Raw genomic sequence first — 143,241 nt, forward strand, 5'->3', positions numbered from 1 at the left:
TGCTGCATTTCTCTGGGCTTTTGAAATCAACAAATTAAACATAGAAAATTCTAACACCAATTCACTTGGGAACATCATCGATCTATATAAAAATGCTATTAAGAAGGTAACGTCTAAGTAAAATGAAAGGAATAAATATTCTTTTCAATGTACCTCGTATAAATCAACAGCACTTTTCAAGTTTGTGAGGCTTTTTAAACATGGATGTAGTGGAAAAAAGCATAGGTTTCTAGTCAGGTAACTCAAATCCCAGATTGGCTACTTATCACTTGTGTTTCCTTGAAAAGTTCCGTAAGCTATTTGAGGCTTGGTTTTCTCATCTGCCAAAGGCCAATAGTAGCACCTATTGGTGGACAGCGAAAGGAATTGCCTAGGCATTATTTGGGCACACAGATGATGAACGGCAGCCGTATATGCAAGCCTGGGAAACTTAGAGAACTCAGCTCGAATGACAGAAATTGTGGCAGAGGGCTGAGCTTCATTAAGTAGTGAGTACATTATAAATGCAAGTAGAGGCTAACTTGTCAGAGCCCCACACAATCATACCTACAGCCAACAGGTCCCCACCCCCCTGTTCCCTCACCTTTCACCCTCCCTGCCCCCACCCCCACTGCTACAGACTCCTCCACTGTTGGTGCATTGAGAGCTGCTGGGAAGGACATGGGCATACTAGAGACTGTCCGAGGGAAGTCAGATAACCCATCAAAAGGGTGCCTGGGTGGCTCAGTTGGTTAAGAGTATGGCTTCAGCTCAGGTCATGATCTCATGGTTTATGAGTTCAAGCCCCACGTCGGGCTCTGTGCTGACAGCTTGGAGCCTGGAGCCTGCTTCAGATTCTGTGTCTCCCTCTCTCTCTCTCTGCTCCTCCCCTGCTTGTGCTCTGTCTCTGTCCTTCTCTCTAAATAAATAAACATTAAAAATTTTTTAAAAATTACTCATCAAATGCAACTCCAGTCAACAAGATACCATCTTCTCAGTCAAATTAGCAAAGACATTTCGTATGATAACACTCAGTGTTGAAAGGGTACAGTAGGCTTTCTCATGCACCACTGGAAGAGGCATGAACCTTTCTGGAAAACCATTTGACGAGCAAATTGGGAAGAAACCCTCAAGAGAAGTTTTGGTAACATAACTGTCACAGTAATTCACCTTCCAGGAACCTATTACAGGGAAACAGTGATATCAGTCCCACACCTGCACAGAGATTTATGTCCAAGGGAGTTCCAGACTCACTTACCATGGCTTAAGTCTGAGATAACCTGCCGCCTTCTGTAACCACGCCCAGGAGAAAAATGAGGCACAAACAAGTCGCCTGTAAGAGTAAGGAAGCTCAGGTCGTGATCTCACGGCTCATGGGTTCAAGTCCCACGTCGGGCTCTGTGCTGACAGCTTGGAGTCTGGAGCCTGCTTCAGATTCTGTGTCTCCCTATCTCTCTCTGCCCCTCCCCTCTCGCATTCTGTGTGTTTCTCTCAAAAATAAACATTAAATAAATAAATAAACATTAAAAAAAGAAAAAGAAAAAGATATTATGCTATATATTTATATATATGTAAGTAAACCAAATGCAAAAGGACAAATACTATATGATTCCATTTATATGAGGTACTTAGAGGGGTGACTGGGTGGCTTAGTCGGTTAAGCGTCCGACTTTCGCTTAGGTCATGATCTCGCAGTTCGTGGGTTCAAGCCCCACATCAGGCCCTGTGCTGACTGCCAGCTCAGAGCCTGGAGCCTGTTTCAGAGTCTGTGACTCGCTCTCTCTCTGACCCTCCCCTGCTCACGCTGTCTGTCTCTCTCTCTCCTAGAAATAAATAAAACATTAAAAAAAATTATGTGAGGTACTTAGAATGTGTAAATGCAGAGAGATAGAAAGCAGAAAGAAATTATCAGGGACTGTGGAGAGGAATCAAAGGGGAGTTAGTATTTAAGGGGATAGAGTTTCAGTTTGGGATAAGAAAAAAGTTCTGGAAATGGATAGTGGTGATGATTGTACAAATTGTGAAAATACTGAATGCCACTGAATCGTGTACTTAAAAATGTTAAAATGATAAATTTTATGTTATGTGTATTTTGCCACAATAAAAACACACAGAAAAAAATTATATGCACAAGTTTATTCAAAAATGTGTACTTTGAAATATTGGATAATGTTTAATTAGCTATAAAGATGTAAACTCTGTATACTTATTGATTCATTTGAAAAATATGGGTTGATTCCTACCGAAAATGTGTGGTATTGAACACCTCCTATGTTCCCCCGACTCCTCCAGGGTGTAGGGGATAGAGCCTGGTAAACCAGACCAATTGACCCCTTACTCTTAGTGCAAAGGATACCAGATACTGAGATTATAAGAAATGTTCTTTATTGACCCTTTCTGTATGTTCTGAATCCTTGTCAATGAGTGTGCGATTTTTATACTTGGAGGAAAAGCATAAGTGGAAGAAGGGAAGTGATTATGAAAAGCGCTACTAGCTTGAGATGGGCTTGGCTTTCTCCCTTGGTGTAAACTCATTTGCTCTCATCATAGAGAGGAAAGGTCTGGTGATGATCGGAGGGGGGGCGGGGGGAGGTAGGGGGTACAAAATTTAAGGAACGAGACCTGTAGTTCCTGCTCACTAACCCATCCTGCTCTTCTCCTTGTTACGTGTCGGGCTTCCAGGCTTCTAGAAGCACCTGGAATGCACTTTCTCTGTTAATCCTGCTCACTCTGTCCCATCACAAAAATAGTTTATGTCAATTTTCACAAGATTAAGAGCTCTTTCCTGGTATCAGGATTTTCTTCCCTTAGAAACAGTCCTGGAGCACCGGGGTTGCCCAGTTGGTTAAATGTCTGACTCTTGATTTTAGCTCAGGTCATGATCTCGTGGTTCATGGGTCTGTGCCCCATGAGGGGTTCTGTGCCAACAACATGGAGCCTGCTTGGGGTTTTCTCTCTGCCTCTCTCTCTCTGTCTCTCTCTCAAAAATAAATAATTTAAAAACTGCAATAACTTTTAAATAATTATTGTCACCTTCTGTCTACTTCTGATAGACCATCATACATCTAGTAGAGACTCACGAAGCTGATCTGAAAATATCGGGCAGAGGTTAGTAGATTTATTGGCTCCTCACCTTTCTACCAAGAAATGGTTGCTAATATTTGGCGCGTCTTACAACAGAGCAAAACCAAGAATAATTTCAGGGCTTTGCAATGTAGAAAGTCCCCCGTGGCCTCATTTCCACATGCCCTCTCCACCCTCAAATAACTGACCCTAAGTTTTTGTTCATCCTTGTCTGATCTTGGCCGGAATTAGGGAAGGGAGACTGACCTGGATGAGTGGATTCTGAATATCCTGATAATGATGCGGAGACACCCCCCACCTCTGCTCTGAGGAGACACAGGAAAATCCTGTGCTTCCCTCTGTGAGAGATGGGAGACCCTCTGAGGCGACCCCCCACCCCACATCTTTGCGGAAGTCCTGTAATTCTTCTGTGGTCTTTGGCCTAAGGATCTATTTTAGGCAGTGATTTCCACACTATGTTAGAACCTATATTGTCATCAGACTATACTTTAGAGGTGTGCGAACGTCTGGTTTTAGACTGAGAGTCCCCTGAAGGCTGATACCATGTTTAATTCCAGCTATTCAATGAAGGTTCAATTTTTTTAGTATATGACACATGAATATAACCAGCTTCGATGGCTTCATTTTGATCCTATTCCCAAGAAAAATTTTACACTCTCTATTTCCCCCATAAAAACTTTACATTTACTTCTCCATTCAATTCTTTTCATCTCTCTCTTCCCCCAAATCTCCAGCTATCAGTTGCTCCCATGTAAAATTCCTTCTTTACTCTTTATTGCCACCTCTTTGTGATCTAGTAGCTTAATCTAGGAAAGAAAGACTGTGTGTGTGTTTGGGTGGTTAAAAAGCCTAGGCTGCCTGAGTTCAGATTCTGATTCCACCACTTTTGGGAGCCTCTGTGTGCATCTCAGTGACTTCATCTGTGAACAGGGGCTAATAATGGAAACTACGTGACAGGGTTGTTAGGGGTGGTAATAAATGTAAAGTATCTCACACGGAACCCGGCAATTGAAGGATTTAATACAAGCCCATTGTTAGTGAAGTTACCCCAGTGGGTCTAGGCTGTAACATTATTTAGGTAGGCAGTTCTTTCTTCATGGCATTTGTCCAACTCTAGACATGGCCACATGAGGAGAAAATGGATAATTGACCTGTGAGGTGATCTTTCAGAGAATGGTGAGATAGCATGAGTGGGGGAAGGGTAGAGAGAGAAGGAGACAGAGAATCCCAAGCAGGCTCTGCACTGCCAGCACAGAGCCCGACATGGGACTGGATCCCACAAACCATGAGATCAACCTGAGTTGAAACCAAGAGTCGAATACTTAACTGACTGAGCCACCCAGGCACCCCCTCGAAAAGCTGGGTTTTTTAAATTTTATTTTAATGTTTATTTATTTTTGAGAGATAGAGGCAGAGCATGAGCGGAGGAGCATGAGTGGAGGAGGGACAGAAAGAGAGGGAGACAGAATCCAAGGCAGGCTCTGGGCTCTGAGCTGTCAGCACAGAGCCTGACACAGAGCTCAAACTCACTAAACCATGAGATCATGACCTGAGCCGAAACCAGAGTCGGACACTTAATGGACTGAGTCACCCAGGCACCCCAATGGATTTTTGCCCCAGAGAAAAGGTGACTGGGAAGGGTAGCAGCTGTATCCATGCAGCACCTGCCAGCTCAGAGAGAACTTCCCCGTGCATCAGCCCCTTTGCACTCCAGCAACCCACCACCTGCACAGAACTTTGGCCAATCAACAACTCACTGAGACTAAGTGTCTCTACTTTTCAGTGATATTACTTTGACCTTTGAAAAGAAGAAGTTGCAACCTAGAGGGTACAAAACATTTGCTCAGGGTCAGGCAACCAATAAGTGACAATGCTGAGTTGCGATTCTAGGTCTTTAGAAGACCTATCTTGGACCTTGGGTGGACACAGAAGTGCTGAGTCTATTCTTCATTTCTACCTAATCTACCTGCTTCTGGGGCCCTGCTTCCCAGTCCACTCCCAGCTACTTCATCTCATAGGCCCAGCTCCAGAGCCAGTCCTGAATGCCACAGTGTAGAACATGAGGGGTTCCACCTTCCTCACGTGCCTAGTGAGGCTTAAGAATAAGCCAGTGGCCCAGCCCCCGTTCCATGGTGTGGTCACAGTATCTGGGCTCACATGACTCCTGAGGGACCTTGCTGTGCATCAGACCTGGCAACTTCCAGAAGTGCTTCCAATAGTCCCCAGCACTCTCTCTCTAGCTGGGCACTTCAGCTGGTCTGTTTCCCCATCTAGTCTCTAGCTCATGGGGAGGCCAGCTTTATTCTGAATTCCAGTTCAGTTTTTGATGGCCTTGGCACCCAGCCTGATCTCGTCTCTGGGGCTTGAACTGACCCATGTTGTCATTTCCTGCCATAAACAGACAGATTACAGGGAGCAATGCTTAGTCCTCTTGGCTCTTGAGCGCTTGAAGGCTGTTTGCACCCCCACCTTCAGGCCTTGCACACCTGGTTGTGGACTCTTCCTTCACCCACTGCTTCAGAAACTAGGGCCCTCATCCTTTCTTACTCCCCACCACCCATTTTTTCAAAGGACCTGTGATATTCTGCATCCAAGTAGCCTCAATTTCAACACAACCATGGGATTGTTACTGTCTTTATGGAGTAGAATTAGATGGTCCACTCCATCTGTGACATTGGGCAAATTGTTTTCCTGCTGAGACTTTATTTCCTTCTAGTTAATGTGGGCATTAAATTAGATGACATCTTCCTGCTAGAAAACTCTGAATTCATAGCTGAGACATTTTTTTCTGTTATCTGAGGACTCTGAGGAAGAAAGCATTGTTCTTGGACTGTTTAAGTAGATCTATCGGTCTTCCAGGAGGAGAGCCTGAAATTTTTCTCCATCATAGACAAAGAGCTCTAGTCTATTTCTGACTCTTATCCCTCCTGCTTTTGCTTCAGAATGACCTTTTCTATCTACATCAGCTATATCGTACTTGTCAGGTGTTTTTACCTTGAAATCTACCCTTGACACGTTCGTAAAATACCCTCAGCTTTGTACATTGAGTCACTTGCGTGAAAACCGTAACAACTTCCTTCAACCTGAAAGTGTTTTGGAGACCTAAAAAAGCAGTTAAACTCTGAAATAAAATGTCACCCTATAATATTATGGAACATTAAAGTCACTGAATTTCAGGGCCCCTAGGTGGCTGAGTTGGTTAAGGGTCTGACTTCAGTTCAGGTCATGATCTCACAGTTCGTGAGTTCGAGCCCCGCATCAGAGTCACTGCTGTCAACACAGAGCCCACTTTAGATCCTCTGTCCCCTTTGCTCTCTGCCCCTCCCCCACTCATTCTCTCTCTCTCCCTCTCTCTCTCAAAAAAATAAACATTAAAAAATAGTCACTGGATTTCAACTATTTCAATGCTCTATACTTTTTATCTCTTGATAGATGCTCTAATTGTTGGCTGACTGATTAATTTTTCATAGTTCCTTTACCATTTCTGCTTCTTAGAGTTTTAAAATTTCCTTGATTCTTGGTGGGGTAAAGTTAGCTTTCACCTTATCACTCTCAATGATTCATTGATGTAATAACACATTCATTCAACAAGCTCTTGCAATAATTATTTACACAAATGTTTTTACCAAAAAGCACTTAAGACCCATATACTTTTTGGGTTTTCACAACCCAAAGCATCTGTTTGAAATGGAAAGTTAAATCATTCCATGTTTATAGGTATGTTGATGGGTAGAAAAATATGAATCATTACCTGGATTTTTTTTTTTTTTACCCAGCACAATATTGTATTTTTCTCTAAAGACATTGACTCACCAAGCCAATCTCATCCTCTTAGTAACATAGTGAAATTAATTTCCCAATCGTCACTGCACGTGCTTGAGGCCCTACAGCCAGTGCTCATCAATGGAATGTAGTGAAAGTGATACTGGCCTCGAGGGACTAAGGAAGTTTTATCCCTTTTCCCCCATCTTCTGACTGGCTGACACCAGGATGATCTTGAAATCCTGTGTTGAAGGCAGTGAAACTACATGAAAGAAGCCATGTCCCTGAATTATTATGGGTAAGGCCCCCATGTTTATGACTCTGACTGGATGTGAGGTGAATCACAGGACTTCTAGAACTCTTTGATACAGACATGGCTGACACATTCCGCTTCTCCTTTACGTTGAAGAACTTAGACTGTGGGGTCTTCGGAGTTGTTTACTCCTTGCTACATGGCACAGTCAAAGATGATGCGTCGCAAGTGACTTATGACACTCCTACTTACTCTGCCTCCACTGTAAGTAATGTAAGTTGCATCTTCTCAGCAGAACTAGAAGGGGGTTCAAAGCTATGAACACATCCTCTCCTTTCAACTCATCTTTGCTTCTCGTCCATGGTGGCCAGCTTCACATGTCAAGCTTCATGAGCTTGTCAAGCTCTCTCCCTATTTTGGCAGTTGAGTGAATACAGTAAAATGGCTCTGGTGTAACTCAGTCTCAGAAGCCAACACAAAACATTCATATCTAGCCCCTTCACTTCTTTCAGATCACTCAATAAATGTGATCTGTTTTCTTTCAAAATAATAAGGTTATCTAATTTCCTTTGTTAGTAGCTAGTTAAACAAGGCTTCCAGCTTCCCAAAACTCAATTTAATGGCTCCCTGAGTTCGTTTAAGGCTTTTCCCCTTACTTTTGAGGTCAGTCACAACCTTACTTCTTTAATGTAACTTCTGGGTTTTCTGTTGAAATATACTTTCTGGTTTTTTCTGTTATTTAAAAAAAAATGAATGTCTTGGATTAGCCCCTTCACTATATTCAGCCCACTGAATCTTCACACTTATCTGTGTCTGTTGCACTACTGTTCCCCAAAAATGTATCTCAAATCATTTCTTCAAAGTAAGCCCTAAGATAATATCAAGGTTTACTGCTTCTCTTTCCCTAGAATACAGTTATCAACTGTTTTTCTGAATCTCTTCCACTAGTCCAGGCCTCTTAGAGGGTAATCTAAACACAAACCATTGATTGCTAAACCAAATCAAACAAGATAATACCCAATTTGCTCTTTTTTCTCTCATGCCTCTTCTATATCAAGCAATTAATAAATCATTCTGGTACCCTTTGCCAGGAATTTTTAGATGAGAACAGAAAGATAAGAACAGTGCGCCTGAGTGGCTCAGTCGGTTAAGTGTCTGACTTGGGCTCAGGTCATGGTCTCACGGTTCATGGGTTCAAGCTCCGCGTTGGGCTCTGTGCTGACAGCTCAGAGCCTGGAGGCTGCTTCAAATCCTGTGTCTCCCTCTCTCTCTGCCCCTTCCCCACCTGTGCTCTGTGTCTCTCTCTCTCTCAAAAATAAACATTAAAAAAAAGAAGATGAGAATAGAAGAAATACAAGCAAGCTCACAAGTAATGTGTGAGACTCATTTACATGAAACCATTGGAGAATAAGACAGTATATAACATTAGTCATCTCATGTATATAAAAAAGCGTATCTACAATTGCAGAGGGGAGAGATCAGTGTTTGCTAGAGTAAAGGGGAGTTTAATAAAGGTGGGATTTGGCCTGTAAGGACTGTTAGGCTGGAGTCTTTTGGGTTTTCCACGTAGAGTATTATGTTGCCTGTGAAGAGTGAAAGCTTGACTTCTTCCTTGCCGATTTGTATGCCTTTATTTCTTTTTGTTGTCTTATTGCTCCACCAAAAAAACGGCTAGGACTGATACATGAATTCAGCAAAATCACAGGACATAAAAATCAGTGAACAGAAATTGGTCGCATTTCTATACACCCATAATGAAGCAGCGGAAAGAGAAATCAAGAATCAAGGAATCGATCCCACTTACAACTGCACCAAAACCCATAAGATACCTAGAAATAAACCTAACCAAAGAAGTATGCTGAAAACTACAGAAAATACACCTATGAAAGAAATTGGAGAAGGCACAAAGAAATGGAAAAGCATTCCATGTTCATGGATTGGAAGACCAAATATTGTTAAAATGTCAATATTACCCAAAGCAATCTACACATTCAGTGCAATCCCTATCAAAATAACATCAGCATTCTTCACAGAGCTAGAAAAAAAAAATGATTCTCAAATTTGTATGGAACCAGAAAAGACTCCAAATAGACAAAAGTGATGTTGAAAAAGAAAACCAAAGCTGGAGGCATCACAATTCCAGTCTTCAAGCTAGATTACAAAGGTGTAATCATCAAGACAGTATGTTACTGGCACAAAAACAGACACATAGATCAATGGAATGGACTAGAGAACCCAGAAATGGACCCACAAATGTATGGCCAATTAATCATTAACAAAGCAGGAAATGTCCAATGGAAAGAAGACAGTCCCTCCAGCAAATGATGTTGGGAAAACTGGATAGCAGCATGCAGAAGAATGAAACTGGACCACTTTCTTACACCTTACACAAAAATAAATTCAAAGTGGATGAGAGACCTAAATGTAAGACAGAAAATGATCAAAATCCTAGAAGAGAAAACAGGCAGCAACCTCTTTGACCTCAGCCCAGCAACTTCTTACTAAACCTGTCTCCAGAGGCAAGGGAAACAAAAGCAAAAATGAACTGTTGGGACCTCAACAAGATAAAAATCTTCTGCACTGCAAAGGAAACAATCAACAAAACTAAACGGCAACCAACAAAATGAGAGAAGATATTTGCAAATGAAATATTGGATAATGGGCGAGTATGCAAAATCTATAAAGAACTTATGAGACTCCACACCAAAAAAATAAATAAATAATCCAGTGAAAAAATGGGCAAAAGACGTGAATAGATACATTTCCAAAGAAGACATCCAGGTAGCTAACAGACACATGAAAAGTTGCTCAATATCACTCATTATCAGGGAAATACAAATGAAAACCACAATGAGATACCACCTCACTCCTGTCAAAATGGCTAAAATGAACAACTCAGCAAACAACAGATGTTGGTGAGGATGCAGAAAAAGGGGAAGCCTTTTGCAGTGTTGGTGGAAATGCAAACTGGTGCAGCCACTCTGGAAAAAAGTATGGAGGTTCCTCAAAAAATTAAAACTAAAACTACCCTCCGATCCAGCAATTGTACTACTAGGTATTTATCCAAAGGATACAAAAATGCTGATTTGAAGGGGCACATGCACCCCAATGTTTATAGCAGTCCTATCAACAATAGCCAAATTATGGAAAGAGCCCAAATGTCCATCAACTCATGAGTCGTTAAGATGTGGTATATATATATATATATATACATACATATATATATATGATGGAATACAACTCGGTGATCAACAAGAATGAAATTGTGCCATTTGGAACAATGTGGATGGAACTGGAATGTATTATACTAAGCAAAATAAGTCAGTCAGAGAAGATAAATATCATATGATTTCACTCACATGTGGAATTTAAGAAACAAAACACATGAACATAGGGGAAGGGAAGGAAAAATAAGATAAAAACAGGGAGGGAGGCAAATCTCTTAAACACAGATTATAGACTGAGGTTGCTGGAGTGGAGATTGGTGGGGGAATGGGCTAAATGGGTGATGGGCATCAAGGAGGGCACTTGTCAGGATGAGCACTGGGTGTTATATGTAAGTGATGAAACACTGGATTCTACTCTTGAAATCAATAATACACTATATGTTAACTAACTAGACTTTAAACCAACAAACAAAACAAGAACTGTTAGGCAAGACTAATAGGAAAGACAAGCATTTTGTATGTGGGGGATGTCACGAACAAAGTATAGCAGAAATAATAGTAACTGTCACAGTGGGTCCAATTTATTATGCACCTAGTATGTGCCTTGCACCTTGCCAGGCCCCGTACATTCATTATATCTAATCCTCACCACAATCTAGGATTCGGGGTTGGGTATTTTACAAATGAGAGAACTCAAATTTAGAGAAGTATCATATGTCAGAATCATGATTCAACGTCTGTGCTCCACCCACCACACAGGAAGGTGGGGGCAGTTAGGAAGCAGGGTCCCCTCTGGAGAGCAGAAAGCCGTTAAACTAGACAGGTTGGTCCAGCTCGATTCTGGAGACACTGGATGTTGAACGAGGGTGTTGGGCTTGACCTCGTAAGTAACAGCAGACTACTGTAGATATTTTAGCACATATGTAGCATGGCAAACTTTGGAATTGTACAAGATATGAGTTCAAGGCCACACTCCGTGTCAGCTCAATGACTCTGGGAAACAGCTGACCTTACCCAGGTTGTCTTTTCATTTGTAAACTGTGTTTGACAGTACCACCCATTCACAGGGGCAAAAGGCTTAAGTGAGGTAATGCATTTAAAGCTTCTGCTAAAGTACCTCACGTACAGTAAGCGGTTAACACATGATATTCCTGCTACTACCCCGGCTGCCAAAGCAGCATTTCCAGATGATAGTTTAGAGAAAGACAACTAAGAGACTATACCCTGGAGACAAGAGATGGGGGGCCTGGAGTTCTTGGGATAAGGAGAGACAGGTGGGAATGAATTTATAAAAATGGCAAAGATGAGTCCATTAGACTTTGGTGAATGATTTGGGGGACAAAGGAAAAGATAGGCCCCAAGACTCAAATTTAGGAGAATCGGAGAAGTCTGGTAACATGACCAGAAATCAGGAAGCAAGGGACAGAGTTAGTTTTAGGAATTAGATGATGCGTTATGTGTTGAATATTTTGAGTTTGAAATGATGGCAATAGATCAAGGACTATGTACTAGAAACATTAACAAAAAGGTTGACTCTGGAGGTGTAGATTTGGGGATTACTCTAAGAATTGTATGTATTTGAAAAGCAAAAAGGAACTAGAGCCTGATAGAAAGAGAGAAGCCTGGTCAGATTGATACCTGGGGGTGCCTGCATTTGGGGAACGTGAGATTAGAGAGGAGCCATTGAAAGACCAAAGGAAGGAGCAGAGGGAGAGAGGAGACAAGGCAAAAAAAAAAAAAAAATATATATATATATATATATATATATATATAGTAATGCAAATCATGGAAGCCACAAAATAAAGAAGGGATTTTCCAAAGGAGACATAGGTCTGCTGTGCCCAGGGCTGCTGAGGGGAGAAAAGACTGAGGGGAACCAGGAAAAGACTCTGCAGTTGGTGTGGTGACAGCTGGAACCCAGACTGGCAGGAATCAGGTTGGCAATAAAAGTCAGCAGGAGCTGCCCATTCATCCATTCATTAGAGGGATACGTGTACAGAGGACCAGGCTGTGTCTAGAAATAGTAGCAAAAGAAACACAGGAGGTTATTTTTTGTTTTCAGGAAGGCCAGTACCACCCATAAACCTCAGAGTGGGCTTCAGTTCCTGTCCCCCCCTTGCCGTGGCTCATCTCTTCATGGACATGCCCCCCTTTCCCATCGCTAGGGCCATGGTCTTAGTCTGACTGCTGTAGACTCTTGTCTTCTTCAGTCTCACTGACCACTCATCAGCCTGACTGATTTGACCCCAACCCCCCGTTCCTGGTGACATCCTGGGTCCTAAGACCTTGAACAAACATGTCAAAGATCGTCTCTTTCAAAGGCATCATCAGGACTGAAGATTATTTTAGGGAATTTGTTTTTCTCTGGTTTGACACAAGTGTTAAAAAAATGATAGCAATTATTTTCATTGTGGGTTTTATTTTTTTTAATGTTTATTTTTGACAGAGAGGGAGAGAGAGTGCGAGTGGAGGAGGGGCAGAGAGAGAGGGAAACAGAGGATCTATAATGGGCTCTGCACTGACAGCAGAGATCCTGATGCAGGCCTCGAACCCACAAACCACAAGATCATGACCTGAGCCTGAGTCGGAATCAGATGCTTAACTGACTGAGCCACCCAGGTACCCCAGTCATTGTGGATTTTAGATCACTCCTCTCAAACACACTCGAAATTCCTTCACTTCTTACACGGTAATTCCATTAGGAGCTGAACCCCTCAAGTGTTCTTTGGAGTATCCCCCAGGAATAACTTCCCTTCCCCAGCCGGCTTTGTAAGTGATTCTTAGAATCAATTTCCTCCACAAAGCCTCTCCAGTTGGATTTCTCTAATTCCTGGCCTGGGTAAGCATGGGACTTTGGTGATTATTTTCCGTCTATCCCTTCCCAAACACGATATCTACATTCTATCTCAAGCAACAAGTATTATGTGCCAACAAATAGTGTAGACACAGTCGCTGCATTGTATAAGTAATGTTTGTTTTTCCTTCTGTTGAAGGTTTCACCCACTAAGCCAGCCTGAGTTAGCTTCATTGGACATGACCTTGCATCACAAGGTCAGAAACCATGTCTAATTCAATGTGTCACCCTCCACACTCCAGTATCCCCACCCAGCATCGTGTAAAGAACGGTAATTTATAAATGCTTTCCGGTGCTGGTTGATTATGATGGTGACCACACTCCCGTGCTCTGCAAGTTTCTCTTTATGGTGAGAACTAGGGAGCCTCATTTCTCTCCAGCTCCTGTAAACCCAATGCAGGCATCTCTTCTTACCTGTCAGCAGCCCTGAGATTCAGCCTTCCTCTCAGAGCTTTTCAGGACAGACCCTCTTTCTCAATACTGATGTCAGAGTGTTTTCCTTCTTCCCTTGAACTTTTTTCTGCCTTTGGGAAGGTACAGCAAGTCCATCCTGATGAAAAGCATCCTCCTTGGACAAGCTTCTGATTATGCGCATTTCAACTTTATTTCTTCTCCACTGTATATTTTCATTCTAATTCCAGACACTATAGAGCAAAGCCACATCACAGTATGACCTTTGGTCCTGGATTCAGAATCATGATGAGTCAGCAGGTAAACTCCTGGAGTATTCCTGGAAGTCATTCTGCTTTGGGATTCCCAGTAATACCTTAACTGTATACCTTGAAGTTACTGAAAAACACATCAGTGTGTCCTACTTGACCCAAAATAAATATATCCATAATTTAATTTCCCCTTAACTGGATCTCCAAAATGCCTGTGACATCTCCACAAGGAACATGTGATGGAGGGGAGGTTAAGGTGAACAAGTATGGTAGATTTAACCAACTGCGCTTAATATATCTTACCTCTGAATATTTACAAAAGATGAGACCATGTAAACACAATTCTGGGCCCCTCCTAGGGCTTTGGAAGAAGGTGTGAGTGCTAGTGAGGGGCCCTGACACTCAAGTTTCACTGAATTCATGGCACATCCACCTCTCTGAGTTTTCTTTTTTCATCTACAAAATAAGAATACTATTTGCTTTACCTATTTGGGATGTTGTTGTGATGCAGATAATGAAATCATCTATGTTTTTAAAAAGCACTTTTTATTACTATTTAATACATTATGAGAGTTTTTTCACATGTATTTTCTGACATTGGCTACAACAATATCTCTCTTCCTGTACTCTCTTCTTACAGACTTTGACACTCCTTCTGTTAAGAGTTGCAGTCTCTGGAGGTGGGCGCCTGAGTGGCTCAATCATTTGAGCGACCAACTCTTGATTTAGGCTCAGGTCATGATTTCGCTGTTTGTGACATGGAGCCCTGCATCAGGCTCTGTGCTGATGGCATGGAGCCAGCTTGCGATTTTTCTCTCCCTCTCTCTCTGCACCTCCCCTGTTCACCTGTCCTCTCTGTCTCTCAAAAATAAATAAATATGTATTTTTTTAAGTTGCAGTCTCTGTTCTCCCTCTTTGAATTTGGGTAGACTTGTGAGCACAGCAGAGGTGACACTATGACTCCCAAAGCCAGGTCGTACAAGGTGAGAGATCTTCCATCTGGCTCTCTCGGAATGTCTCCTTTGCAGCCCAGCAGCTGTGAGGAAGCCGAAGCTAGAGAGAAGCCCACCTAAGAACAGATGGCCACCTCCAACTTTTCAGCCATGTGAGAGAGCCATCTTGAAAGTGGATGCCCCAGCCCCCCCCTTGAGCTAACACGGATGAAACAAATTTCATGATTCATGAGCAAGCCAGGTGATTGTTGTAGTTTGGGAGTGGGTGGTCATGCAGCACTAGAGAACTGATACACCATCCGTGTTTCTAATTAAAACCCTCTCGGCTGTTCCAAACTGAGCCCGCACCGTTCTGTGATCACACCTTATAATTCCCTGCACCTATGCCTTTTCTCATACCCTTTTTTCCACTGAAATGTCCTCTTCCCATTGAAATCCTACCTACCCTTTTAAAGTCTCCCTCAACTGCCACTTCTTCTATGGAGCTCCCTCTTTTTGCCCCAGTTGATTGTGATGTCTCCCTCCTCTCAAATCTTGAAGAACTTTGTTTCTACATATTGCCAGGATTGATATCTCTGATCTTTATCAGCTGGCATGACCAAGCATTGACTAATCAGGAGTGGAGGAGTTGGGGGGGGGAGTGGGGGGAGTGGGGGGTTGGGGGAGGCTCTCCTGGGGTCCTGGGACTGCCCTCGGCCATGCAGTGAAGTTGCTTCCACACAATCTTAGTTCCTTTTCTAACCTGCATACACCTTTAAGGCAGACACCTTCTATATTTTTAAAAGTATCCCATCCCCCATGCAAAGCGTAGAGTCTGGTGTGTAATATACTACGTACATTATTTTAAAATAATTTGCTGAGACTTAAAAAATAGATCTCTGACTAATAAAACAGAAGGTGCAGAAAAAAAATACCCAAGAAAAAAGGAGCTTAAAACTGTAAATAACTGAAAACTAAGATACATTTTCTCAAACCAGGATCATGAAGACGCAGGAATTTTTTGATCTGAGAGCTGAGACATCATCTAATTGGTACTCGCATTTGTGTGTGCAAAAGAATCACCTGGGGGAAATTAGTGTCTGTGCCGTGGGGGAGAGAATACAGAGTGTGCATCCTGCATGCAGGCATTCTGAATAAGTAGGTCCGGGTGACTGAGCAAGCCTTCTTGATGAGCTCTCCAGGAGACTGTGATGCAGATTGTGGGTGGACCTCACTTTCAGAAACCCTGGCTTAGTCAAAGCCCCTCTCTCAGCATCTAGTTTATTCCCTCATCTCTCTAGTCACGTGCCCTTTGAACTGACCATGGAAGCATGGCTGCCGTAAAGGGGAAGACGTAGCACGGCCCGAAGGAAGGAGAAGTTGTGAGAGGTGTAAGTTTGGGGCTGCCTTTGAAGGAGAAATCGCTGCCTTTAATCTTTGGGTGGTGGCAGAGTGAAACAAAACACTTCACTGAGATCAGCAAGGGAGGCAAGTAGCCTGGTTGGGGAATCTTCTGTCTGGGGGTGTCCTTGGGTGGAGTGACCTGTTTTCTCACAGTCGAGTTAATTGTTACTGGGGTGAATCACTTGCTGTAGTTCAGCCTCCGCCCTCGGCTGCCCGGCTCCTACCAGTCCAACATCTCATTTCACTTACCCACAACCCCAGAGCTGACATTACAACCGAGAGTCTAACATCATGTTGTCTGCTTCAACCCTTCCCCTCCCCTCCCTTTTTTTCAGAATAAAATCTGTACGGTTCTGAAGCCTTCAACTGTTTAGAAATAAATCCATGGAATCTTTCCAGCTTTGCTTTCCAGCTTCACACATTCCATCCTCTAGAATCTCAGTCTCTGGATGAGATCTCAGAGTCACTGCTTAGGCGTGTGATCTTCCCCTACAGCCATCTAAGGGGTGGCTGTCCAGCCCTTCAAACCTCAGTATTTGCCTACAGTAGAAACTGAAGGACAGCCTGTAACTAAAACGGCTTTTTCTCATCAGCATCTATCTTTCTCTTCTTGGAAGGCAGAAAAGGGAAGCAGGAAGCAGGAAAGAGCTGCCACCGACTTAACCATCAATTATCATCAACTGTGAATTATTTGGGAGCAGCAGAATAGCCGTCTTTTATAAAATTTTAGGCCTTTCTGGAAATGCTCTATCTCCCCTAATCCCTATGCATTTAAAAAATATTTTTATAAATATCTGCCTAGAGGCGCCTGGGTGGCTCAGTCAGTTAAATGTCCAACTCTAGGTTTTAGCTCAGGTCATGATCTCACAGTTCATGAGTTCAAGCCCCACACGGGGCTCCACACTGACAACTTGGGACCTGCTTGAGAATCTCTCTCTCTCTCTCTCTCTCTTTTTCTCTGCCCCTCCCTTGCTCACACGTGCTTTCTCTCTCTCTCTCTCAAAAATAAAAAAACTTTAGGGGCACCTGTGTGGCTCAGTCAGTTAAGCATCCGACTTTGGCTCAGGTCATGATCTCATGGTTCGTGGGTTTGAGCACCATGGTGGGTTTGACGCTGCCATGGGCGTGTTTGCTTGGGCAGCCTGCTCGAAGGGGTCAGGAAGAAGTGGTTGCTCCTAAGTGATGATGCTCCCGAGGAGGCCGCCTTGTGTCCTGCTGACACAGTTATTAGGCCTTCTATATCCCTCTTAGGTTTCACAGACATGATCCTTATGACCTGGTTTTTTGTTGTTGTTGTTGTTGTTGTTGAAGCTTTTATTCAAATTCCAATTAGTTAACATACTGTGGATGTAGTCATATTAGTGTCAGGCGTTCAACACTTCCATCCATCACCCAGTGCTCATCACAGCAAGTGTACTAGTTAATCGCCTGCACCCATTTCCCGCATCCCCCCACCCCTCCCCTCTGGGAACCATCAGTGTGTTCTCTATGGTTAAGAGTCCATTTCTTGGCTTGTATCTCTCTTTGTCCCCCTTTGTCTGTTTTGTTTCTTAAATTCCACATAGGAATGAAAGGGTATTAGCTTCCAGTCTGTTTTTTTGACCTTTGAACTGCGTGTGATGGGGAAGAGACCTACACACTCGTTAAAGAAAGAACCATCCATGTTGATTCCTCCTGAAAGGCCACGGAAGGCATTAGTCTTCGGATCTGTTGTTCGAAGAAGGAACCAGTTCCAAAAACAGAATCGCATGCATTCTCTGCCTCTGGGTCACAGAGCAAGCATACAGGCCCATGTCCATTTACTACATAGGTCCTGTGCCCTTCCATGGCTGGGTGCCGGCATTCAGAGAGGAAGTACTGTCTAATAGTGTCATTACCACGTGTTAGGGAAACAAGACAAGAGGGGACTGTCTACGGAGACCCTGAGATTTAGACAGGTTGATTTACTGAAAATCAACTGTTTGGTTTTTTTTTTTAATTTTTTCAATGTGTTTTTATTTATTTCTGAGAGAGAGAAGCAGCATGAGCAGGGGAGGATCAGGGAGAGAGGGTGTGCAGGGGAGGATCAGAGAGAGAGGGAGACAAAGAATCCGAAGCAGCTCCAGGCTCTGGGCTAGCTGTCAGCACAGAGCCCGATGCAGGGCTCGAACCTACCGACCGTGAGATCATGACCTGAGCTGAAGTCGGACACTTAACCGACAGAGCCACTCAGGAGCCCCAAAATCAACTGTTTTTAAATAACTTTTTTAATGTTTATTATTTTTGAGAGAAAGAGAGAGACAGAGCATGAGCGGGGGAAGGGCAGAAAGAGAGAGGGAAACAGAATCTGAAGCAGGGTCCAGGCTCTGAGCTGTCAGCACAGAGCCAAACGCAAGGCTTGAACTCACGAACCATGAGATCATGACCTGAGCCAAAGTCAGACGCTCAACCAACTGAGCCACCCAGGTGCCCCAACGTTTTTTTAACCCTGTTAAAACACATATATACCATGGTGGTGATGCTCCCATTTTAAAAACACACAGCAATTATCCACCAGTGGTTCACTGATTAATCCGCGTGTGGCTGGGGACAGCTGGATACTGATACAGGTGTAGTGACGGCATCTGTATCATCCGGCTGCCCTCGCTGGCTCTTGAGGGAGCAGGAACTGATAGTTTGCTCTGGGGTTGTGATCCTCAGAGTTTCCACCTCACTTTTTTTCAGCTCCATCGTGGAGCTCCAGATGGTTCCCAGTGTTGTGAGTTGACCAGTGGGCAGAAGGGAGGGGTTTAGACATCAGGGTGCCAAGTTGCACAACACCCTTTCTTTCTATGCTGGATGTGGCCCTTAAGCACTTGAAGTGCGGGGTCAGTCTGAATTGGGATGTGCTGTATATATAAAATATACAATGGATTTTGAAAAACAAATTTTAATAAGGAACGTAAAATACCTTATTAATAATTTGTATATTGATTGAATGTCAAAATGACATTCTTTTGGACCTATTGAGTTAAATAGCATACAGTATTAAAAATAACTTCATCTATTTCCTTTTGCTTTTTTAATGTGGCTATTAGAAAATTTAAACTTAGGTGTGAAGCTCAGGCTATATTCACAGTGCTGCTCTAGATGTCAGATCACGAGGGCAGTGACTGTATCTGTATGTGCTCATTCAGTTGCCGTTATATTCATAGAATTAAATACAGTATCTAGCACTGAAAAGAACCGAATAAATACGTGAGGAATGAATGAAACTATGAATGAGCAAATGGATATCAGTATTATTCATTTCTCTGAAGCAAAAAGCCTTTCTGTCCCCTCTTTTCCTGAACCTAACATCTGAGAAAGAGGCAGGAGACTTGCAAAAATCCATCTCCCAAACTTCAATTCCAGCCCTGAACTCCCCTGACTGTACATCTGATTGCCCGCACAGAAACTCCATGGAGGTGACTAACAGACTTCTCAAACGTAACATCCCCAGAGCAGAATTCTTTATTTTCTTCACAAACTGATTCCTGCCCAAATCTTTCCCATCCAAGTAAGTTGTGATCTACCAGTCTTTCAAGGGCAAAAAAAACTAGTCATTCTGGAGTACTCTGTTTCCTCCATTAATACCACCACCCAACCCATCCCATCAAGAAATAAGACTTATTGATTCTACTGCAAAATATATTCCAGATACATCCAGATTTCTCCACCATTCCTAATTGCTCTGTGTGCTGTTGCCGTGGCCCACAGAAATTCTGGGAACGTTGTTATCCTTCTGACAAAGACAAAAGAATGGACGCCCAATAAACTTTATGGGAAGATGACTTTTATTTGTATTTAACAAATGTGTTTCAATAGAGCACACAAATTTCAGGATGGGACACAGGTGGGCAGTCATCTAAATATACACCGGCCTTCGGGCAGGGCTTAAGCTTGTCCAGACAAAAATCTGCTCCACTTATAAAGCTTTCCACAGATGTGGGATCCAGAGACAGGCAGGTGAAGGCTTTAACCCCATCATTTATTAGCTGTATGACCCGGGCGTTTCCTGAGTGGTGGGTGCAACCGCAGAGCAAACATCACCCTCCCCCTAGCGCAGCTTCCTGCTCCCTTTTGGGGACCTCCATCAACAGTGTCCCCCAGCTCAGACGCAAGTGAAGCTTGCTCCCATCTAAAGCATACAAAACATAAAAATAGCCTTTACCTGCTGGATCACAGAAAAGGTAAAGGAGATATCAGACAGTTAGTAAATAAATAAATATATAAATAAATAGGTGCTCTTTGCTGATTTGGCTCTGTAAAGAGTTTGTATTGCTACAGAATTGAAGGGAAATTAACTCAGCTTAAATGAGGAAGAGGGCACGCTGAGCTGGCACCCTAACACGGGGTTCTGCCTGCTCCCTTCTGCAGGAGAACGGGCACCTGCGCTGTACATCTCTGCAATTCGACCAGGGGCTCCACATGGCCATGCCCTCCCTCCCGCTGCCCCTAGATCTCCCCTTCTCCTAGGACCATCCTCCTAGAACACCGTCTTCCATATTTCTAGTCCCTGCGTCGTCATCTTTGACCCTCTCTGGGGTGATTTTTGGCTCTTCCATGGGATGCCACACCTCCCAGGAGGGAGCCCCTCTCTTCACTCTCTCCTACTCAGTTCTGCTCTGCCAGGCGAATCTTCCAGAAGCACCATATTCTTTAAGTCATTTTCCTAAATAAGAATCTGCAGTAGCTCCTCTGGCTCATTCATTCATTTTTAAAGATTCATTCATCCAACACACATTTATGCCAGGCCATATGCTGTGGATGCTGATTAGCGAAACAGGCCAGTACCAATTTCCTAAGTCTGAATGAGCTCCACACTCTTCCCTGTGATTTTTAACACTTTGCCATCTCTCAACTGGGCTTTTGTGGTCATCATTTCCCCAAACGGGAGCTCCACCTTCATTCATTATCTTCCTATGAATTTTGCTCATCGCAAAAAGACCAATTCAAAGCCTCCCTCCTCGATACTTAGATGAATGTATAGTATTGCTTTTTCATACACCACTAATTTGGCCGCTATGCTTCAATGTCTTACTTTTTTAATTCAGTTGCTTTTTCAAATGTGTGGGTCTCATCCCTACAGTTAAACATAAACATATGTAGTTTGAGTGGGGTTCTCCCCACGTCTAGCTGGTAGAGTGTTCTGCAGTATTTTTGATTGATTGAACTCTGTAGGAATTTACTATTTGAGAGATCTACTCCATTATCGGCAAAAGTCGTATATAGACAGACTACAGTTCACCCTTCAACAACATGGGCTTGAGCTGTGTGTGTCCACTTGTACACGAATTGTTTTCAATGATTATACTGGAAATTTTTATGGAGATTTCTGACAATTTGAAAAAACTCACAGACAAACCACATAGCCTAGAAATATCGAGGAAATTATGCAAAAGTTAAGTATGTCATGAATGAATAAGCTATGTGTACAGACTAGTGCACATATTTTATCATTTGCTGCCATAAAATATACACAAATCTATTATAAAAAGTTAAAATTTATCAAAACTCATGCACACAGATCATACACGATTCCATCTGCAATTAGGAGAAAAGTAAACAAAGATGCAGTATTAAATCATAACTACATAAAAGTACCTGCCATACATATTGCACTATGCTAGTAAGTTCATAGCTGCCTCCGGTGACTGTTGTGATGAGCTCAAGTGTTGTAAGTGTCTGCGTAGAGTGTGCCGTAATGCTAGTTATCTCCGTGCGGGCAGCTCCTCTCTCCAGTAAATTGCATATTGCAGTAAGAAGCAATCACTCACAGTTCTTGCATATTTTTCATCCTGTTCAATGCAATACTATAAGCTGTAAATAATGCCATGGAATCTATGTGAAGTACCACTACCGATGCTGGAAATGCTTCCAGGAAGCAGAGAAAAGTTCTGATATTACAAAAGAAAGTTGAATTGCTTAATACGTACTGTGATTGTGATCTGCAGCCGCCGTTGCCTGCAGTTTCAAGTGCATGAATCCAACATAAGGACCATTGTAAAAAAAAAAAGAAAGAAACTGCATGAAGCCATGACCACAGCTCTGCAGCAGCCATGAAAACCTTGAACTTCTTTTTCTTTAAGTTTATTTATTTATTTTGAGAGAGAGAGCAAGCAGGGGAGGGGCAGAGAGAAGGAGAAACAGAATCCCAAGCATACTCTGGGCCATCACCACATAGCCCTGTGTGGAGCTCAAGCTCGCCTACCATGAGATCATGACCTGAGCCAGGATCAAGAGTCAGACACTTAACCAACTGTGCCACCCAGGCACCCCAAAAAACTTTGCACTTCTTGCTAAAAACCCTTTTAGATCTATTGAAAATGCAGCTTTTATGTGGATGCAGGATTGCTATGAGAAAGACATACCTGTAGCCTTGACTGCGATTCAAGAAAAAGGGAAGTCATTAGGGGACAACTTGAAGCAAAAGGAAGGCCTCTCTCTCTCATAATTGGAGAAAAGGCATATCAGCCAATCACATGTGAGTGGTTTTAAAAAACGTAACAATGTTTTCAATACTGTTATGAATCTGACTATGATGCTGTGTGCCACGAAATTTTTATAGCAGTTCATTCATTAATGTATAGGCTAGGCTACTGTGAAGCAGCCATGTGGGATATACTAGCTACCGAAAGCAATCACACTGCTGCTTCTTCATTATCAGTGTGTGAATCATCATGCCTATAAACATGAATTTCTTTCTACATTATATTTTCATTTTTTGATATCTAGTGTTATTAATAGGTATTAACATCTACATTGTTTTGTATCATGTAATATTGAGGTAAGTACCGACAGATGATTCACCTTGAAAACAAATTATGTAAACGTACAGGGTTGAGAAATACAGTGCAGTTCTACACATGTATTTTCTCTTCCTTATGATTTTCTTAGTAACATTTTCTTTTCTCTAGTTTACTTTAGTTTTTTTAAGTTTACTTATTTATTTAGTTAGAGTGATAGAGAATGAGCAGGTGAGGGGTAGAGACCAGGGAGAGAGAGAATGTGAAGCAGCCTCCACACTGCAGAGCCTGACATGGGGTTGGATTTCACGAACCATGATATCATGACCTGAACCAAATAAAGAGTCGGACACTTAACTGACTGAGCCACTCAGGCAACCCCTATACCTTACTTTATTGTAAGAATACAGTATATGATACATAGAGCATACAAAATAGGTATCAATCAACTGTTTATGTCATAGGTAAGTCTTCTGGTCAACAGTAAGCTATTAGTAGTTCAGTTTCTTGGGAGTCAAAAGTTATAGATAGATTTTCAGCTGTGTGGGGAGGTAAGCACCCCTAGCCCCCCTGCATTGTTCAAAAGTCAACTGTATTTATTTTTGTCATCATACTAAATCATCCAAATGTATTTCTATTACTTGAAGTCTTTAATAAGCAGATATTTAATATCTGTTCTCTACACTGAAAAATTGTTTACAAAACCTATTTATGAAACAGGAGATACCCTTAAAGTCAGGATTTGATATTTCCCTTTTTATTAGTACTCATTGTGTTTAATATAGCATTGAGCAAAGAGCAAGTGCCTGATTAAAAAAATGTCCAATTGTAACATTTCCTGTATTTCAGTGATTGGTTTTCTTGTTGAACTTTGCCATTATATTCTGACATCTTCGAAAGCAGGATGGCCTTTTGTTTACTGCTGCATCAACAATGTTCAGAACTGGTCTGCCACCTGTTAAAAAGAAAAAGAATCAAAGAATACGATGGATGGATGCATGGATGGATACATGGATGGATGCATGGATGGAAGGATGGACAGATGGATAGATGGACACATAGATGAATGCATGACACAGAGCAGCAGAGATTTCTTCCATTCCAGGATATCAGAAATTTTCTGAAGGAACTGGTATTTGAGCTGACCTTAAAGACTAAGGAAGCTTTAGATGTGTGAAATGATAAGGGCAAAAACCCCCGGCAAAGCAAACACGTTTAACAACAGCCCAGTGGATCAGAAGAGTTTAATGAAAGGTGGCAAGATATGAAGTGCTAGACAATAAGGTTGATGACTAAAAATGTGTTTGACATACTTGTGAATCCATTAGAAGCACTTTAAGCTCCTTGAAGGCATAACCAGTTCGTGGGGCTTAGCCCAGTGCCTGCCACACACTAAAATAATGGAATAAAAAACAAGTCATGGAGGAAGGTTGGCCCTTGGCCCCTTCTCTGAAGTCATCCACTGAAACCTTTTTCCTGGCTCGTTCCATTACACCATATTGATTGCCCTGGCCTTTCTTAACATAACTTAGAGCCTTTGCATTTGCTCTCCCCTTTACCTGAAGCTTTTCTTACTCTTCTCTGATCCACTGGCCTTCCTGATCTCCTTTGAACATACCACCCTGACACTGTTGCAGTTGCCATTTATTTGATTACTCTGCTGGGAAAATTCTTCCCACCCATCTTAACGGGACTTGATTCCTCTTTCATTTAAATCTCTCCTAAAAATCTCTCTCTCTTCCTTGAGAAGCACTCCCTGCCAGCCCATGTAAGGAGTGCCTGTCTACCGTCACTCTCGGTCCCTCCAACTTTAATTTTTTATTGTTTTCTTTCCCTTGCTAGCACATATCACCACTTTCTATGACTAGAAAGTTGTGTCTAACCTCCCGCTGGTTAGAATGTAAGCTCTTTTTTTTTAAAGTTTATTTTTATTTGAGAGAGAGATAGGGAGCACGTGGGGGAGGAGCAGAGAGAGAGGGAGATGGAACCCCAAGCAGGCTCCACGCTGTCAGTGCAGAGCCCGATGCGGGGCTCAAACTCAGGAACTGTGAGATCATGACCGGAGCCAAAATCAAGAGTTGAACACTTCAGCGACGGAGCCACCCAGGCTCCCCTAGAGTGTAAGTTCTTATCCCCAAAAAGTTCACATAGTGATGGAGAATTTTTTTATTCTCTGCTATTTCCTTGAAGCCTAGAATAGTGCTTGACCTAGGGAACACTCCATAAGTATTTGTTGAATAAATAAAGAAGTAGTTCAAATACCTTACCCTAGAATTGAAAGCCTTTTTATACTTGTACTCCCATCTTCCTTTCGGGCGACTAAGTCCTAGAACTTCAAAGGTAAAATGGATCGCATTAAGATGATCTTATCCATCCAAAGCATCTTAAAGATGAGAATAATGAGGCCTAAACATGGAAAGCATAAACATGGCCAAATCACACAGTAAATGGGTGAAAGAGCCAAAATTAGAAACTTGATCCCTCATGGCCTACCAGGCTAACTCTGACCCACGCCAATTCTTGCCATCCGCCCTCCATCAGGGATCAGAGTGAGCTTTCTAAGATGCAAGTGTGATCCACCTGTGCTTGACCCTGTTCATTGCCTCTCCATCTCCCAGTCCAACAGCTGTGCTCGCTGAGAGCAGCTCCATGTTGGCCCAACGTCCTTGCCGTGCTACCACCGAATCTCCCTCAGTGCTGTTTCACACATCTGTACCTCCATACGCGCTCAGTCGTGTCTGGACCTGTTATTGTCTGCTGGATTATTCTCACCCATTTATCCTTCAAAACTTTATTTAAGGGGCTATTCCACCATGAAGCCTACCATTATTCCATCCTCCCAAGTCCCTGAGAAATAATTTATTTTATTATTATTAACAATAATTCCCCTCCTCTACATTAATTCTAATCCTAGCCCTTGCTTCTATCATTGCAAATGTTATTACCGAATTGTTCCCTCCCAGGGGGTTACAGAAGGTTGCGGACATTTGTCATTTTTTGCTGTGCAATGTTCATCCCTCCTCTGATTTGTGGGGGGAGGGTGTGTAGGTCACACGACCTGGTCTGAGACTCCAGATGACAAAGCAGAGAGATCCTCTTTCTCTCTCTACCGCTGGCAGCCAGGACCCAGGCACAGGGCCAGAGGTTGGCAACCAGAATCCCTACAATTTGGACTCTTGAGTGAGTGTAACAGACACAAAGGGAGGGCTGGGATCCACTTGTGGCAGTTACCGTGGCTATGGTGGTGGCATTCTGACAAGCCTGATCTTGCTAGAAGATGGCTATACTTCTTCCAGCTTCCTGGCCTAGGTACCAGGTCAGTGTTCTATGAGTTCTTCTCAGTGTCCCGGATCTGTGCACATCAGTCATGATTGGTTTTTGTTGCTTACAGCCAAGAAGCCACCTGTTTGGCACAGGGCAGGTGTGCAAATCCCCCAGGCTCTCCCAGAAGTAGTAGCGTGAAGATTATACACTTCCGCAGCAGATTGCCAGGGTTTAAATCCTGACGTCCACACTCAGCAGCCGCGTGGCTTCAGGTCAGTAGCTTGACGTCTCTAACCCACAACTTCTATAAAATGGGGAGGAAATCTCATGGCAGACTTAAATAAGAGTATATTTATAGAAACTCTTAGTACAAAGTTCAAGAAATACTAGCAATTACTATCATGTATCCATTCATAGTGACACAGGTAGTTCAGTCTTTCTCCAACCTGCCTCCTCCAGCCCTGTTCTTTCTGGATTGTCTATTTCTTGTCACCTGAATATGTCTTGGACACTTTGCTACCTCATCTAAAGGACGTAGCACCTACTTCATCTAAATCCTAACCACCCTTCAAGTCCCCTTCAGTGGCTCCATCTGAGGACCACTCCCCCGCCCGTGGATACTCTTTGCAGTGAGCTTCCCACCTCTTTGTTCCCATAGCACTCTTTCCCTACACTATTTATGATAGATTGGATTCTTGATCCCTATGATTCGCAGCCCTTGATTAGACATCTCCCTTGTAACTTGACAGGGCCACTAAAATGTGAGAAGGGACATGTGCCCCCTTCAAGCAAAGCTTCGAGAGTGATCTTGTAGCTGTCCCATTGCATTTATTCTCTGCCATAAGAGTGGCGTCTCCTCAGAGAGAGGCTGTCCTTCGAACCTGGGACCTGGAAAGACGAAGGTTTATGGAGTCCACGGTTGATCTTTAGTTCAGCCATCATGAGAATGAAAAATAAACTTCTGTTATTGGCCACTAAAATATTAGAGTTGATGTTACAGTAGCAAAACCTAGCATGAGGCGCCACTCATTTATGGATTTCATGTGCTATTTGGTATTATTATTTATCTTCAAATAAAGTATCCTACGTTCCCAAGATGTTTTCCAGCACCAACAGCCAATTTTCTACTGACATCCAACTGGGTGTCCAACAATTCAGTCCAATCCATAACCTAGAGTTAGCGCAGACCCCACAGGGTAAGGGTGCAGTCCCAAAAAGACTGCCTTCCTTCTTCAGATGTCACTTGCAAGTAGTAAGGCCCCACACCTATGTCCAGTTTGCCTACAAATTGGGGTTCTGGTGACCCACTTCTCAGGTTCCATAATCTTCTAGAACAACTCATAGAACTCAGGGAAACACATTTATTGGTTTACTCAAAAGGATATTATAATGGATAAAAATAATCAGGCAGATGAAGAGCAGGGTCCAGGAGGGTCCTGAGTGCAGGGGCGCCTGTCTGTGTGGAGCTGGAGTATGCCACCCTCTGGGCACGTGAATACACCTACTCACCCAGAAGCTCATCACATTTTGTCTTTTCAGAGGTTTTATAGAATGTAATCTCCAGACCGCCCCTTCCTGGAACTCAGTGAGTGAGTCTGGAAGATCAACCCTATTCTGAGGACACCATAAATACCCTCATTAGCGAAAACTCTAAAACTAAAGGGACTCACTTTGAGTAACAAAAGACACTTACCACCCAGAAAACTCCAAGGATTTTAGGGATTCAGTGCCAGAAATTAAGGACAAAGATGAAATATATTCCTCATCATATCACTTTTGGAAACAGGCACCTGGGTGGCTCAGTCACTTAAGCATCCGACTTTGGCTCAGGTCATGATCTCATGGTTCATAGGCTCGAGTCCTGCATCGGTCTCTGTACTGACAGCTCAGAGCCTGGAGCCTGTTTCAGATTCTGTATCTCCCTCTCTCTCTGCCCCTCCCCCCACTCATGTTCTGTCTCTCTCTGTCTCAAAAATAAAAAAAAAATTTTTTAAACTTTTTAAAGAAAAGGAGACAAATTAGAGCAGACCTGTTAACCCCAAGTTTAGACTAGACCACCATGCTATTGTTGTTTGTTTGTTTGACATGAAAAGTGTGGAACCTTAATAGCATGGGGGTATATCTCAGAGAAAGAACACCCAGGAGACAGAGATTTCAGAAATTTCAGTTATTTGTCTTCAGTAACCTCTCCAGATTATTAGCAGAAAGCCATGGGCTTGCAGAATGGGAGCTTGGTAAATTCTGGCAAATCAATTGACCTGAAGAAGACTGCATGAGAGCAGAGTCATCTAAATGTCTTCAATACTGAGTCCAAATGACCAGAAGCCCATATGTATGTGAGCTGCCTGCATTTTAAACTGAAGAACAGCCTGTCAGCTATATATGTATGTACACACACACACACACACACACACTCACACAGCTTTTTAACAATGATACAAAACTAGCCCTCTGCAAAACACATTTTAATAGCCTTGAGCTGTGCAGAATGAATATTATAATCAATTTTATATAGTCAGTGAGAACATTGATATTTCCCACATTGAATTAATTTCAAAAGCCACGTATTCCATGTATTTAGGCCAAAGACATCTCCTTCAATTCGGACTATGTAAGAATGTTCCTGATGGAGACTCTTGGCATTGAATTTAACAAAGTCAAGGAAGAGAATGTATTGTCACAGAGAGAGGTGGGCACCAAACAAGGGCCAGGTCCTTGGTCCAATCACATGGCCAACCTACTGGGGGAACCAATACCGTGTCTCTGTAGTAAGTTCATGAGGTGAAATATTCTGTGCTAACATTTTTAAGAGAGAGTATATTCTCGGAATAGATGGGCACGAGGTCTTCATACTGTGAGCTGAGGTCCCACACTATATTCAGCTCTACAGTCCTTCAGGAAGAGGTGCACATACACCCGGACACACCCTACCTACACACTCCAATGCCTGCCTCCTAGATGGCATATACTAAATGCCCAGCAAAGGTTTTTAAATGGATGCATGAAGAGATAGACTTAAAATAAAATATCAACCCTTTGCTGCCTACATGTGCCAACCTAATGGCACCACTCACTTAAAAATGAAAACATATCTGGAAGCTTGGGATGGGGAAGTGAGGACCAAGGACCTATTATGTGGTGGGCCCATTACAACCTGTTGTTCATATGTGGAAACTGAGGCTCAGAGAGACAAGTCACGAAACTAGCGTTAAGATAAATTTCTAGGCCAACATGGACCTGCTCCTGCCCAGGATCAACAAACCAAAATTCAGATAACTTTCATGTCCCTACAGATGATCCGTTTGATCAGAAATACGGTATAGTGAGTTGGCTAGTCCCCCAAAGCCAAGCCAACTTGGGCTCTTATTTCCTTCTTCCTTCTCACTCCAATCCAGGTTGCCTAAGTAGCCCTAGCCAATCAGATATTTTCTGTTTTTCTCTTCCCTATTCTTTATGATTTATTTTATTTTATTTTATTTTTAATATTTTTATTTATTTCTAGGAGAGAAAGAGACAGCGTGAGCAGGGGAGGGTCAGAGAGAGAGGGAGACACAGACTCTGAAACAGGCTGCAGGCTCTGAGCTGGCAGTCAGCACAGAGCCCGACGCGGGGCTCAAACCCACGAACCGCGAGATCATGACCTAAGCGAAAGTCGGACGCTTAACCGACTAAGCCACCCAGGCGCCCCATTTATGATTTATTTTATAAATGCTTCCTGCCTTTCTCTCTGTTCTACAGTTCTTGAATGGGGACTGTGGGCTCCATAAAGTGTTAGTTTGTTCATATCACTTAAATTCTCTTTCTCTCTCTCTCTAATTTTAGACAGAGAATCATGCTCAGTGTGGGGCCCCATGTGGGGCTTGATCCTACAACCATGAGATCAGGACCTGAGCCAAAATCAAGAGTCAGATGCTTAACTGATGGAGGTACCTAGGCGCCCCTTAAATGATCTTCTTTAACTGTTTTTTAAAAACTAGGAAGAGGCAGATTCAGCCTTGAACTTAGATCTTTGTATTTCTATTCCATCATAGACTCCTAACCTAGGGAGCCTCAGACCCCCACAGACAGCACATGGGAAGCGTTTATGAGGTGAGAATCCCTATCATTCATCAGATTCTCAAGGCAGGCCGTGGCCTCCAGAAGGCTAAGGTGTGGGCTTGGGGACACGTGCAGGGGCTGGGCTGGTGCAATGGGCATGAAGGAACAGCCAGAGCAGAAGTGACAGAGGATGCATTTTGTTCACCTACCCAGTTTCAACCACTCTGAGCTGATGTACCAAACCCACAGGGGTTACCACTGTCCTGTCCCCAGAGACATCGGGTGAAATGATCTGGTCCAAGTCCCATACCCTCCCTGTGGTATTTTTAAACACGTTCTGGTAAATGAGAGAAACTTAAAATACTGCTGGGTGTGGGGGGCCTGCCACCCTGATAGTTCCTTGGTAGAGAGGAAGGGTGAGAGAGACCCCAGGGATGGGGGCTGGGCCTCCCCAGTCACTCAAGCACATGATGAGGGAGCAGCATTGTGACCTCAGAGGAGAGGGAAGCCAGTGAGCTCGGGTTCTAAGAATGGACTGGAAACAACCATTGATGAATCACATACACAATCTAATTTTCCTCTAGACTTCTAACCATGGGCCTCCCTGAGAATAAGTAGAATGGAGATTTGAAACACTTTTTATTCATTTCACATGGTTGTGTAGGCTCTCACTGCTACCACCAGGCACGGTGCAGGAGAGTCTCTGTAACATAAAGGAGGAGAAGGCACACCCTATCTGTGTGCGTGTTACGCAAACAAGTAATCACAACTGAATGTGACCAGTCCTGTGAGAAACATCATGAAGAGTCTGGGGCGGGGGGGGGGGGCACCTCCAGAGGAAACAATGATTACACATTGGGGAACGAGACGCAGTTCTGTTGGAGGTTCAATGGAATAAACACATACCAAGGGCCAGGCCTTGTACTGGTGTGAGGATAGATGTCTAGACACAGAGTATCTGCTGTCAGGGAGCTCAAAGCCAGGCCCATGGGCCTAGAAGCATGGAAATGACAACCTATCACAACAGGCAATGCATCTAGAATGCAGGCTAGCACAGCTCTGGGGATAACCGTGTGTGTGTGTGTGTGTGTGTGTGTATGTGTGTGTGTGTCTAGGTCCTGGAGAAAGGGATGCCTGAGTTAGGTTTTGCATGATAACAAGAATGTATACGGTTGCAGGTAGAAAGAAACGTATCTACAAAGGCTTTCCAAAGAGAAGCAAAAGTAATAGCATTTGTAGAACACCCACTGGGAGCAAATACTGCACTAAGTGCTTTGCAGACATTAACTCACAGAGCAACTCACCACCCCCACTCTCTGCTTTTTTTTTTTTTTTTTAACATATTCATCCTTTCTTGGATAAAAGGTACAATCCCCAAAAGGCCTACCATACTCCAGGCATAGCTATCTGTCTATCTCTATCTAATTTGTCTATCTATCCATCTTTTCTTTTTTTTTTTCTTTTCTTTATTCTTTTCCTTTCCTTTCTTCTTTTCTTTTCTTTTCCTTTCCTTTCCTTTCCTTTCCTTTCCTTTCCTTTCCTTTCCTTTTCTTTTCTTTTCTTTTCTTTTCTTTTGAGAGAGAGAAAGAGAGAGCATACAGCAAAAGGGCAGAGAGAGAGGAAGAGAATCCCTAGCAGTGCCATTCTCAAAGTGGAGCCCCATGACCATAAGAACATGACCTGAGCTGAAATCAAGAGCTGGCCACTCAACCAACTGAGCCACCCAGGCACCCTTCATCTATCTATCTTTCTATCTATCTGTCATCTATCTATCATCATCTACCTACCTTTCCATATCTATCCCAGTGTTTATTCCAGAAACAGATATGGGATTGTATTTTCTTAAGAAATTATAGTTTTCTTCTAAAAAGCAGAAAACACACTTTCAAAAGTTTTTGTTTACGTCTTCCTTTATTAGATCAGCCGAGGGATGACTGAACAAAAAGAGAACATAATGTTTAGAAGGCAGAGGCGTGATTAATATTTAAATACCTTAAAAGGAGCCTTCTCAGTGGTATATTTCATCTTGTCACCCTGAACTGTTTAAAGTGACACTCCAGGGGCGCCTGGGTGGCTTAGTCGGTTAAGCGTCCGACTTTCGCTTAGGTCATGATCTCGCGGTTCGTGGGTTCGAGCCCAGCGTCGGGCTCTGTGCTGACTGCCAGCTCAGAGCCTGGAGCCTGTTTCAGAGTCTGTGACTCCCTCTCTCTCTCTGACCCTCCCCTGCTCACGCTGTCTCTCTCTCTCTCCTAGAAATAAATAAAAATATTCAAAAAAAAATAAATAAATAAAGTGACACTCCAGATTTTAAAGCAGAAATTCATGGCTTGTCAGAGCATTAGTGGTTATGAACTGGGAACTTAAGTTCTAGAAACCTTTCTGACTCACTAAAGTTTATGGAAGGCTGGAGGGCTCACATGGTGGACCTTCCAGGGATGCTCAAAGGTAGAAACTCTTAAGGCAAATGGTGTACATACCACTGTTGTCCATTGAACTGGACAGTCATGCATGTTTTCAGATTGACCAATGAGCGATTTCCTTGACTAACTAACACTCACAGAAGCATGATTTTTCCTGTGGAAACATGATTTCTTCTGTGACACCAGAGGGAGCATAGGACGAGAGGAATGGGGAGGGGAAAGGCATCACGACGATGTGTTCTTTGGATGTAGAATATTGGATTTATTTTGGTCACAAGAGTAGAGGGCAGTCTTCCTTCCTCTTTCAGCTCTAATATTTCCAAACTTCATCTGTATCCATTTGTACCATTTTTCTCTCCAGTCCCAGAAGAAGGTGTTTTCCTCTGCTGGAAGCTAATGACTTTGCCTGATTTCCAAGACATTTTCCTTTCATCTCTTTAAACACGGGGTGTCCCTCTACCAACAGAGTTACAAACTAAATATTCTTAGACTCTATTTTCACTTTAGCTAATATGTTTCTTTCTTACTTTCTTAAACTGAGATATGGTTGACTTGATTGATATATACAATATATATTAGTTTCAGATGTCCAGCATAATGATTCCATATCTGTATGTTGTGAAATGATCACCATAATAAATCATTAACATCCACCACTCTTACTATATTTGGTGTATTCTCACATGTGGGTTTCTTCCAGATTTTAATATCTCTGGCATCAGGATGTATGGTAGACTTTTTGCAATATGGCCACTGTAGTTCTCCTCCTTGAATCCATGCCCTCGGGTAATCCTTTCCCACGTGGATACTTGAGTTAGCCTTGTGGCTTGCTTTGGCCAATCGAATAGCAGCAAAGACAAAGCTAGCAGAAGTTTGAAAAGCAAGTGTACACTGGGGCTTGTCCCCTTTGCGGAGCTTGGAGCCCTGAGACCACCATTTTAGGACGGATGAACTAGCTTGCTGGAGTGGACACGAAGAAGAGAACCAAGAGACCCCAGCAAATATCCTGACATCCGAGTGAGTGAGGCCATTCCTGAACCATCCAGCCCATTTATCCACCAGCCGATTGGCTAGGAGAGAGAGCTCAGGAGAGACCAGCAGGGGAACTACTTGGTTGAACCAGCCCAAGTGCCAAGCCACAGAATCATGAGCTAATAAATGATTGTTGTTTTAAGCCGCTAAATTTTACAGTGATTTGCTATGCAGTGAAGGCTAAGCAATATACGGTGAATCTTCCAGCTGATGAGGTTGTAATTATAGTGGGCAGCATTTTTTTTTCCTTTCTCAGGGATACATAAAATAATGGTGCAACTTACAATTGATTGTGACTTAGATCAGACGCAATACAGTATTATATGCACTGGCAGATAAGAAAGCTGGAGAGTAGAGGGTTTCTTGCCCAAGGTCTGGAACCAGTAAGTTGTGGAATTTGAATCCACGCAGTCTGACTCCAAGCCTTTGCTCTTACCCTGCATGCACTTCCAGCCACCTGGATGGGGGAGTGTCTGGAGAGCTGGCTGGTAGGAAAGCAGAGGTAGGTTATGAAGGGCATCTTAGAAGTTCTTGTAAAGAGTTTGATTTTGACAATGAGAAGCTAGTTGAATTGGAAGATTGGAGTACTTGTAATTTATTTGACATTGACTAAATACAATATTCATACCACCTCAAGAAATAGGAAGTCGCATTGTGGGGGTGCAGGATAGAGTCTCGAAGTCCTGGATTCATCCAACAACTCTGTCCAAGCAGCACTGCAATGCCGCGGGGGGGGGGGTGTCTAGGAGACCTGGTGGACTCACCCAGTAGGAAGAGGGGTGCACCCATGGAAGTTACTGCCTACACAGCTGTAGGCTAACTCTTCCTCATAAAGTTAATGAAGTTGGTGGATCAGGTGCATTTGAACACTAAAAGGGGTGTGGGAGAAGGGAGGAGTATGGCTTAATTAGGGCCACTGGAGACCATGTGATAATCAGTAGTTACAGACCGACATCACTTTGGTGGAAATACATTGGCATACACTGCCTGCTCTCTAGGCACTTACAGTTTCATGGGGGAGATGGATATGTGCCTAATGTAGACGTAACCTCAAAACAGACTGAATGACAAGTACCCAGCCACTGATGCTAACCCTTTCTTTAACCATCCACTTACCAAAGTCTGGAATTAAAAGCACATTGGCCACTATTAATTCATGTGGCTACACTTCAGATGGCCATGCTCAAAAGCAGTAGATATAGAAGATCATTCATTGTCACAACTCTGCAGTTGGCAGTCACAAGTGGGAGCTTTCGAGACAAGGTCATTGTCAACCTGTCCCTCAGCTTGTCCCAAAAAGGACTCTTTTTAGCTTCTCTAGAAGGTTGATTTTAGACAGCTATAGATTTGGATCTAACCAGAGTTAGCCACAAAATTTTAATCAAGTCAAAATGGGGCCAAGAACAACTGAGAAGAGAGATTCAAACTTCATTAGGAATTGTGCAACATCCAATTGGCTATTGTTCAGTTGGCTACAGAAATGTTTGGGAAAAAAGAAGGTGGAAAAGAGGCTTAAGATTGGGTTCCTGCTTCTCCCCGAGTCACAAAATGGAACTCCCAACCATGGAGTCCAGAACCTTCATTTAATGACAAAACTGAGACCACGGGCTGTCAGTCCCTGTGACACCCTTCTAAAGTAGGTACCATCCTTCCTGTCTTATAGAGGGTGAGATGGGGCTTACTGCCCAACTCTGAAGCTAATGTTCTTAACCACCATGCAATATGCTAACCTTCAAAATCTTTATCTGGTGGTCACAGGACAACCCCATAAAGTGTGAAACTTTTTGAAATGACAGGGGAGATAAGTTTTTTTTTTTGAAGTGTTAGCACTGAAAGGGACCTGAGAAGTTATTTAATTTAGTCCAGAAACCTGAACTTGCCTTCCCTACGTCATGCAGCAGCTTTACCAGAGAGAATAGGAATTGAGACCTAATCCCTGGTTGTGTGTCTTTCCTACGCTAGCACTGTAAATTATCTGCACTAGGGCTAGAAACCCGGGAAGAGCATGCCAATTAGGAGAAATGTGCCTTGGAGGGGGAAGGGACAGTGGAGACAGCCAGTGGCTGCTGTCAAGTGTTATGGGTTGGGTTGTGTTCCCTTCTCCCTCAGAAGGAACCAACCGTACCCACACCTTGATTTTGAGCCTCTCAGCTGTAGAACTGTGAGACAATACATTTCTGTTGTCTAAACTACCTGTTTTGTGATACTGCATAATGGCAGGTTACAAACCAATACAGCACAGAACTTGGATGGGCCTGTGGAAAAGCTGAAGGACTGGTTAGAGAAACAAGAGCAAAGGAAGACGTTCAGATGAAATCATGGGTGAGGAGAGAGAGATCCAAGCAGAGAAACCAAGGATTAGCCCAGTGGAAAGCAATAAAAACCAAAGTGGAGGGCATTTCTAATTTTAGATGGAAAGTCCGTGTGTAGAAGGGGATCTTGGAGAACTGAACTGTTAACAGAGACCACTGGAGTGTCGGCGCCCCTCACCATTGCTGTCCTGGGGATGCCTGGCTCACTTTGGGAGGAAAGTTCTTAAGATATTGCTTGCTCCAGGGAACTCAATAAGCTTGAGGCCTCCAGTGAGCACAGGCTCACAAAAACCTAAGTACCAGTCCAGTCCCGTGGTTATGATATGCATATGCTCTGGAAGCAGATTGCACGATTCCGAGAGTACTTTCGCCCTCACTAGCATTCAGCCTCTGTGCCTCAGTTCATTCCAAACGGGCAAGGCACGGAGGCAGAACCCTTCAAAACCACAGCCACCCCTAAGCAGGATATCCAGGCCCCAAGAACTTGGCAGATGAATACTGCCCTTGAGCAATATCAAGCCTGCATTCTGCTCTCACTATACCCGTTTGATTTGTTTAGGGTTGCTTCACGATCAGGGCATTGCAGAACTCCAGACAAGAGTCTACCCAGCCAGAGACTATGGCGAAACTCCATGTGAAAACCGTGGTGAAATCGGGTTAAAAGGGATTGTGCATGTGGATGCCAAAAATAAAGGCAAGGGAAGCCCTCTGGCCACCAGGATCCAACACCCCCCCTCCCCCGCCCGTCCCCTCATTAATCCCTGCCTGCCTAGAAAGAAGTCAGCAAGACATGCAACTGGGCAAGGAAAATGCCAAAGGGCGTCTGCCGGTCCTCATGGCAACGGGACCCCAGGGCTGGCCGGGCTTCAAGGTTGAGGCTCTACAATTTACCCTTTGCCCTCCACAGATTCACTATGAAATCGAGGTGAGGCGAAGCGACTCTTGCTGAGTTTGCTCGCCGCCTCCCTGCACCCGCCAGCAGGCAGCCCGGCACGCGCGTACCCAGACGAGAGGCGGGCGCGCGTCGGGGGCGGGGCTTGGGGCGGAGGCGGGGCCTGCGGCCGGGGCGGGGCCAGCGGGGCGGGAGCGGCCGGCGCACCCGCCGCAGCTTGGCTCCGGGGCGGCAGAGGCTGGGGCGCAGCCAGGGCGCAGCGGACGGCGGCGGCGCCCTTAAATAGCATCCGGAGCGGGCTCTGGGCAGGCAGTGGGCTGCGGTGAGAGCCGGCGGCGTTGCAGCCCGGCCAGCCGAGGAGGTGAGTGCCCTTGCCGCCGGGAGGCGCGTTTTGGCTGCGGCGCCGGTGGTCTCGGCGGAGGCTCTGGGCTCAGGCTGCCCCGCCGGCCCGAGTCCGGGAGGCGGCGGCGACGCGTGAGCCGCCCCTCGGCTCTCGGGGACGTTCCGCTTTTCCGGCCTCTGCCTTCGGCTCCCCTTCTCGCGGCAGCCGAGGCCTTCGGGCCGCCCGAGCCGCCGCCGCTTCCTGTGCCGGAGCCGGGGATGCCCGGCCGCCGTTTCCCGCGGGTTGCGTGGGCGCGGGGGCTGGTGCACGGCGGGGTCCGGGTGACGCGCGCCGCGGGACCGGCCTCTTGTTTGTGTGACGGCAGGGACCCGCCCGGCCCGGAAGCCGGACCCCGAGCTTCAGATGCCAGGGATGGTCCCGCTGGGCCGGGGCGGATGGTACCCCGCCTGTCCCGGTGACAGGGATTTTGAGGCGCTCTCGGACCGCGCCTGAAATCACCGGAGCCGGACCGTTCAGCTCGCTCTGCGTGATGGTGGCCCCTGCGCGGAGCGCTTGTAGGAGGGTCGGTTGCAGCATCAAAAGCCAGTGCCAAAAGTAGAAATTCTCGCGGTGTCTTCGGAGGAATGCCCATAGCCGTGTTGGAGTCATCGATGTAAGAAGCCTGGTGTTTTTTTGAAATTAGGAAGCAGCGATGATACCCATCACGTTGCGGCGTAGACAGAGAGTGGTGGTAAATGACTTGAATGGACACGTGGACTAGAGCCTAGAGACAGACACTTAGTGTGTGTTTAGAATCACAGACCCCCTCCCCACCCCATCTACTTTCATGGTTATGGAGCTTATTTAAGACCATTGTGAAAGTGCTGTTTGCCTTTTAAAGTTAACAGATTTAAGCATCTTGATGCAGGAGTATCCAAAGTGCCCCCGACTGACAGTCACCCTTTTATTTTTTGTCTTTGCTTAGCCTGAGAAAAACATGAAATCCCACAGTTTCTGACGCACATTTCACCTGTGATTATCACAGGGTAACAGTTATTTGCTTAACACAAACAAAAAGTCCATCGAAAATTTCTGGTTGATTCTGTATTTTCAAGCGGCGATGGCAGGTTAGATGAGCCGATTGGCGGGCTTGAGGAGGTGGAACTTTTAAAGGAAATCTTGCTTCCCCTCAGCGTGGAGCCTGTCTCTGAGACGGACGTTCTTGTCCTCACTCAACTGGGAGAATCGCTTCCCAGGCTGAAACTTGACTCCTTACTTGTGAAAGGCCTGCATTAAACTAAAGTCTTTCTTGAGTTAAGATTCTATGAGGAGGAGAAAAAGAAAATCTCCAAAAGTAGCCAACCTCATACCACCCCGTATGGTATGTATAGGCATATTATAGACCATGTATTATAGACTTGTGTTTTATGCATTTACTGTGAACAGAAGAAACTTTTTTTTAATCATCCTTCCCTCACAATTAGAAGCATTTTGACCTATTTCCTTCCTGTCTCTGTTATGCATATTTTGGGAATATTTTCATTATTACCACAGGCAGCCTGACTAAAAAGAGATCTCTGGGCTTTTTAACTTGGGGCGTTGTGACAAGTGCAGGTTGGGACAGGTTTCTGTTCATATCATAGAAGTATTTTCAGAGCTCTCTCTCTTGCAAATGAAGTTTGAACTCACTGAGAGTGTGCTCACGTACCACAGTGTCATGCTTGATGTCCAGGCCTTACTGCATCTTCCGTTTTTGAGGTCTCTGCCTTGTGAAAAATGGTTGTGTTCAGGGGAGGGGCTGGGGAAAGAGTGGATTGTTCTGTCATCACAGCTGGGGATTGCCCCTCTCTCCCTTCAAGTTTCACTTTTCTGGGAAGAGCGAGACTGTAGGACTATGAGTCATTTCTAGATGTTGATACTTCATAACCTGAGATGAACATATATAATTTTTAAGGTCAGTTGCTAGATTTATTGGGCAGGTTTGCCACATAAAACATAAGCTCATTATTTGTCTGCATGCACTGTCTCCTATATCCAAATACTGTTAAGTTAGAATCCATTAATAACGTTTTATGAACAGTATCGTTTGGATGATGCAATGGGATAGACTCTTGTGTTAAAAAAATACAGGGGCACTTCCTTTAAGGCAGCTCCAAGCTATTGGTATTCCTGTGGCCTTCCTTGAAATATTGGTATTCAAGCCTTTCTGTCTCCTAGGCAGGTTAACCAGGAGGTAGGCTGGAAGTATCAGAATTTTTGCTGCACGTTGTCATTCCAACCTGGTGGTCAGACAAACCCATTAGGACCACTTTCCTTTGGCACTCATGCCTAGAGACAAAATCTCAGGGAACAGAGCTGATCTGAAGGTGCCCGTGGTTGAGTTTAATTTTCAGCATTGTGGTACTTCAGGGGGCTCTGAGAGCTTTTACAGAAACACACTTGTAAAGTGCACGAACAAGAAAGTAGAAGCAATTTACCCGTGTTTGTGGCTGCAACTCTGAGAATGTTCTTTCTTCTCCAGTTCCTTACTGAAAATGCCCAGATTACAACTCATAGGAATTTCTAGTTTGTGTAAAACCAAAGTGATACATAACTTGAAAAGATTGACAAGAAAAAACTATTGCGTAATCAGTGGTATGTTACTTTCTCTGCCTTTTTTAAATCCTGACATTTATGAGTTCTTGACCGAGTTGGAGATAACTTCGTATTCAGTTTATCGTAACTTTTGTGGAATTCAGAGGAGAGAATGAAATATGAAGGCTTTCTTGAAAAGTGGCTGCTTGGAGGCAGGATGCATTCTTTGGACAAAAGCTTAGGGGAAGGTGAGCGCTGTCTTCCCCTGTGCTGCCTGCCTAGAAGAATATGTTTGGCTGGAGGCACAAAAAGAATTTCAAAACTGGTGGCTCTGTGTGGTACCAGGACTAATACTCTCTATGAATTAGTTGCCAGTCTTCAAGTTTTCAATGAAATTTGAAAGCTGTCTAGTACCTAATTCAAAACCATTTGCCTCAGAAAACCTATATATATGTGTGTATGTATATGCATATAAAATATAAAATTTAAAAAGTTTAGCATGTAAATGTGAAAGTATTTATAATAGGAATGTATGCTTTTATGATAAGAATTATATTAGCGTAGAAATGTTATATAATATATATAATAATATATAATATATAACATTTCTACGCTATATATATAATATATTATATTATATATATATAATATATATATATTGTAAATGTTACATATTATATCCTTTTAACATTATAACAGGAACCTATGCTTCTAGAAAATTTGGGAATTAAAAATAAAGGTCTTCAAGAGAATAGATACTATTAAACTTTTTGTGTATTTTCTTTTAGTGTTTTTCTTTCTTTTTTTTTTTAATATTTTATTTATTTCTAGGAGAGAGAGAGAGAGACAGCGTGAGCAGGGGAGGGTCAGAGAGAGAGGGAGTCACAGACTGAAACAGGCTCCAGGCTCTGAGCTGGCAGTCAGCACAGAGCCCGACGCGGGGCTCGAACCCACGAACCGCGAGATCATGACCTAAGCGAAAGTCGGACGCTTAACCGACTAAGCCACCCAGGCGCCCCATCTTTTAGTGTTTTTCTAAACAACTTTTTTTTTTTTTACTTTAAGCATATAGTTTTAATTGAAGATAAAAATTTTGAAGATTTAAAAGATTTTTAATGTTTATTTAAAAAACATTTTTAACCTTTATTTAGTTTTGAAAGACAGCCAGACGGAGCACGAGTGGGGGAGGGGTGGCAGGGCACAGAATCCAAAGTAGGCTCCAGGCTCTGAGCTGTCAAGCATAGAGCCTGACATGGGACTCGAACTCACAGACCACGAAATCATGACCTGAACCAAAGTCGGACACTTAACCAGCTGAGCCACCCAGGCGCCCCAGTGTTTATTTTTGAGAGAGAGAGAGAGAGACAGCGCACCAGTGGGGGAGGGGCAGAAGAGAGGGAGACAGAATCCAAAGTAGGCTCCAGGCTCTGAGCTGTCAGCACAGGGTCCGAAGCAGTGCTTGAACCCACAAACGGTGTTATCATGATGTGAGCCAAAGTCCAACGCTTAACCCCCTGAGCCACCCACGTGCTCCTGTTAATTTAATTTTAATCACCTAAGTTAAATTGTGAACATTCTTCCACGTTGTTACCTTGTCCATCCTTATGAGGATGGCTGCATAATGTGGTGTACAGGATATGTCCTCACTTAACCGTTTTCCTGTTGGGTATTTACGAACAACTGTGTCCGAACAGTTTGCCTAGCGTCTTACGTATTTAATGTATCTTTTGAAAAAACTAAAGCATGTTCTGCTTTAAAACTGTTGAAATTGGCAATGAGTTGAAAATTATTTTTGTTAGCAAATGGTTGTAATGAACTCTTGGGTTCATGTGTTCTAGTTCAAAACTGTCGATTTTTGGATTTCACGGTCCGGAAAGATAAATGGAAGAAATGAGGGCATCAGAGGAAGAAATGTGGATTGGCGTTTACACCATTTCCTCATTCTGGAAGGGCTTCTGATAAATGTATTATCTGTCCCTCTGCACAGTTTTGGCTGTGGAAGAAATTGGTACTTCCCCGTCGGGTTTGTTGTGAGCGAAATGTCGGTATAGCGAAGGCCCAAATACCTCAAATACTATTAATTCTTTAAATAACCAGAGTAAAGAGAAAGTTGCTCCAGAGTGTAGCTGGTTTCTCCCTCCAGGCTCAGCCATCAGCCACAAAGCAGGATCTGTCCCCTGACTAACGCAGTGACCACAGCCCGGGCATGGGCAGGCTCAGGACATGAAACGTGATGATATCAGCTAACAGTCCAAGGCACTGTTCTCGGTGCTTTCGATGTCCTGTTAACTGTTAATCCGCCCCACAACCCTGCAAGGTAGGTCCTGCTATTATCCCCGTTTTACAAAAGATAAAAGAACAGGTGTGTAGGGATTAAGTTGCCCAAATCAGGATTTGAACCTAGGCAAGTCAGACTTCAGGGCCTGAGCTGCTAATTGGTTGGCTCTACTGCCTCCCTAGAGCTTGAAAGGTCCTTAGCCCAGGAGTGTCAGCAAAGTTCCGGGTTACCTAGCTAGTGGCAAGACTGAGGACAGAAATGGCTCTTCTTCCATGTCATTGTTCTTCAATATTTCGCGGTCTCATTTTTACACTCTGTCTTGTACCACCAGAGTGCTGAAATGACGACAAACTTTGATTCAGCTTGGTTCGGTGGGTGACAGGATCACCTGGTCCATAGCTATGACTTTCCAGAGAATTAAAGAGTAAAGAGGCTTTGCCTGCTCTGGAAGCTGGTCTCAGTAAGACCGGTGACAGTCGAGGTGCATGGTTAATGCATCAAGTGTGCGGAAGGAAGAGAGGGCACGCCTGGAGCAGGGACCCCCACTTAACAGAGAGGGCCGGCCATCACTCAAGGAAGAGATTGGTCTCACCGTGGTGCCTAGGCTTGCTGCCTGCTGCACAGCTCAGGCGCCTCTGACCAGAAACAGACGTTCTCAGCATGTTAGAGACGAGGGAATAGAATTATGAGTTTTCAGGCTTTGAAGGCACAGTGTTATCGTCTGCTAGATACGGGTGCCTTTTTTCTAGTGCAGTTTTAGGCAGACCCCCAAGATACAGAATGAAGGCAGGGCTGCTGTGGTTGAAGGGGACAGGGGTGGGAACCCCAGCTCCCACATATATACTTGCTTCCCGAGTCCCCTTTGTCTGAGGCACGTCTAAGTACCCAAGGCTCCGCAAACACTGAGATGGCATAACTTGCTCCCCTGCAGACACAGTAATCATTGTGCAGGAGACGGGTGACTTAGCCCAGGTTACACAATCTGTGTTGACTTCTGGCCGTGACATCCAGCAGAGTTTGTTCCTGGGCCCCGGGCCCATTCAGAGAATGACCAGATCTTGGTGTACTTCTTGATTTGTGCCCTGTGCCCAGCCTGTTACCCTCTGTACAGCATTGCACAACATAAACCTATTTTCCCTTGATGTCCTTGCCCAATCCGTAGCCTGTCACCTCTGGTTTAGACAATAGAGACCCTTCGTTGACAAAAGAGGGAGAGGGTGTCCTTAATGAAAAACTCTGATTGAATCCCTCCTCTGCCCAGAAGCCTTCCAGGGCTCCCTCTATAAGGTCTCAAGTCTTAATTTAGCTTGGCTCTTGGGAGCTTCTAGAGCCTGGTTCCAACCTGCTGTTTCCTGTGCCTCTCCCAAGCCACCTGCATCCAGAGTCTTGTGGAAAGCAGACTCTGGAAGCACAGGCTTGCACCAAGGTCTCTGCATCCCAGGATTTTCTCCGTGAGCGCTCCCTTTGGCCTGAATGGCCTTCCCATGTCCTAGAAGGGCCTCGTGGTCCCTGTGCGTCTGCCGTGTCCTGTCTACAATGCCATTCCTCGTTCCAGCCTCCTTCCTCGTGGCCCTGCTCCTCAGAGACTCCAGATCACTCACTGGAACCCTAGGCTAGCGTTCAGCCGGCCGAGATGCGCCAGCGGTCGCAGTAGTGGTTAAAATGCTGAAATTCTCCCCTATTGGTTGGGAATAGCTGCTACCCTAAGTGCACCCACCCCTAATTCAGTGAAGCGCTCATGCCTGGTCCATCCACGGATCTCCTGAACTCATTCTGGGACAGTGGCCTACTTCTGTCTGGATGGGTTGATGCCCGGCTGTACTGGTTATTCAGTGTTATGCATAGTACCCCTCCCTCTCTTCTTCACTTGCCTTTTCATGTGAGTGTATCTTGCTTCCTTACATAGGCTCCCCAGCCACACTCTAAGCTCTGGGCATGTAGGAGGCCTAGTCATTGTCACTATCATGTTTTTAGCAGCATTTAATGTGGGACCTTACTGCTAGTAAGCACTTCATATTGTCTGATGGCCAGTTGAGACCAGGAGACGTTCAGACGGTCAGGTGTCCCAGAGAAGGAGGTCACTGACAAGAATATACATTTCAGTGTTCCACATTTGTAAATTATGAAACTGCACAAAGCTGAGATCTTGCAGCTGAGATCAAGGTATCGAAAATCACTAGACCAACCCACAAGTTCATTGGGTTGAACTTAGTGATTAGGAGTACATTTGTGGCGTCTCTTTCTGGGTACTTTCAGAGATGTTTCAACAGCAGGTGGTTGTAGGCTTTGCGGGATGTTGGAGGGAAGCAGATTAGTGTCAAGTTCTAGATAATCTTACATAACTGTACTGTCGTCTTCATTTACCTGGTATTCCTGCTTAAAACCGTACCTTGTTTCTGTGCTACTAGTGAAACGGTCAAACAGCTGTTTGTTCCTTCTGTAGGACAATTACCCACATTGTGCCTCCAGCAGGCTTGCAAGGGGCCCTAGGATGTGGGGCTGGCGGGGAACTTGCCTGTCAGGCAGTCCAACCAACCACCTCACAGAGGACGGACCCGAGCCTCAGAGGCGTGTGGCTGCGAGCCCAGAGACAGGCTAGACCCTGAAGACAGAGCAGCCTGCATTATCCTCTCTGGGTAGGAATCAGAGATAAGTACCACTGAGGCCAGCACCTCTCTCGGGTGTAGGCAGGCTGGACATCCTTGGCCCTTGAGGCAGGGGCTGAAGCTTTGGGTTCCCCCATAGAGACCCCCCTCAGATGAGGCCAACCTCTTAGTCAGCTGTGGCCCTGCCACCTTGATTCTCCTTCCTCCAGACTAGCTGGCCCAGCGCCCTTGGGCTCTCAGGCTTGGCCAGGTGACATCACTGGCAATGTCCTGCCCTCTCCAGCTTCTTTCCCTCAAGGGCACTGTTGAGTACCTTGGTCTCCCTCTTAGATGGAAAGTCTGTGTGTAGGCTTTCACGGGCACTATTACACTGCCCCCTAGCTGTGACAAGCTTTTCGGGGGTGTTCCAATTAGCACTTTTAAAAAAATGTTTATTTTGTTCTTTTGAGAGAAACAGAATGAGTGGAAGAGGGGCAGAAAGAAGGAGAGAGAGAATCCCAAGCAGGCTCCACGCTGAGCGTGATTTGGGTCTCGATCTCACAAACTGTGAGCTCATAACCTGAGCAAATATCAAGACTCAGACACTTAGCTGACTAAGCCACCCAGGTGCCCCTGCAATGAACACTTTTGTTTATTGCCTCCCAGAGTCAGGAACTGACAGAGACCCTAGCCAGGCAGGTGCCCAGAGTAGCTGCAAGTACTGCTCAGTTGTCCCCAAATGGTGGGGAGAGGCCATCTAGGGTGCAGAGTGGATATATTAGGACTTATACAGATATTCATTTTTTAGCTTAAATTCATACATGCGTAATTTATAATGTTCAGAAAATATTTGCAGATGTCTAGAGTTTATAAATAAATGTAGTTACATATTAGGGACACATTTATTTATTACTTTGGATGCATTATAAAAAGCTCAGAGAACTGGAAAATTAACTCCTTCACTACCAACAGCATGGCTAGATACCTCTGAATGCCATTAAAAAAGAGAGAGAGAGAGAGAGAGAACTCAGTTTGCCAGTTAAGGGAGAATCCAGACTCCTTTGTGAAACTAGGTTGTGATTTGTGTCAAATTGGTCTTGAAGTGAGGTGGTATCTTATTGTGGTTTTGATTTGTATTTCCCTGGTAACGTAGAGCATCCTTTCGTGTGTCTGTTAGCCATCTGAATGTCTTTGGAAAAGTGTCTATTCATGTCTTCTGCCCATTTCTTCACTGGATTATTTAGTTTTTGGGGGGTGAGTTTGCTAAGTTCTTTATAGACTTTGGATACTAGCTCTTTATCCACTATGTCATTTGAAGAGCCTAAATGTCCATCAATGGACTAATGGATCAAGAAGATGTGGTATATACACACAGCGGAATACTACTCGGCGATCAAAAAGAATGAAATCTTACCATTTACAACAAGGTGGATGGAGCTAGAGTGTATCATGCTAAGTGGAATAAGTCAGAGGAGGATAGGTATCATATGATTTCACTCATATGTGGAACTTAAGAAACACAACAGACGAACATAGGGGAGGAAGGAAAAATAAGATAAAAACAGAGAGGGAGGCAAACCATAAGAGACTCTTAAATACTGAGAATAAACTGAGGGTTGTGAAGGGGGGGTAGGTAGGGGGAGGGGCTAACTGGGGGATGGGCACTGAGGACAGCACTTGCCGGCAGGAGCCCTGGGTATCCTATGTAAGCGATGAGTCCCTGGGTTCTACTGAAACCAATGTGACACTGTTTGTTAACTAATTTGAATTTAAGTAAAGAAACTTAAAATTTTTTAAACATTGGCCTTGGACTTCAGGAGAGTCATGTTAAATCCGGAGTATACTTTGGCTTTGGACCCAAAGCTTGATGATGTAGAAGCTTTATCAGGACAAAGATTTTATTTTATTTTCTGATTTATTCACTACTGTGTCCCTTGAGGCGGGAGCAGTGTTTGATGTGGAGTGCCTAGGAAATCTCACATTGAACATATGGACCTTTCCTTGTGTGACAATTAAATATCATGTTGGGTATAGCACCTCAAGGCATTATTTAGGTTGGCTTGTTGAAAGTTTAGTCACTTGGCAGGATGCAGAGTATGGATGTGCTCGTCAGTTTTACTCCCCGCAAATCAGTCCCCAAACTGCAGGATCACAGTGCCGAATGGGCCTCAGAAGCGTCACCTGAATATAAGATATTTGGGATTTGCTTAAAAAAAAAATTGTTTTAATGGGATGTAAAATGAGACAATATTAGCAACGTGTCGATCTGGTGAAAGCCGAAGCTAGGGTCATGGGCACGCGGGGGTCGCCTTCCTGTTCTGTGTACTTTTAAACCCATGTGGACATTTTCATCATACAACATAAACAAAACGTAAGGGGCAAATAGGCCCCGAACAAGTGTCCTGTGTTCCAAGTAGTAACAGCCAGATGAGACAATCTCCTTTTCTACCTTTCCTTCTTTTAAACCCCAGGTCGTTATTCTCCAGTCCTCTGCCGCTTGTCGGATTTGTTAGGTTTTCAGCCTCCGGGGGTGGGGGGGGGGGCGGACCACCCTTCCTGGACTCCAGGGGTATTCCAGCCCCACCCTCTTCCCTACCGTGGCCTTAATCCTGCAACTCTTTCTCTGTTTCCCAGAATGGGGCCCCAGGCTCTTTCCAAGGCTCTGTTCATCTTGAGGAAGCCCACAGCATAAGCATATTTGGGTAGGTTCCCTTCGTGTCTGCTTTTTTAGGGACACAACAGTTCCACACTAAAATCTGTGAACTCTCAAAAAAGTGTCCCCATGTGCGAGTGGCCAGCCTTCCTCTCTGGGTAGAGGTCTTTCTGTGTTCTGTCTTCCACGTCACCCTCCGCCACTAAGCCGGCCCACTGGTTTGTCAGGCCCTCTGAAACGGGCGATCTATTTTAAGAGGTGTAAGTAACTCTACCCAACCTTGTGTCCCTTCAGCCTTCTTATCCAGGTCACTGCTATCTGATCGTTGCGACCTCTGTGAGCAGCAAGGACTGGGCCTTGTTCTTCTCTGTCCCCAGCACCGGGCCTCACCCCGGCGGGGACACGGGACACTCGGCAAACTACACCCTGCCACATGGGGACAGCTCCCGCAGCCAGCTGCTGCTCAGCCCCTGCCCTGGTTTACAGCTCTGTCTTCCTGACTGCCGGCTGCCCCGCCCCCATTCTTCCCTTGCCGTCTGGATAGTTGGGTTAGCCCTTTCTCCCAGGTGTGTTTGTTCACTGGTCCCCTAAATTCATGGAAGGCAGAGGAAAGCTGCAGATAATCCGGGTTAGGGAGAGTGGGTTTTCTCCCCTGTGATTTTGTTCATTCGCAGGGGGCGGCCTTTTTCAAAGGCGCCCTTACGTGCCCACATGGCTGGTCAGGGCCCGTGCCAGCACCCAGCACAGGGCAGACAGTGAGAGCCTAGGTGTGGACTTTCTGGGAGGGGCTTCCACCCCATCTGTCATTCTCCTAGAAGGTCAGGTTGCCACCTGATGCCATTTCTGCAGCAGGTGGGAAATACATAAATACAAGAGGAAATGAACTGACTTGACCTAGTTATATCATCTTTATCTTGAGAACTAAAAAAATAATAATAATAAAATAATAACACAGCAAAGTACATATAATAATAAAATCATAAAACAAATACCCATATGCCACAGCATAGAATTGAAAGTTTTTTTCCCTTAAGTTTATTTATTTATTTTGAGGGAAGGAGGGAGGGACAGGGGCGGGGGGCAGGGAGAGAGACAGAGAATTCCAAGCAGGCTCCGCACCATCAGCACAGAGCCCAACGCGGGGTTCGAACTCACAAGCCATGAGATCATGACCTGAGCTGAAACCGAGAGTGGGTTGCTTAACCGACTGAGCCACCCGGGTGCCCCTTAGTTATTTTCTTTCTGTGTCATGCTGTCATCTGGAGTTTCTGGGTGTCGGTAGAATCCTGTGATTTAGTCCCGACCATCAGGGTTGTGTCACCATCTTTTGCCTTCTGTAGCCTCGTCTTGGAGATGCTCCATGGTGTCGTTGGCGGAAGGGGGCATACATTTCGTCTGTCCCCATCCTTTCTTTATCTCCACAGAGGCCTGCACAGGCAGCGACGGAGCTGGCTCAGGATTTTTGTAGCTCACCCAGGGCACCACCAGTACCTGGAACGGCCAGATTGTTACAGCTGAGCCTCCCTCCTCCTCTTTGTGTCTGTTTTGTCTCCTTCCATAGTCAGTCCTCAAAGTGACTAGTTTTGGACAAAACATCTGGAGGGACCCCGGAACTTAGGTACCCTCTCTGAGTGCGGTTTCCCACAAAGGGATCTTACTCCCCGTTTCCGGGGCCCTGAGCGGACAGGAATTCCTGCATCACAGGTTCTGGCTCTGGTTTTGTAAAAGGACATTTGTTCTCTTAACTATTAAGCTCTCCCCCACCTCAAGGGGTGGAGCCTCCTGCTTCAGGCTTGGCTTTGCGGTTCCCCAGAGGCCCGGAAGGTGGAGAGTCTGTTGTGGATTATTTCAGGCTCCTTCTTTAGCTTTGGTCATAATCGGCTGTACTTCTGTTGCTCTGCCCGCCAGACTATGGTGTGTGTTCTTTAACATGCAGCCCTACACATATAATTAGGGCCCTTCCTGCGCCAGGTGTCAACTGAGATAACACGCTTTGTTGGTTTCACTTGACGAGCTGAGCCCCAGAGAAGCCTCTTCGGAACAGTTGGGTCAACCTAGCCAACTGGGCTAGTCTCCATTAGCTGCAGTGAGGCTGACTGGCTGAGGTCACCTGTTGTGCCCAAGCCTGCCCCTTCTCTGACCCTTACCAAGAAACGTCCCTGCCTCGTCTAAGTGACTTCTGAGAACTCACTCTACAGTATTAAATCAATGTTTGAAGGCCAAGGGAAAAATCTTGCTTCTCTTAGGGATTTTTTTTTTCAATAGAAACTTTTCCTCTTGAATCCATGGCACTCACATAACCTGGGTGTCTTCATTGGGCATGTCCAGACCAGAGTTATCACTTTCCCAAGTGGCTGCACATGGCAGGTCTTCGTGTCTGTGCTGAAGAGAGAAGGGAGGAGAACCAAATGGCTTGTGTCCCGCTCTCCAGGGAACATTGGTCGGGTCCTGCATGCAGCGTCCCTTACGTCCCTTATGTCTCAGATGGCCACCCACCCGGAGCTCGGAGCGTTTCCGAGGGCTCTTCTCACTGTGGTCCCACAATTGCTCTCTGGCTCCTGGGACGTTTCTCTGGGATAAATCTCAGAGGATTCTCTTTTCTGTGATGGAGAACTCACTTCTAGACATTGGTGGCCAGCCTGGTGTCAGGCTCTGGACTCCAGCCCTTCTTCTGGCGTTTGCACTTCTATTCAAGAAAGGTATTTGTTTACTCTTGTCTCTTTCTTGTGGGCAACCTTGATCTTTCAAAAAGTAATCCATAGTCTCCCATCTGAATATTTGTCTGAACGTCTGCTAAGGAGAAGGAGGATCCTTGCCCTTAGATGACCTTGAGGTGACATTACATATAAGTGCAACAGTTTGAGAAATGAAAAACATCAGGGGAAAATCGACAAGAGAATTATTATTATTATTATTATTATTATTATTGGTTTCAGGAGTAGAATTTAGTGATTCATCACTTACATATAACACCCAGTGCTCATCACAACAAGGTGCAAGAGTGTATTTTTATGTAGCCTTTAAATCAGTGGCTTGCAAGCTTTTCCTCTTCCCCTCCACATCACCCAGGAGGTGCTTCTTACTCCCTTCCAGCACGCTGGCTCCCAGCAGCAGCAGTGTGGGGTGTACAGGGAGAATGCTAAAGTTTAGAAATGCTTTGAATACCTCCTTACTCTTTGGAGAATCACTGTTCTATAAATACACCCTCCTGGGGCCTGTAGCAGAGAATTGGGCAGAATCACAGAGGGTCATTCCTAACTCAGTGACTGTTCACAAAGCACCTGTTCTGGGCGAGGCAGTATGTCAAGCATCAAGGGCCTGTGAAGACGCGTGGGAGGGGCCCTGGCCCCGGGAGAGGGAAGCATCTGTGTAAGAGAAGCAGACACCCACCATAAGTATAAAGCCGGAGGTGCTAAGGGTCGCACAAGTGCTACAAGTAAACATATTCCTGGAGTTCAGGGCTGCTTCTGACTGAGGAGGTCATGTAAGGATTTATTAGAGAGAGTGACCTACGTGGGTAGGTTTGGGCAACTTAGGACAGGGCCAGCGACGAGGCTGTAGGTGAAGGATACCACAAGTTTGGAGAATGCAGGGCTGGCATGGAAGGCATAGGGAAGGGAAGACTTTCTGGTAGATTCTTGGGAAGGACAGGAGCTCCGCCCTGGGGTACCTGCCCTCCCAGCCCTGTTGAGGCAGGGAGCCGGGAGGACAGCTCCCCCAGGACGCTTGGGGAGAGGGTGGGCCGGTCCGCTCACACAAGGAGGCTTTCAGGACCCCGGGAAGCTGGCTGGGAGCCTACAAACCACCTTGCAGCCTCTCCAGCGCCATTTCTCTTCACTGTTCCACCGGTAGTCTCCCAGCCCTCCGACTGCTACTCCTTTTTTTCCATTTGTATCCACTGAGTTACTAAATCCTGGTTTTTTAAAAGTGATAAATGTCTTATTGTAAAACAGGCATAACAAAATTTACCACCTTAACCGGTTTTAAGCATACAACTCATTGGTATTAATTACATTCTCAGTATTGTGTAACTGTCACCATTATCGAGTTCCAGAATTTTCATCATCCCAAACACAAACTCTGTACCTGTGAAGCAATAACTCCCCATTCCCCTCTCGCCCTCCACTCCTGTGGCCTCCATTTCTGTCTCTATGAATTTGCCTCATCACAGTCCCTAGAACACGTGTAACATTTTGTAGGCTCATCCAGCTTACAGTGTGTATCAGAATTTCCTTCTTGGGGCGCCTGGGTGGCTCAGTCAGTTTAGCGTCCGACTCTGGCTCAGGTCATGATCTCACGGTTTATGGGTTCGAGCCCCGCGTCCGGCTCTGTGCTGACAGCCAGCTCAGAGCCTGGAGCCGATTTCAGATTCTGTGTCTCCCTCTCTCTCCGACCCTCCCCTGCTCACGCTGTCACTCTATCTCTCAGAAATAAAGAAAACTTTAAAAAAATTCCTTTTTTTTCTTTTTTAAGGAGGAGGAATGTTCCATTGTCTGCATACACCGCATTTCGTGTGGCCCTCCATCACTCGGTAGACATTGGGATTCAGGTCCTGGCTTTTTAAAGTTCTGTGCATCCCAGCTTCTCGTCATCCTCTGTGTCGCCTTACACCTTTGTCTCGATCTGAACCACTGGGTGCCTCGGTGACAGGCCTGCCTCTTACGGTCCGTAGGCTTTGCCTTCAGTCCCGGCTTCTAGTCCTGTCCTCGTGTGGGGCTGGGACAGGGCACTGAACTTTTCCTAGGCACAGTCTCCTGTCGTTGGGTGGAAGCTAACTTCACGTATCCTCCATACAGTAAGGACCGTTAGGAGGATGACATTTCGTCGTGTTTCTAAGTACCTGGCACAGTGCCTGATACACAGCAAGTGCTTAGCACGGTGGCTCTTAAAGAAATCGCAGTTTCAAGCTGAATTTCCCGAATGCCTGCCTTGCCTTCTCCTACCCAATGCAGTCTTGTCGCTTGTTCCAGATTAAGCGGCCGAAAATCCTAGAGCTGCAGTGGGAGGTTGCTTCCTGTCGTACCTTTCTGTCCCCAGCCTGACGTGGAGCTCTTGTTCTTGGACCTCACGCAGCCTGTGAGCAGAAGCTCACTTTGGCTCTCTGCACGCAGCCATCCTGGAGAGCGTGTGACCTCTCTTAGAATTTCTTTCGCTCTTACTGCCGCCTTGTTTTTCACTATTTTGTGTATATGTTTGTGTTAGTTTGATTGCCAAGCCTCACAAATGAGGTCTGTGAGTTTTTCACAGTTTGTACCCACATTTGACTATTAAATAATGTACATGCACCCAAGAGAAGGTGAGGGTTTTCCGACAACCCTCTTGCAGTCGTCATGTGTCACCGAGGCTTTCATTTTGTGGGGGTGTCCTCTTGGTCACTTCCGTTTGAGCACCATCAGGTAGAGAAGGCACCTTTCCTGAAACCGCCTCGTCCTCAGAAAGGCCAACTAACTGAATTCAACTTTTCCTGAGCAAAGGAATTTAATACCACCTGGGTTGCTATTTCTGGAGGCTTGACCTTGCGAAGGCAAATCTTGGATAGTATTGGGGGGGAAAAAAAGCTCTTAGAAGTCAGTTTAAAAAGCAGTAAAGCATGACATTTAGTCATATGAATATGGACCCATCAGACAGATTTTTGAAACAGCCCTAAATAACATCATACAAATGCGTTCCTGTGACTTGGGAGAAGTTGTTCAGTGGTAGCCATGTATGTGGCCTCAAAAAATGCTTTGAGTGGAACACTTAAATGGAGGAGGAAAATGGGGATTTATGCCACAGAAAAGTGCTTATCCTCCAAAAGTGGCTCTAGAGATGCCTAGGACCCTGTTTGAAGAAGTGTGTTCAAGGAATTTTAATAAAATAGCAGGGAAATGTAAGTAAGGAAAAGCACACACTTCTAACGTCATTTATTTTGTCATGTGACTTCAATAGCTAGGTACCTTAGTAAATACAGAAACTGTTATAAGTGGACTTTGACCATTGCAAATCATCCCTGCAAGTTTATCCATTCAAGTTGGTCACATTGTATTTGGAATCTCATTACTTGGGGGCATATATGGTAGTCATGGCTTGGTGGCCAGTATGAACAGGTGAGGTATGGACCTAATCTTACTGATTAGAAAATTAGTCTAGCTTTCTGCTTACCTTTACTTTTTTTAAAAAATTAAGTTTATTTATTTATTTTGAGAGAGAGAGAGAAAGTGGGGGAGAGGCAGAGAGAGAGAGAGAGAGAGACAGAATCCCAAGCAGTCTCTGTGCTGTCAGCATAGAGCCCAACACGGGGCTCAAACCCACAAACCATGAGATCATGATCTGAGCCGAAATCAAGAGTCGGATGCTTAACCGATTGAGCCAACCAAGCATCCCCCTCCCTACCTTTAAAAGCTTTGTGTCCTGCTCTTTCTAACTGTGGTGGGATGAAGAGAGAATGGTGTAGTAAAGAATTTCCAGTTGACTTGAATATTTCAGGAAATCAGATTTCTAAAAGCAGAGCACCTCTCCTTCATTTCTCCTTTTAAAATCACCTTGGAAATGGACTTAGTGATCCCAGAGTGTGACTTTAATGAACATTATGCGGGTTTAAGGTTTACTGTACTTACTGGGGAAGAAACACCCCAAGGCAGTAGACGGGAGTAATTAATTCCCTGCGGAACTACTTGCCCACAGGGCATGGGATCCTGAAGTTACCCGGATGGTCCTTCTTCTCATGCTCAGGATGAGAAGATGATCCAGGGATGGTGACCATGGTCAGGAATCCCTGTACAGAACGGGCTTTGGACAGAGACCTCTGTCCTCCTTTCTAACTGATGCACTCTGGCATCCCTGTTGAGGGACAGCCCGACTGCTCTTTTGGTTCCAGAGGGGACGGCTTAAGCAAATCTAGCTTTCGGTACGGTGCCAGCCCGGGCTAAGGAGCACGAATCCAAGGGGTTTGGAGCGGCGCACTGAAAGAACAGCACACGGTCTGGCTGCCGCTCTCTTGTTCCTCCCCGAGGCTGAGCTCTGCCCGGCCAGCTGAGGACAAAGAGGGAGTTTCAGGCTTCTGTCAATAGCCTGTTGTACAAGGGGGCGGAGGTGGAGCAAGGAATGGCAGCACCCTGCCAGCTTGGCTTGCTGCTTTTAAGGAAAGATGTCAGGGTTTCTGCATTTGCTGCTGCCGGGGCAAGGTTGCTATTTATGTGGGTTTGCTTCAAGGCTGCATTCCTAGAGGAGTGTTCTGTCAAACCGCTATTATTCAACCAAATGAAAGCTTGAGGAACTTTAGAAGGGGAGAAACGTCCCGATCACCCATTTTTTGGGTTGGTAAACGGTATGAAGAAAATAAAATGCCGATGTAAGTATCAATCTGCAAAATCACAGGAGCTGTGTGTGTGTGTGTGTGTGTGTCCCTGTGCCCTTAGAGAACGATGTCCTTGCAAGTCACCTCTGGCCCCAAACCACTTTTTCTGTGGTGTAAACAAAACGGTCGGAGGTGAACCTTGTGTCCAGGTGGCCTTAGAGTCCAGGATGATGGGGCAAACGCTAGCGGTTATGTAAGACATGGAGGTCAGATGCCCGGCTGTCATCGTGCCGTGCAATGGCAGTGCTAGAGGACCTTTAGAAACCACCTGCTCTCACAGTTTCCAAGCCGGAGGGGGCTGCAGGGGACTTGTGAGTCCCACGTGCAGAGAGGGATACGCATGTTCCCAGTGGAGAGGATCAGCGGCCCAGCAGAGGTTAGGAATTGTTCGTGTAGAGGAAAAAGCATGACTTGAGAGTCGAGTTGGTGTCCCCGTCTTGGGATACACCTTGGGGAAGCCTCTTGTCTCCAGCCTCAGTTTCCTCATGGTGGTTTTGTACGGCGATGTTCCAGTGAGAGAATGTGAACGCCTTTCCGAAACACTAAATCAGTGCTAACCGTGTTGCTCGCTCTTCTTCCCAAAGTTTGGGTGGATAAGTGCCAGGATTTCTGTTTCCTGACAGTCCAGTTTCTATCACTCTGTCCTGTGTATCTGTTTCTGCGCAGGTCTACTTAAAGGCATCCTTCACTCTGGTTCTTTGAACTGGATGTGAGCCACGTTCCCCTGACCATTGCTGTGTTCTCTGTAGTTCCGTGGTTTTAGACTCTAGCTTTTTAGGAAATTCAAAAGACCCAACTGAGCAAACCCACTTTTTGTAAGTGCCGGGAGGAAGGGTATGCAGGCGTAGCTGTTGGGGAAGGGAGAAGCTAGCTGCCAATAGTCTTGTGTGTTCTCAACTGGGAAATACTGGCTACTTAAGCCTTTAAGCCGATTGAATCATATTCTTAGCAAATAGCAGCATTATTATTTGGCTGGGCTGTAAACTTCCTGAGAGGATGATGTGGACATTTGCTGTTGAAAGAATTTAATAAAAAAATATTCCAACTAGAACACCACTGGAATAAGAAATAAAATCGGTCTGCGTTTTAATCACCTGTTGGCAAGTGAGTCTTGCTGTCTTACAGCCTGGGGTTCGTGTTCACCTGCAGCATCGAAAGGCTGTTTATTGTGGCTCATTTTCTTTGAATGCAGGTCTGCCTCCATTTCTAAATACGCCAAGAGCCTTTCCTTAATAACAGTTGCGTGGAAGGGAGAAGATTTAGAATGCTTTCTTTTCATGTTTAAGAGTCGTTCTTCACGTGGATCTAAAAGAAGGACTGTCTTAGCTCTGAGGTGGATGGGCTGTGGTTTTCCTACGGGCGGCATTGACCAGTTGATTAAGTGAAGCTGGTTTTCAGCCTCTACCGGCTGGGAGCTGACAGGCGTGGATTAAACTGCCCTATCTTATCATTATCACCCACTAAAGAATTTAGCTGGGTTTCAACCCTTTGCATTACAGATCAGCATCTAATAAAATATTCTTGCAGCAGTGCTACCAAATCAGTAATTTCCTGAAGTGTTTTTTTTCAAGTTTTCCTTCCTAGACTTATCTCTAGAAATAGACATTTTTCTTTCTTCCTCTAATGCTGTCTACGGCTTGGCTACTGCTGATGCTTAAAATAGAAAAAAAATCACCAGCTTATGACTGCATTTGTTTGTGGTGGAGTTATTTAACGTTCTCACCCAGGGCCGGGATTCTGTTGAACAGCCCTGCAGATTCACACGATCTGGGTCGTATGGAAATTACTTCAGGCACCCTGGGGCGAGAAGAGCCAAGGGCAGGGGTGTGTCTGGAGGGGTGGGAGACTCCTTTCCCGAGCAGGGCCGCGGTGCGCGGGAGGAGGGCTGGAAGGGGGAGAAGGGGGAGTGCCCGAGGGGAAGGCGGGCCGCACGCGGTTCAGTCAGGTTGCTTAGGTCGGCGGGGCGGGCTGTGCCGAGGACGAAATCTGGCCGCCGGCCACCCGCCGCCCGCCAGCGGCCCGACTCCATCTGCCTGCTTCCCCGCGCCTTCGCCTGCGTGGGTGCGGGCCTTCCCCAGGGAGCCCAGGCGTCAGCCCCGGGTCTCGCGGGCCGCCGAGAACCTGGCCCAGGTCGTCGGCAGCGTCCTCCCGGCTGCCCTCATCAGTTCACTGTGCCCCCGCCCGGAGCAGCCCCGCCCCTGTGCTTTCCTCTAGAATAGATCTGCCGTGGCCGTACCCCGGGCAATCCGTTTCTTTCGTGGCCGGTCACATGTTGGTTCGACAGGCCACCCAACATCTGATCATTTATTTCACTGGTTTTCAAAAAAATACGCGTTGTCTCTCCCCATTGGGAAGCCAGGCGGAAAGAAAACAGTGTCTGTTTTCAGATCTGGCCCTGGCAGTGACACTGGCTGATGCCTGTCCCTGCCCATGGGTGGAGCGGTGGGGTGACTGTGCTCCCAGCTGCTCATTGGCCCATCCTCCACCCTCTTCTCCTGGGACATCAAGTATGAATTTTGTCTCATAGTTACCTTTAGCCCGGTGGGCAGCAGGATGGGAGTTGGCATGTGACGAATGCCCTGAGAGACCTTGGCAGGTCAGGTAAATGCCAGCTGAGCGCCCCCCCCCCACCTCTTCTGCTCCACAGTGGTGTGTCACCTAGCCGTCAGCTGTTGGTGGCACCCATGGTGAATGGTTTTGTAAGAAGTGGAGCTCCTCCTTCAGAATTATGACCTGAAGACATTTCACGTATTGGTTCTTTCTCGGTTGTCATGTCAAACCTGAAAATTTCCTGTGTGTGTGTGTGTGTGTGTGTGTGTGTGTACACACCTACACAGAGTTGTGGCACAAGATTGCATGAGCTGATGGCCAATAAAAACACTCGATACTCTGCTCTTCTGTAAACAAAATTTACAGTGTGAGAGAGCGAGGTTTAAAGATTTCTGTATCTGAAAAAAGAAAATTATGTTCAGTTTTGTGACCTAGGTATTTAGAAGAACATATAATAGAGAACTCACAAATGCCATTTGAAGTACAGCTAAAACATTAACACTTGGCAGGCAGTTTTTGAGAAAGGCCTTTCAAAGCATTCACTATGATTTCCTTCCCTTTACTCCCGAACATACTTTAGTTATTCATCAATTATTTTCTAGTTAGAATTATTCTTACTTATTATCTGTTCTGCACACTTTTTATACTGATTTCTATACAGATTGTCTTTACTGCCCAGTTTGAGACTTTTATCTACATTTGGTGGTTCATCCAATTTTCTTTGTGTTTTGGCTTTTTTTTTTTTTTAAGGTTTAGTTATTTATTTTAAGAGAGAGAGTGAGCCACCCGGGTACCACTATGTTTTGGCTGCTTAATTTTGTTTGTAAACTCCTTGTAGTCAGGCATTGTTGTTATTGTTGTTGTTTTTTATTAACTCTGTACTTTACGGTTCTCTATAAAGGACTAATCACAGAATCAGGGTAGACGAAAGAATAGTGCTTAGCATTTATTGAATAGCTTCTGGGGCCCCATGCCATTCTAAGCTCTCTGTAAATGATTTAATCATTATAAAATCCCCATGAGATAGGTCTGTTTTCAGTCTCCATTTTTGGTTAGAGAAACTGAGGCACAGAGAAGTGAAGTAATTCCAAATCATACAACTAATAAGCTGGGAACACAGAATTTGGCTCTACGATATGGGCTCTTAAATATTATTCTATACTTTGTCTCAAATACTATGCTGCAGTCTCTCTCTAGATATGTGGTGGATGGTTTAAAATTTATGTACACCCTTTTATTATTATCATTATTATTATTATATTTTGGTTAAATATTTTGAGGAATATAAAAGAAATTATTTCATCAGAATAGAGAACTATAGTTTCCTCTGCATTTGTATTGCTACTTTTATGGTACAGAGAGCATGGGGAAGGTGAGACGCATGGACATTTAGGTTGGTCTGTTTTATGAATCCGGAACTATTCTAAGAACTTTTGGAAGAAGTGGGAGCAGATGGCCACTAGGTGGTTTGGGCTTATTTGTACCTCTTCCCCTTTTCTCCTCATTAGCCCTAATAAAGAGACTGGAGCGTGTTTGATTAGGTGGAAGAGAACAGAGACACAATGTCAGGGAAGAAACTGGTAACTTATGGCACTTGAGCATGTTATGGCAAGAATTCTTTGCAAGTAAAATCTTTTCAATGTGGGAAATGGACACTTTGCCCAAAATGATAGAAGTCAAATGGATTTCTAAAGTGTTTTTAGAAACGTGAAATTTGACAGCCAGGAAGAGAGCTGGACCATTAGGCCTGTGGGTTTCATGCCTTGAATGGCCAGCCAGGCATCAAGTTGGATGGTTGGCCTTTGAGAATTCTGGAGACAAGGCCTGCCTTCCTGGAGTGAACATGACACCTTTTCTTTCCTGGCAGAAATCAGCTGAGGGAGCCAGCGACACAGGACGATGCAAGCCCACGAATTGTTCCGGTACTTTCGAATGCCAGAGCTGGTTGACTTACGACAGTACGTTCGCACCCTTCCGACCAACACACTCATGGGTTTTGGGGCGTTTGCAGCCCTCACCACCTTCTGGTACGCGACGAGACCCAAAGCCCTGAAGCCACCATGCGACCTGTCCATGCAGTCTGTGGAGGTGGCGGTAAGTGGAGGGACCCGCCGGCCTGCCCTGTGGGTTTTCTCTGCATGTCTCAGACTCCCTGTTGGATGCAATATTGATCACGATCAGTCACCATAGGATATATGCAAGGCCACTCTGTAAGCTAAACTGTGCTCAACAGCCCAATGTTTGTCTATGGTAATAAATGGAGAGTGGGAGTCTGGAGGATTCTGTGACGGGGAAAGGACAGACAGGCACGGAGTCCCTGCTCTCGCAGGGCTGATGTTCCAGCAGAGAAGAGAGATGGCAAACAAATGTTCCAGAAAGAAGAATTTCATCTGTGGTATACCCGATACTTAGCACACAGACCGTGGCGTTTGAAAAGGGACTCTGAGGTTTCACCTAGGATAAGGCAAGGCTAGGAACTTGCCCGAATAACATGGCCACAGAATCTCAGGTCGGACCTGAAGAAGCAAGGGCATTCAGGAGGGATGCAGGGTGGAGTTGCTGAGGACCATGGTTGTATGTAACTTGGCCAAACTACAGGCTATGCTCTCGTCCTCATGAGGATGAAAGCAGAGTGTGTGTTCCCTGATTAGGGCATAATGGGTGGGACGGCACAGAGAAAGCTAAGGAGACTTCCAGAAAGAGTTTTTTCTTTCTTTTTAAAAATTTTTTTAAATGTGTATTTATTTGAGAGAGAGAGTGTGTGCATGAGCAGAGGAGGGGCAGAGAGAGAGGGGGGAGAGAAAGAGAGAAAGAATCCCAAGCAGACTCCGCACTGTCAGCACAGAGCCCGACGCTAGGCTTGAACACACAAACTGAGATCACAATCTGAGCCGAAACCAAGAGTTGGACGCTTAACTGACTGAGCCACCTGGACGCCCCAGAAAGATTCTTTCTTGATGTTTCTGCTTTGCTTTCCTCCCTTTTGAATCTCTTTCATATAAAACATGAGGGGTTGAAGATGAAGCAGCCATGTTCTCGCTGGTGCTTTCCCCTTCCTAAGTCAGAATCAATTTTCAGTATTCGTAACTTTGAACATATATAAAGAACGTCTCTTCTTCCCCTTCCTGCCCTGGTCCCAGGCTGATGGCCACGAGGAGGAGAGGGTGCACTTCCCCACGAGGCCTTGGCCTGATGAGGACCATTTTATTACTTACAGGGTTTCAGTTCTTTTAGACAATTTCTTGGATTCACTAATTTGAAACTTTTATAATCTGTGGAAGGTATGTCAGTCTAATTCATACCAAAATGTAAAGATAAAATGACCGAATTATTGCCAAGAAAAGATGGTTTTATACCTTATTTAGACGGTAAATGTGACTTAATATTTTGTTTCAGCTAATAACAAGCCAAGAAGGAGTAGAATTTAATTTTTCTAATACATGTGTGTGGGGTTTGTGACATTCCTTTTCTTCTGGTGGAGGACCTAGTGCTTCATGGTAGCATCGCCATCACTGTGAAGAGAGTACTTGGCGAGTGCCGATTTAAGGTATTTATAATTTAGCAGTAACTGTAATTGACGAATTCTTATTGTATGAGAAATTGTGGAGGCACTTACAGTGTGCTTTTTAAGATCCAGAGTGCCTAAAGTCATTCTGAGACTTACTAAAATAAGCATTCATGTCCTCTGTAGAACCGTTGAAAACTCCTGATAAGCAGAAAGAAAATTAAAATCTGTAATTCCACTACCTGGCAGAGAGGCTCCCTGATTTCCCACTTCACGTACAAAAATGGATTCAGCTCTGATTTTTCAGAATCTGCTGGTCTTGGGAATAGATACAGAATTTGCTTTGCATTTCTAAAAAAAAAAAAAAAAAGAACTTAAAGTATGGAAATAAACACAAGCTTTGAGCTCTGATGCTGTATAACGACAGGTGCTTTTTTGTCGAGCATGGTCCCTCAGGATTTCTGTGGCAGAAAGAAGCACTTCATTCATTTCATTAAGGATTCATTAGGAGCCTGTGTATCTGGCACCGTTGTAGGAACTGATCGTCAGAATAAAATATTGTTGTTTTGTTCCTTTGTTCCTTTGAAAACAAGTGCCTTTTGCCAGTCCCCACCCTGATCTCCTGCCCCCACCCCTATCTCGCCTCCAGATTTCAACCCCCCCCCCTTCCTGGAAACCTCGCATGGGTGTTGAAATGAGAGGAGTCTGCTGCATCCCGTCACTGCCCACACCGGCTGATCCCCAGCTACACCTTCTTAAAGCTGCGGCCTGGAGGTTCTTGAGAAGCGACAGCTTCGCGCATTCCCTTCTAGAAGTCAGGGTGATCCTGGAGAAATAGATTCAGATTTTGTGGACCTGCAGAGGGTTTCCTCTGTGAAGGAAAATAGTCACTTAGTGTCTTAGGAAAACTGTGTAAGAGTGGGAATAATAAAATAGCCATTTGGCAAGATAGATGGATGGATGGATGGATAGATAGATAAAAATAACATCCCATTTATAGTTCTCTAAGCTATTTTGTGAAGAAAAATATTTTGCTTTGGTAGTATTTATCTTACTGTTAATAAACGTAGGTGAACTAAAATAAATAAGCAAATAAACGAGCAAATAAATGAATGAATAAATGAAAAGGGTGGTAAAGAGGACGTTAGCACCCATGCTGTGTCCCGTGCAGAAAAGGCAGTGAGGACATGGCCTGCAGAACAGGACAGAAGCTGGAGTCCGAAACTAACTCCAACAAGTCTTTCTCAGCCTTCTTGGATTTCAAGCGTAGTGTGACCAGGACCGTGAGTCAAGGGCCGAGCCCATGTGTCTGTGGTGGCAGCTGACACCCGAGTGGCATCACTGTGACCCGAAAGGCTGCCTTTCCCTGTGTGTCAGGGAGGAGTTCCATCTTCCAGGGAATTCTTTTGCTTCTGCTCTGTAGCCCCAAGCTGTGGATGGAAGCGAGTTGCTCTGTGTCCGTGTGGTCTTTACTCACTTTCACAAGTGATGCACACGTTTCCACGTTTCAGCTTGTCTCTTTTGGCCAAGACGGAGATCCCTATGACCCCCTGGCAAAGATGACCTTCACCGCAGTGACTGGAAAGCCTTCGGGCTGGTCAGGGGCCCAGACCATGGTGGTTGCAGCTTAGGGACATGGGAGAGCGTGATGCGGCCAGAAGGGACCAAAGACGCTTAGGATTTGGCAGAGGCTGGACCTGGCCTCTCTGCTTAGACCAGGAAGACAGCTTTGGACAAGTTCCCCTGACTTTTCTCACTTTCACATTGATTGCCTGGAGAACAGAAATAACAGATCCTTCCCTCCCTCAGGCTTGTTCAGAGGACTGCATAGAGATTTGCAGAGTGTCCACTTGGCCCAAGTGATCAGTAAATATTAGTTTTCTTCTATGAAGGCCTCCTCTTTTAACCCTCAAGTTTTATACACAAGAAAACAGGTGAGCCCCAAGAGGTGAAATTATATTTCATGGTTAGTGGACTATCGAGAGCTTTGTTATACTGCCTTCATTACAGTGGTTGAAAGTCACGTATTATAATAGGGCTTTACAGTGGGTTGGGGAGGATAATAAGGAAAGTTTGGGTCTGTCTAGATTAATTTGAAGAGTCACTGGTTAGACCTTTGAACCCAGGAGTAGGCTCTACTGAAAATGGGTATTAGAGGCAAAAGAGTTTGAAGGCAGCGCAGAATGGAAGGAAGAAAAGTGGCTGCTGATGTAAGAGCAGAGTCCGAGGTTCCGCACACAAGATGGGTGTGGGATCAGAAAGTAGCGTGGTGTGGGAGTGAAGCCCGGGGCCGGAAGCATAGCGCTGTCGCAGCCTGGGCGGCGGTGGCAAAACCAGGTTTCTGGTGAGCTTCTGCCTCCTCTCATCCTCTGTCCCTGCACCAGGTCAGACGTAGATGGGGTCAGAGCAAAACTTGGTGCCTGTCGGTTGTAGGCCCACCTACTGGAATTTAAGGGATTGAGGCAACAAACCATTCCAAAGCGTAAATGAGAATCAGTGTAATTGCTGAAGGAGGAAGTAGAAAGAATATGGGAATTCCTCTATCTGACAAGAGATGTCATAGAGGCACTGAAACGGCTCATGTACCAAACTAAGACGCAAGGATTTTGGACAACCGCTGGATTATAATGTACTTAAATGAAAACCCAAGCTATATGCCTTGTTTTTTAATATTAGAGAAGGGAGTAGACTAGGATATAAAAAACTTTTTTATACCTCTAAGCCCACTGCTTTCTTAAGACTTCATTTTCAGAATATCAGAACTTAGTTTAAGACTTACCTTGGGTAAGGGATACAGAAATACTGAGGCATAGGAGCACATGTACCCCAATGTTCATAGCAGCACTCTCCACAATAGCTAAAACATGGAAAGAGCCTAAGTGTCCATCAACAGATGAATGGATCAAGAAGATGTGGTTTATCTATACCATGGAATACTACATGGCAATGAGAAACAATGAAATCTGGCCATGTGTAGCAACATGGATGGACCTTGAGGGTGTTATGCTGAGCGAAGTAAGTCAGGCAGAGAAGGACAAATATCATATGTTTGCACGTATGGGAGGATTAGGAGGAACTTGACGGAGGAACAAGGGGGAGAAGAAGGGCGGAAATGGTGGGCGAAAGGGAGAGAGGCAAACCATGAGAGACTCTTGAATGCTGACAAACAAACTGAGGACTGATGGATGTGGGGGGAGAGGGGGATGGGCATGGAGGAGGACACTTGTGGGGATGAGCACTGAGTGTTATGTGGAAACAAATTTGACAATAAACTATTAAAAAAAAAAAAGACTTACCTTGGGTAACTAACCAAGTTAATCCATAACAGATTCACTGTTGAAACTCGTTGGTTACTGGACCTCAGTTCTAGTGTGGATTCTTATCTTTCAGTATGCAGAATCGGCTCTTTGGGGATCACTCATCTTGTCTCCTAAGTTGGATGACTTCCACACCAAGTGATCTCATGACATTCAGGCACATGCTGGCTGGCTGGCCTTTTGGCATAAAAACTTGAGAGCCATAAACATCCACTTGTTGGGATATTTATGGCTAGCAACTTGCCGTAGGATTTTATTCTTTTGTTTGTTTGTTTGTTTATTTTGAGAGTAAGAGTGAGAGAGCGCATGTGTGCACACGAATGAGGGAGAGGCAGAGAAAGAAGAAAAGAGAGAATTTCAAGCAGGCTCCATACTGAGCGTGGAGCCCAATGTGGCCCAATGTGGGGCTCCATCTGACAACCGAGAAATCATGACTTGAACTGACATCAAGAGTTGGACACTTAACCAGCTGAACCACCCAGGCACCCCTTGCCTTAGCATTTTTAAAAAAATGTTTTATTTATTTATTTTTTGAGAGAGAGAGAGACAGACAGCGTGAGCAGGGGAGGGTCAGAGAGAGGGAGACACAGAATCAGAAGCAGGCTCCAGGCTCTGAGCTGTCAGCACAGAGCCCAAAGCGGGGCTTGAACCCACGAACGGGGAGATCATGACCTGAGCTGAAGTCGGACACTCAACCGACTGAGCCACCCAGGCGCCCCACCTTAGCATTTTAATCCTGTGCTGCAGGAAGTGACACTTCGGATTTAATCTCCCGTGCACAGAATCATTATCTGACATATTTAATCACAGAGTCATTATCTGACATGCACAGTACCTGGGAAGAAGAGGCTGCTCTCCTTGTGTGGACTGCAGGCTGGCTGCCGGTCCTGTTGAGGACTCCGCTGTTCCTGGCAAAGGGTGAGAGTCATCCTTAAACTAACAGGATGACTTTTCTCGTGCCATAAAGCCAAAACTCTGGTTCGTTCTCTAATTAGAACCCTGGAAAACACAAACTAAATGGAACATATCTTGCCTGTGGAAGCATTGCTCAATAAATGTCATGATTTTGTGTTTGTAATTACACTCACAGTGGACTTGCAGAGACAAAGTGCCTACCTCTGGGCTAATGACATTGGCAAAGCAAAGAGTGGCAATGCCAAAAAGAAGCTGACTCAGAGAAGCAGTGAGTAGAATGGTGGTTGCTTGGGACTAGAGGTGGGAGAAGAGAGACTAAAGGACACAAACCTTCAGCTGTCAGATGTGCCTTGTATGACATGGCGACAGTAGTTGGTAACACTGCATTGTATAGTTGGAATTTGCTGAGAAAGTAGGACGTAAGTATGTGAGGTGATGGTATGTTAATTATTCGATGGTGAGAATCTTTCACAATGCATGTGTACGTCAAATCACATTGTTCACTTTAGGTATCTCATACTTTTTCAATTACACCTCAGTAAAGCTGGAGGAAAAAGGGGGCAAAGCATGGCGATACCCTGGACCTGATCAGCTAGGGCTGGTTCCAAGTAGGGGTGCTGTTGTCCAGTGGGGCAGGATCCAACAGTGAGGCAGTGATGCAGGGAGAGTCTGAGTGGGAGCCACTAGGGCAGAGCAGGAAGGGAAGTTGTCCAGGAAGGGCCCGTGCAGTCAGATGGTGGGACTGCTAATCCCAGCCCCACGGTCTGTGGGACAAGTAGCAAAGCATCTGGAAGAGGGGGCTTTAGACTCCCAAATTTGAACCCAGTAGGAGGTAGTGGGTAATCATGAAGAAGAAGGGAGACATATTAGGAGCAGTCTAGTTGTTTCTGCAGTCACTTGTAAATGTAAACATCAATAGAAACAGAATTCTCATCTCTGGGAAGTCTCGGAGTGGTCGGCCAGAAGTACATGCGGGACTTTGGAAGAAATAACTGGTTTGATGCTCTGGCTTTCTACCTGTCAGTAGTACTTGTGCAAATCCTGTTTTTAGGCATTAGCTTTATTTACTTTCCATTTGTAATTTCAGATTCCAAGTCCTTAGTCCCACTACCTGTTCTTCCCTGGTCTGATTGGAAAATAATTGTGCATGTGGTCAAAGATGTCTGCAAAGATTTGCCTTTCTAATCTTTTTTAAATTTAAAAAATTTTTAATTTCTTTTTGAGAGAGAGAGAAACAGACAGACAGAGCATGAGCGGGAGAGGGGCAGAGAGAGAGGAGACACAGAATCTGAACCAGGCTCCAGGCACCAAGCCTCCAAGGCTCCAGGCTCCAAGCACAGAGCCCAACTCAGGGCTCGAACTCAAGAACTGCAAGATCATGACCTGAGCCAAAGTAGGTTGTCCAACTGACATGAGCCCTCGTCAGTCGCCCAGGCACCCCGTCTTTCTAATTTTACCCCTAGCAGCTTGGCTGCCGTGGTGCTCAGAGAGTTTCCAAACACATTTTTCGGAAGTGTTAGGCATCTAAGGGCATTTTCAGCCAGCGGCCCTAGCAGTTGGGGCAGTGGGGGTGGATGCAGAGAATGTATTAGGAGGGACGTTTTTGTTTAGACCTAATATTCTGGGAGTGTGTGAACATCAGCATTTTCATACCTTTGGGTAACTTTAACACCTTTTCCAAAACAAAACAGGCTTCAGGCTTCTTTTTTTTTTTTTAATGTTTTATTTATTTCTGAGAGAGAGACAGCATGAGGAGGGGAGGGTCAGAGAGACAGGGAGACACAGAATCTAAAGTAGGCTCCAGGCCCTGAGCTGTCAGCACAGAGCCCAACTCAGGGCTTGAACCCATGAACCGTGAGATCATGACCTGAGCTGAAGTCGGACGCTCAACTGACCGAGCCACCCAGGTGCCCTGAAACAGGCTTCTTAATAACAAAGTATAAAAAACCTTGTTGATTACTTTTTCTTAGCTCACATTGTAGAAAACTTAACTGAGTTTCTGTGTGCTTTGAGGCTCGTCTGCTAATTGGAAGTGACCAGTGATTTGAACGAGGCGGTGGAAGTGTCCCTGTGGGTCATGGTCATGGGGCAGCGGTGGGTGGGTGAGTGGGCTGCAGACTGAAAGGCAGGCATTACAGAGAACTGAAGGCAGGTTTCTGATCTTTGTGCCAAGACCAGGCCACAGAAGCATTAAGTAGCTTCCTTTAGGAATTCAAAGAAAGAAAGGTGATTGTTTTAGGGGGGAAAAATTATTTCTGGATTCCATGTAAACCTGGCAGTAAAAGCTTAAGTTAACTGGACAGGAATACGGGAAGGCAGATCTGAGAGCACAATTTGATTTTGTACAAATGCTGCTGCCTCTAAACAGCTTCATTAAGCAGGGGACGTGTGTATTCATAAATGACAGAAGACTGTGCTGGAATTTTATTTAAGCTTAAAAATAGCCTCCCCCAAGCAGGGTCAACGAGTGTCAGATAAAAAATGACAAATGTGACCCTTCCGAGCCTCCCGACGAAAACCCCTGCTTCGCGTTGATGTCTTACCAGGCCCAGCGTGGATGAGAAATGGACACTAGTTCCCTTTAGAAGAAGTTAAAAGTGATGCTGAATGTTTCGCATTTTCCGAATGGCAGGCCTGTAGAGATGCTATGGGCAGTTTTGTTTTGCTGGAACAATGTGTGTTTGTGGGGATTTGGATTTTGTGACTCCAGACTTTCTTCCCTCTCACGGAGGTGGGAGGGTGCCATTTTCCCTGGTGATGAGCTGTAATGTGCTTGGCAGCACAGAATTGAAGCTTCTAAGTACTGTGTCAGCCTCCTTCCCCGCCCCCCCCAACTTAAGCAAATCCTCCCCTTGGGATGACAGTGGGGTGGGGTCTCAGGAAGTAGGAAACAGGATAGCGAAGTAGGGGTGAGATGGAAGATGTTCTGGGCTTTAGAGGAAGGTGTTGCAGAACCGAAAAAACCCAGTCAGCCACCTGTGATCTGCGCCCGGCTCCTCGAACATGGAGATGAACAGCGTGGGGGCGAGTTTGAACCCTGCTTGTGATCCACGAAGAAACCTCTCACCATATCGGACTTGCACGTAGCTGGATGACGTTTTAGAGTCTCACAAAAGCCTCCCCCTGGGGCACTGTTCTCACCTGGGGAGTGGCTGGCGGGCTATACTCAGGCGCTCAGGTCATTCTTCCCCTCTGTCCTTCCTGCCCTCAGATGACCGAACCCAGCGCTGACGTGGTTGTTCTGCCCTTTCTTTACTACCTGGGCAGAAAGGATCCGGGGAAGTGAGCTGGTTATATGGTGAGCCTCAGTACTGAGCCTGAGGGTTCCTCACCGCGCGGGGGCATTTACAGTGCGGCCTATGCGGGTGGGGGTAGGGGGGCATCTAGATGTGGTTTAGAAGTCCTGTCTGTCACAGTTCAGAAAAGTGGTTTGGGTGGCCACTTACTGGCTGGCCTTTGCAGGTGCTGGTTTGACACAGCAGAGAGTCTCTGAGAGGTCACTGGATAGAAGATGTGCCTGTTTAAAGAAAGAAGCGGACAGGGCGATGCATGTACAAGTGTCAGTGCTGGGAAGAGGAGTTCACAGGGAGGGTACTGGCAACAGCAAAAAAAAAAAGTCTCTTTTACTCCCCACCCCTCCCCCCCAGGGCTGTGATTCCATCTGCTGCTGTTCCCCCCAGTGATGGATTTAACATTAAAATCCAGATGTGTCTCCAATAGAATCCTTACAAGTTACACCCTTGTCCTTCCCTCCTGTGTCTCCCTCCCTCTTCCTGCCCCGCCCCTCCCCCCTTAGAGGGACTAAACCGTAACAAAAGGGGAACTCGACTGGCAGGGCCCAGATTGAGGTGAGTGAGAGACCACCATTTCCAAGGCCTGGGTCTTTGTATCCCGCAGAAATCCTCAAGGGTGTCATTTCCTTTTGCAGTTAGGTTTGAGAGTGCACAAAATGACCGTCACCACCAAGAGTCCTTTCTGTCAAATACAGGCGTCCCCTGTTACCCGAAAGTAGAGCGTTCCCATGAAAGCTTCTGTAAGTCTGAACGGCATAAAGCAAGAGCATCTGCCACTTTCCAGAAGTTCAAGTTAGCCACTTCCCTTTTATAAAAGACCTGCATTAGTACAGTAATAGCTTTTTCATAAAAGCAAAACTCCTCTTCAGATTTCTTGTGGCTAGTGAAAACAGACAGGTACTCATTGGGTCTTTCATAAAAGTGGGGTCCCTGCATTGGCAAGGGCTCTGGTCTTCCAAACCTCTGATATGCAGATGTCCACTGTGGTCCTGCCCTTACTGGCCCTCAGTGGATGGAACTTGAATTTTTATTCCCTAATTCAGCCCATGTGGGGAGACTGACCTCAAGAGGAACCTTAGCTTGTATATAGATGTTGCAGAATTTACTCATGAGCAATGATGTGACCATAGTGTATTTGACTCATCATCTTCTGTTTATTTTTTTTTTGGAAAAACTGTAAAACCACATTTAAGAAGTATATAGATAGCATAATCCTCCTTGACACTCAGTCTTATTGACTGATTGCCTGCACATTTTATTGGGGTTGTCTGTTTAGCTCTCTGTTTCTTGAGCACCATTCAAACCATCTCCACCCCCCTCATTTGTAGGTTTATATCCGAAGTCCAGAAGGGCCAAATTTAAAGGTTTTTTTTTCTTTCATTTACATAGATGTTCTTAGCAATAGCCACATGTACTTGCATGACCCAGGAATGAAACGCCCTCCTTTTGAAATGGCTTGAGTCTGTAGCCCATACGGACATCTTGAGCTTGGTGGTTATAGGTGGGCTTCCCAACACTCACTTCCCCTTTGTAGGTATAATTAACGTTGCTAACACCCAGTGTTTACAAATAGCATTTTTGTTCAAGAAGGATGGTAACACATAGGCACACCAAAAATGATTCTTTAGAGGAACGTGTGCTCATTTCACAGAGCAACAAATTTCAAAGCCCAGGTCTTGCTTAGTGCCCCTCCCCCGCTCCCTTGCTCTGTCTTTCAGACTCCTCTCTTGAAATGACAGAGTATGCCTTACAAGTCAGTGAGTGTGACCTTTTACCCAGTTTCATCTAAGCCTTAATTGGTGTGCCTTTTTGGCATAGAACTCTCTCAGTGCTTCCTCTTCAAACTTTTGCTAATTATTCTAATTGCTAATTAGAATGACAATAAATGTCTTGTCTTCAGATTACTTTGTCAAGATGATTTGGGATATAATTAACTTCTTGAACTTGGATTTGGCTGTTTGACCTCCATGTTTCTCAAAGTTCTGAAGATTATATACCACCAAAAGATTAACCGTAACCCAAGAATTATTTAACCAAAGTTTGTTGTGAAATTGTACTCTAGAGCAGTGGATTCTCAAAACAGAAATTGAGAAGTTGACCTGCCTTGAGAGGGATATTGCCTCCATATATATATAGCCAAAGCTTAACTGGCTCTCTTCGCAAACCTGGCCCCCATGGCCCGTCTTCTAGTTCTGATAAAAATGGAACTGCTATTTTTAGACCTCCTTCTTTGCTCCTACACCAAGGTACTTGCCAAATCCCATTCGTTAGCCAGTACTGCTTCTGGGGTCACCCTTCTCCCCACACCCACTTGCCACTGCCTTCACCCGGGCCCATGTGAGTAGATGTCCCTCCCTCCCATTCTTCAGGCTGGTCATGTTTCTTGTAGATTTTTTTCTGAAGCATTTGCCCGGATCTTCACCGCATCCCTGCTGGGACCCGAATGCCTCCAGGCTGGTGGCTGTCACTATATCGTGCACCAGAATCCCCTGGAGACCTTGCTGCAACACAGACTGCTGGACCACACTCCCAGAGTTTCTGATTCAGTAGATCGGGCGCAGGGCTAGCTAATTCGCTTTCCTTACAAGGGCCTGGTGTTCCCCAGACCATCGTCTGAGGACCTCAGCTTGAGGGCGAGTCTCTGCTCAGAAGATTGCAGGCTACTCCTGTCTGTTCATTCTAACTTCCTCTGCACTCTTTGCTCAGCTGGTGCTCTTTGAAGCATCTCTGGTGACGTAAGGATAAGACTTGGGCTCCTTCAGCAAAAGCTCTGTGTCTTATTCACCTGATTAGCATCTGGCCCATTGACAGCTTTAGGGGTTCTCAGCGGAACCCCTGGGGGAGGGCAGTGTTGCTTTAGCAGAGAAACCACTGAGGGACACCACGAATGAATGAGAGTCATGATAAGAGGGGTAGGAGGCCCCGTCCCAGGCTGAGGTCGTGAGGACCTCCCTGCGGGCTACCTGGCTGCCCGTCTGTCCCGGCCATGAGTTGATAGGCAGAGTGGGCTGAGCCAGGGGCCAGGGGGCAGTTATTCGTGGCAGTGCTCTCCTCTTCACTGGACACACCTCTTTTCTTAGCTTTCTGCCCCTCAGTCCCTCGCCCCTTTCTTTCCTACCTTAGCCGTGATGCCCTGGCTCTCTTTGGTGGCTTCCTGGGTGGAAACGTACTTAATATAAAGTGACAAAATTGCTTCTGAATTTTAATCTGAGTATTTGTTGGAGAAAAGATACAGGCTAAGAAGGACTGCTATTTTGGGGATATTGTAGGGTGTCTGTGTAGTATTCTACATATTCATATTTTCTAAGGCCAATTTTGTTTACCTAAAAATAACCCTGGATGTGGACACATGGTATCCCCATTTTGCAGAAAAGCAAACAGACTGAGGTTAAGTAATAATCATGATCCTACAGCACAGGGATTTCCCCACCATTATACACGCAAAGAATAACTGCTTTATAAAGTAGCATGTTATAATTAATAATTATGTTTGGAATCATGGCTGCAGGTGTTAGAAAGTTTCTGCCAAGATACAGAAAGAAGACTGTGTGACGATTGTAGAATACACCATGGGGTGATATTTACTCCAGAAAACTATTTGTAGGTTTAGAGCAAGTGTCAAACACATATTTAATACGTAATAGATAATGAAAGAATTTATATAAATGTAGACCATAGAAAAAAGTCCGGAAGGAACTCATCAAACTGGTAATAGGGATGAGTCTCTTTTTTCCATAATATACTTATGTACTGTTACCTTTTTTTTGAAGTACATACGTGATAAATTGGTTGGGAGGAGAGCTTGTTGGAGGAGTATGAAGGCTACTAACTAAATCCTGAAAACAAACAAACAAAAAATAGAAGAAGAAGAAAAAAAAATCCATCAAAATCTCTCCGGCAGTCATTACCTATAAAGGTCTCCATGTTGGTGCTGCCCCTGGAATGTGTCCGTTTTTCCATCATCTCTGCCTGCTCACACTCTAGTCTCTGAGACCTAGTCTTTTGCCCCCTTCTTCATGAAGGCTTTCCTGTCCACTTTCTTCAAATCGCATGCTAGAAATTATCTCTCTCACTATGAACGGTTCTTTCTTATAGTACTAAGAAGTTCTTACATCATTGTGTGGTTTCCCCAAGAGAGTGTTTCCTGACCGTTGTGCATGTGAAGACCCCCCCCCCTCTGAAATTAAAAAAATCATAGACTCTGACATCATAGTAGTTGAGCTTTGATTTGTCAGTTCCTAAGGAATGCTTGGTGTTTCTGTGGCTATCTGGACCCACAGTATCTCTGTGGCCCTGGAGGGCTGCACAGCTCAGAGGTTGGGAGCTATTACCTCTTCGCCCCACCCCCTTAGAGGAGAGAGGGGGAGGGCGAGGGGCAGTGAAAGGGAGAGAGAAAACCCCAAGCAGGCTCCCGACATGGGGCTCGGACTTACAAACCATGAGACCATGACCTGGGCCAAAATCGAGAGTCAGATGCTCAACTGACTGAGCCACCCAGGTGCCCCTAGAGAGTTACTTCCTCTTATGATAACTTCTGCAACTAGTTAGGAGTTATTGCAGAGAGGAGGTATACTTTCTGCACCACCCAGGAAAGACCACATACACGAGGGTGCACGGAGATACCAGATCTGCATCCCTACAAATGTAGCAAATCAAAGCAGTAAAAACGTGTCCCTGCACCTCCCTCCGTACGTTTTCTAGCTGGTGATTATTACCTGTTAGATGCTCTATGAGAATCTAAGGTTCCTACCAGGATATACTGCTGTCGACACAGAGATAAAACAGTGGAAATAATCTCAGAAGGAACCTGCATGGCATTATGGAAGTAAAACGGAAAGGTGTGTCATTTCCACGAGAGCTGACCCAAACGCAGCCTCCTGTGCCATCGATGGCAGAGGTCTGAGACTGGTCACCGTGTGTGGTGGTGACAGGCCTCCGGTCCTCCTGCCAGACCCCTGCTCAGATGTCTGCTCTGCTGCTCCCTTTTCCCAGGGCCCCTCGGACAGCCATCTGGTCTTAGCCTTGCTTCCCTGAAGCCAGCAGTTGGCCCCAGCTGAATGCTTTAGGTTGGCAAGTCCCGCCCTTCCGTTCTTTCAGCGCCCACGGAGCAGCTCCTCCACAGGGGCCCCCGCAGGGCGGCGCGGGTGTGCGTGCGAGGCCTTTTCTTTTCAACACTGTCTTCTGACGGCTCATGTGTCTGTGTCTTCTCACAGGGTAGTGATGGTGCCCGGAAATCCGCGCTCCTGGAGACCGATGAGCCCTTGGTGTATTTCTACGAAGATGTCAGAACCGTGTACGAGGGTTTCCAGAGGGGCATCCAGGTGTCAAGTAAGCATTTGCTGGATTTGTGTGACGCGTGCTCAACGGCTCCCATTCAGAACAGTGGTCTTTCTGGAGAAAGGCGTCTTTGCTCCGTCTAACACCTGTTTCCACCTGTTCGGGTGTCCCTGTCTCCTCCCGTAACGTCCCCAGAGCGAGCTCCGAAGCGCGCCAGCCCCTCTAGCTGATCCCCTGGCAGAGCGGGGCCCGTGGTCGCATATGTTTTCCGCATGTCCCGTATGCTGTCACACTTGTGTTAGCTCGTCGTGGGCTCTGACGTATCCTGAGGTACAGAGACCTGTTTAATTGGGCCCAGTCCAACATTTTCAAGCTCACTTGAGCATGAGACCCATAGTTTCGGAAATAAGCAGACATCCCAGGGAGGCAGCGTTCCCTGAGACGCGTCGCAAGTGCTGGCTCGTGGGCCTACGCCCCGTTAGTAGCGGTGGCCCAGGGGACCGTGTGCTGTGTGGCACCTGCGTGCCCTTCCAGCCTCTTTCCCTTCCAGACTCCGTGTGCACTTGCCTCACATCACCCTGAACTCCTTGCCAAACCAGGACCCCTTCCTTCTCCTCACCCCACACCTTTGCGCATTTGTTTTTACCCTGATCGGAAAGCCACTTCTTTCCTGCCTCCAGCCCCTGGCGCTTGCTGTATGCTGACTAAGCCTGTAAAGCTCGTATTGCTTTTTTTCACCTTTTCTGTAAAACCTTCCTGTTCCCTTGTTTTCACCTCCTGCCTCCAGCTGGAGATGCCTGCTTTCCCCAGCAACTTGTACCTATTTCTGTAACAGGCATTTACCTGCCCATCTGTCCCACTAGCCAGTGCTCCTGGGCAGCTGTCTCCTCTCTCGGCACCGGCACACAGTAGGTGCTCCGTGAACGCGTCCTCAGCGATGGAGACAGGACTCCCTGTTTCCCCCTCCCCGCTTTTTGTTTCAGCCTCTTCGTTTCGGCTCGTCCCAGGTTACTCTCCAGAAATGGCCTTTGGGATCCACACGTTTGTTGTTTAAATCGTTCGGTGGTTAGCTTTTATTTTTCTACTGCTCACTAGACTGTCGCCTCCTGCTGGTCCGGGGCTGCGTGCTATTGCTGTCTCTGTCCCCACAACGTGTTGCGTGTGGTATGTGCTCTGGAGGGGCCATGGTTTTCACCCGATACTCATGAAACTGATTGCGCTGATGTGCTTTCGCCCCGCTGTTCCTGTGGCAGATTCATTAGGCCCCACGATAAAGGGACAGCAAGTAATTTATGAACTTCTTCAAAGTTAGGGGCAGGGGCAGGGTTTGTCCGTGATAGTACATATCCGTAAGGGACAGCAGCCTAACATAAGGCCACATCAAAATATTTATATGTGTGTGTATGTATGTGCAGGTACATAGTGTGAGCAGCCTTTACCACTACCACAAAGGCATCTGTGTAAAGGTTTCTATGGTTTTCCCACTGTTAGCAGAGAATGACTTCCTCTAGGCAATGTGATGACTTACATTCCACTCTGACTCTCCTCTCCTCTTAAGACGGTAACTTTTAATTTTTTTTCTTACCTTCCTCTACTTGGAAAATGAAGGTCTTACATGAATGTTTCAGAGAAGTTGAAGAAAACTAAGTTCAGTCTTCTTCACCGCTACCGAAGAAGGAAAGTAAACTGCGGGTTACTTTTGCCTTTTTATTTTTTTCTAGAGGAGCTTTTTATTCTAGAAGCTTTAATTTTCTCAACTACCCTAAGATTAAGCCTTGATAGGAGAGCAAAAGCGAGCCTCTAGGTAAGGAACTTAGGAGTCTGTTGAATGACGGGAGGAGCGAGCCGGCCTGGAGACTTTAAGCCTCGTCTTTGCAGGCCGCACGCAGGGAGCCGCTTCCCAGGGGCCCTCTGCCTGTGAACCAGCGGATTCTCGTCCCCAGCCGCGCTGCAGCATCACCTGGGGGGGACTTTTAAAAACCACTAAGGCCCAGGCCCCATCCCTGTCCAGTTACATCAAAAATTTTGTTAGTAGGGCCTGGGTATAATATCTTTTTTTAAGTTCCATGTCCTGGTGCTGGGGTCCTGTTTTTTCTGTAAAGGGCCAGATGGTAAATCTGGTCGGCTTTTAGGGCCATACAGTCTCCGTTAGGACTGCTCAGCTGCAGTCTTACGTAGTACGGAAGTGAACGAGCAAGGCTGGGCTCCAATAAAACTGTTATTTACAATAACAGGTGGCAGGCTTGATTGAGCTCCTGCCTACAGATGGCCAGTGCCTGTTCCCAAAGAATAAAATAACATTATTTCACATGGCAAATGTCTGCAAACAACTTCTGATGGACCTTGTGCTGTCCAGCGAGGTCTTTATTACAGTCCCTGTGAACTGAAGCGCGTCTGAGAATAAGGCCCTCTATGCGCTTTCTGTTTGCATCAGGGCTGCTGTAGAGAGAGTCAGGAAGCCAGGGTGGAGCAGAGAACTTGTCTCCCCATGCTCACGACTGACCCGTATGTGCAGCACCCTTTTCTTCGCTAGTGGGGGGACTCTGTGTGATAGGTACAGCATATCAGGGATGTCACTGGGGCCGTGCTCCGCTGTCCCTCCCTCTTCCTCCAGGCCCCCAGGCCAAATCGGAACACCTGAACTGCCACTCAAGCCTGGAATGGGGAAGCCAGATAGGTTATAGTCACCAGGCAGAAATGCAGGCACCCCATTCAGAGGGGAGGTGACAAAACAGTCTGTAGAAGAAGCCGTGCAGGCACACGGATGGTGGTAGAACCCGTGTTTCTAGTTAAGGAACATTCTGGTATATGGTCAACTCTGATCATCTGAACATGGCAGCTTTTTGCTGGGGGGAGGGGGTGGAGTGGACATGGTTTTCCTTCCACAACCACAAACTGAGCGTAGAGTTAGCTAGGGGTTAATCTGTAGAAAGAAACTTGCACAATTCCAAATATAAATCACTTGAATGATATTTATTACTGTGCTAGCCCTTAGCAGGAATAATTAATACCAGGTTTTCTTTCTTCCTGTTTATTCAGTACCTGGGTTAGAATCAGGACGCATCCTGATATCTCTTTCTTTCTTTTTTTTTTTTTTAAACATTCATTTTATTTTTGAGAGAGAGAGTGTGCATGAGTAGGGGGAAGGGCAGAGAGATAGGGAGAGAGAATCCTGAACAGGCTCTGCGCTGTCAGTGCAGAGCCCCACGTAGGGCTCAGTCCCACAAACAGAGATGGTGACCTGAGCCAAAATCAAGAGTCAGATACTTAACCAGCAGAGCCACCCAAGTGCATCCATCCTGATTTTCTTAACTTTTGCTTTTATAAATACTCCCTTATTTTCTCTCATTTTGCATCTTTTCTTCATTTTTGTTGCTTTGCAGTTAGGACTTCACCCATGTAAATAAAGTCCAGGTCATCGGAATTTGGGCATTTAAGAATCATATTTTCCTTTTTACATTCTGAGTTAGAATGCTTTAAATTTAGAAATTTTGAGAGATTCTTTTGAAAACCTACACCAGAATTTCTTTACCATTCAGCTACTGACTCCTTTCTAAACCAACAAGGTACTGAAGAATTCACAAATTGAGTGTCCTTAAAAATTGTATTTGCCTTATATCCTCTCATTTTTTCCTCTTCTCCCACCCCATTTAAGAAACAAAATAGAAACAAACAAAAAATCAGACCAGAACCCAGGGAGAACACATTTCCGACCTGAACTCATTATTTCTAATCTAGGGACAAAAATCTATCTACCTGATCCTTTGTAGGATGGAGCATAAATTAGAATGTTGATGCATGTCAAGCCCATTTTTTCTTTTTTCTTTTTTCAGATAATGGCCCTTGTTTAGGCTCTCGGAAGCCAGACCAGCCCTATGAATGGCTTTCCTACAAAGAGGTGAGTTTTCTGGCTCTGTGGGTCCTTGTGCAAGGGTGCCACTGAAATACGTCAGCGCTCAGAGCCGCTGTGAGGGCTGGAGGGTCGCTACCGAGTCCCGGTGCTGCGCTGGCCCAAAGCCTTGGGGTCAGCGCACAGTGTGCAAAGGGAGAAGTCTTCCACAGCCATTTGGGAAAAAACTGGTTAAGGAACTTCATTGGTGGTTCATAAGCACTTGATTGTTGAACTTACAATGGATGCGTTGTGGAGTTGAACTTAATTTTAAGATAACGTTCTAGAAGTGTGCTCTGAGTCCATGGGGGAATAGAATTTCTCCTCTGCCTTGAGGGGTGCTAGAGATATTTAGAAGCCCCAGTAGAGAGTAACCCTCTCCTGTTATAGATGAGGAAGATGTACGCCAGGAAAGGATGGGCCTCGCCTAACGTCACAAGCTGGTTAGCGACAGAAAGAGGACCAGAAGTGAGGCCCACACCTTCTGGTACAGGGCTCTTTGGTGCATCGTATAAACCTGACCAGCTTGGGGCTGCTGTGGCACTGAGCCCCGGGGCAGCCCACGCAAGCATGTTCGGAGGTGATACCTGTGTACTGTATGGACACAGAGGAGGCTGGGATTGGGCGTATTTCTGTTTATTCCTGTCCCTCTGCAGTCCTGCTGACCCGCAGCTATAGCTGCTTCAGTAGTTTCCGCTGGCCGGGAGGGAGCAGAGCAGGAAGACGCTGCTTCTTATTTTGATCATGTCCGCAAGACATCTGGATGCCCCCGCTTCACCCCAGGAGGCAGGACCCCCAGACGCACGGGAGCCGCTCGTCAGTTTCTGCTGCCTTTTGTTTCCAGCACAGCTGTCCAGGAAGCGGCTCCCTGCTGTAGGGGCAGGCCATCCTGTGGCGTTCACGAAGCCAAGTGAACGTCCTCCTTCCACGTTTGGCAGGTGTGCTCTGGGGTGCATATGTGACGGGGGTTGTCACGAGGAGCCACAAAGCCGGCTCGGGAATAGCGCTCGCCGGCCCTCCCTAGACTGAGCCGCACACCACCTTGTCTTCCCTTCCCTCATCTGAAGGGCAGTGAGATGCGGAAGGCTTGGCTTGGGTATCTCTTGACAGCGAGCCAAGAGACAGAACAGCTTGGTGGACCTAGTTCTTGTGGAAGGAGGGATGAGATGTGTGGCCCAGGGGACCAGAGGGATTTCACCGCTTTTGTTTTGCCTTTCCAGAGCCCAAATAAAATGCTGCCAAGGTCCCTTATTTTCACAAGGGGTGTAGAAACAGTTGTGCATGTGTGTTGGACACGTAACGTGGTGTGGTGGTGTTCAGGCCTCCCGGAACGCACAGGTGCGGTGTGGATTAACTCTGCTAGAGGCTGGCTGGAAGGCGTAAGACACGTCCATTGCAGATTGGACTTCTCAAGGCAGACTGAAGATCACTGCATTTCCTGGAGGTGTTCATCTGCGTGTTCTACCTTTCAGCCAGAGGCCAGTGAAGATATAAAACGAGACAAAACAGAAGCCAACTTTGGATTTGTACACTTTTCGCTAGCTTAGTGGCTCTGTCCTTTGCGGGGCTAGGAACCCCGTGAGGTTTTCTGAGGGAAGGTATGGAGCCTCTTTCTGGAGATAAAAATGCACGCACGTGAGCGTAGGAAGCTCTGCAAACCACAGCATTTCACGGGTTCCCATCCCGTACGTGCATGCAGAGGTTGTGAAACAGGCTGGGATCTGAAGATGGAAACAATAAGCATATTCATGTCGTTCTTGCTGTCTCCTCACCTGGCAGCTCTCATTCCCATAGGCAGAGCGAGGTGGCACTGTGTGCCAGGGCAAACGGGTTCTGGGCAGGCACAGCTGTGGCTTTATTCCCTATGGGCATGGGTGGGGATTCACAGTGCTCTCGAGAGCTCAGCAACTGAGAATAAAGAAAACAATTCCAGGGGCGCCTGAGTGGCTCAGTCAGGTAAGCGTCCGACTTCGGCTCAGGTCGTGATCTCACGGTTCGTGGGTTCGAGCCCCGCATCAGGCTCTGTGCTGACAGCTCGGAGCCTGGAGCCTGTTTCAGATTCTGTGTCTCCCTCTCTCTGCTCCTCCCCCACTCAAGCTCTGTCTCTCTGTCTCTCAAAATAAATAAATAAACATTTTTTAAAAATAGAAAAGAATGCCAAATCTTAAGATGAAAAAAATGTCTTAGTAGTTAATTTGGGGTAGGAATGGGGAGAGGATGTGGGCAAGCTTATAATCCTACCTAATTTTTATGAGACTACCTATTTTTATAATATAAATAATTAATAATAATATTTTATAATTATAAATAATAATAATATTTATTATTTATTTTACTTAAAATTGTTACAAGTTTTCTGCAGGTGGCCCCCAAACTTGCTATTTCTGTATTTATAGCAAATGACCAGTTTGGGCTGCTTTGCTGCTCTTTATAAATGCAAGTTATTTTTATTATTCTACATCCTTGTATTACTTTTATGATTCTATGAAACTAAAGTATGAAATAGAAATGTGTGTAAGAAGCCCAGGTATCCCGTGACCTCTGACCTGCAGCGTTGGAATCAATTCCCCGGCTTTGCAGAAGGAGCCCTGTGACCACCGCCCCTAATAGTGAGATCCGGTGAAGCCAGCCTCGTGTGTTACACAAATGTAGGGCTAAGGGAGCCCCGTTCGCTCCTGCCCTCCTTCCCCGTGCGGCGTGCTTGCTGCCCGAGGTAGTAGACCCAGCCGGCCGACACTCCACTGAGCCTTGTTCCCTGGGTTGAGCCGGACATGGTTCCTGATGATGTCCCTCCCCGTTTCAGGTTGCGGACAAGTCAGAGTGCATGGGCTCAGCGCTGATCCAGAAGGGCTTCAAGACCGCGCCAGATCAGTACATTGGCATCTTTTCTCAGAACAGACCTGAGGTATTGACTGTTAGACACCAAATGTATGTGGTTTTGAGAGTTCGCACCTGTAAGAGCCAACTGGAGTTCATACAGACCTTTGCTTGGGACCCGATTTTGTGCTCTGATGTCTACTGAGAATATGTGTCTGTTATTCCTTAGAAAGTTATACATGTAAAAACCCAAGCCGGGGACTCCTTGGCCTTTCAGTGGAAAAAAAATATATATCCATTTATGATTATTGCTTTTTGTTTTTTTTTAACCAGGTCCCAAACAAAAACTAACCAAGATGTTACTAGAACAAATAACTAACAAAGACTCCTCTTACCTTAAGGCTTACCTCTGTGATTAGAAAAAGAGCATCAATAAATTCTAGAGAAACTTGGATACATTTTTGTCAGTAGTGGACTCCCCTCTTTGCTTTCTGAAAAGTAGGAGCTTTCCCTCTGAGCAGGTTATAAAGTTTAAAATACCATAAGCAGCAGGGAGAACGCCTTACCGTGAGTCAGCCTCAGTGTGGACACGCAGCCTGTGTGGCTGTTGTCAAAGCCTGTGCGTGGTGATTCTGTAAACCCTTGCATTCAGGTCAGTTTGAAAGAGAAGCTCTTTTGGAATTATTGCATATATATTATATAAATGTGTATTTTATATATATAACACACATATTACAGCGTTAGTAAATAGATCGGTGGCATAACTTGGCTTGGAAAAATTCAAGCACCAGGCTCGAAGAAATTGAATTGGTTCTTGTGTCTAAAAGACATGTTGGCTCAGTCACTGTGCTACAGACCATTGTATAAATTAGGCTGGTTTCCTAGAGTTTTATGCACTGGTAAGGGGTAAACAGCATTTTCCACAGCCAGACTATGACTGGCTCATGGAACTTAGTTTCTTTCATTTTAAGTGAAATCCATTCAAGTGAACACATCCCAGATTTTGGCGTTAGTGAAATTTTTCACTGAATCTGTGACTAGGACACATACTCCTTACTTCATAGGATAAGCTCCTTCCTATATTTATCAGTTAGTTTAATAAATGTTTATGGAGCACCTACTATGTGCCAGGCACCACAAGGCACCAAAGCACAACAGTGATTTGGATCCTTCTCGTAAGGTACCACGTGAGGGAAGACCAGCCCATAAGGTGATGCTCTTTCTTTTTTTTTTTTTTATGTTTTTTTTTTTTAATTTTTTTTTTTTTTTTTATTTCTGAGAGAGAGACAGAGAGACAGTGTGAGCAGGGGAGGGTCAGAGAGAGAGGGAGACAGAATCTGAAACAGGCTCCAGGCTCTGAGCTGGCTGTCAGCACAGAGCCCGACATGGGGCTCAAGCCCACGAACCGTGAGATCATGACCTGAGCCAAAGTCGGGTGCTTAACCGACTGAGCCACCCAGGCGCCCCAGGTGATGCTTCTTCTGTAGCCTGGTAAGCACAGACACAGGGAAAAGGGTTATGGGAGCTCAGTCAAGGAGGACTTCCTGGAGGTGGCCTCCCAGTAGAGTCGTGAAGGATATGAGAGTGGGGAAGCCAAGAGAGGGTCAGGAGCAACCACAGGTTTGCATGAAGCAGCATGTCTGTGTGGGAGATTGAGGGATTTTACTCTAGTAGAGCTTGAGGAACAGGGAAGACAGGGCCGCGTGTCCCACATGGGCCCTGCTGAGGGGCTTGGGCCTGCCCTCCCTGTTGGTAGTTTGAAACTGGTGCCAGGAAAGAAAAAGGAAGACAGCTGCCCTGGGCCCAGTGACCACAAGGGGGGCGTGCTGCCTGTCCACGGCGGCTGTACCTTGATCTGCGCCGTGGCCGCGTGTCAGGTGCTGCAGATTCGAGAACTGCAGCTGGAAACGAGACGCCGCCAAGGACTGTCAGTGACAGGCTGGTCTTGCCTTGTTTGCCTCGCAGGCAGATTAGTTGCCACATGGCTGATGAGTTAGAGGCGAGGAGAGCAGTCACTGTTCTGGGGAGATTTTGCCAGAACGTTTCTCCCGTTAGACATTGGGTGTGTCCCTCCTTCCCCAGTTCCCAGGTCTTACTGCACGCGGAGGCCAGGTTGATCTTCTCAGACCCCAGGGCCTCTGTCGCCGAGAAGCCCTTGGTGGCCACGCGTTACCTGGGGGCGGAGCCAGGCCGCTGTACAGGCGCAGGCCTGCTGCAGGCCGCCTCTAACCCTGCCTGCTGGGACACCCCGAGGGCTCACTGCCCTCCCCCTGCTTTCCATTGCGCAGCCCCCGCACTGGAGTCTCCGTGCCGTTTTCTCCATGTGTCCAAACCGTGCTGCCCTTGCAAAGGGCGGACTCAGTCATGTGCCCCGCAGACGTGGGCCACCCCCGACTCCCTCATGCCTGAGCCCTCCACTGGCTCGTAGGGTTAATTATCTTCTCGCATCTTTGCCTCGATTCTTCCGGCATATTGCACTGTCCTTCTAAGAAGGGGGCAGTGTTTTGTTCCCATCACGAATCCAACCATGGTGCCTGGCACATAGGAATAGACACATAAATGTTAATTTTGCCACATCCGGTGTTTCCACTTTGAGTCTCTCAGAGTGTTCTGCTTGGAGTGGTTCCGGAATGACCTCTCGTTTTCTCTCTCTGACCTTTACTGTTCATTTAGTGGGTGATCATTGAACAGGGATGCTTTGCTTACTCCATGGTGACCGTCCCCCTCTATGATACACTCGGAGCCGAAGCAATCACCTACATAATCAACAAAGGTATGTCTGCGGTCTCCAGGTTGGGCCCTGACCTAGTTATCAGTTAGATTTGGTGGCTTTACACTTGACTGTGTTTGATTCGATAGGGATTTTATGTTTAAATGCACATCTGTCTTCCTATTCAAAGACTGTAAGTCCTTAAAATAGTCTGGTGTCAGATATTGTACAGTCAAGCTTTTTAATATCTCGGAGCTCATTCTTCATTGTATCTCTTTGTTCCCAGCTGAACTCTCGCTAGTTTTTGTGGACAAGCCAGATAAGGCTAACATACTATTAGAAGGTGTAGAAAATAAGTTAACACCAGGCCTTAAAACCATAGTCATCATGGACTCCTATGGCATCGATCTGTTGGAACGAGGCAAAAGGTGCGGCGTGGAAATCACCAGTATGAAGGCGATGGAGGTAAGTTATCCTGCCCACTTCTCTGGCAGGCGTCCCAGAGGCCAGTTTGACTCACGTGTGGTGTCCAGTGCAGTCACACCGTCCTAGCTGTGGTCGGCATCTCCACAACCCATAAAAGACATAGGGTGGAAATTCCTTCCTCATTACCGGAAAGAAGGATTCTACATGCACGCCCCAGTGTGAATCCATCACATCTTATAAAAAGCACTCTCATAAAACAAGTTGCAGTGCTCACACATTTATTCTAGAGCACTGACCAGCCATACCAATAAATGGTAGAAATGTGAATTTCTTTTTTTCCCCTTAATGTTTATTTATTTTTGAGAGAGAGTACATGGGGAGGAGGGGCAGAGAGAGAAGGACAGAGGATTCAAACTGAGCTGACAGCAGTGAGCTCAGTGTGGGGCTTGATCTCACAAACTGCGAGATCATGACCTTAGCCGAAGTGGGATGATTAACCGACTGAGCCACCCAAGTGCCCCAGAAATGTGAATTTCTGATTCAGGTGGAGATTTAAGTTTTTATATTCTTTTTAGGCTTTAATGCCATTTCCTTAATGATTTGCTTCTAAAACAGAGCCAGCTATAGAAATCTGCCTCATTATTCTTATTCCCAAATTGCTTTTGTAGCATCCTGGTGGATTTCCAGCATAGATGTTTGATTTGGTTTATTTTTATATTAAATTTCTTGTGACTCACCTTAGTTAAAACTTTAAAGGTAACCATTCTAGGAAAATGAATGCGACCCATATTTAAATTGGTTGTTTGACATCACATCATGTAAAAAGCTGACTCTCCCAGTTGGATTAGAGTTTAATCCAGAGAAGCTGGTTAGAGGAGGATCTTGTCAGGTACACATCACAGGAATATGCCGTTCTTCTGAAAATGTTATAAATATTTTCCTGGAACTGTTATAAATAGGGTTTCAAATTTTACTTACAGTTCTCCTTCTACAAGGAATTGGAGGCTATAAACAAGAATCTGTATAATACCTTTCCGGAGGAACTTAGCAGCCATAGAGAAATTAATTTGTTCTAACAGAGCCTTCTGGCTCACATGTATACAGAGACATGCACAGCAGCATAGATGCTGAGTCCATAAGAATGGGTGTTTTGAGCTAGCTTTTTACCTAGCGTTTCTGTGCATTTGTTAATTTCACTTATGATCACCTTCACTTATGATCACCATTCACAATAATGTAACCTTTTTCCTCTATCTTTCCTTCTTTTCCCTAACCCACCACACAAACATGCACACACACACGCACACACCCACAGGAATTTTTTGGTATTTTTTTATTTTTCTATGATGAAATAATTTTAAGATTAAAAAATTTAGGTAAGTGAAGATTGCAACGTAAAGGTAATATTAAAGGCTTTATTTGTAAAATACATTGTTTTACACTTACCTGTGTCATATGATTCATACTTGGTTTTTAAAATTTTGTAAGCAAAAGATTAAGTAATTTTTAAGAAGGGAATTTAACATTGGCCTTATGGTTGATCATGTGATCAAGTTTATATTGATATATATTTTAATAGGATCAAAAAGAGAAATATTGGTATTTGGAGTTTTTGCTTTTTGGGGATATTTTATTATGAAAATTTTCAAACATGCAAATAAGAACAGTGCAAAGTACCAAGAATTGTATAGTAGACTGACGTATACCGACCAAACATCTGCAGCTAATGTTTTAATATATTTGCTCTCTCATATAGTCACGTATCACTCTGTTCTTCTGTTCATTCATTGTCTTTTTTTAATGCATTTTCATTAAGTTGGAGATTTTATTGCTCCCAAATACTTCACTATGCTATTCATTAACTAGAATTCAGTCTTTCTTCCAGGCAAGGTTTTTTGTTTTGTTTTGTTTTGTTTTGGCATTTGGAGCCTGAAGATGGCAATTTGTTTATTTTTATGGTTGCTGTACTCTTTTCTACATGGTATCATTATACAGGTTTGAGGCTGTGAACTTTCCTGGCATATAAGGCACTAATTTTAATCATGTGCATTCCCGATAAATTAAAAGCCAAATTGCATGTAACTATGGCTTTGTTGTGCTTAATATCAGTTTTTAAAGAATTAGAGATCTCAAGAAGTTATGTAAGAATGTTGAACAGATGAGTGGAGATTTGGGTCTGATAAAGATTACTTTTTAAAAAAAAGAATTATCATTGTTTTAGCTCTTGGATGTATTCTGTTTGGACGTCATTGTTCCTGTTTTTAATCAGCAGTTTATTAAATATAAAATTTAAAATGTAACTAAGATTAAAAATGGTTTGGGGGCACCTGGATGGCTCAGTCAGTTAGGCATCTGGCTCTTGATTTCAGCTCAGGTCATGATCTCACAGGTCATGGGCTCGAGCCCTCCACTGGGCTCTTCCCTGACAGTGTGGAACCTTCCTTGGATTCTCCCTCTCTCTCCCTCCCTCTCTGCCCCTCCCCTGTTTGTGTGCTATCTCTCTTTCTCTCTCTCATAGTAAATAAATAAAATATTTTTTAAAAGTGTATGCTGGGCAGAAGCTTACTGAGCCCTGAGCACACTCACCGAATTACCATGTTATTCCAGCATGCTCACTCCATCTGCTCATTCAAGCTGTTCCGTTTTAATAGGAAAAGAATATAAATAGTTCATTAAAGAAAGTAATAGCTAATTGAAGTGGCCACTGAACTCCATGCAGTGAACTGAACAACATGAAAGTGAACCCCTGGTGGTGACTGGGAGCCCGCTGCTGGGAGATGCATCCTCAGAAACGAGCGTGCCGTTCTCATGTCCATCTGACAGTGCTCTTCCGTGTTCTCTCATGGACTGTGTTATTATTATCTTTTTAAGTTTGTTTATTTCGAGAGAGAAAGAAAAGGAGAGAAGTGGGGAGGGGCAGAGAGAGAGAGAATCCCAAGCAGGCTCTGCACGTGCAGAGCCTGACACTGGACTCGAACCCACGAACCGTGAGATTGTAACCAGAGTCGAAATTAAGAGTCAGATGCTCAACCAGCTGAGCCACCTGGGTGCCCCATGTCAAGGACGGTTTTATAATCCGAGGTTCCCACATGTTTTATCTACTCCATGTGGGAAGTAGAGCTACTTGAGCCTGTAGCATTTGACCCTGCAGAGAGGCCGGTGAGCTGGTCGTCCAGAGCTGCACGAGCACGCGTCAGTGCTGTGGCTTCAGGAAGGCCCAGAGCACCTGCAGTCCGTGGGTCATGCTTATGGCTTGGTTTTGGCGAGGAGCTGACCATAAAAGGAATGGGAATATGGATAAGAAATCCATCGTAAAAAACTCTTGATTCCCATCTTTTGAATAAATCCTGTTTCAAAGGCCAGTCCTAACACCATTTCCGCAGTTTTATATGAGAGAAGACAACTGGAAAATGGCTCCTTTTTAAAAAATTTTTTTAATGTTTATTTTTGAGAGAGACAGACAGAACATGAGTGGAGGAGGGGCAGAGAGAGAGGGAGACACAGAATTTGAAACAGGCTCCAGGCTCTGAGCTGTCAGCCCAGAGCCTGACACGGGGCTCAAACTCATGAACCGTGAGATCATGACCTGAGCTGAAGTCGGGCGCTTAAATGACTGAGCCACCCAGGTGTCCCAGAAAATGGCTTAGAACAATGCATAAATATGTCACTTTAGGTTAAATAACGTTGTCAGTTTCTTTCATTTGAAACAGACACTGTCTTTGAGGCAGCTCTGAGCAAGTCCCACTGTAAAGTCAACATGAAGTGACTTGATGTCACCTTATTCTTTACATTTTGAAAATGTTTCAAGATTTCTTTTTCTCTTCTCCTAAGGACCTGGGAAGAGCCAATAGACAGAGGCCTAAGGTGAGCACACAATGTCAGCCCTGCTAAGCCCTTCTGATATCTAGTCTCTGAGACTAGTGGGAATCTTGGGAATTAGCGTATGGCTTATAGTTTCTTTTCTGTTCTGACTTATACCACCTTTGGTTTTGTTTGTTTGTTTCTTTTCGTTATTTTTAATGTGCTCTAGCCACCAGCGCCTGAAGATCTTGCAGTGATTTGTTTCACCAGTGGAACTACAGGTAAATTTTGAAATGCGGTTGTGTCTAAGAGGTATCTGGAGGTGTGTATTCCCTGCCCCCTTTCTTGGGTGACTGACAGGTGACTTAGTTGAACTACAGATGGACTGAAGTCAGAGGAGACAGAAGTGGTCCGAGTGCAGTGCCCTTGTCGCCCTGTCAGACATTCTCAGAATCTGAGCGCCTTGTGTATCTCCTCAGACATTTATTGAAGGCAACAGTAGATCCACCCATTTCCTGGGACAAACCAACATTTAAGTTCCAGAAGTAAAATTCCCACGTTTTCTCCTCTTACCGCTACACACGCCCTGTAAAACTCACCATATTACTACAGGTTGTTTAAGACAAGAGATTTCATGTAGAGGACTGCACATTGTTCAGGGGCTTAATGTCATTTAAAGTCATCCAGCAGTTGGCTTTCACGGCTGCACCTAACACTAGAAGCATTTGAGGCCCCAGTTATACAGGGTTCTGGGCTTCCTTAATTCCTGTCATTTGGGGATGGCGTTTCTTTAATGTGGTTTCTACTCATGTGTGTCCCTCAGGCAACCCCAAAGGAGCCCTGATCACTCATCAAAATATAATGAGTGATTGTTCAGCTTTTGTGAAAATAACAGAGGTAAGCTTTTGGGATGTCGCCATCTTTCTTCGTGCTGGGTGGTTGGCACTAGGCCTCAGGGATGAAAGGGTTTTATGGTTGCACCACCACATGTGGCCCGTGCTGTGCTTGGAGCACTGTTTGACATGGAGGTAAGGTCTGAGCTTTAATACGGTTTCAGATTACCCTCTCTCGGATAGCTTTCACTCCAAGCCTCATCTCCAACTCCTGCTTGTGACCGTTAAGCTGAATTGACAGAAGTTATTACAACTTTTCTGTAGTAAAACTTCATGTGGATACTCCCCTGTATAAATGTTTCCAGGAAAGGGCCAAGAAAAAATGTCTCCCTTGTGCTTCCATCCTGATGTGGGGAAAATAATTTCTTCAAGTGGACAGTGAAATGTTAAATACTGTGGAAGGCTTTTGAGTTACTGTTATTTATTGCAGTTGATCTGACTTTCATTGTTTGAAAAAGATTGAAACCTTGATCTTCAGTTGGTTTCCCGTTGTCTTAAAGTTTGCCTTCCAAGTGTCCGGGTCTGCAGGGCATAACACAACAGCACTGGCTGAGTGACTTAAACAACAGACATTTGTTTTCTCACAGTTCTAGAGGCTGGAAGTCCATGATCAAGGTGTCAACAAACTGGGTTTCTGGTGAGGGCTCTGCCTGGCCTCCTCGTAGGGTCCCCGCATGGCCTTTCCTCTTTGTGCACACAGACAATGAGACCGGTTTCTGGCGTTTCTTCCTCTGCTTTCAAGGGCACCAGCCCTATCGGGTCCCCTTCCTTTATAATCTCACTTAACCTGAATTACCTCCCCAAGGGCTCCATCTGCAAATCCAGTCCCTAGCACCAAGGGTATATTTCAAACTTGCCTTTTAAAAACAAGTACTTACTGAGCAATACCATGCCTTTCCCGCATACCCTTGGCACATTTCACTTACTTTGCTCTTGCGGTCTCTGGGAAGGTTGTGTAGGCCCTGATTTTTGTGACAGCAGCCTGTGCTTAATGGTTTTGGGGAATGTGCATCTTTGGTGGCTGGAGAAGGTCAGTCTCTTACCTACACTCACACTTCCTTAGTCCCCAGTACCTTTTTCAACATATAACTTTGTAAGCAGAATTCAATGTTTAGTACCTCATCCACGTGGAATTTTAATTTCCAAAGTAGCCTTCAAATAAAACTTGAAATAGGCTCGTGGCTTATTGAGGCAAATGATTACAAACTTTGTTTAAAATTAATTATACTCTCAGGGGCATTCACAACTTTGTAAAACTTCTTATCTTGCTAACAGACCTTTTTTGGGCGGGGCGGGGGGGGGGGGGGGTTGATGGCAGGTACCAAATCAGGAAATTGAAAAGTATAGGAATGACCGAGTCTGACTCCTCCTTACGTAGCACTTTCCTACCAAGATGTACTAGTTGGGACGCAGATCATGCTTGAATAAAATTAAGGTCAAATTATGGCACATTCGGGCTCTGTCACCCACTTCTGGAGCTGCTGGGTTTGCTGAGGACCGGTGTTTTCATCTGTCACTGTGTTATGAAGGATGGGGCAGCTTCAAGGAGGGGATGGGCACAGCCCAGAAGCGGTTGCGTAGGCACCAGATGGGGCCTCCGTTTTGTAACTGCCTTAAGGCAGCCCCTGCTTTGGCCAGAATTTTGTATGTTAATAACATGAGTGTTCCACGCAAACCCTCATTGTGCCTGGCCCTCCGCGAAGCCCATTCTCAGCCTTAAAGTGAAAACCAGATGTCTTGCTCAACCCAGATGCAGACCTGTATCACATCAGCATTTTATTGGAATTGGTGCCAGATCAGACCTTGCACCAAACAAATCAAGATATTTTTCATGGGGCGAAGTAGGCCATTCGGGTAAAGATGTTGATCAAACTAAAATACACAACACGTGTTTATACTATAAAAGAGCTTGGTAATCCAATGTCTCTTCTCTCCCCCTTTCCCTTTTCAACATAAGATGCTATATTATGTTGGAATAGATCTTCTATTTATACAATGTAATATGCTATCTCATGTTGGAATAGATTTTCTGTTTATACAACATAATATACTATCTCGGGTTGGAATGGACCTTTCATTTCTTACGGTGAAATTGAGCTTCCTAGGCTATGGGGTACTGTGACTTTGAAATACTAAATTATTAAAGCACATAATCCCTTCCTTAACATCCCAGTCTGGACAAAACCTTCCTTATTTTGATTAACGTCCTGAATGGGTTTATTTCATTAGAAGTGAGCTCTTCTCTGATTGTATAATTAAAGTGTTGGTTTTCATTTCATCCTTTGGGGGAGAAATAATTTTAGAGTGTAAGCAAAAGCTGTTTCTCTTTGATATTGAGGTATTATGTGCTCTGGAATACACATGGAAAATTGCTGGGAATCTTAATGCTTTTCTGCTTGCTGGTGTCTGCTTACAGAATACACTTGAGCCTTCCCCAGATGATACTTTGATCTCTTTCTTGCCTCTCGCCCATATGTTTGAAAGAGTTGTAGAGGTAGGCCCCTTGTTTTACTTTGCTTGCTTGCTTGTGATCTGCTAAGTTGTTGTATTTTTCAGAAAGCACTTGCTTTGAATGCCAGTGATGTACACATGTCGTTTTTACCACTTGCACACATGTATGAACTGTTAATGCAGGTAAGTCTGATGTGTAGCTGGTCATCCCCACAGCTAGTTTTTTCCTCAACTCCATTTTAGAAATGGTGCTGATTATTTTTAGAGTGTAAATTTGGGGGTGGGGGCCTGGATACTTGAACTTTATTTTTTTTTTTTAAGTTTATTTATTTTTGAGAGAGAGAGAGCATAAGCAGAGGAGGGGCAGAGAGAGAGGGAGAGAGGGAGACACAGAAGCCGAAGCAGGCTCCAGGCTCCAGCTGTCAGCACAGAGCCCAACACGGGGCTTGAACTCATGAACCGTGAGATGATGACCTGAGCCAAAGTCAGACGCTTAACTGACTGAGCTACCCTGGCACCCGATAGTTGAACTTTATTAATCATTCACTTTAAAATTAGAAGCTCAGACTTTCAAAGGATATGCACATGGCGTGATTCCAGGAATTTAACTGTAAAAGTAGAATTTTTATAAACGCCGTCTTCTGTTTCTGCCTCTGTAAGAAGTCTCTGTTTTTGATGATGCTTGTTAATAACGCACAAGTCGGCTTAAGACACACTTTTTTCACCAATATTCTTAGTGCCCTTGGAAAAGCAGGATGATCTACAGCTGACCTTTGCCTGGGTTCCCTGCATACAACTGTGTGACTATTTTAAAAACTGACCGAGAACCACCTCTTTTCCTTCTTGGACAAGTCTGGATCGTATACTTCCAGGAAAAAAAAAAAACCAGTGGCTGCCATCCATTCATTTAACAAATATTTACCAAGTAGCAGCCATGTGCCAGGCACTGTGCGAGGTGTCTGTGACAAAGAGGTGACTGATCCAGAGCCAGTGGCCCTCTGATTGGCTGCTGCCCTCCAGGGCATGCTTACCCCTAAAGGATCAAGGGTCATGAGATCCCATTTTCCATCTGTTACCTCTGCTACTTCACACCCCAGAAGACCTTGTCAGTTTCCAGAGTGATCTCCAGCGAGCTGATAACGGACCGTGTGTAACTAACTGCAGTTTTGGAAATGTGCCTGGTGGGCCGGGACACCCCTGAGCAAAAGCCCCCTGAGCCTGAAAATTTAAACCATGGACTGTGGTGTCCCTTTCCAGTGGTTTCTGCTTTCAAGCCTGAGACCATTTGTACTTCCATAGCGTCGTCTTTTGAATCTCTCTTTGTTTTTAAAACTTAAAACAGGCAGACTGTTTGTCAAACATGTGTGGCTTACCAGTGCGATTTGCATCGGACGGGAACACATCCACGCAATGGGTCATAGGGCCGAACGTCAGGCTGCTTGGGTGTTTGGTGGCCCCGGATCTTAACCGCAGCACATCCAGTGGCTTTTCAGAGATTTTTAGTTAGATTCAGATTTTAAAAAGTGAGACTTTCATAAGCTTGGTAAATAGCCAAGTTTGCAACATGGCTAGGTTTTTGTTTAAAGACTAAGTTAGGCCTAAAGCTTCTAGAAGAGTAAAATACTGGGATTACATAACATTCACCACCCATTTGTCATCAGCCTAAACCAGCAGAAGCTCCATGATCATCACTGAAAACAGTACTGCATGGTTTCTTACCAGTTCCTTGATCTTCAGGACGATCAAGAGAAGTACCACATTTCCGTGTTGTGCAAGGGCCAGGGAATGTGAAAACACTTTTTGAAAAGCTGCCTATACGTAGAACTTCAGGCTTTCTGGAAACTGGTCCCTATGCTGAAGTTGAAGCCTTGTGTGTCTGTCTGTGTATGTAGTATAGTGCCTGCTCTGGTGATGACGTGTGGGTTATTTTCGTTTCCTGCCCTAGTGTGTAATGCTGTGTCATGGAGCTAAAATAGGATTTTTCCAAGGAGATATCAGGCTGCTTATGGATGACCTCAAGACACTTCAACCCACGGTCTTCCCTGTGGTACCCAGACTGCTGAACCGGATGTTCGACCGAGTAAGTTCCAAGCAGCAGAACGGGGACCTCGAGTCTGAGACTTGGGTTTGATTGGGCTCAGCCGGGTACCTTCCATTCCCTTGGTCTCACGGAAGGCAGTTTCCCCATCATCTCCCTCACAGAGCTGTTGGTAAGGACTCTGAGACAAAACCCGCCAACAGACGGGTTTTGTGAATTGAAAGGCCCAGTACAGGTGTAAGTGGGAGGTCATCTTATTTGTTCAGGAAACTCTTTTGAGCCTCTATTTTCTCATCTGCACAATGGACTGTTCCCTCCTCTCCCTGCTGTCTAGCACATAAAATTGCTAATCGCATCACGTGAGGACAATAACTGTGAAATGATTGATTCTGTAAATTGTAATGTCCATGCACACGTAATGTGACTGACTTAACCACATAGACGAAGTGACTGAGCCAAGACAGGGATGGAGAGAATGCCAGCCCTTCTGTGGGGGGCCACAGGGGCACGGACCACATGTCCTGGGCAGGACCAGTGTGTGGCATGAGCATTCTTCAAGATGAATTTGCACCAGGCAGCTTTCATACTCTTCATTGTAAGGCAGGGCATATGTTACTTAAGAGAGCTTTCTTGTTTTTTTTAATGGTTCTTTAAAAAAACTTGTTAAAATAGCTTGATTGAGATGTAATTCACCTTCCATATAATTCACCCATTTAAAGTATAAAATTCACAGGTTTTTAGGACACTCACAGAGCTCTGCATCCATCACCAGAGCCCACTTCTACCACCTCAAAAGGAAACAATGCACCTGAGCTATCCTCAACCACCTTCCACCGCCAGGGACATGAATCTACTTTTTGCATGTATAGATTTCCCTGTTCTGGACTCTCATATGAATGGAATCATGAAATATCTGTTCTTTTGTGTCTCGCTTCTTTTACTTAGCATGTTTTCAAGGTCCGTCCATGTTGTAGCATGGGTCTGTACCTCATCCTTTTTTTTTTAATTTTTTTTTAATGTTTTATTTATTTCTAGGAGAGAGAGAGAGACAGCGTGAGCAGGGGAGGGTCAGAGAGAGAGGGAGTCACAGACTCTGAAACAGGCTCCAGGCTCTGAGCTGGCAGTCAGCACAGAGCCCGACGTGGGGCTTGAACCCCCGAACCACGAGATCATGACCTAAGCAAAAGTCAGACACTTAACCGACTAAGCCACCCAGGTGCCCCCGTACCTCATCCTTTTTAACGGTCAACTGATATTCCACTGTATGGATATAACACTTTTTTTTTTTTTTGTCATAACAAGATCAGTCCTGTTCTAACGGTTTGGCATTTTATTTTTTTAATTTATTTATCTAAATTAAAGTTAGTTCACATACAGTGTCGTATTGGTTTCAGGAGCAGAACCCAGTGATGCATCACTTACATACAACACCCAGTGCTCATCCCAACAAGTGCCCTCCTCAGTGCCCAGCACCCACTTTCCCATTCCCCCACCAACACCCTGCCAGCAACCACCAGTCTGTTCTCTGTGTTTGAGTCTCTTATGGTTTGCCTCCCTCTCCTCTCATCTTCTTTTTCCTTCCTTCCCCTGTGTTCATCTGTTAGGTTTCTTAGATTCCACAGCTATAACACATTTTATTTATCTTTTCACGCATGGGCGGGCATTTGGGTTGTCATCACTTGCTGGCTATCATGCATAACCATGCTGTGAACAATTACGTACAAGTTTCTGCGTGGACATGTGCCTTCTTTCCTCTTGGGTACTTACGCTGGAGCGGAGTTGCCGGATCACATGGTGCCTCTGTGTTTAACTTTTGGAGGAACTACCGGTCTGCTTTCCCAAGCGACTGAGCCATACGGTGTTCCTCCCACCCAGCAACGTGAGGGGGGTTCCAGTTTCTCCACACCTGAACCGACACCTCTAGCTGTCTGACTTTCTGGTTCCAGCCATCCCAGTCATTTTGAAACCTTCTCTTTTCTTGCCTCATCAGATTTTCGGGCAGGCAAACACCACCCTGAAGCGATGGCTCCTGGACTTTGCCTCCAAGAGGAAAGAGTCTGAGCTTCGCAGTGGCATCATTAGGAACAACAGCCTGTGGGATAAACTAATCTTCCACAAGATACAGGTGACAGACTCACAACTATGGTTTATCATGTAAACTAACTGTGGCTTCAAAGTTTCTCTGAGGGCTCTTTTCTAAAGCCAGGTATGAAGGTAGGAGAGAATGGCATGTTTTTATTAATTCTGGCACATTTCTAAAAAATTCAGGACCAAGCCACTAGGTAAACCTCAGTATATCCAGTGTAAAGCTGAGCAACGTGGTAGCGTAGTAGGGAAGAAAAGGAATCAGGGTATTAGAGCCTTCCTAATTTTTTACTTTGCTTGGATTTCTAAAACAAGCATGTTATTCCTGACGTCATTTTTTAGGCACGCGTGATAAAGAACGTGGAAGAACGATACCATGTCCAAAACAATGCCAAAAAATGTGGTGCTTGCCCCAGTCCACCACACTCTTGTTCTAATTTCTTGAAAGTAAAAAAGTGAAAACAAAAACAAAACAAAAACCCCACAAGTAGTGGTGTTGGGTTATTCTTCATACCCGTTGAGAGTGCATGGTGTCACTCCAGGTGGAAACAAGCTGCAGCCAGGCATTCATCTTTTGAATGCCTGCGAGCTGTCTGCGCATGGGTGGGCTCTGTGGGGCTGCGGAGAAGGAGCTGGGGGGCTGGGCGCACCGGGTGCCCACGGTGTCTTTGGGGAGCCCACCAGCCTGCAGCCATTTGGCCCTCACTGTCTCCCCTCTCCTTGCCTTGCAAGTCGAGCCTGGGAGGAAAGGTCCGGCTGATGATCACAGGAGCTGCGCCCGTGTCCGCCACCGTGCTGACGTTTCTGAGAGCAGCGCTCGGCTGTCAGGTGAGGTGGCCGTCACTACAGCCGATTGCCTCCGCCTTTCCCAAGCCCAGGAATCTCCTCTCCAAAAGCCATCCTTCTAGTTTTGTGTCTTCTTTTGGTTGGGAAGATCGTGTTATTCGTATTTGGGGAAAGGAACGCGCATGTGCATCTCGTGTATGTGAGGCACGAGAAGATGCGTCTGTGGCCACCACAGACTGTATCATTTTCCCAGGGGTCAAGCACAGCCCATAAAACTTGCCTTTAACCAGGCCTGAGGGTATGGCAATGGGATGCAAGTGGTAAGCCCCACCTGCAAACCATGGAGTCAGGAGAGGCAAGAGACTGGGTGACAAGTGAGACCTGCGCGGGGCAGAGCCGCGAGCAGACCGTATGAGTGCGTTCCCGAGTGGGCAGCGTGCAGTGTGACCTGTTGGGCCATGTCAGCATCCCCCTGACGTGTCTGCAGGAGGGGGAGGTTAAGTAGAGAAGATGACCATGGACAGAGGCTGGTGTTCCGTGTTGGAGGTGAGGATGTCTGGGTGCCATAACAAAGCCATAGTAGTAGTTGCCAGACTTACCATATGCAGTCACACCTTGCTTTGTGAGCATAATTCATTCCGGAAATATATTTGTAACCCAAAGCACTCATATATCAAAGCAAATTTCAAGAACCATCAGCTCAGTTGTGGTCATGTGACATTGGGCATCACGCGCAAGACATCGCTCATTTATCAAGTTAAAAGTTATTAGAAATGTTTGCCCATCAGGCGGAACACTGGCAGAACAGTTACTCCCAATCCGCGGTTTTACTCATAGACTATTTCAAAAGAGATTTCACCACGGCCATGGTCAGCCGTTACTCAGGAGTTGGAAGAACGTAATGATTTGTGCGCTTGCAGCATGGGTGTGACTGTTCCCTTCAATAACGTTTCCCCTCTTGGTCCAGTTTTATGAAGGCTACGGACAGACTGAATGCACTGCCGGGTGCTGCCTGACCATGCCTGGGGACTGGACAGCAGGTACGCAGAGCCAGACACCGCTTACAGGCATCCTGTTACTCAATTGAGAGTTACTGGGATTGGGTTCATCATTGGTTCATTAACCAACTCAAGTTCTGTGTCTCCAGTGATTAGGCTGTGGGGCAAACAGTCTGGTAAACCAAGGGCCCTCATGGAAATGGCCGCCATGGCAGAGCAGGATGTGCTTTGAGGTCCCGGCCGTAACACAGGGGGCAGTCGGGATGTACGTAGATGCTGAGACTGACAGCTGAGACATGATGCCCTTTTTACCTGGTGCAGAGCATTGGGCGCAACAGAGCTTGCAAGGAATTGATTGGGGTCTAATTATCTGCTGGTAAACTTGAACTGAATTTAAGCACTGGGTGCTGTGCTAGGTGTCAATACCACAGAGCAAAAGAAACAAGTCATTTCTCCCAAAAGGCACAAGGAGAGGCAAATACAAAAATGATCAATCCAGCAGCTGTCATGAATAGGCTTGCGTATTAGGTGCTTGAGGTGCACATCACAGGCACTTCATAGCATCCCTATGAAGTCGGCCCTGTGACCCCGGGGAGGAAATGATGATGGATTAAAAAGCACGTAAATAATGGACAAGAATTTGCCCAGCATCGTGCTTTGCAGCCAGGATTCCAGCCCAGATCTGACGGCGGAGTTTCTGTGCTCTCCTCTGTAGCGCACAGGGAGTGCGCTCTCCACACGGCGGACCCTGCTGATTTATTTGGCGTGTTAGAAACACAAGCACTATCTAGTAACTTCTAGTAGCACAGTTCTGCTGGGACTCCCACTAATTGTCTCTGAACCTTCTTCATGGTTTAATTTATAAACCCCTGGTTCTTTATCAGCTGAGAGAATTTGGAGCAGTGATCTCTTTATGCAAAAAACATAAAACATAGGGGAATTATTTGTGATGCTCTTTTTTTTTTAATTTTTTAAAAATATTTATTTATTTTGAGAGACAGAGTGTGAACAGGGGAGAGGCAGAGAGAGAGGGAGACAAAGAATCTGAAGCAGGCTTCAGGCTCTGAGCTGTCAGCCCAGAGCCCGACATGGGGCTCGAACTCACAAACCGCAAGATCATGACCTGAGCCAAAGTTGGCCACTTACCAACTGAGCAACCCAGGCACCCCGTGATGCTCTTAAAACCTATCTCATTTCTGTTACTCTTTTTTTTTTTTAATTTTTTAATGTTTTATTTATTGAGAGACAGAAAGACAGACTATGAGCATGGGAGGGGCAGAGAGAGGGGAGACACAGAATACGAAGCAGGCTCCAGGCTATCAGCACAGAGCCTGACGTGGGGCTTGAACTCATGAACAGTGAGATCATGACCTGAGCCGAAGTTGAACGCTCAACTGACTGAACCACCCAGGCGCCCCTCTGTTACTCTTTTGTTTGGGAAAAGACAACCCAATCTGAACCACTTTGGGCAGGAGAGTTAGCTGTGAAAATAAGCCCCATCCTATCTTAATAAACTTAAATCTAAAACACATTCTCCTGTTTTTTTGTCAAAGCTTTGCTGTGTATAACCTTTTATTTAAAATAATTTTTTTTTTTTTTTTTTTTGAGAGAGGGCATGAGTGGGCGAGGGGTGGACAGGGGATCCAAAGCAGAGAGCCTGATGCAGGGCTTGAACTCCCAAACTATGAGATCATGACCTGGGCTAAAGTCAGACATTTAACCAACTGAGCCACCCAGGTGCCTCTTGTGTTCTCTTACCGAAAGTAGGGATGTTAAGTCTGTTGAGAGAGAGGTGGCAGATGAACAGGGGCCATCAGATTGTGAGAGCGCAGGAGAAGTTTTAAAAAGCTTGCGTCCAGGCATTTGTAGAAACCCCTTAAAATCCCCAGCCAAATTATTTCTACTCTGAAAAATAATTTGGAGCATCAAATTTGGGAAAGGTCGCTAAAAGACTTCTGAATATCTGACTCTCTTCGAGGAATAAACACTCTATGTTCCCTTCCGGGGACAGTGGGGGTGGGGGGGGGTGGGGGACGGGATATAATCGCAGAGAACAGAAGTTCACACCAGCTGTTGTTACTATGAGCAGGAGCAGGCTTGTTTCCTATAAAAATAATTCAGCCCAAGATATTAGTAGCCTTCCTGGGATTGATCATTCTTCTATTGAACATGCAGGCCACGTCGGTGCCCCAATGCCATGCAATCTTATAAAACTTGTTGATGTAGAAGAAATGAACTACCTGGCGGCCAAGGGTGAGGGCGAGGTAAGTGAACTGCCCACCCCCCCCCCAGGCGTTCACCCTCATCGCCGTCCCTCTGATGGACGGCCGTGCCCATGCCCCCTGCACTGCTGTTTCACGGCACTGTCACGAAAAGGCCTTGAGCTTGATGTTATTGGTGATCCGGGATCAAACAGGCTTCTTTTTGAAGGTTCCTAATGTGGGAGGGGTACCACTAACGTCTCTCCCATCAGACACCATAGGGACTTGGGCACGCAAAGGCTGAAGCGCTTCAAGGCCTGGAGCACAGCTCTGGTCAGCTGATTGCCCTGCATGCCTGTGAGTGAGCTACTGGCCAGCGGAAGGAAAGCCTCATTACTTCAAATGATTTCATCCCCCTTGGGGCCCCCCAGCAGCTGGGAGCCAGACCCTCAGGCAGGCAGTAGCCTGCAACCTGACTGCGGCTGAGCTCGTTACGGGGAAACGGGCGTCGGAGGTACCCCCAAGATCCCAGTGTGGCTCTGGTAGCTCTTTCTGGATTGTGGAATTTGGGGCTTCTAGCTAAAGGTTGAGACACGGGCACATGCACACACACACGCACCCCACCTTTCTCCGGAGAACCCCCGGGAAACGCTGTTAACAGATTATCTTCCCCTCCCCACAGTTCTATCAAGATGTAATTGACATACAACAACGTGTGTGTGTATAAACAGCACAATGATTGGGGCGCCTGGGTGGCTCAGTCAATTAAGCATCTGACTTCAGCTCAGGTCATGATCTCACAGTTTGTGAGGATTTGTGGCTTCGAGCCCCGTGGCAGGCTCTCTGCTGACAGCTCGGAGCCTGGAGCCTGCTTCAGATTCTGTCTGCCTCTCCCTGCCCCTTCCCCACCCCTGCTCTGCCTCTCTCTCTCAAAAATAAATAAACATTAAAAACAAAAGCTAAACAGCATAATGATTTGACATACATAGATTGTGAAGTGATTACCCACAATAAGTTTCATTAATATCCATCATCTCCTATAGCTATAAGAAAAACAGTTTTTTCCTTGTGATGAGAACTCTTAGGATCTCATCTCTTAACTTTTTTTTTTAAGTTTATTTCTTTTTAGAGAGACAGAGAGTGTGAGAGCAGGGGAGGGGCAGGGAGAGAGAGAAAAGAAAAATCCCAGAGTGGAGCCCGGACATGGGCCTCGAACTCATGAACTGTGAGATCATGACCTGAGCCAAAATCCTGAGTCAGACGCTTAACCAACTGAGCCACCCATATACCCCTCATCTCTTAACGTTTGAATATATCACACATCAGTGTTAGCTGTAGGCACCATGCTGTACATTCCATCCCTGGACTTATTTGCCTCCTGGCTGGAAGTTTTGTGCCTTTTTACCCCCTTCCTCTACTCCCCCCTCACCCCTCTCCAATCTTTTTCTCTTCAGGTGTGTGTAAAAGGCCCAAATGTATTTAAAGGCTACTTGAAGGACCCAGCAAAAACAGCAGAAGTTCTGGATAAAGATGGCTGGTTACACACAGGGGACATTGGAAAGTGGTTACCAGTAAGTGCTCACCTCCTCTGTCCCCACAGACTATTGTTTTCTGCTGAGAATATCCCCTTGGCTGCACGTGGTGGCCTCACTTTTCTCCTTCCCTGCTGAGAGGGTGTGGTGTAGGGGGCCCATTTCCTACAGGGAACAGGTTTGTGCTCTGAGCGTGCCTGGGTAGGATTTTCATCTTCACTTTAGCAAATAGGCCTGGTCTTGATGCTTGACATCAATTCTGCTGCTTCCTGTTTGGAATCCAGAGAGACTACGTACAGCCTTTTATATATCCGGGCTGGACCTCGATGTTAAGGCCTTCATTTAAAAAGGTGCGGGGAGCAGTGTGGTAGACCGCCAGGAAGGTATGGTGGGCAAGAATTTGTCAATATGTGTGTTTACTAGGGTTTTCATCTCATTACAAATAGAGTAAGTGTTCCGCGGATTAGATCAACACCTTTGAATTTAGTCTTAAATTTATTGTAGAGATATTCCAGAGTCCAGTGTAAGAGAGAGGCATGTGCAAGAAGCCATGCGCATAGGTTTGGCCAATTTTGCTTGCTGTGGTATCAACCACTGCTTTTTCTAAGTGGTTACTGTGTTTAATTACAAGCACTGAAATGACTAATGTAATTTTTATTATTGGTTGTATTGGTTGATTCTTACAGATTTAAGGTGCCTAATACTCCCCTAAATTTTTATTGATTTGAAAAATCTGCCCCCAACCCCACCAAGCCAATCAGCTCAGACTTCAGCATACCCAAGTTATTCAGAAATAAATTAAGTCCCTCTTTCCGAGTTCAAGAGGGATTACGTGTCGGTTCTAAATCTGGCTCTGGCGCTAATGAACACATTTCCTAATCTCTCTGGACCTCAGTCTTCTCCTTGTGAAAATGGCACAGAACCAACATGGAACGAGAGAGCCATAGTAACGTCCCAACAGCTGACTTCTGGAAGCCTGAGAATGACCCTGGGATGGGGATGGGTTGAATGGGGGTGGGGGTTCGGGTCACCGGAGGCGGGCGCTCCGGCATCTGGCCAGCCTGGCAGAGAGATTGTGGCTCGCCTCGGCTGTCCTGTGGGCAGCTGACCGGCGCTGCTGCAGGGGCCAGGAGCAGCCCCCTCCCACTCCTGCCCTGAAACGACGACAAAGGAAGCGGGTGCCCAGCCTCTCTAGCAGACATCTCCTGAGCCCTCGCTGTGCACACAGAGCGCAACGGGAGGGCCTGTGTCTGTGCTCCCAAAGGGCAGGCCTCACGCTTGGGCAGCCAGAGGGATAGCGAGCCAGAGTGCTGCTGCCCGGCTACTGGGGACGCAGCGTGAGCTCTGGAGCCCCTTCTCTCTCTCCCTCTCTCTCTCTCTTCACTCAACTCACTGGCCTTGGGCAAGTCACTTAGTCTCTCCAAACCTCGGTCTGCCTCACATGGGCTGACAGCTCGTCCCTGTGCCTTGTTACCAGGATTAAATGATGCCACGTGAAATCCCCTGAACTGTGTGTGACCGACATGGGGAGGGCAGGGGCGGGGTGGGGGGGACACCAGCCGAGGAGCCACCCCCAGCCCTTCCCTCCCCTCTTGCAAACAGAATGGCACCTTGAAGATTATCGACAGGAAGAAGCACATATTTAAACTGGCGCAAGGAGAGTACATAGCACCTGAGAAGATTGAGAACATCTACGTGCAAAGCGAGCCTGTCGCCCAGGTGTTTGTGCACGGAGAGAGCTTGCAGGTGCGGTCCCTCTGCCTCACCCGCCACGTGACGCCAGCGTGGCCGGGGCCTCGGGCTCTGGAGTTTTCAGTGCGGTGGGAAGTTGGCGATGAGACCGAATTGACTTTCACTTGTGACGGGCTGTCACACTGTGGGGTTCTGCTGCCTGGCACTTCTTGTCCAGAAGAGGTTTTCTCTTTAAATTGCGTATTTTTATTTTACGTCCCTGGAGTGGTCTGGTGGACCAAGGGGAATTGGATAAAGATATTCAGGAGTAGGTAAAATATGCTCTTAATTTCATTATGAAAGGAGATAGTGATAGGCCGATTCTGAGGAAGTTTAGAATTTTCAAATGTATTATTTCTGAGCAGTGGCTGTGAGCCAGTATGTACATGAAGTTGAAAACCAAGGTCAATATTGTAGGGACATGTCTGTCTGCAAAGTGTCGGGCAGATGTTGGCAAGGAAGAGAAAAGGGTCTGGTTTCCTGAAAGTTCATCTTCTTTTTCAAGTCTTGAAAATACTTTGAGATAACTTTTAGAAGAATGTTATCTTATAGGGAATACATCTATTTGAGTATTGTTTTCCTTTGAACCCGGTACCTTACCGTGCCTTTGATTTTTATTTACTTTTATTGTTACTGAATTGTAAAAAAAAAAAAAAAGGCATTAGAGATTAAATAAAATTTTTTTAATGTTTTATTTATTTTTGAGAGAGAGACAGAGCATGAGTGGGGGAGAGACAGAGAGAGGGAGACACAGAATCCAAAGCAGGCTCCATGCTCTGGGCTGTCAGCACAGAGCCCAAAGCGGGGCCCGAACCCACCAACCGCGAGATCATGACCTAAGCGAAAGTCGGACGCTTAACCAACAAAGCCACCCAGGTGCCCCATGTTTTATTTATTTTTGAGAGAGAGAGAAAGAGCGCGCACAAGTAGGGGAGGGGAGAGGAGAGGGAGACACAGAATCAGAAAGATTTAAAGAAAATGAATCTGTATAAATTTTCTCTTTCTCTCTTTTTTATAGCAGTTAATTGATATCTATTGCCCCACCAGCTTGATAGTTTTAATAGTAAAATATGCAAAAGTAAATAAAAGTTAGGGTTTTGTCAGACTTTGATGCCCAGCAGCCCTTTTAAAACATTTAATTGCACAACTCCTGGTGCCGTGTGCATTTTTAGAGCTGGGAATTCTTGGGGCACCTGGGTGGCTCAATCGATTAAGTGTCTGACTTCGGCTCAGGTTATGATCTCGGTCCGTGGATTCGAGCCCCACATCATCCTCGGTGCTGAACGTTTGTTCAGAGCCTGGAGCCTGCTTCAGATTCTGTGTCTCCTTCTCTCTCTGCCCCTCCTCCGCATTAGCTCTGTCTCACTCTGTCTCTCAAAAATAAAGAAATGTAAAAAATTAGAGCTGGGAGTTCTTAACCTGGGCTCCATGGACCCCCGGGGCTGGTAATGTTTGAAGAGTCTGTGACTTCCGTCAGATCTTCCCGGGGTCCATGTGCATGATAAAGAGCCGCTATTTCAGAATCTCTCCGTCAAACCATGTCATAACTCACTTGTCTGTGTTAAAGGCATTTCTCATAGCAATCGTGGTACCGGATGTTGAGACGTTATGTTCCTGGGCCAAAAAGAGAGGATTTGAAGGCTCCTTTGAGGAACTGTGCAGGAACAAGGTAAGGCTCTGAAGTGTGTGGTCTACCTCCGGACCTTCGCCTGGCGCCAAGCCCGCCTCCAGAGCCCTTCAACACAGCAAGCGTGTTGTTTTCTTGCCTTCCTAGGATGTCAAAAAAGCCATCTTAGAAGACATGGTGAGGCTCGGGAAGGAATCTGGCCTGAAACCGTTTGAACAGGTAGGACTTTGATCACGCACGAACCCTACATGACAGTTTCTAGCTTGAGGATTCCGTGTGAACAGGCGTGGAGCGCCAGGTGACCTGAAGAGACCCACGGGGAAAGCATGATGGAGGCTCGGCCAGCAGGGTGGGGGGTGGGTTTCTGTAACCAAGGAGTAAGCCTTCGCTTTTCTGGAGGTCGGGATCCAGGCCCGGATTCTGGCCTAGGCGTAGCCCCTGCGCCCGTGTGGACAGAGCGGCTGGCCAGGGCCTCCATCCCCTCGGGCCTGCGTGCTGTTTAGATTCAGGTCGCATCTGTCCTTGTTTTTTTGCTTTAATTTCCTCATTTATTTGCAGGTCAAAGGCATTAGTCTCCACCCTGAACTGTTTTCTATGGACAACGGCCTTCTGACCCCAACAATGAAGGCCAAACGGCCAGAGCTTCGGAACTATTTCAGGTCACAGATAGATGAACTTTATTCTACCATCAAAGTTTAATGTGAGGAAGAAACCACACACCTCCAAAGCCTCCTACTGATGGCCTTCACGTTGGTAATTTTGACTAGAGCACGCGTAGGAAAGGGAGCGTCCGTGTTTGACTTGTGCATTCGGGTTCTTGTCATAGGAATATTGGAGGGCGTGGAGCACTGCCTTACTGTCCCTTCGTGTTGCAGACCACGCTTCTGGTGATACACAGTTTCCAAAATGAGCCTTAAAATTGTAAAGGGGGAACTATAAATGTGCTAAGTTATTTGTGACTTCCTCGGTTTAAAAAAAAAGGCGGGTGAAAACTGCATCTCCCTGTTTTTCCAACCAAGGGATTAGGATTTTGCTGCAAATTCTGCATTTGTCTGCTGCTCTCGAGTACAGTGCACTGGAGAGAACCTGTCCCTTAACAAAAGCCGTCCCAGCTGGAGAACATCACAAGTGGACCCGAGATTCTTTTTTAATCCCTGCCTCCTTCCCTTCCCCGCCTCACGTGCTGTCTGACGACCCCTCTGATTGCGGGGTACGGAGCACCGTGCTTGCCCGCTGTCGCTGTGGTCCTGTAGAAGCAGAAGCTTCCGGTGAAGCGCGGGACAGACCCAGCTGCAAACAGCACCGACCCGGAGCCTCAGGTGAATGGCTGCTCACGTGAGCGAAGGAGCGCGCTCTGGCCTCCACGGGGCAGAATGTGCTCTGACCCTCTTCTCCACACCCGGTTCCCTCCCTCTGTCCTTTCCCAGGGGTTATTAAAAAATCTGCCTTAGACCCTGCAGTGAAGACCAGCATTTCAAGAAGGAAATAAAATTACCTGGATCAACCATGCTCAACTGTGACGCCTGTGTAACTGTCCACTTCATCTTCACTGAACCAGTCACTGTTTGTGATGGCCGACGGATTTTTAATGTGGCTTTCGTCTCAAAAGATTATGTTGTGATTAACAGGCTTCCCTTCCCCCCCCCCCCAATAAACTCTCAGGCAAGGCTTGTCTTTCAAAACATTAAAAGAATAGATGTACATGGGTACTTACTGAAATGGACAGTAATAAACAAATACTCTTACAATGCTACCTGATTTTTCTGAAATGTATTTGCCAAGCCAAAATTCTAGGATGTAGAAATCTGGAAAATTCATCTCCTGGGATTAACTTCTCAAGGGAATTTTTTTTCTTAAGTTAATTTGGGAAATTAGCTGCATTTCACTTTACTGCAAGTCTTTGCCACGTGTGACTGAATCAAGTTGTCACTTCCACACTGAAAGCAGCTGGTTCGGGATTTGTGAGAGTACGTGTGTATTACACAAGCACAACAGGGTTGGCACTAAAGAACTGTCACGCGTGTAGTAACACTATTTGGTAGCCTAACTTCGTATGTGTATTCTTAATTGCACAACAAGTCAATAATTTGTCACCTTGGGGTTTTGAATGTTTGCTTTAAGTGTTGGCTATTTCTATGTTTTATAAACCAAAACAATTTCCAAAAACAATGAAGGAAACCAAAATAAATATTTCTGCATTTCAAGTGAGTCAAAGCCTCTCTTTTCGTGGCAGGGTAATATTCGGGGCGGCCTTGGATGGGCACACAAGAGGAGCAGAGGGCCCTGGGCCTCACACCCGCCCTCCGGTGTCCGTCTTTGCTGACGCTGAGGGGGCCGACCCGGGGCCCCTGGCTGGGTTCTCTGCTGCCAGCCGCGCTCCCGCTCCGTGGCGGAGAAGAAGATCATGGTGTGAGCAGTGCAGACATTCTTGGAAATGCAAATTCTTTGCTGGGAAGCTGCGTTTCAGGAGACACTGGCTTCGGCAGTGGGTTTGATTCAGTGTATTTTAGTAATTCTCTTACTAAACACTGTTTTAGACAGTGTCTCGCTTAAGGCAGCTGACATTTTCTCTTCCCTTTTCCTCTGTTTCTACGCTCTGCTATCAATGCACAGATTTCCTCTTCTGCAGGTGTTCATCTGTCTGCCCCTGGCTCCTCGTGGAGTCTGTGACATTGAGACCCGCCTCCTGCCCTCGCTCCCTCCCTTCAATCTCACGTTTGGTGTGGAGATGTTTGGTTTCTTCCTCTAATGCTCAAGCCCTCTGCACGCATCTCTTGAAAGCCTCCAAACCCATTCTGCTTTTTGTTCGAGTTATTAAATTCCTATGTCGTCTTCTCTCATCTCTCCTTTCTCTTCTTCTTCCCCTGAGTTGAAATCTGAGTTTCTTCACACAAGGGCATGACCTGATTTTCCCTCCCTTTGCACCCAGCACGGCTCGTACACCAGTGGGAGTTGATGAAATAAATCTCATTTACATAAGGGATTCCTATTTAAATATGAACAAATACTTGGAATTTTGAACAAAACTTCTCTTGTAATGAGGTTGATGTACAAGTCGGGTTTTAGCCTTTTATAAAAGAATGGTAGCCTACACATAAACGTATCATCTTAATCATTAAAAAAACTTTTTTAATGTTAATTTTTAAGAGAGAGAGAGAGAGCCAGAGCACTAGTGGGGGAGGGACGGAGAGAGAGGGAGACAGAATCCAAAACAGACTCCAGGCTCTGAGCTGTCAGCACAGAGCCTGATGTGGGGCTTCAATCCATGGACCGAGAGATCATGACCTGAGCCAAAGTCATATGCTTAACCGACTGAGCCACCCAGGCGCCCTCAGTTATTTTTTTTTAATTAAATGTTTTACTTATTTTGAGAGAGAGAATCCTAAACAGTCTCCATACTGTCATCATATAGCCCGCCATGGTCTCCTTCCCACGAACCATGAGATCATGACCTGAGCCGAGTCAAGCTCTTAACTGACTGAGCCACCCAGGCTTAATCATTTTGAAGCACACAGTTCAGAGGCATTAGGTACATTCACGTTGTTGTGCGGCCATCAGCGCCATCTGTCCACAGAACTCTCTCATCCTGCAAAACCGAAACTCTACTCATGAAACACTAACTTCCGTTCCCTCCTCTCCCCAGCCGCTGGCCACCACCGTTCTACTGGCTGTCGCCATGAATTCCACTGTGGGTAAATCCTATGGTGTATCTGCCCTTTGAGACTGCTTTCTCCTCTGATCGTAACGTCCTTAAGGTTCATCCACGTTGTAGCATGTGTCAGGATTTCCTTCCTTTCTGAGGCTGAGTAATACGCCATTGTGTGCACAGACCACATTTTCTTTATTCATTTGTTGATGGACATTTGAGTCATTCATACCTTTTAGCTGTTGAGAATAACATTGCTGGGAACGCGGGTGTACAAATACCCGTTTTAGTCCCTGCTTTCAATTCCTGTGGGTATATACCTAGAAGTGCAGTTGTGGGACCGTAGGGTAGTTCCGTGCTTAATTTTCGGAGGCATTCCCATACAGTTTTCCCCGGCGCTGTGCTGACGTGCTCACTCGCAATGTGCACGGGTTCCAGTTTCTCCACATCCTGTCTCTAAACATCCTCTGGTTGATTTCTGTGTTCTTCATAATGCACACCCTAGTGGGTGTGAAGAGGCGTCTCGTCATGGTTTCGCTTTGCATTTCTGTGCTGATTAGTAAGGGTGGGGCATCCTTTCCTGGGCTTATTGGTCGTTAGTAGATGACCTTTGGAGAAACGGCTCTTCACATCTTTTGCCCATTTTTTTTTTTTTTTTTTACCAGTTGGGTTGTTTGTGTGTTTTATTGAGCTTTGGGAGTTCTTTTGATATTCTGGATATTCATCCCTAAACACTGTCTTCCAGTTCTTAACTTGCATGGTGCCCTGTTTGGGGTCCGCCAAATCAAAACTATACCTCTCATGTTTTCACTTAGGGGCGCCTGGGTGGCTTAGTCGGTTAAGCGTCCGACTTTCGCTTAGGTCATGATCTCGCGGTTCGTGGGTTCGAGCCCCGCGTCGGGCTCTGCGCTGACTGCCAGCCCAGAGCCTGGAGCCTGTTTCAGAGTCTGTAACTCCCTCTCTCTCTGACCCTCCCCTGCTCACGCTGTCTCTCTCTCTCTATCTCTCCTAGAAATAAAATTTAAAAAAAAAAACAAAAAAAAAAACTATACCTCTCAAACCCAGCCACAACGGAAGAGTTGCAGTTGACTTGGAATGAGGCAGCCTATTCTTCTGTCCAGATGCCCTGGGTGTTAAGGTGCTTTCAAAAACAGCCAAAGGGGCTTCAATGGGTTGAGCGTCTGACTCTTGATCTCGGCTCAGGTCATATCCCAGTCAGGGTTTTGGGATCGAGCCTTGCCTTGGGCTCTGTGCTGAGCGTGGAGCCCGCTTAAGATTCTCTCTCCTTCTCCCTCCCTCCCATCCACTATTCCTTTCCCTTGTGCATGCTCTGTCTCTAAAACAAAGCAAAACAGCAGAACAGCCAGAGAGCAGCGCTGTCCGCGTAGAGCCCCGGGGAGAAGGTGTGGGCCGGGCGGGGGTGAGAAACCGCACAGTGCTCTAGTGGCTCATCCGGCACTCCATGCGGGCCCCAGCTGTCACCTGCCCGCATTCTAGATCTAAACTCAGAACAACAGTTTGTTTATAAGTCTATCTGGTAAATACTTTTGTCTCCCACTTTTTTCTTTTTTTTTTTTTTTTAATGTTTTATTTCTGAGAGGGAGAGAGAGAGAGACAGTGTGAGCAGGGGAGGGTCAGAAAGAGAGGGAGCCACAGAATCTGAAGCAGGCTCCAGGCTCTGAGCTGTCAGCACAGAGCCTAACGCAGGGCTCGAACCCAGGAACCATGAGATCATGACCTGAGCTGAAGTCGGACGCCTAACCGACTGAGCCACCCAGGCAACCCCCCCTTTTTAGATGAGTTGGAATAATAATCACTTAGATGCATCGGATGTTGCCACATGCCAGGCACTATTCTTAGCATTTTTACACAGATGACCCGCTTCACGTTACAACCCTTTTAACCAAATGCTGCCATAGTCCCCAATTTACAACAAGGAAATCGAAGCACACAGATAATGTGATCAGTGTCCCACACCCAGGCGGGATCGAAGCTGGCCGGTCTGGCTCTGGACCCAAGCTTTCAACCCCACACTATGGACGTTTCTTCTTATCTGTCTTAGTGAATTTCCTGACAGAAGTTCTGCCTCGAAGCTTAGCTACAAATGGTTTCAATTCCTCTCCTATGATTGTTCTTTGTCATCGCAAGAGCTGACACCACCTTTTTGTTCTGGTTTTATGGCTTCTCAGAAATTAGATAGAGCTGCTCTCTGTGATGTTGGTAACCCCAAGCCCACCAAGGACTAAAAGTGTCAGAGAGCCAGCCACTCTATTTTAGGAAGACGATATGTGTAAAGCTGGGTCATGGGCATACAGCAGGTTCATGAGAGCCCTCAGAAGTTCTAGAAACCCTCAGTAACAGCTGCTTGGGCTGTGGATTTGGTATGGGCGGGTATTGCTGGGGCAGCGTGCATTCCTTACCCACATCCTCATCCAGTCCTTGCTGAAATCCCCTATTAGGCAGGGGGCGAGGCCACAGTTAGGTGTTTACCATCAGCTAAGTGCCCGGCCCAGTTCTGTGCTGTGGGGACACAGCAGTGAGCTCAGCAGACAAGATCCTTGCCCTGAAGAGGCTCCTTGTGTAACAGAGAGAGATGGACACACAGTAAACAAGCAAACACAAGAATTCAGATTGTGATGGTGCTCTGAAGAAAACAATGGATAGAGTATTGGGGAGGGAACCACAGGCGTGTTTTAAGTGTTGTGGTCACAGAAAGTCCCTTTGAGGAGGTGACCGTGGGTGACAATCTGAAGAATGAGGAGGGGAAGCAGCCTTGCAAGGTTTGGGGAAGGAGTTCAAAAAGCAGAAACCGTGCGTGCAAAGGTCCTGAGGTAAGAAAGCGCGCAATATATCCCAGGACCCGCAAGAGAGTGAGTAAGGGTAGATGGAGCCCTCTAAGCCAGGGAAAGTGTAGTACGGGGAAGAAGACGGAGATGAAGGAGCACCAAAGTATCAGGCCTCACAGCCCAGAAAGGAATCTGGGTTTCTGGGAGGAACTGGGTTCGGGAGGAAACCAGTGAGGCGTCTGAGGCAAGGAGAAACAGTCCCCGAATTGCCCTTCTCCGAGCCCACTCCTGGAGACCGTGTGAGGACAGCATAGTGCATGGTGGCTTCAACCAGGTTGGTGGCGGCGGAGACGGAGGAGGAAAGCGGTGAGAGGGTGCGGAGGGTGCAGGGTGTGACCGCAGCTGGGCGGACGCGTACCTGCCCTTACCCAGCTGGGAAGACTCGCATCGGTTCTGGGGGGAGGGAGTCAGAAGGTTGAATTTGGACCGTTTCTATGTGAGGTGGCTTCTAGACCAGCAGGTGAAGACAGAGAGGCGTGTGCGGCCCGGAAGACGGCGAGGCTGGAGCGAACGCTGGCAAGCCAGCAGCACACACAAGGTGAAAGACACCTGGCCGGGCAACCTGGGGAGCCCGAAAATGTGGATGGGAGGCAGAGAAGGTTCTAAGACAGGACCAGCCTTGCATATTTGAAAGGGAATTAAGGAGCCCGCAATGGGGACTGAGAAGCACCTGCCGTGGAGGAAGGTGGGAAACCAAGAATGGGGTGTCCCAGAAGCCGAGAGAGAAGTTTCGGGGAGGCAGGGGATCCGTGACGTCATATGCTATTGAAAGGCGGAACAGGGTCAGGACAGAGGAGCACCCGCTGATTCCACAGTGGTGGCCACCACAGACATATGTGTCCCAGCAGAGCAGAAAGGGCAGAGCCTGCTGGGGGGCGGGGGGCAGGAGCTCCCGGGAAGTCGGGGAGACCAGCTAACTAGTCCTGAATTTTCCGACTGCAGGACCTCTCTGCCTGGGTCACCTTTTTTTGCTGCCCCTCCCCCTCTGTGACGTGACACCCATCACTGTGTGGGACGTCTCATCACAGTCCTCAGGTGCAGCTAATCTCTCCATAGTAAATGCACCTGGTTGCGGCTTACGTCGTGTCACCAGGTGGAGGCGGGCAAATGCCATCGACGCTGGAATTTTCATCCATATTTCCAGCGATGGTGGCAACAGAAGCAGAAGAGAAGTCGGTTGGTCTGTCCCCATTGCCAGGCAGGGCCGGTGGGCAGAGGGAGAAGGCCGGGGGGCTGTTGACTGAGCGTCCCTCCCATCCCTCCACCTCCAGCCCCCTCTGCCCTGATCGTGGGAAGTGGCCGTTCCTCCACGAACCGCCTCGGTGCCCAGAGCTGCGCAGGTGCAGCCTCCCCAGCCCTTAGGTTAGTGCGTCTGCAGATGTGTCCCCGAGGGCGGCCCCGCCCCCGCCCCTGCCCTTTCTCCAGGGGTCCTGGGGGAGAGCCCAAATCTGAGCTCACTCCTTCACCCAGCACGAGTCACTGGGAAGTCGACCCACCTTATGTGTCATCCATTTATTTGGCATTAAAAGAAACCAACCAACCACATTTTCCCTTTGTCTTGACTGTTGCCTTCGCACTGGTGGCTTGCTGGAATGGCAGAAGCCTTGCTGGCGGAGTTCTGCTTCTCCGCTCTGTTCTTAAGGTACCGAGATGTTCTGTTCTTGGCCGGAAGCGGGTTTGGGTTTTTTTTTTTTCTTCGCAAATATATTTTAAATATAAGTTCTTCACCACTCACTTTCGTTGAGATTGTTCATGGGTGGAGGGGGGTCGGAGCTCCCTAGGAGAACTTGTCCTTGCTGAGCACTAAAGCAGCTGGATTCCAGCCCCCCCCCCCCCCAGCCAGGAGCTCGGGCAGGCTTCCTGCCTTGCATGGGGCTCGCTAACAGCCAACATGGGAGGGGGGGTCCTGAGAGCAGCAGCCACAGGGGCACCGGGAGGGGCACCGAGGCCCCATGCGCGGTGTGGGGCACGTGTGAAACCGGTTTGCTCACATTCTGCATGCGGCCCCGTGGGCACACAGGGGCTCTCCCCTAAGGGCGCTGTGCTTTCCCACGCCCACAGGTACCGCCCTCCACACCCTTCTGTGCCCCGCCAGCTCCCCAGCACCCCTGCCCACCCCCGCCGGGCCAGTGCGCCCTGCCCCCCGGAGGCATTCCATGGCCGCCCGGCCCCAGGCAGCCCGGCCACCACTGTCTTGCGGAGGCTTCTCCTGTCATCCGTCAGATGTGTCCGCTCCCCACCCCTGCGGCCCGCGGTGGCCGTCCTGTCCCCCTGGGATCACTGCACCGGCCTCTTCACTGGTCTCCTTGTCTCTGTGTTGCTCTCTACTGACTCACCCTCTTTTCCTCCACTTTGCAGCAAGGATGGTTTTTCTTTTCTTTTTTTAATTCTTTTAATGTTTTCTTTAACTTATTTCTGAGAGAGAGAGAAACTGCGTGAACAGGGGAGGGTCAGAGAGAGAGGGAGACACAGAATCCAAAACAGGCTCCAGGCTCCAAGCTGGCAGTCAGCACAGAGCCCGACGCGGGGCTCGAACCCACGAACCGCGAGATCAGGACCTAAGCGAAAGTCAGAAGCTTAACCGACTAAGCCACCCAGGCGCCCCATGGATGATTTTTCTAAATCACAAGTTTTATCATGTGGTTGCCCTGTTTAATCACGTAGAAGGTTCCTGTTGCTCCGAAGTCCGAACTGCTTAATATACGTAGAGGAGGCCTTCTCCGACTTTGCTGTGTATCACATCCCCTGGGGATCTTAAAATGCAGATGCAGATTCAATACATTGGGAATTGGGCCTAAAATTGTGCCTTATGAATAGGCTCCCTGGGAGGGGGTGCCAATGCTGCTGGTCTGTGCACGACATTTTGAGGAGCAAGGAATCTGGAGGACCCCTGCTTGTGTCCCTAGCCTCCTCAGCTCTGTTCCAGCCACACTGAACTTGTGCTAGCTTCCAGAATGCATCACACGCTCGCTCACCACTGGGCCTTTGCACATGCTCTCTCCCCCTAGAGCACTCTCTTACCCTGGCCTAGTTGGCTCCTGTTCCTTTATTCCAGTTAGGTCATAGATCCCACTTCCTCTAGGAAGCCTTCTCACATTTTCCAAGCCGAGGAAATAGAGAGTCTGGTATGTTGGCAGCCTGGTGGTGGTGTGAGGTGGAGGGGTAGGGTGCATGGTAGTGATTTTCTTTATGCTAAGTGACAAGGTTAAAGAGGTGAGTAAGCTGGCCTGTGAGACACAGGGTGGCAGGCAGAGAGGGTGGGGGTAGCTCTTTACTCCTACAGAAGTTTCCAGAAAGAAGGCTTTTGTGTCACCTGGGGTTTTCGAGGGAAGCATGTCTGACCTGAGGTCGTCTGGCTGTTAACTCTGGCTCTATTCCGTTCTCAGCTGAGCAGTGAAGGGTCCCTGAGGTAAGGACTCCAGTCGTCCTGAACTCTGTGCACAAGGTCAGCCACACAACTGTGTGTCCTCAGGCCACCCCAAAGTCACGTCAGAGTGAGCAAGGACGTTAAAAGGATGAGAACTGTTTTCAGAAACTTTTTTTTTTTTTAACCACAGCTGAGAGCGAATCGTAGAGACAAGTTTCTACTGTAGAGATTGTATTTCTCTTCTTTTCTCACGAAAATCTCTTCTTCTGGGGTGTTCTTTTCTTTTCTCTTTCTCACATATGTGCTCCTGTGTCCCTCTCACAAGTTTGAGTCACAAAACGAAATCCTATGCGGTTTGGAATCAACTCTCCTCGGCCAGAGAAATCCTGGACTTTGCTGGAACGGGTCCGCCAGACCCTGCGCCAGACCCAGCCCTGCAGGGAGCTGGAATGGAATCTGAAACATGTGACATTGCAGGTCATGATGCAGCGGTCATACCTATTAGCCATGTGATCTCAGCTTGGCTACGGGCAGTGCCAGTTAGGTCTGGAAAAAGTAGGACATTGGTGGCACAGCAGATAAGTTTAGTAGTCGGGTGTCAGAGCCAGGGGAGAGCTTGTGACACCCGGAGCGATCGAACGTCACTGCAGTTCGCGGCAATGGAAAAATCTTTTCGCCCTCCACCTAAAAAATATACCGAATAACACTTCCTTTCTGAATTTTATTTCCTCTTTTCCATAAAGGGAATGTTCAAGCCGAATTCTCCCCATTCCATGCCCTGGCCTTGCCCCCCCTGGACGTTTTCAGTGAGTTTCGCACTGTCATCGTTACAGATGGTGAGCAGTTGGTCTGTTTGAAACAGATAATGCCTTTAGTTTCTTCCCAAAGAGAACTGCCAAGTTCAGTGGGTTACCCCGTGCACCCAGTAATTAGTAGACGCTGCAGGAAGTTAAAAAACACAGAAGGGAGGGGCGCCTGGGTGGCTTAGTCGGTTGAGCGTCCGACTTTCGCTTGGGTCATGATCTCGCGGTTCGTGGGTTTGGGCCCCGCGTCGGGCTCTGTGCTGACTGCCAGCTCAGAGCCTGGAGCCTGTTTCAGTCTGTGACTCCCTTTCTCTCTGACCCTCCCCTGCTCACGCTGTCTCTCTCTCTCTCTCTCTTTCTCCTAGAAATAAATAAAACATTTAAAAAAAAACACACACAGAAGGGAAATTTGAGAAAGAAATTATTTTCTTTATTTTCCTTTCCACACTAGAATGTCATACCCATTGCCTTCAGGGAAGCTTAGAGGCATGAGTCTGGTGTATATGAAAGGATAATGCATATGACAAGGAAAAATGAGTTGGGCAACAGGTAGTTAAGAGATTAGTCTTAACTAGTCTTGAACAGACTTTGAACCAGTATTTCTGACATCCGAAAATGTGAACTCGGGTCTCCATTTTCTGCAAACCTCCAGTCCTGGTCTTCATCTGCCCTCTGGTGGTCATGGTTCTGAACAGGAAATTCCAACAGAAGAGCTCGCTTGAAAAAAAGCAGACCCAGTAAGAAATGATAAGCATGTGTGTACGTATGTATATGTATATGTATATGTATATGTATATGTATATGTATATGTATATGTATATGTATATGTATATGTATATGTATACGTATATTTATGTGTGTGTATGTGTGTGTGTGTGTGTATATATATATATATATATACGCTCCATATTCTTTACCTGTTATCTTAATGGTAAACCTGTAAGGTAAATACTAATATTCTTATTTAAAAATCAAGCTAATAGGGGCACCTGGGTGGCTCAGTTCAAGCCCCGCATCAGGCTCTGTGCTGACAGCTCACAGCCTGGAGCCTGCTGCAGATTCTGTGTCTCCCTCTCCCTCTGCCCCTCCCTGCTTGCGCTCTGGCTCTGGCTCTCAAAAATAAATAAACATTGATAAACAAACAAACATCAAACTAATTGCAAAACATGAAGTTAATAGAGACATCAACCCATGTCACAGGGAAGATACATTTCCACAGGGGGGTGTCTGTGCCCCCACTTAGAACATGCCTGTGGTTCCCACCCCAAGACTCTGTCAATTGTTGTCTTCAGAGCACCATCCAGAGCATCAGAGATCATGACCCGAGCTGAAGCCAAGAGTCGAATATTCAACCGACCAAGCCATTCTGTGTCCCAATAGTGATGGGTGTTTTTCATTGTCCAAATGTGAAAGTATGTTACATAACACCCCCCCCCCCATGATGTCCTCCAGAATTTGAGCAGTCACCTGTCCTCTGCTGCCCCTGAGCACCCTCTGGTTGCTCATGTTGCCCAGGTTACCTCCAGTGCTCTGGACCTCCCACCCTCCGCTCACACCCATGCTGCACTCCGTCCTGGCCGCTGTCCCGAATTCTTCACAACCTCCCTAGGTGCACCAAGGCAAGGTTGTTGAGTTTAGCGAACATTCACAAAAGGTTAACAGCCATGGAAAGAGCACACGCAACGCAAGGATCTGAACATAGAAAATACAGTAAGACCCTTGGATTGCTAGTAACTTGCTCTGTGAGTGTTCTGCAAGGGGAGCAAACATTTCTCACATTTCTCACAAATTTTAACTTGATAAATGAACAATGTCTTATAATACGAGTAGAACGTGATGCTGAACGTAACATGATCACAAGTGAGCCAATGGTTCCTCCCTCCCTCTCTCTCTCTCTCTCTCCCTCACTGGGGACTGTGGGTGACTGTCTCCCATGCTTGGATGCTCGGTCTCAGGCGCGGTGTTTGGCAGAAATCGGTGATATTTCAGAACGTTGGAAGGTGCCCACAACTGGCACTAGTGTATTTGTCATCACTTCCCAGCACCTATGGACAGTCCTTTGCTTTTCCACCCAAGAGCCAGCTAGGAATGCTTTGCTTCATTCTAGATCAGGCTGCCTGCAGATATAGACCCTTTCCTCTGCTGCCTTACTGCCCGTTACATGAAATACGGTCTATGACAAGAGTGGATTAATACCGAACTGCAGTCAACATCCGTTAGTGATAGTGAACGTCGTCCTACACAATAACCCGCCTCTCTCTTATCTCCCTCACACCAGCCACAAAGGTTTTCAAAGGGAAGTGCAAGTTCATTTGTTTATTTCTCTTTATATTTTGTATTTCCTTTATTATTTTGTATTATATTACAGTATTGTAATAATTTTATATGAATATTTTGGGGTTGTGTAACGAATCATTGGGCTTCCGTTATTTCTTATGGGAAATTCGCTTTGATATTCAAGTGCTTTGGATTACAAGCATGTTTCCAGAATGAATGATGCTCACTAACCAAGGTTTTAGTGTATTGTCAATGGCTTCCTTAAAAAGTAATCTGCCATTGTCTTCATAGAGAGTTTCCCAGTGACCAGATCTTCCTTTGGCTGCGACCTCTCTGATCTGCTGGGGTTTTCTTTTTCCCTTGACTGCTCCTTCTCCCCTCTTGAGCCGCCAGTCTCCAGCCCCCAGGTTTCTAATACTTGTCTTATGCCTTAGTGTTCACTTGCTTCCTCCCAGACTAGGCTCCACACCTGGCTCTCTACGTTCAGATGCTCAAGAAGGGGTTCCGGTCTCCACCCCAGCAGGACGAATCACCACAGAGGCTTTGAAATTGCCATTTGACACCAAATTCTTAGGCAGGGCTCCCACCCAACCTCTGACCAGAGCAACTGAGAGTCTTGTCCACGGTATCATAGTACCTGCTTTTTCATACCACGCCCACCCCAGAGACCCTGCGGTCTGCCCCCTTTCCTCTCCCCTCTACTCACCCAACTTGAGAATCACTGCTCTGAGCTAACAGTTTCACTGGGAAGGCAGCGTGAGGGAGTGGAACAAATGTGAGTTTGGTATTAGAACGCCTAGGTTGAAATCCTGCTTCCCTATGACCGGCCAGCTCTGCAACCAACCTTGGGCAAATTTCTGCAGAGGAATCGAATTGCCTGTCTCCACAGCATCCATTTCCTGCTTTCCCAATTGCCAACCCCTCTCCACTGCCCCAATTCCAATAGGAATCCATGAGGTTTCAGGAAGGTTGTGAGCGTGCTCCAGTTTTTTGGCCACACGAACTGGTTCAGAGGTTGTGTTTGTTAACGTCATGGGTCAAGGTCATAGTCCCCAGTTGTTTGGTCAAACACAAGTCTAGATGTTGCTGGAAAGGGTGTGTTTTTTTAGATGTGATTAATATTTAAATTAGTAGACTTTGAGTAAAGCAGATTATTCTCCATAACGCGGGTGGGCCTCACCCAATCAGTTGAAGGCCTAAAGAGCAAAGACGGGGACTTCCCCGAGATGAAAAAGTTCTGCCTCAAGACTGCAGCCTAAAAATTCTGCCTGAGTTTCCAGCGTGCTGTCCTGGAGAATTCAGACTCAAGGCTGCAACATCAACTCTTACCTGAATTTACAGGGCTGCTGGCCTGCCCTCTCCATTTCAGACTTGTCAGACTCCACAATTAAGTGCGTGAGATAATTCCTGAAAATAAATTTCTCTCTCATGTAGATGTATATAAATATTCATCTAGAGCGCTGAACCTCTTCCTGTATTAACAGTGGGGTACTTCATTTTTTAAATATGTATACATTAGAGAGAGAGGTTTCTTTTATATTTATAAATATACATACACACATACCATGGCTCTGTGTGTGCGTGCGTGTGTGCGCGCGCGCGTGTGTGTGTGCGTGTGTACCTCCTGTTGGTTCTGTTTCCCTGGAGAATCTAACACATGTCATCAAAGCCCCATTAAAGCTTAAGCCTTTTTCTGGGGATACTGGGACAAAGCTCCTACCTGTGTTTAAATGGTGCTGTTCTGCTGTGAGATTTGGAACAGCTGCTAGGTACCAGCTCTGGGCTCGGATCCTAAGATTTAATGCAAGCACCACCTCTTGGCACCTGTGGGACGGTTCCTTAGTTCCCTCATATGCAAAGTGGGATTGTAGTGCTAGCTACACAGGGTTATGGAAAGGTTTAAATGGTTTACTACTTATCACAGTGCCTGGATCAGAATAAATGCTCAGTAAACCCAAGTGCTGCCGCCAGTGCTGCTGCTGATAGTACACGGCCTGGCGAACAAGATGATGTACAAGAAGAGAAAGAAAATGGATTCAGAGCCCTGATGGCTTCTCAAACCTCTAGGTAAAACTGTCATGGCTGTCAAAGCCATCCTACATCTGGGCTTTTCAGTGACACAAGCTCATACATTCCTTTCAGTTTTTACACCTACTGGGGTTGAGTTTTTATTTCATCTGCAGTGCTGAACATCTTCCCGTCTTCACAGTTGGGCAGTTTCTCTTTTCAGATCCACAAGCATAAGACCTATAGCCCTTTTTCCAGAAAATGGAGCTACCTGTCCAGTCTCGTAAGGGTGACAAGTTTCAGTGGTGCCAGGAACCCTATTTCTACCCGTCAGCAGGGTGATACCTTCAATTCCTGGAAGGTGATTGATTCCCCTATGGCAATTGCCCAGATGATTCCTGGGTGAGGTGATTTCAGCGAAGAAGAATCAGGAAGGGCCTATGAACAATGAAAAGATGATGGTCTTGAGGGAAATGCAAATCAAAAACATAATAGGATGCCATTTTAACTCACTAGTTAGGTAAAAATGCAAAAGTCTTAAAAATTCTAAGTGTTGACATGTATATGGAGCCAAGGGTACTTTTCTATGTTGCAGATATAAAAGGGGGATGTAAATTGTAGTCTATGAAAGAAACGAGGTGTAAAAATTGGGCTTATCACATAAAGCAGAAAATGTCTTTATCCTCTGAGGCAATAATATTTCTACCAGGTCTATCCCTAGAGAAACTCGCAGGTATAGGTATATGTCATATGAGACATTTACAAGAATGTTGGGCACTGCATTGTTGATAAGAGCAAAAAGATTGAAGCAAGCATACACAGGGGGATGAATAAATTAAATGTGGAATATTTAAAGCCCTCCAAAGACAATGAAAATGAATGAATTATGGCTACATGCATCGATGTGGCTAAATCTAAAAATCATAGCTTTGATTAAGAGCACTTGCAGAGGACATACCTAACATCATTTATATAAAATTTAGAAATAAACAGTAATTATTATGTAGGGATTTATCAAGGCTGGTGGAATGATGATTTATTTTCTAATCCAGTGGTGAGTACATGGGTGCTCCTTTTTATCATTACGTTATATATGTTGTATTCTTTTGTATGCATGAACTATATTCTAACTTTTTATTGTGATAAAATCTACATAACATCAACTTTAGCTTTCTAACCATTTTTAACTGTATGCTTTAGCGGCATGCCCTTAAGTACATGTTGTTAGGCATCCATCCACTAGTATCCATCTCCAGAACTTTTTCGTGATCCCAAACTGTGCTTTTGGCATCATATCCACGAGATCATTGCCAATTCAATGTCATTAAGTATTTTTGCTCTGTTTTCTTCTAAGAGGTGTATAGTTTTTAAGTTTAGGTCTTCGATCCATTTTAAGTCCATTTTTATTTACGGTGTGGTAAAGGGCCAACAGTCTTTTGCAGGATAATACATTTTTATTTTATTTTATTAATGTTTATTTATTTCTGAGAGAGACAGAGTGCGAGCTGGGAGAAAGGCAGAGAGAGAGACACGGAATCCAAAGCAGGCTCCAGACTCCGAGCTGTCAGCACAGGGCCCGACGCCGGGCTCGAACCCACCAACTGCGAGATCATGACCTGAGCCGAAGTCGGACTTTTAACCCACTGAGCCACTCAGGCACCCCTGTTTAAATTTTTAAACAGAAAGAAAAGAATCCAGAAGGGGCCCTTCCCATTTACAATGAGGGAACTAGAACAGAGGTAAAAATCACGGGCCAAGCTCACACAGCTGGTTAAAGGGCAGCATCAGAGTCAAATCCTGCCTTGTTGGCAATGCATCGCTCTAACTGCCCAGGAGCCTAGGCGTCAGGTACTCCTACCCGGGTTTGGATCGGGTACCCACAGGCTTGCCACATTACCTCCGTTCAGCTCCGGCTCCGCCCCCTGGGCGGGCCCAAACGGCCCGGAACTGCGGAGCTTTGGGAAACGGGCGCGGGCGCGGGTGGGAGGAAAAGCCCGGCAAGTTGCTGACGGCTCAGGGACCATCAGCAATTGGTCGTAAGACGCTGACTCCAGATCCGCTTTCCCATAATCCTAGTCAGGTTTTCTCATGCGCCTCAGGACGGGGAGGACCCGAGGGAGGAAAAGGTCCGGGGCGGAGCGTGGGGGGCGTGCGCGCAGGCTCGGCCCTGATTGGCTGCTCGGAGCGGCGCGCGGTTTGGCGGGATTTTTTTCTGGCTCCGCCTACTCGCCGAGCAGTAAAGGCGGATGGCTCCGTCGCGGCGGGTGCGGGGTTTAGGGCGCGGCGGGTAAGTACCCAGGGCCGTGGGACGCAGCCCGGGCACCGACTTTGTCTCTTTCTCTTCCTGCCGCGTTTGTGCCGCGGAGCGAGGCTCCCTGGCTCTGCTCCTGTGAAACTCGCTCGGGGGCTCGGTTTCCACCTATAAAATGGGAGGAGGAGTCGCGACTACTAGCGGTTTGCGTGAGACTTAAAGCAGTTAGAGCTGAAAACCTCCTGGCGGTTGGAAGGGAACGTGAGTTAATGTTAGCTTTGGGTGGGCGAGTGTAGGCTAAAGTAGGCTTGAAGTATTTTGAAACAGAATAATCCAACAAGTCACTCATTGAGTGCCTACTGCTTACCAGACGTTACGTTCTGGAAAGTTTGCACCCTGGCTGGCCGTCAGTATTCTTATTTTCAAGACCCTGCTGTTTTTGTAACACAGACCTTAAAGCAGAACTAAGTCTCCAGCTGGGGGACCCAGCTGCCTCTTGTTGCTCTTAAAAAGGGGCACTCCAGGATGGTGAAGCAGTTTTGTTTTAATCAAAAAACGGCACGCATTTAAATACAGGCTGCGAAACTGCTCTCCAGAATGTTATTTTTGATGGATTCATTGACAGCTGTCCCGCTGCCGGTGTCTTGGTGTCTAGAGCGCATCCAAAGGCCTGGTGTGGTCCTAGCCAAAGGGGTCTCGGCTTGCTGTGGTGGGGACACAACGTCAGTGTACATTCTGGAGTTCTTCCTGGGCGGTGGGAAGACTGCCTGGAGAAGGTGACGTTTGTGGATGCTGCAGGGTGACAATGGAAGGCAAGCCAAGCAGAGTTTAGGAGAAAGCCTGGAGCAGGACAGAGCAGGGAGGTGGAATGAACTGAGACTAGACCCGTCTCTTTGGTGGGGGAGAACCAGACTCGTGTGTGTGTGTGTGTGTGTGTGTTTGCGTACATACAACATTGTTGCCTTTGAGACTCATGAAATCTGTTCCTCCCTCTCCCCAAAACGCACTGGGGCACCTCTACCAAAAATCTTACATATGGCATCACAGGGTTTCCATCTTTGGAAACCTCACCTTGCTCCTACCCTAAGGTAAGGAGGAAACTTGACCTTTTTTTTTTAAGCACAGAGGAGGCAAGAGCCAGTGGAGGAGAAGTTCTTCAATCTGTTACTTGGCTGAGTGACCTTTGATAAGTCACTTCACTTCTTTTTTCTGAACCCTAGAATCATAAATGCTATGAAATGAATGCCTGGTCTACCACCTTCTTTGGAGAGGAGAATCAAAGCAGTGGTCCTTAAACTGTTTTTAGAAATTGTATTTGATAGAAACTCAGCATCTCCGATCCCCATCCCAGGTTGAGGGCATCCGAGTCTCTGGGGGTGGGGCCGAGCAGGCTGGTGGAAGCCTTCCAGGTGCTTCTGATGTCTTAAGCTTGAGAACCGCTGCTCTGAAGAGTTCAGCATTTTTGTTGACTGTGATTCACAGTAATGTTTTACGTCACAATTAATACACACAGGTGCGCTACACACCTCTAGAACAACAACAAAAAGGTTTATGAAAATACAATGTTCAGTGCAATCTTCTAATTTATATTCTTTTGTATTTCCTTTTTGAAAATATGGGGGGAAATTGGAAGTTATGGGGAAACGGGTGGAATTTGGATATGGACTGTAGATTATAGGATCCTATCAGCGTTAACTTTCTTAATTTGGAAATTGCACCGTGGCTCAGCACGGTAATGCTCTCTCCGGAAAGACGCTGAATTCTGGAGGGCTGAAGGTGCACGTGTCTCTAGCTTACACACGCGGCGTATGAGACAACACGTGAATGGTGAACCTGGGTAGAGAATATACAGAATGTTCTTGTAATGTTTCTGTAGGTTTGAAGTTATAGCAAATAAAACATTACTCAAAGGAATAGTGGTTCAGACACAGCAATCTGTGCCGTCCCCGAACGGTGGCTGTAGAGCCTGTCGCAGAGTCAGGGTGAGGGTGGTGTCCTACCCACGCCCCACCCCCCCCCACACCCCCACACCCCCCCCGCTGTCCTACGGTGCCTGGTGCTCGGAGGACACGCGGTGCACAGTCACTGGCGATACTGCTTCCCCCGACTCCTATTTCCAGGTTGTGTTTCAGTCACTGTTACGTCTGCAAAGATTTACGGCTTTATCCTTTTATCTTCCTGCCCAGGGGCGGGGCGCGAGCCGTGGGAAGGCGGGAGCGCTGGGCTGGAACTGCTGTAAATTTTGACGCAGGCGTCTCCTCCTTGGCCGTGTGCTGCTTTGGGCAAATACACATCTGCAGCGTGGGGCTCATGGAGCGAGGTGCGAAAATGCACGTGCGAGAGCCGGGCACAGGCGCTTACTGAATGTCCGCGTACCTCCCTGCGCTCTGTTCGGCAGAAATTGTCAGTCCTTGCCATCGGCCTGGCCTCAGGGACACGCAGAATAGCAGGATTAAGAGTTTCCGTGTCCCTGAGGGAGAGAGGTGTGCTGTTTGGTACGCTGGCGATATGACTGGACCTGTAAAAAAATATCTATGTGTGTGTGTGAGATACAGGTTCTGTTTTCCAAAAGGCTTTTTCCGTCACCTGAGCCTCCCTGGGTGCTCACTCCTTGTGCAACTAACAGATATAATCTGGGGGGGGGGGGGGGGGGGNATGTGTGTGTGTGAGATACAGGTTCTGTTTTCCAAAAGGCTTTTTCCGTCACCTGAGCCTCCCTGGGTGCTCACTCCTTGTGCAACTAACAGATATGAGGTAGGGGGGGGGGGGGGGGGGGGGAATGCTCGGTTACATTAATTATTTCCTTTTTGTGTGTTTTTGCTGTTTAATAGTGTGAGATCTTCAAAGAACTCTATGGGAAAAACACATTCCACAAAAGATGTAAGTTCTCTTCTTATTTTAATGTAGTTATCTCATAATTGACACTGAAATAACGAACGTTTTGTGGGAAGCTTCGAGTCTCGTAGACTTCCCTTGGTGAGCTCAGTGTTCGTTGTAGTGAAAAGCATATTTCTTTATCTGCCACCTTTTTCAGTATATTAGAACAAATGACCACTGTTAACATCTGGAATCTTGTTTTCAGGGCCTCCGTTGGTTTTCATTTGGATAATTGACATCCTGTAAAAATTTGTACAACTTTCTATATTTTGTTTTTTTCACGTAGCCATTTGGCTAGCGTTTTGTGTACCTGGCACGGAATTCTCCAAGTTCTTCGGCCCAGCCTACCCTAGCTGGAAATCTAGAGTGCCCGAGATGGATTGCTTAGGGTTCCTGATTTCTTTCCTTGGAAGGCAGCTGGAGGCCAATTTGCATTCGGGAGACTGGGAGGGCCTGACAGCTCCCCTTCTCTGGGGTCCCACCCCCATGTACTTCATGCCGGATTGGATAGTGAGGGCCCCTAAGTCGGGAAGTTTTTTTTGGCCCATTTTACTCCATCTCCTTAATATCTTCTAGAATTTCCCCCGTGTTTTCTTATCTGTTAATGGCACCCTTCCCCATTTCCCAGAGCTATGATAGATTTTTTTTTTCTCATTTTCTGGATGTTTTGGTATTTCATGAAGATTTGAGGTAGCGAACATCATGAGACTTGTTAGTATCTTGAACCATAAACCCTTGTCTCGTCTTTGGGAGTTTTGACCCATGTATATTCTTAAGAACTTTCAGGTGCATGGGGGAGAGGGCCCATAGATTTCCCAGATCAGGAGGCAGCAAACTATGGCCCATGGGCTAGATCTGGCCTGCTCCCTGTTTGTGTCCAATCCTGTGAGCTAAGAAAGATTTTTACCTTTGTAAATGGTTGGAATAAAATCCAAAGAAGACTATCTCATGATATGCAAAAATGATATGAAATTCAAATTTCATTATTCATAAAGCTTTATTGCAACACAGCAGTGTCTGTTTCTGCAAGGTCACTGTCTGCTTTCAGACTATAATGGCTGAGTTGAGAAGTTGCAACAATGCAAAACCTACTCTGTTGAGTCTCCTTTATAGAATTTAGTGAGCCCTGCCTTAGTTTGTCAAAGGGGTCTGTTTCCCCCAACACCCCTCTCAAAAAGTGTTAAGGATCACTCTTTAGGCAGCCGTGATAGCGGGATTATCCTTGCTAAATAGATCAACTTTGTAATGTTCCTGTTTGTTACAACCAATTCAATGACTTTGACCTTATTCACTTTTAGAAAGCTGACCCAAAGCAGAAGCCTACTGATGTATTTGATTTTCCTGATAATTCTGGTATCTCTAGCATCGACAGGCTGGGTGAACACGAGAAAGATGAAGAACCTTATGAAATCTTTGGTTAGTATTTCGAATCTTTATCTTAAAAACTTTAATGTAGTTTACCCTTAAAACCTTAGGCTAGTTACTAACAAAAATATGCATCGGGGTCTGTGCTGACAGCTCAGAGCTTGGAGCCTGCTTCGGATTCTGTGTCTCCCTCTCTCTGTGCCCCTCCCCAACTTGTGCTCTCTCTGTGTCTCTCACAAAAATAAATGAACATAAAAAAATTGTTTTTTTAAATGAGCAGAATGTGCCAAGTGCCCCCACATTTAGACCAGCAGTGATCAGACATTTTTGCTGGAATAAGTTTGGGAATTTCGAAAACCTACACCTTCTCACATATATTTAATTTGGTATCTAATATTTTCTAGTCTAAGTTTTTAATAAAAACATATTGTATATTTTATAAGGTAAAAAGTAATCATTACCAGACTACATCTTTTGTTATGACCTGATTAAAATGTTTTAATTACTGAGGTGCCTGGGTGGCTCAGTTGAATGAGCGTCCGACTCTTGATTTTAGTTCAGGTCATGATCCCAGGGTCGTGGGATCGAGCCCCGTGTTGGACTGCACGCTGAGCATAGAGCCTGCATAGATTCTTTCTCTCTGTACCCCCCTCTGCCACTCTTCTCCACTCGTGCTCTCTCCCTCCCTCTCTCAAATAATAAAATGTTCCAATTACTTATTTAAAGGAAATTAAAATATAGAAGATCTGAATCCAAAAGAAACCACGTAATTTTTTAAATTGAGATGTAATTTACTTATCAAAAAATTCCTCCTTTTCAAGTGTACAATTCAGTTGTGGTTTAGTGTCGTCCCAGAATTGCACAGCCTTTACCACTGTCTATTCTGGAACACCCTAGGCAGCCCATCCTACACAAGAAACTCTGTACCTATTGGCATTCACTCCCCTCCACCCCGGCCTTCCCCTCCCCCCCCAGCCCCCGCCCTCCATACACCTACTTCCCGTCCCCATGGGTGTGCCTCTTCATGTAAGTGGAGTCCTACATCGTGTTCATCTGTGACTGGCTTCTTCCATTTAGAGTATTTTCACAGCCCCTGTGTGTTGTAGCCAGTGTCGTATGTCATTCCAAAAAATGTTGTAGCCCCATAATCCATTGTGCGAATGTACCTCCTTTTGTTATCCATTCATCAGTTGATGTACATTTGGGTCGTTTCCACTTTTTGGCCAATAGGGATTACCTTGCTCTGAACGTTCATAGACCAGGTTTTGTACAGACTCATGCTTGCATTTCTCTTGGCTACACACACGCCCCCCACTTTTTTTCTTACTGTGCTGATGGCTAGCTCAGAGCCTGGAGCCTGCTTCAGATTCTATATCTCCCTCTCTCTCTGACCCTCCCCCTCAGAAATAAATACAACATTTTTAAAAAATAAATAAATGCACACTACCGTGCTTATGCTGCTGCTGCTGCGCTGAAATTTGAATACGCTGAGAAATGATAACTTGGCTCTTACTGGGCACGCCCCCAAAAGCAATTCCACTCTCCCACTCCTGGCCCCCTCCCTCCCCCGCGCACGCTCTCCCTGCCTGCCAGCAGCCTAGCCCCGTGGGCAGCCCCTGTTCTGAGGTCTCTCTTTTTCCCTGAGCAGGTAGGAGTGTTCCCTTCCCCCAAGTCGTCTTCTGTGCCTTTCCATCAAGGCCATTGCTCTCCCTCCCTTTCATCTTCTTGCTCGCTGAAGTTAGCTCCTCGTGCGCCTGAAGGGCTCAGACAGCGCAGGGAAAGAGAAGGAGGAAAGGACTGGAATCCTTCCCGAGAGGGCCCCCTCCTCCCAGCTCGGTGCTCTGTGAGGTTCAAGCGTCCCCGTGGGCCAAGCACTCCAGGCCTGGAGGTGATCATTAACGTGGTGGCCTCCCCGCTAGGGCCGTGATGCTCTGTCAGGTGAGGACAGACACTGTCAGGCTGCTTGTTTAGTTTTCTTTTTTTTTTTTTAATGTTTTTATTTATTTCTAGGAGAGAGAGAGAGACAGCATGAGCAGGGTAGGGTCAGAGAGAGAGGGAGTCACAGACTGAAACAGGCTCCAGGCTCTGAGCTGGCAGTCAGCACAGAGCCCGACGCGGGGCTCGAACCCACGAACCGCGAGATCATGACCTAAGCGAAAGTCGGACGCTTAACCGACTAAGCCACCCAGGCGCCCCTGTTTAGTTTTCTTTTAGATCCTTAAAAATTATGTCCATAGCACATGCAAATACAGTGATACAGGCTATAACTGATAAATATCCGTGTATTTACGAGTGGAAGGGTTTAAATTGCTCATTGTTGAGGTGCGAGCGCAAGAGCGTTTGGGGAGGAAGTAGCCTGTGTAATTGGTAGCCATTAAAACGGAGATCGCGGTGTAGAGAACACATGTCAACACTCCGCAAGCTGCCAGACTTTGAGAGTTGTCCTTTAAAAACCGCATCTTTTGTAGATCCTCCTTTACACAGCACTGCTATATATGCTGATGAAGAAGAATTCTCCAAACACTGCAGCTCCTCTCTGCCTTCAACTCCGCAAGGAAAAGAAGTGGAGGAATGGTAAGCTTCTACTTTAAGCAGTTGTTTCCGAGAAGCTCTCTAAGGTAGAGCCTTATAAACCTAAAGCTTTTTAAAGATCTTTGGAGCCAACTCACGTTTTTCCTTAAGAGAACCGGTACACAGAAACTTGTTTTCAAAAACTACCATTACTTATAATAACTAATTACAGGTACAATTTTCAGGCAAAGGAAACGGTCCTGGGGGTGCAATTGCAGCATGGCGATAGGCGTGATACTGTGTTGTAGGTTTGAAAGCTGCTAAGAGAGTAGATCTTGACAGTCGTCACAAGAAAAAAAATCTCTTATAGCTCTGCGTAGTGACAGCCGTTAACTAGACTTATTGTGGAGGTTATTTTTCAATATATGCAAGTGTCAAATCATTATGTCGTATGCCCCCAAACTACTATATGTCCATTATACCTCACTTATGAAAAAATCCAATTAAAAAAAAAAAGTCATTACAATTGACCACTACCGGATTATCTTAGGAAACATGCTTGTGAAGCTGGTTTAAGGAGGGAGGGAGGAGTTTTTTAGTTTAGTTGGAATCACCTGGTTCTCATCACAGGTGCCCTCCTTAATCCCATTACCTGTTTCCCCCACCTTGTCTCTGGCAACCATCAGTTCCCCATAGCTAAGATTCTGTTTCTTGGCTTGACTCCCTCCGCCTCCCCCCCTCCCCCCTCCCCCTCCCCCCTTCTCTCCCTCTGTCTGTAACCCCTTTGCTCCTTTGTTTTGTTTCTGCATATATCACATGGTATTTGTCTTTCCTGACTGACGACTTCGCTTAGCATAATAGTCTCTAGCTCCATCCATGTCGTTACAAATGACAAAATTTCATTCTTTTTTATGGTTGAGTAATATTCCATTGTATATACGTACCACCTCTTCTTTATCTGTTCATAAATTGATGAACGAACATTTGGGCTGCTTCCATAGTTTGGCTAGTGTAAATAATGCTGCTCTAAACACAGGGGTGCATGTATCCCTTTGCATGAGGGTTTTTGTATTCTTTGCATAAAAACTCCGTAGTGCAATTGCAGGGTTGTAGGGTGGTTCTGTTTTTAACTTTCTGAGGAACCTCAGTACTGTCGTCCACAGTGGATGCACCAGTTTGCGTTTCTACCAGCAGCCGCGCACAAGGGCTCCCCTTTCTCCACATCCTCACCAGCACCCGTTGTTCCTTGTGTTGTTGATTTTAGCCATTGTGACAGGTGTGAGGTAATAACTCATTGGGGTTTTGATTTGCCTTTCCCTGAGCATAAGCGAGGGTCATCTTTTCATGTGTCTCTTAGCCATCTGGATGCCTTTTTGGAGAAATGTCTATTCATGTCTTCTGCCCATTTATTTAATTGGATTGTTTTTTTGGGTGCTGAGTTTTGTAAGTTCTTTACATACCTTGGATACTAACCCTTTTTCAGGTATGTTATTTGCAAAATTCTCACGTTCTGTAGGTTGCATTTTAGTCCTGTTGATTTTTTTTTTCCTTTTGTGCAGAACCTTTTGTGATGAAGGCGCAATAGTTTATTTTTGCTTTGGTTTCTTTGTCTCAGGAGACATATCTAAAAAAATGTTGCTATAGCCAATGTCAAAGAAGTTGCTCCCTGTGTTCTCTTCTAGGATTTTTATGGTTTCGGGTCTCACATTTAGGTCTTTTATCATTTTGTGTTTATTTTTGTGTGTGGTGCAAGAAAGTGGTCCCGTTTTCCTAGCACCATTTGTTGAAGAGACTGTTCTTTTCCCATTGGATGTTCTTCCCTGCTTTGTCAGAGATTTATTGACCATATAGTTGTGGGTTTATTGCTGGGTTTTCTCTTTTGTTCTAGTGATCTGTGTGTCTATTTTTGTGCCAGTACCATACTGGCATATTACTTATTACAGCTTTGTTATATAACTTGAAGTCCAGAATTGAGATGCCTCCAAGCTTTGCTTTGCTTTTTCAAGGCTTTTGAGGTCTTTGGGGGTCTTTTGAGGTTACACACAACTTTGAGGATTGTTTGTTCTAGTTCTGTGAGAAATACTGTCGGGGCACCTGGGTGGCTCAGTCAGTTACTCATCTAACTCTTGATTTTGGCTCAGGTCATGATCTCACGATTCATGGGAGCAAGCCCCGCATTGGGCTCTGCACTGACAATGTGGAGCCTGCTTGAGATTCTCTCTCTGTGTTCATCCTCTGCTCGCACTCTCTGTCTCAAAATAAATAAACATTAAAAAAATGCTGTTGGTATATTGAAAGGGATTTTATTGAATGTGTATATTGCTTTGGGTAATACAGACATTTTAACAATATTTGTTCTTCTAATCCATGAACATGGAATGTTTTTCCGTCTCTGTGTCATCTTCAATGTCTTTCATCAGTGCAGGTCTTTCACCTCTGGTTAGATTTATTCCTGGGTATCTTATTGTCTTGGGTGCAATTGTAAATAGAATTTATTCCTTAATTTCTCTTTCTCCTGCTTCATTATTGATGTATAGAGATGCAACAGATTTCTGTACATTGATTTTTATGTCTTTCAACTTTACTGAATTCATTTATCAGTTCTAGCAGTGTTTTGGTGGAGTCTTTTGGGTTTTCTACATAGAGTATCATGGCTGCAAATAGTCACTTCTTCCTTATCAATTTGGATTTCTTTTATTTCTTTTTGTTGTCTGATTGCTGTATCTAGGTCTTCTAGTACTATGTCAAATAAAAATGGTGAGAGGGAACATTCCCTGTCCTGTGCCTGATCTTAGGGAGGAATAGCTGAATTTTTTTTTTTTTTTTTTTTTTTTCCACTGAGCATGTTAGCTGTGCATTTTTCATATATGCTGTTTATTATGCTGAGATGTTCCCTCTCAACTCACTTTGTTGAGGGTTTTTATCATGAATGGATGTTGTACTTTGTCAAATAAAAATGGTGAGAGGGAACATTCCCTGTCCTGTGCCTGATCTTAGGGAGGAATAGCTGAATTTTTTTTTTTTTTTTTTTTTTTACCACTGAGCATGTTAGCTGTGCATTTTTCATATATGCTGTTTATTATGCTGAGATGTTCCCTCTCAACTCACTTTGTTGAGGGTTTTTATCATGAATGGATGTTGTACTTTGTCAAATGCTTTCTCTGCATCTATTGAAGTAATCATATGGTTCTATCCTTTCTCTCCATCACATTGATTTGTGAATATTGAATCACCCTTACAGCCCAGAAATAAATCCCACTTGATCGTGGTGAATGATTTCTTTTTTACCGTGTTGTTGGATTTGGTTTGCTAGTATTTTGTTGAGAATTTTTGCATCTATGTTCATCATGAATATTGGCCCATAGTTATCTTTCTCAATTGTGTCTTTATGTAGTTTTGGCACCAGGATAATGCTTGCCTCATAGAATGGACTTGGAAGTTTTCTTTCCTTTTCCATATTTTTGGAATAGTTTAAAAAGAAAAGGATTCTATGAATTTGCCTATTTTAGATTCCTCATATAGGTGGAATAATACAGTATTTATTTGTACTTCTGTAACTGGCTTATTTCCCTTAGCATCATTTTAATATCAAATTCTTAAATATGCTCCGTCTCAGGGCTTTTGCATGTACCCTCGCAGGGGCCCTGATTGCTCTTCTGTAAGGTTTGTTCCCATGCTTCCTTTTAGATTTCAGGTGTCACCTTATCACAGCAATCCACTCTGCCCCCTCATAGAAAATCTTACCTTTCTTCATCAGATCTTTTCTTTACTCTGATCTTTTTCTGGTAGCATTCACCTCTATCAAGCCAGTATTTTATGTTCATTTTTTAATTTCATTGTCTCTCCCCAATAGGAACAGCTTAAAAAGCAGAACTTTGTTCACTGCTATTCCTTGGGTGCCTAGAATACCATCTGGCACATGGTAGGCATTCAGTGAATATTTGAGTCCCTTCCTCATTCATGCAGTGTTAGTGCAGTACCCTGGTTAAGGCAACTGGCCCCCAACCTCTTAAGCTGGTTCAGGTCCTTGTTAGGCCACTTCTAAAGTACTGGATCTTAGGCAAGACCTTTAACTTCTCGATTCCTTCGTTTGGAAAGTGAAATAATAGTACAGTCTACATCCTAGGATTGTTTAAGCTGAATTGATCCTCTTAAGCTCTTAAAACTGGTTGGTACAGGGGCGCCTGGGTGGCTTAGTCGGTTAAGCATCTGACTTTCGCTTAGGTCATGATCTCGCGGTTCATGGGTTTGAGCCCCGGGTCGGGCTTGTGCTGACTGCCAGCTCAGAGCCTGGAGCCTATTTCAGAGTCTGTATCTCCCTCTCTCTCTGACCCTCCCCTGCTCACGCTGTCTCTCTCTCTCTCTCTCTCTCTCCTAGAAATAAAAAAAAAACAAAAAAAAAACAAAAAACTGGTACCTAGTAAACTTTCAAATGTTAGCATTTATTATTTGTATTTTCTCAACATTCACTGAGCAGTGCCCACACGCCAGGCCCCATGTTAGGCCCTTGGTTTACAGTAATAGCTCAGAGTACACATAATGCTTGTTGTCTTGGAGCAGTAGATATTAAGGAGGGATCCCTGATGAGCCTCACGGGGAAGGGTGTGACCTGTGATGGGAATTGGGTTGGTGGGGTGGGGGCAGGAGGAGGGAACATTCCATGGAGGTGAGTGTGGTAGGCACAAAGGCCCTGTGGTGGCGGGGAGCAGGGGGAGTCTGTGGGACTGAAAAGAGCTGGGGTCACTCAGTATATAGTCTGAAGAGGGAAACACACGGCAGGATGGAAATTGTGTTGTCACGGGTGTTAGGGATTGCTGGTCGTCTGCCCCAGCGTCTTCCCCTTCCTCCTCAGTGATAAGACATTGGATTCTAGCCGAGCAAGTGGCTGTCAGAATGAAGGCTCTATCTCCTAGCTTCTCTTGCCGCCGAGGTGTCTTCGTGATTAATTTTTAGCACCTTTGTTAAGTCTCTCTTTAGGGAAGATTATGCCCTTTGCTCCTTCCTTCTTCCTTATGGAGGGAAACAGATGTGACAGTTGAGGCTTGAGTGAACATTGTGAACTGTGAGGCGGTGAACCGAGCAAGTAGAGCAATGGAGTCGAAGGAATCTGGGTCTCTGATCACAGTGGGACCTTCCAAATCTCCATGAATTATCTCTGGAGTTTTATGGGGAGGCAAATCAAGTGTCTTGCCTAAACCATTTTGGGGGTATATTTTCTACCACCTGCACCCACACCTAATCCCATTTTATTGGTAAGGAGTTTTGTCCTTACACTTGGCCCTTGGCCTTTAAAGAATTTTATCAAGCGAGGGGGCTGTGGCCAGGCCTCCAAACTGCCTCTCTGGCTGCTGTGTGGAAAATGGATTTAAGAAAGGCGGGTGTGAAAATGGGTTTAAGAAAGGCGGGTGTGGGCTGGAGAGACCACTTTGGGGGTGTTTTAGTAGCCCAGGGCCAGCAGGACTAGGCTAGTTACAACAGAAGGAAAAATGATTGAGCTCAAGCAATAGGACATCAGTCCACGGGCGGGATGGCGGGTTGGCTTTAGGAGGGTGGGGAAGAGTCGCTGTGAGACTACTGGCTTTCTGGTTTGTACACATCGGTTGATGACAGTGCCATTGACTAAGTAGGGCTTAGTCCTACAAGACGGCGTAACCCGTGTCATCCCAAGGCCATCATGAATTTGCTGTAGACATGGCAGAGTTCAAAGCTGTGTCCTTGGGTCCGGCACTCAGAGGAGAGGGCTGAGCTGGACTTCTAGCTGACGCTGTTGGCCTCTCGGCGGGGGTGTGTGGGGCCGTGGCGAGTGAGGCCTCGCAGGGAGAGGCTGCCTGAGAGCAGTGAGGGCCGGTCGCCCCCTTGAAAGCCCACCTGCTGTCCCCAGGAGAGGAAAGAGCTTGTGAGGGAGAGAAGAAAGCCGCTGGAGGCAGAAGAAAACCGGGACAGCGTCTGTTCACAGGAGTAGCAGAGGGAGTGTGTGCTGGGTGCTCAGGAAGCTCGAGTGCAGCAGAGAAGCAAGTAATGTAAGGACCGAACACGTGCGTTGTATTCAACCATATGGATGTCCTTGGTAGTCTTGGTTTTGATGATGTGATAAGCTCCCCCAAAATAAATTGTCTGGCTAAGTTAGGGTCTGTGTATGCACACAAAGGGGAGTCAAGGCAGCAGGGAGGCTAGATCAGCATTTCCCAGGACTCGCGGAGGCATCAGCGCCTGGTATCTCTTAACCAGGTGTGTGCTCGCTTCTTTTTTGCTGAATCTCCTTCCTCCCTCACCTGTGTGCACATGGGAAGCTGCCCTTAGCGCTCTCCTCCCCACCCGCCCCCAACTGTACTGTCGTGGCCTCAGCCACCCAGATGCCACCGCTCGCCTAGTCTGTCTGTCTGGCCCCACCTTTCTCCAGGCCGCGCTGTATCCTGTGGTTGGGCCGATGTCTCTAGATGCCCACAGGCACCCTGGATTCCACGAAGGCAAAACCTTTCCTCTCCCACGGTGTCAACGAGCTCCTTCCATGTTCTTTAGGTTAACGGTCTTGCTGTCACCTGGGCAGCTGGGCGGCATCCCCAGTGTCTTCTGTCTCTGACCAGTGCTCTTTGGCCTGTGACGAACCGGAGGGCCCATGTTTCCCCCCCGCCCCCTGCCCCAGCGTGAGCCCTTGCTGCTCTCTGCAGCCAGCACTGCTGCAGCACAGCCCGGCCCGCTGCCCCTGGCCCCGGGACTGCGCTCTCCCTCGGGCCGCCCACCATCCGCCCTCCAGCGCCGCCCTTCTGAAATGCCTGTCTCCTCTCTCTGGCATGCCTGGCACCTTGGGGGCTCCCTGTGGCCTGTATGCATGGCATAGAAGGCCGCTGTGCCAGGCCAGGTAAGTACACTGAGGCAGAATTAGAACGGAAGAGGTTTATCAGTAGACCTTTCTGTGAAACTTAAAGGGAGAAGAGTCGGGAAAAGGCAGGGATGGGCTCAGACTGTAGGGCAGCGCTTGCACTTCCGGCCACCACCCACGGAGAACCCGGAAGAGGGATTGCTTGTCCGCAGAGCCCTGCACTGGGCAGAAACGGCCAGGCCCGGTACTCTCTTCGGCCTTCCTGCCAGACAGTGATCTTAAAGGAAGGTTCTCATTTAAAAATTGTTTTTTAATGTTTGTTTAGTCTTGAGAGAGTGTGCGCAAGCAGGGGAGGGGCAGAGAGAGAGGGAGAACAGAATCCAAAGTCTCCTTCAGGCTCTGAGGTGTCAGCACAGAGCTCTGTGTGGGGCTTGAACTCAAGAGTGATGAGATCAAGACCTGAGCCGAAGTTGGATGTTTAACCAAGTCACCCAGGTGCCCCTGAAGGCTCTCATTTTTAAAGTAATTTTATTCACTGCACTTTGCATTTTGAAGTTGGTGTTAAATGAATGTTGAATTGAATGGAAAAAAATGAACTCTCATCTCTGATCATAAATTTAGGATTATTTTTTTTCCTTTTCAAGGAAAAAAAGTTATTCCTTTCTATAGCCTCTAATGACAGGTGTAGTGTCTGAGGATTAGCTTTTAGTGCAGATGATGGCCCCTGTACCTGGGAGCGGGAACATGGGGGCCAGTGCATTTCTCAGACATGACCACTAGGTGGTGCAGTAACAGGACAGTTAACTTGGCCGCCAAGGAGGAGCTGGTGTGCTCCGGGCGTTGGAAGTGGGAGATGCCCTATAAATCTGGGACATGTGAGAAATCACATTACATTGAGCTTGTTTTCATATTGGACGAGCAACTTACACACTGCATGTGAATAAAAATGAAGTAAGTGCAAGATATTGATGGTATATTCTTTTGCACAGGTCAGACACCTATGAAGTTGAAGCAAGTGAAGACATGTGTGTAGACATGCCTGCAAAGAAGGTGTGTAGGAGTGTTCTCTCTTCTGTTGGCAACATATTTCATATCCTATTTTGACTGGATGCAAGTAGAGAAAATGTGCACATTTTACACAGAGAAAGAATATTATATTTTGGAAGATACTTTCAAAGCAAAAAGGGAAATGCATTTTTATATTTTAAGTGCTCTTCATTACATAGGTCTCAAATCTACACGTACCACGTGAGTTTTCATCGTGTTCGTGCAATGTGTTTAGATCATGATCTGCAGAAGTGGAGTGAACTTGAGGAGTGTTTGTTTGGAGTGTTTGAATCTGGGTTTCCCTGCCTACCTGCTAATTTTGTTGCCATCTTCCTGTTATGTTAAGCCTGAAGGTGGGAAGTGAGAACTGTCGACTTTGAGACTATCTACTATTACAGGAAGAATGGTAAGCATTTATATTTTCTAAACCAGTAATGCTGACTTCTCAACATAGCCAGCAAGAAAAGTCAAGCCCATTAGCAGTGAATCCGAAAGCCCCGAAGAAGGTGATATAAGAAGGAAGGTTAAACCAGCAGAGAAAATGAATGCACAACACTGTGAACCTGTTCTAGATCCACCACGTACGTCTTTGGAACTTCCAGAGAAACCAGCTGAGTCCGTCACTCCTAAAACAATAGGACCCCTTAGTGCCACGTCTGCTGTTGAAAAAGAGCCTCTGGCAACAGAAAGTCAGTCGGTAAGAGCGTGTCTGCCATCCCCGTAGGAGAGAAGAAGAAAAAAGTTGACTGAAAGTGTTTAGGAGGAAAATAAAGCATTTCCTCTCTTTCCTTTGATTCTTTAAAAAGCTAGGTTATGTATTTTTCTTAAAAAAATGTTTCAGAAAATTCAGAAGGTTGGGGCATCTGGGTGGCTCAGTCAGTTAAGCATCCAACTTCAACTCCAGTTATGAGCTCACAGTTTGTAGGTTCGAGCCCCACGTCGGGCTCTGTGCTGACAGCTCAGAGCCTGGAGCCTGCTTCAGATTCTGTGTGTTCCTCTCTCTCTGCTCCTCTCCCGCTCACACTCACTCTCTCTCAAAACTTAATAAACATTGAAAAAAATTTTAAGTTTGCTTCCTTCAATTAGCAGAGTCCAGTTAGAGCCAGTGTGCTACCACTTCATACATCCTCCTTCCTGACAGTTAACCACTTCCCACTATGTAAATCTAATTACACAACAATATTATTATTATTCCATTTATCCATCCTCCTCTGTGCTGTTTCTGTCACGTTCTACTTCTACATACATGGTAAACCTAACCTTACGACCTTATCATTTCTGCTTGAAACAGCTGTTTCTTAAGGAAATTATGAAAAGAAAATAACATGTAGTTCTTATGGTTACCTGCTGACTTTTCTTTTCCAGTTGTCTTTTCTCCTTCCTATAGATCTGAGTTTCCTTCTAGTACCTTTTCGCTTCAGCCTGAAGAACATTCTGCAGCAACCCTTCCGTGCAGATCTGCTGGCCGCAAGTTCTCTCGTTTTCTTGATCTGAGAGGGTCTTTATTCGCCCGTTTTTAAAGGATGGATTCACTGAGTGTAGAATTCTGCGTTGACATTTTTTTTTCTCTGCTCTTTAAGTAGGTCTTCATGGTGTTCTCTGGTCTCTCTTGTTTCTGTGAGAAGGCTGTGACACTGGTTACTGTCCCCATGTTTATTTGTGTATTTACTCTGTCCCTTTTCTCTGGCGGCTGTCAAGATATTCCTGCATTCTTGTTTCTTGGCATTTTAACTATGACATGCTTAAGTATGTTGTTATCTTGCTTTAGTGTTTACTGAGCTTCTTGGATCTAGAAGTTAGAAAATTCAGTCTTTTTTTTTTTTCTTTAAAATTTAACTTTTCTATCCCGTTCTGACTTGTATTATATATATTTTAGTATTGTCACACAGTTCCTGAGACTCTGATCTTCCCCTCCAACCACCCCCCCCAAACTTTTCCTCTCTGGTTTGCAACTTGGGTAAGTTTTTATTGCTTTGTTTTCACTTTGACCGACCAGGCTTTTGCCATCTAAAACCTGCAGTTGAGCCCCCATGTGGTGAACGGTGCCCCCTGCCCGTGAGCGTCCTCACAGGTCCCCTTGTAAGAGCAGCAGAGGGATGAGGCACGCAGAGAAGGTGATGCGGGGATGGAGGCAGATATTGAAGTGATGTGACTGCAAGCTGAGGAACGCCAGGGCCACCAAAGCTGAGAAACAAAGAATAGATTTGCCCAACTAGGTCCCTGGAGGGATTGCTGTCTTCCCAACACCTGGATTTTTGGCCCACTGAAACTATTTCGGACTTCTGCCCCCCAGAACCGTTAGAGAATACATTTCTGTTTTAAGCCATCAAGTTGTGGTAATTTATTACAACAGCCACAGAAAACTAAAACCCTACCCAATGAGTTCTTAGTTGTGTGTTCCTTGGTTCTAGAATTTCCATTTAGCTTGGTATTGTTTGCTTTTAATGTAGTTTCTCTTTTTCTGCTAAGGTACCCTATTTTTTTTAGTCCTCAGGCCATAATTTTCTTTACTTTTTTGGGACTTTTTTAAGTGTATTTATTTTGAGAGAGAGAGAGAGAGGGGGAGCAGAGCACAAGACCATACAGGCAGAAGAGGGGCAGAGAGAGAGAATCCCAAGCAGGCTCCACACTGTCCACTCAGAGCCCGACTCAGGACTAGAACTCATGAACCAAGAGATCATGATCTGAGCTGAAATCGAGAGTTGAACACTAAACCCAGGTGCTCCCTTTGAGACATATTTATGAGAGCTGCTTTAAAGTCTCTTCTGGGCTAACTTGGTCAGTTTCTCTTGAGTATGTTTTTTTGTTTTGACTGTGGGTCACATTTTTTGTGTAACGTTTGTAATTTAGTACTTTTCAGTTGCATATTGGAAATTGTCGACACATTGTTAAGACTCTGAATTCTCCTCTTACGAATGTTGACTTTTTATTCTAATTGGTAGCCTGTTTATTGGCTGATCGTCTTTAGCTTCTGAAAGCTTCGTTTTATCTTTGGTTAGGGTCAACGTGAGAAAAGCCTAAGGGATTTTCTAAGCGGCTCTGACTCGTGGGGACTCAGCCTCTGCATTAGTATTTAGTTGCTGCATAATAAATTACCACAAACTCTGTGACGTAACATGCAGGTATATCTCACAGTTTCTGTAGGTAGGTCTAGGCCGGCCTTAGCCAGATTCTCTACTCAGGCTCCATAAGGCTGAAATCAAGGGGCTCTCCAGGACAGAAATCTCATCTGAGGCCCCTAGTCCTCATCTAAGATCATTCCGATTGTTGGTAGAATTTGAGTCCTGGCCTTTGTAGGCTTGAGGTTCTTGGTTTCTCTGTGGGTGAAACTGGGAGTCACCCCTAGGTCTCAGTCATGTGGCTCTCACAGCGTGGCGGCCAGCATCTTCAGAGCCAGCGGACTTCTCCCGTCAGCTCCGGTGGAGCCTTCTGTGAGGTGACCCGATCGAGGGAGCAACTCTCCATCCTGTTCGCGGGAGCCCCCCACACCCAAGGGGAAGGAGTTGCCCAGATCACTGGGGATCCTCTTCCAGATCTGCTGAGAGCCTGTGAATCTGGTCAGGCATGAGGCTTTGTGAGGGTGCGTCCGGAGTAGGCCTTACTCTAGAGTAGTGCTTCTCAATCCGTTTCATTATTGTCCTGACTACAAAACCTTTTTAGATTCTTTCTCTCCTGACCACTCCCTAAACTTGAGTACTACAACATACTGTGTATCTGTTTATGAACTGGGGCCCTTTGGAGAGTCACGGACCTTAAGAACTGTTTTGCGTCCTCTCTCTAAGAATCCATTTTTGCCCCTTAGGAAAAGCATCACCCTGTTCCGGATTGCACTCTCTAGAGGAGCTTCTAGAGCTGCAGCCTTCCTCGTAGCTCAGCTGGGTGGACAGGTTTTAATGGCGTCTCATGAGATCTCTGCTTTTTCCACATGTAATTCCCCCATGAGTGGCTTGTCCCCTACTACCTGTTAGGTTCGGAATCCCATGCCGGCTGCTTTCTCGTAAGCGGGATGCGGTCTCTGCTGCGCGGGACTGCAGGGCACCCTCACCTGCACTTCGGGTGCCCCCTTCTGAGCTCCAGTTCCAAGCGCGTGGCCTGCTCTAGGCTGGTCTCTGCCGCCTCGGCAGAGTGGGGCTGCGTGCTCTGAATTTAACTTGCTGTGCTGCTGTCGAAACTGTCCCCTGGTGCTGGTGGGGCAGGGAAGTGGCCGTTCATAGGGTCCCTGGTCCAAGTCTCCCAGCCCTGCGTGCCTGCTGTCCAGCACCTGAATCCAGTCGCCTCCCCCCTTCTCGTGCCTCCCCCCCCACCCCCCCCATTCTCTGGTTGATTGTGGCAAGAGCGCTAGTTCAGAAGCTGCTACTCCATTCTGGCTTGGAGAGAAATCCGCCGGCTTCCACACAGTGTTACCTTAAATCAGAAAAGTTCAGCTTCCTTCCTCCAAGACGATCGTTGTTCAGAGCCAACTAAGAGTTTTGCTTATTTTTTATTTTGAAACAGTTTAATTTTTCCAATGTCTCCTTATGTTAATTTAGCTAATACACATATTGAACAACTTAGAGCTAAATGAGAGTAATAGCTAGAATCAAGAGTGTTTGATAATACTATGGCTATGATACTGATGTTTTAAGAGAAGGAAAATTTTTAAATAAAAATATTTGCTTTTTTTTTTTTTGGTAGAAAATTCAGAAAAAGAAGATGTTTTCTGGCAGAAGGAAGAAATCAAGAAGTAAAGCCATAGACTCAGGTATAGAATAGTGTTACAGAATAGTGTTTTATACTTGGTCCATCATTCAAGAATTTCATTTGAAAAACCTATTTTTTGTTAAAATAGTAAATTGTAAGTATGTAAAATCGCTACTTTAAAAACTGAAAATATGTGACTTTGTAGTAACTGGTTTTTTTCCGATATCTATGATGAAAATTTTCAGCCTACAACAAAGGTGAAAGAATCTTACAACAGATATTCACACACTTAGATTTTATTGTTATACCTGCTTTATTGCCTTAATTTTTCATCACATAGTGTCTTTTCGTACAGTGTATATTCTTTTGTTTAGGCTTTTTCTACTCAGCATAACTTTTTTGAGATTCACCCATGTTCTATATTTTATTCAAATGAAAACTTACTGAAAAATGGGTGGGAATTAAAGCATTTTCTCTCTCTCCTTCTGTTCTTTAAAAGAGAAGTCCTACATGTTTAGAAAATTTGGAAAGTATGGACAGGAAGATGAAAATCGCCCATAACCCAAAAAGAGCCGCCGTGCTTTTTGTTTGGTCTCTGCTCTTCAAGCCTTTTATCGAACTCTCTTACCCAAAATGAGATCATATATTTAAGTTTTCTACAGTCCCATTTTAGTGAATGCATGATCTTTCATCCACAGATGTACCAGAACCTCACGTCTTACAATATACTACTATGACTAAATCACACTGAATAATCTTTATGGGTTCTACAAGTGGCCTATTAGGTAGATTAAAATTCAGAAATTACAGTTAACAAAGAAGAGCTCTATTACCAGTGGTGTTAGATAACAACAGACTATTAAATAAAGGTACAGCGAGGTAGTTAAGAGGTAGCAGTACTTCAGGCTGTTTCAGTAGAAACAAGGAGACCACAGTTAGAGTGATGGTGTCAACAGATCTGTGAGAGACTGCACCGGGATAGAAGGAAGTGAGTCATGCTTCCCCTTATGTGCCTCTTCAACTGTAGCTATTTTTGGCAATTTGATGGGACAGTTTTTGTTTTGGGCTTTCAGAACCCTGGACCTAGAGCCAATCATATATTAAATTGACTTATCTTAATATTCTAGATATGTCCGACTATGTTCATATTTGGTGTCTAAAAGGAAAGAAAGCCAGTGATCTCACGGAGTTAGACGTTGTTCTGTCTGCATTTGAGAAAACCATCCTAGAGTATAAGTAAGTCTTTTGATATTGTGATATATGCACCTCATTCATTGTCCTTAAGGCACCACTTGTGCTCATCCTGCGGCTTTTGATACATCGTATTTTTATCATGATGCAGTTTTACATATTTTTACATTTCCATTATAATTTTTTCCTTTAGTCCTGTGAATTATTCAGTAGTATGTTTTTGCACACCCAAATATGTGACTTTTTTATTTAATATTTTTGTATATGTTGTGGTCAAATTTAATGGACTGGTGATATTTTTTGTAATTTTGAGGCTTTCTTTATAGCCTAGCACATAATCTGTGGGAAATCTAATTAGTAGGTTTATGTAGAATCTCTAATTATTGGATCTGCATAGAATCAATATTCTTCCTGATTCTTTTTATCAAGTTATGCTACATATATTTAGAGACTATTTTGTTAGGACATTATGTTTAAAATTGCTCTGTTTTGTGTATTAAACATTTTATACTTCTGTAGTACCCTCTCTATTCCTAAAAATGTTTTTTTTTGTCTTAAAATCTAACTTATCTGATACTACTACTGTGTCACTGGATTTCTTTTGCTAGCATTTGCCAGAATTTACGTAGCCTTTGTCTGACCTTAAAATTTTTTTATAATATTAAAGTTTAAATCCAGTGTGTCTATTTTTGTTGACTCAATCCATTTACATTTATTATAATTATCAATACATTTGGAAGAATGTGTTGATACATTGTTTTTATTTCTTAGATTTTTTTTCCTACTTTCTGAGGCTTTTAATCCTAACTTTTATTAAAAATAGCATTTTTAACTCCCCACTAATAAGATTAAAACTTTGGCAAGCTCTCATAACTCTTGGTCATCTCTCCCTTCCCCTATCCAAAACTGCATCATATTTATAATACCTAGAGATTTTTAATTCTGTGGTAAAATAAATGTTTTCTCTTTTCTCTGTTTTTAAGATCATAAACTTTATTAACATATTTATCTGATCCTTTATTTCATATATTTTTTTGTAACTTCTGGATATGTCTCTTAGTTAAGTGCCTCATCTAACACTTATAGGTGTGGCTCTTTATGTTGTAAAATTTCTAAATCTTTCTGATTATTTTGGTCATGACTTTGAACTTGAATGACTGTTTAGCTGGATATAGTATTCTAGGTTCTAAATCATTTTCTTAAATACTCTGGAGTACTATTCCTTTGTCTTCATTTGCATCTAGTGTTGGTTTGGAAAATGTGGTGTTTGTCAAAGTCTTATTTACATGTGTGCTGTGCTCTTTCTCTCTATAAGCTATTAGAATATTTTATCTTTGTTATTCTTAAATTTCACTATATTGGGCCTGACCTTTTGGATCTAAGGTTCTTTTTTAATTCCAAAATATATTTTTGTCCTCTGTCCTGTCCTTTTTCTAGATTTCCTCAATCTTGAAACTAGAAATTTGCTTACTTAGCTCTGTGATCTATCCATTATGCCATTTATCCCAGCTACTGGGTTCTGTAATTTAGCCATGAGTTTTTTATCTAACATTTCTATTTGGTTCTCTTCTTTGTCTTATGTTGCCGCTATCCTCTTAAGACTATTTATTAGGCTAATGTCAAATTACTGAGTCATCGGTTATGAAATACCTACTTCTGTTAGAATTTCTGATCTAATAGTTTGTCTTCTCTGACTTAGTGCTGTTCCTCCAGTGTGTTACTGCCCCAGCCTGTGAGCTTATTTACCCCTGTGCCAGCCAGCTTCTTTGTCAGACAGTGTGTATAAGGGAAGACCAAGGCTTGATCCCTGTGGGTTCCTGGGAGTGCAAGGGAATAGGGGTGGATGAGGCCTCGGGTCGGAAGCCTCGGTCACTTATCCCACAAAGTAACCTGTCAGGTCAGGACGTAGCCTTTGCCCTCCAGAGATGAGTTGTGTTAAGAGCTGATATGTTCCTTAGATGATCATTCTCCAGCCCTGGGGTTTGGTGGGGGAAGGTGGAGGCGACAGCTGCCCACACTTAGTCTCCGAGTTTCTCTCCTGGTCCCACAAGCACAGCCCAGGTTGGACTCTTGAAGACGCAGGGACAGAGGTCTGATTGGCTACAGCATTTCGGGAGACACGGCTTATGAGAATCAGGAGGAGGAGGGGAAGCAGCAGGAGC

At 45.6% G+C, this 143,241-nt stretch overlaps 2 protein-coding genes and 1 long non-coding RNA gene across 9 annotated transcripts in view; all 3 read left to right on the forward strand.

Moving 5' to 3' along the window:
- The first annotated feature begins 37,003 nt into the window (after positions 1 to 37,003).
- ACSL1 (acyl-CoA synthetase long chain family member 1) lies at positions 37,004 to 104,608 on the forward strand. 5 transcript variants are annotated; one of them, XR_005532029.1, is made up of 22 exons: positions 37,005 to 37,162; positions 58,967 to 59,193; positions 73,343 to 73,457; positions 77,240 to 77,304; positions 80,099 to 80,200; positions 82,786 to 82,885; positions 83,109 to 83,287; positions 87,080 to 87,112; positions 87,279 to 87,330; positions 87,873 to 87,946; positions 90,359 to 90,436; positions 92,339 to 92,473; positions 94,422 to 94,556; positions 95,249 to 95,344; positions 96,270 to 96,342; positions 98,476 to 98,564; positions 99,956 to 100,072; positions 101,636 to 101,779; positions 103,332 to 103,433; positions 103,539 to 103,610; positions 103,950 to 104,144; positions 104,411 to 104,608. XR_005532029.1 is itself a non-coding variant. In XM_039253845.1 (21 exons), exons 2-21 carry the CDS (start codon positions 58,999 to 59,001, stop codon positions 104,088 to 104,090), a joined length of 2,097 nt encoding a protein of 698 aa, XP_039109776.1. In that variant the 5' UTR covers positions 37,004 to 37,162; positions 58,967 to 58,998; the 3' UTR covers positions 104,091 to 104,608. The 5 variants fall into 5 exon arrangements, 4 of the variants coding, with proteins under 4 accessions (XP_039109776.1, XP_039109773.1, XP_039109774.1 ...); XM_039253845.1 differs by lacking the exon at positions 90,359 to 90,436 and adding an exon at positions 90,499 to 90,576 and having other exon boundaries at positions 37,004 to 37,162; positions 103,950 to 104,608; XM_039253842.1 differs by having other exon boundaries at positions 103,950 to 104,608.
- Positions 104,609 to 104,637: 29 nt separating this feature from the next.
- Positions 104,638 to 105,595, forward strand: LOC120246371. The gene is made up of 2 exons (XR_005532030.1): positions 104,638 to 104,710; positions 104,819 to 105,595. It is a non-coding gene; the product is annotated as an uncharacterized LOC120246371 (long non-coding RNA).
- Positions 105,596 to 120,559: 14,964 nt separating this feature from the next.
- The window catches only part of CENPU (centromere protein U), a 29,891-nt gene continuing 7,209 nt past the window's right edge, over positions 120,560 to 143,241 (forward strand). The window contains exons 1-8 of one of the 3 annotated variants that reach the window (XM_039253861.1): positions 120,560 to 120,624; positions 123,420 to 123,468; positions 124,764 to 124,881; positions 127,299 to 127,404; positions 135,151 to 135,211; positions 135,663 to 135,905; positions 139,883 to 139,949; positions 141,016 to 141,124. In XM_039253861.1, coding sequence (XP_039109792.1) covers positions 120,584 to 120,624; positions 123,420 to 123,468; positions 124,764 to 124,881; positions 127,299 to 127,404; positions 135,151 to 135,211; positions 135,663 to 135,905; positions 139,883 to 139,949; positions 141,016 to 141,124 — 794 coding nt within the window. In that variant the 5' untranslated portion in view covers positions 120,560 to 120,583. Of the gene's footprint in view, positions 120,625 to 120,692; positions 120,850 to 121,594; positions 121,677 to 123,419; positions 123,469 to 124,763; positions 124,882 to 127,298; positions 127,405 to 135,150; positions 135,212 to 135,662; positions 135,906 to 139,882; positions 139,950 to 141,015; positions 141,125 to 143,241 lie in introns of those variants that run through there. The other 2 variants (XM_039253862.1, XM_039253860.1) reach the window with 2 other exon arrangements.

This window comes from Hyaena hyaena, unplaced genomic scaffold (genome assembly GCF_003009895.1).
Source record: "Hyaena hyaena isolate Hyena2069 unplaced genomic scaffold, ASM300989v1 scaffold_467, whole genome shotgun sequence".
Taxonomy (NCBI): domain Eukaryota; kingdom Metazoa; phylum Chordata; class Mammalia; order Carnivora; family Hyaenidae; genus Hyaena; species Hyaena hyaena.

Bases quoted from the DNA above. Each gene is read 5' to 3' on its own strand.
- ACSL1 (XM_039253845.1), top strand. From the start codon at position 58,999: ATGCAAGCCCACGAATTGTTCCGGTACTTTCGAATGCCAGAGCTGGTT. The intron at 87,947-90,498 runs GTAAGCTTTTGG...TGTATTTTTCAG, and splicing joins CTTTTGTGAAAATAACAGAG to AAAGCACTTGCTTTGAATGC. The intron at 98,565-99,955 runs GTAAGTGAACTG...TTTTCTCTTCAG, and splicing joins CGGCCAAGGGTGAGGGCGAG to GTGTGTGTAAAAGGCCCAAA.